This window comes from Lampetra fluviatilis, chromosome 43, assembly GCF_964198595.1.
Source record: "Lampetra fluviatilis chromosome 43, kcLamFluv1.1, whole genome shotgun sequence".
NCBI lineage: Eukaryota > Metazoa > Chordata > Hyperoartia > Petromyzontiformes > Petromyzontidae > Lampetra > Lampetra fluviatilis.
The window spans coordinates 9,316,773-9,456,800 of record NC_136317.1 but is presented as its reverse complement, the minus strand read 5'-3'; the positions used below and the strand labels follow the sequence as shown (position 1 = coordinate 9,456,800).

The window sequence follows — 140,028 nt, the reverse complement described above, 5'->3', positions numbered from 1 at the left end:
TTATCAGAGCATGTTTTTTTTTGGATGTTCACCACGAATGCAGACAGAATTCCTTGATGAAGGATTCCGATTGGTGTTTTAACATCTTAACACAACTGTTTTATTGCCAGAAAGGCCCCATATTGTCTCTACGGATATTCACATTCAGGGCGCAGAGCTCACAGCTTCAGTCCGAATTCAACTTTCCCGAACTCGTGCTCAAAAAGAAACCCGTCCGGCACATCGCCCCCCCCCACGTGTCATCACCGCGTTATAATCACGCGGTGGACGCGTCAGAAATATCTTCGGGAGATGTCGTTAGCGGGAATGGCGGCGTCACGGTGGCAAATGTTTTTGTGATTGTTTGCCAACTTTGAAAATGGTTAAAAGACAATGGCACCGCGAGTCGAGCGGGCTTCTAAGGCTCGCGAGCGGCAATCATCGTCCACGACCGGCAGGAGCAGGCCGATGCCTTGCAATCGAGACTCATCCTATAAGGCTCTTGAGTTCTCGCCACCTCGTTCAACAAAATCAACTTGGAACTCGCCACTGTCTCTATGTTGAACTTCCTTCGCACCGTACGTAAACCGCCGCGCTAAGCGGAGGTGTTATGTAGGAACATCTGGCGATTTCCGATTGCTCTGAGGAGTTGGAGGCTACTGTTGAACCTGGAGCATGTCACGAAGTGGTGGGGACTCACCACCAGCACCTCCACAACAAAGGACCTGCCTGGGTGCGGGAGAAGACAACAATCTAAACACGGAGAAGTCGTTCTGAAGAAACGAGATTGTCACTCTAGATGATGATGATGATTTAAAAGTGCAGAGGTCCAGTGGCTTCCTAATATCGGAAGGAAGAGCGTTCCAGACGGCGCATGAGCTGCTGCTGATGCTGCTATCGTGGTGGTGGTGATGGTTTTTGTGATTACAGCTTATTCCCTAACAGTCTGGTAAGGCTATGGGGGCGGTGTTTCTCTTTCGTAATGCTGTTAGCGAGCACCTATGAAGGCCGGCACGGCACACAAGGGGCTGGGTGGCCAGCACCACGCCCGACCGCCTTTGTCTCCTGAGTGGCGATGTTTACACAACGCACCAGGTACACATTTGGGGCTGATACAACTGAGGGTAGTCCCAGAACGGGTTTAAGATAATCGTCACTGGTATTGGCCGTGAACGGAAATCGACCTCCTGTCGCCAGAATCGTAGCGTAGCGCCCTAACCGCTACGCCACTGCTAACATTAGTGGTAAATAGTAGACTGTGTATATACATCATGTGTAGGTAAATAGTAGACTGTGTATAAATACATCATGTGTAGGTATATAACCCGGTCCTGTCGCTCTTCTCAAACCGCCACCCGCCCCGCTCCACCAACACGTCCTGACCAGCGTGGTGAAGTTCGTCAAACACCACCCCATGATTGACGCATCCAATAACGCATTGACGGAGGGCCGTAAGTGACACTTAATTGTAATTTATGATCAATTCATTGATGGTGATAGATGTAACGATGCTGTAATTCACGTCTCATTTTATTCTCTAATCCCCTACTCGATAGCATTCAAAGGCTTGCGCGCGTGTGTGTAACAACACGCGTGTGTGTGTGACAACACGTGTGTGTGTAACAACACGTGTGTGTGTAACAACACGTGTGTGTGTAACAACACGCGTGTGTGTAACAACACGCGTGTGTGTGTGTGTAACAACGCGCGTGTGTGTGTGTAACAACACGCGTGTGTGTGTGTGTAACAACGCGCGTGTGTGTGTGTAACAACACGGAACAAGCTAGATAGGACCCTGGGACCCCTAGCCCCGCCGCCCTTATCAGCGCCGGGACTCTGTGTGGCTCAGTGGTGAGACCCTGGGTACTCACGGCCCGACGTCCTTATCAGGGCCGGGTCCGATGGGCCAGTGGTTGGCACCCGTACCCTGGCTAGGTCGGGTCAGATAGCCTCCTCTAGGAATTACATAGCCGGAGGACCTGAGAGCGTAGCCGGTGTCAGGCATGCGTAGCCGTAGGCTGTATTCCTAGGCTGTATAGCTGACTGTTACTGTAGAGTGTTATAAATAAATACGTGTTGCCTCCGTCAACTCGTCTCCTGCACCATTTACACCGTTACATATGTAACGACACGTGTGTGTGTAACGACACGTGTGTGTGTGTAACAACACGTGTGTGTGTGTAACAACACGTGTGTGTGTATGCAGTGTGGAGGGGTGGCGCAGCAGTTAGCGCGCTGGGCTACGAACCCGGCCACACGAATTCAATTCCCGCTCACGGCCGACGCCAGTGACTATTATCTGAACCTGTCCCGTGACTCCCCTAAGTTGACTCAGCCTGAACAGAGTGCCTGGTGCGGTGTGTACACATCGCCACTCGAGGGCGGCATGGGCGTGGTGCTGGCCACCCACTATGTGTGTTGCTCCTCGCTCACAGCACTTGCCCCAACAGTCTGCGTGGGCTACACGGAGGACCTTTGGGCAGTTTCCCTGAGTGATGTTGCGAGACGCCTACGTCATAGCGCGACACACGTGTGCCATGTGTGCTCGTGTCGTGTCCAGTCGCGTGACGTGCGGTGTGTAAACATGCATGTTGGGCGCGTGTGCGGTGTGTACACACATGCGATGTGCATAGGTGTCATGTGTAGGTGTGCGATGTGTACACATGCGATGTGCACGCTGTGTGTGTGTCACGTGTACACATTATTGCGGGCCTACGTCGTTTCTCCGCCTTTGTCTCTCTCGGGAAGAGCTCGTGGCGTGGAGCTCTCGCGCCACCTCGTGGCTCGAGAGGGCGACTCGGAGACGGAGGAGGGGGGTGAGGGAGGAGGAGGAGGGGGGGTGAGGGAGGAGGAGGGGTGGGGTGAGGGAGGAGGAGGAGGGGGGAGGAGGAGGAGGGGGGGTGGGTGAGGGAGGGAGGGAGGAGGAGGGGGGTTGTGAGGGAGGAGGGGGGGGGAGATGGAGACACGGGGACCAGGGGAGCGAGTGAGTGGAGGCGGCTGAGAGACGCGGCTTGTTGACAATATCAAAACATCATTTTCGTACATAACCAATAACCGAATAGGGGAAACAAAAAACATCGGTATAGTTCAAGGGAACGCGTTTAAGATGTTTTGAACCGGTGCGACACCCCTCCCCCTATTGCCTGTGTCCAGCCAGGCAGCGCAGTGAAGTGGATTGGCAACTTGCGCCTGGCGGGGTGAAGTGTGGGGTGACCCTCCACGTGCGGGGTGACCCCCACGTGTGTGGTGACCCCCCACGTGTGGGGTGACCCCCCACGTCTCCCCACGCGTCTCTGGCGGCTGCGCTTCGACCGGTTGGGGCAGCGTCGTGCGAGCAGAGCGGCACGGTCGGCCCCGCATGAACATATATAAACACATCAAACGTCCTTAAAGAAATGTTATACAAAAATGCATTCTTCATTCAAAATAACCTGCGGTCTACCATGTGCCAAGCACGATGATTAACGCGTCTGGCTATCGGCATATCAATAGAGCAACATCACGAGACGCGATCCGCCCCCTTTGAGAAAATCCTCGACTCCGCATGAAAGCAAGACTCACGGTAACTTAATTGTGAATAGTGTTGGACTTCTCAATCTTGTTTTTATTCATCCTCTCACTGTGAGAATGCCTTCATCTAAACCCAGCACACGGTGCAACGAACACAATCTATGAGTAGTTATAGCCGAGCACATTATTGTGTGAAAAGGAGTGCAGGCCACGGTGGGTTGAACTGCGTGGCCCATCGTGTGGGCGCCCTGGCCACAGTCTCACCACTGTCGCTTCTCTCTAATCTCTCTCTTCTCTCTCTCTATTCGATATGCACACGAAGCTTTTGCCCGTTCAAGGACGGGTGTATTGCAGTAAATGTGAAACTTGCAAGCGATAAGCAGACCGCGACGTGATATATTAATTGCATCCATTCGTGTGCAATTTGTAAGGGCGCGGTGACACGGACTTATTTCATGTAAAGGTTATAATCCCTTGTTCATCACGACGTCCTTTGTACTTCAATGTCTCAACAGCAGCGTGACGGAGGTCGCGTGACGTGAGGGTTCAGCCTCTGTCGTTAGGGTTGTGAGTTGACGCCGAGGAGGGGGGAGGAGACGCCCCTCCCCTATCCCCATGTCGAGTGACGTCACCCGCTCAAGATTATTAATGAGGGGGGTACATGTGGAGGACCCCACCTGCTCATGATTATTAACGACGTGGAGTGACGTCACGCGCGTTACACACTGACATTCTTGGGTAAATATAGTAGTCAATCTGTGAGTCTATGTGTCTCTATGGGTCTCTATGAGTCTATGTATCTCGATGGGTCTCTCTGTATCTCTATGAGTCTATGTGTCTGTGTATCTCTGTGTCTGTGTATCTCTATGTGTCTCTGTTTACCATGTCTCTATGGGTCTCTATGTATTGCTGTCTCTCTGTGTATCTCTATGATTGTCTGTGTATCTCTATGAGTGTCTGTGTATCTCTGTGTCTGTGTATCTCTGGGTATCTGTGTATCTCTGTGTGTCTCTATGAGTCTCTGTGTCTCTATGAGTGTCTGTGTGTCTCTGTGTATCTCTGTGATTGTCTGTGTATCTCTATGAGTGTCTGTGTATCTCTGTGTCTGTGTATCTCTATGAGTGTTTGTGTATCTCTATGAGTGTTTGTGTATCTCTGTGTCTGTGTATATCTATGAGTGTCTGTGTATCTATGTGTCTGTGTATCTCTATGTGTCTCTGTGTCTCTATGAGTATGTGTCTGCGTATCTCTTTGTGTCTCTGTGTCCTGTGTCATCGGCCTGTTGTCGATGCTTCTGGTGATGCGCTGGATGGCTCCGCCAGCGGCGTCTTCGAGGAGCAGCAGCAGGAGGAGAGGGGGGCGTCAAAGCCAGGAGGTTGCGACCTGCGAGACATTCACTCCCTGGACTGAGACAATTCTTGAAGCACCACGCTGGGGGAGAGACTCGACAGAGCTCCTGTCGGCCAATCAGAGCCACGCACTCGCCGTGCCGTTGCTTTAACCTCCACGCCTGTGCCGAATTGGCGCGCTCATTGCTGAACATTGCACACGGGGAACTGTTTACCGGGTCGTGATTTTCAGAAACCGGTAACCGATACGACCAAACGGTTACTGGTTTAGCGGGTGCGGTTTAACGAGCCCCTTGGTGAGACAGAGTGGCGAGTGGGCTACATTGAGATACATCGACGGAGACAACCGTGAATCTCTGAGAGACGGAGGGGAGACAAAGCGGGCTCGAGACAGCGAGGCAGACAGCGAGAAACACACGGGCTGGTGGGGTTCCTCGTGACGCAGTCCGGACGATGTCGCTGTTGCCCTTTGAGTGAGATGCGGAACTCAAGATGCAGCAGCCGCTCTACCAGTCGAACGCCACCACCACGAGTCGTCATCTTTGTTGTGATGCCACCCTCCGCCGAGAAATAATTCCGGAAATGAATCGAGTAAACCGTCTCGACCCACGTCTCGGGCACGAGGAGTCACATCGCAACACGGAGCCAGGCAATCGTCATCAGGGCGAGGTTGCTGCTAGACGGCAACATACTGCGACGTCTTCGTGTTCAGCCCGCTCGGATAAGAAACGTTTCGTCTTCCGACTGCTTCGACATCACGAGAACTGATTTTGACTCGCACCGCCACCACCCCGCAAGATGTTCTCACCGGGGTTGTGTTTTTTTTATATCGATGCTGTATATAGAAACCGCGCGCCAGCGGTGTGTATCGCGCCAATACGTCCATGAAGAGACGGGTAGACGATGGTGCCACGCTCTCATGAGAGCAACAGAAGCTTGGAGGGAAAGGAGAGAGAGACATAGAGAGAGCGGTGGAGGCTACGCTGCTGCTGCCGCTACTGCTGCATGTGGCTGCCTGTAACCCAGCGCTGTGAAGGCAGCAGCAGCAGGGGTTGGTGGATCACCGCACAGATGGGCTGCGAAACTCCCTTCCCTGTGAGCGTCGTGGAGGAGCCGTGCCCCGCCTGGCTCACCAGGGGAAGGCGGCACAGCACACACGTGTGGACTCCGCCTGGTCCGTCGGTCTGTAAGGGATAGAGTGTTGCCCCCTCGCACGCGTGCGTTTTCTGTGGGTACTTCGGTTTCCTTCCACGTGTATAAACATGCAGTAATTGGCTGATAACATCTTCAATATGTAGAGAACTGCAGAGCTTGAGCTATTGGTAGCGCCAGCCCACCGCCTGGCTGGTTACTGCCTCCCGCTCGTCCGTGGTTCCTCCTCCTGGCGCCTCTCTCTCTTTGTCAACGTCGTTATGCGTACACGTGCATGTCCTTCCGTGTGTTGCGGATAACGGGAAGGACGTCTCTCAACATTGTGCTGTGTGATCCATCAACCTTCGTTGCTGATGCCTCCACAGTGCTGGGCTGCAGGCAACCACGTGAACTGCCACGACCCGTCGTGATGAAGATGATGGCGACGATGATCAAACGTAATAATTGACATTTGTAAGGTTGCATTTCATCCATAGATCCTCCCAATGCGCCACGTGTATGGGATGCAGGAAATAAACAGAACCTCCAGGGTAAACGGCCAGAACTCAACTGAACGATTTTTTTTTACCAGGTAAGGTCCACTGAGCTAAATAGCTCTTTTTCAGAAGCAACCTGGTCACAAATGATAGCTCAACGAAGTGACTTGTCGCGTGGGCATTTATAGCAGCCAAATACTTTGAACGCGTGTTTCTATATGTGGAGTGTAAACCCGGATGACCCGGAGAAGAATCCACGCGACCACTGGGAGAACACGCAAACCCCAAATACACAGCAGGCGTCAGGGTCGGGATCGAACCCACAACTTTCTGCACACCAGTCGAGGGAGTTAACGGCACCCCGCATCTAACCCGGGGGGGGGGGGGGTGAAGGCCAATTTAAAGAAGTGAGTTTTAAAGAAAAAGGCGAAGCGTTCCAACCCTTGGGAGCTGCACTGCCAAAAGCGCCATCAACCGTGCAGGGACAGAGCCTTGACCCCCGAGTCCGTAGCAGAAGGCGAGCCTTGATGTCAGGGACTTCGTTGGAGCATACACATGGAAGCAGTTCCTGATGACGATCACATTAATGCTGCTGATTATGATGATGAGATCGACGCGTTAATGGTGATGACCACGATGGCGATGCTGATGACGATGATGGCGCTGATGATCTCCATCATCATCGTGAAGATCCCACCAGGCCCCACGTGTGTGTCGTGTGTTGTGTGTGTCGTGTGTTGTGTGTCGTGTGTGTCGTGTGTCGTGTGTGTTGTGTCTCGTGTGTGTTGTGTCATGTATGTTGTGTGTTGTGTGTGTCGTGTGTGTTGTGTCATGTATGTTGTGTGTCGTGTGTTTGCCGCGTGTGCACAAGAGACAGGCGGCGGGGGGTAGTCAATGACCGTAGCGGTCGCTGTATTACCCCGTGGCCGTGGGCAGCACGGGGGGGGGGGGGCAGCACGTGGGGGGGGGGGACAGCACGTGGGGGGGGGGGGCAGCCCGGCCTCACGCACGGCCGCTGGCTCACAGGGACACAACGAGGCGCGGGACGAGAAGGATCGTAAATCATCATCACACGGCAAGGAAAAACAACAAACGCGCGAGTTCCCGCAGTAACGACGCTGCTGCTGCTGCCAGTAGCGGTGACATTGGGGTTGGTGAAGAGGCCTACGGTGGGAATGATTTTTTTGTTCACATTTTTTTTTCAAACTCTTGGTGCTATAACAGATGCGAGTGTCATCGGCCGTGGTGAGGTCGAGGCGCAGGTTGGACCCCTCGTGTCGAGCGGAGCTTCTCAACGCCCCCTCGATTCCACGGCGCAACAGATAACTGGGTGCGCCTTCATCCAGCAGCAGACTGACCATGGCAAATGGTGATGCTGATGATGAGAATGTTGCGTGTGTGGGTGCACGCGGCTTTCTCGAGTGGTACGCCGCCACGGATGGACTTGATGCCGTCATAGCCACGTGGAATGTGTCCGTCTATGAGAAGGTGTTATTTCTATGTCTGTCCGTCCGTGTTCATTTCAACGCCGAGTGCGCCCATGTGATTGTTCTACGCTGATGGCTGCGGGTGTGCGTGTGTTTGACTGATTGTTATTCTCTTCTTTCTCTGTCTCGGCGTTTCCCGTTGATTAATTCGAAAATACTGCGGCGCACTGCTGGGGCTATAGCACAGTGACACACCGGGGGTGACACACCGGTGTGACACACCGGGGGTGGCACACCGGGGTGACACACCGGGGTAACACACCGGGGTGACACTCTGGGGGTGACACACCGGGGTGACACACCGGGGTGACACACCGGGGGTGACACACCGGGGTGGCACTCTGAGGGTGACACTCTGGGGGTGACACACCGGACGTGACACTGGCAATTGTTCTTATTTAACACGTGGGCTTTCGTCGTAGTCGAGTTGTAAATGTTGTGGTGGGTTTACTCTCCATCACGCAACCGGTGTGTTGAATTAGTAAGTAACGAATTGGCACGTTTTGTTTACATGACCAACCCTTCTAATTGGCTGTGTCGGGTGGTGGCGGGTGAAACGACAGATTCATATTTACACGATGTAACCCCAAAAGAAACCCCCTCTACGGCAGCGATTGTTCTCCACTGGTCTCATTCCCACTGCGCGCCCTGGCGCGGGGCAGTCCGCAAGTGCCACTCACGAGAGAGACGCGAGCGCGTGTTGGGGTCGCGTCTGTTATCGCATCATCATACACCAGTTGGTCAGGTGTGTGTGCGTGTGTTCATGTGTGTGGGGATCGGTGGTGGAGCGGTTAGCGTGCTGCGCTACGAACCCGGCGACCCGAGTTCCCGGCCAATACCAGTGACGATTATCTGAATCGGTGCTGGTCCGCCCCTAGGTCGACTCAGCCTCAGATTAGTACCTGGTACGGTGCGTAAACATCGTCACTGGGGAGACAAAGGCGATCGGGCGTGGTGCTGGCCACCCGCCCCCACATGTACCGTTCCGGCCTTCATAGGTGCTCGCTAACAGCACTTGCCCAAACAGTCTGTTAAGGCTACACGGGGTATCTTCGCCTTTGTTTGATGTGTGTGTGTATGTACAGAGACTCGGGTTCGATCTCCGATCGTGCGCAGCGTCAGCGAATGGCGAGACATCCGAACCTGTCCAGGTCCTCCCTTAGGTCGACGCAGCCTTAAACGAGTATCTGAGCTCACGTGAGCTTGTTTTATTGTTGTTGTTGTGACAGCTGCGGGCAATCCGTGAGGTCCCCATGCCTGCCACGTGGTCACGAGACGGAAGGAATTTGTGTTTATATTCGGTAGCCTCTTACACGGAGAGAGGTGCACCGCCACCTCGCGTGACACCACGGGGCCCGCGTCCTTGAGTCGCCACAGTCGGCACGAGGAGGAGGCGCGCCGTATCGCGCGTCCCCTGCACGTGGGGTCCGCTGCTTCGCGAGATCGAATCGCAAATTTCTGACTCGGTCAGCGGAGCGAGCGGAGAGAAGCCGAATATGGTGCGGCCGCAGTCCTGGTGGCGACTGCCGCCGACCCGCCAGAAGCCGAGAAGCCGGGGACAGGGGCCGCGTGGGTGTCCGAAAGCCGACCGTCCTTGGGTCTATCATCAACACTTGCGCACGTTACGGTAATGAAGTTAAACACAGCGATATCGGGTACACAACTTGTAGGTTGGGAATTGGATGAGGAGGTTGTGATGAGGTTGTGATGGGAGGGACGCGGTGTGCGTCGTGGAGGAGGAGGTTGTGATGGGAGGGACGCGGTGTGCGTCGTGGAGGAGGTTGTGATGGGTGGGACGCGGTGTGCGCGGTGGAGGAGGAGGTTGTGATGGGTGGGACGCGGGGTGCGCGGTGGAGGAGGAGGGCAAGTGACCGAGATGTGAATTCTAATGGCATCCAGACGTCGGCGAGCAACGGGAAGAGAAAACCCCAAGCCACGTGGTGTCTTGTTTGTGGTGGTTGTGATTAGACTGTGAGGAGTGGTCCTTGCAGGTCCGCGTATCAGATGCGCAATGTGATCTGACAGAAGGAAGGAATCGACGGCGAGGTGCAGCATTGGCCACTACCACCTGGTATCGAGTTAGAATGCAGCAAAATCATTTATGGAGCACATCGTAAAGTATTGGCACTGTAATATACGCATATATATCATTCCGAAAGTATCAAAATTACATTTGGAAGTATAATAAATATCTTAAATACATACAGCATGCGAATAAACACTTTTGTATCATATGCTATTATTTTCACGTAGTGGTTTCTTTCCTTAAGGGTTAATTAGCAATGGAGGGGAAGAGGGGTGTGGGTGGGGGAGCAAGAGGAGGGGAGCAAGTAGGGGGGTGGGGGAGAAAGAGGGGGGGTGGGGAGCAAGTGGGGGGGGGGGTGGGCGAGCAAGAGGGGGGGTGGGGGGAGCAAGAGAGGGGGTGGGGGAGCAAGGGTGGGGGGAGCAAGAGGGGGTGGGGGGGTCAAGAGGGCACACGGGAACGGCGGCGAGTCGTCACGAGTGGGCAGGCGTCCCGCAGTCGCGACGCTCACGCGGCGCCCTTCGTTGCAAGGCCACCCCCCCCACCACCCCCACCATCATCGTGCTGCTGTCACAAACCAACCCCCAATGGTTTCAAATGACGTGGCGGGCCCCGCGCAGCACACACTGATGGTGACGTCTTATCGGAGTCTCCGACAACCACGGGGCTTCTCAGAGTTGTTTCGACATCTCCAGAATTGGTCGATTTCGGGGGTGGGGTCCCAAGCCTCGTTCTCAAGAGGGGGGAGGGGGACCGAGGGAGGGGGGGACGAGGGGAGGAGGGGGGGGGAGGAGGGAAGGAGGGAGAGGGGAGGAAGGGAGGAGGGAAGAAGGGAGGGAGCAGAGGGGAGATGGCGGATCACTAAATTATTGTTGTTGTTATCGCGCGAGATGCTCAAAATAGCTGGAGATGCTCGTGCCAGCCCAGGGGGAGACAGCGCCACGTGCTCTTTCTGGTGGCGACACGGCGCGTCGCTCGGTGGAGCACCCCGTTGGAGGGAATCACGTACGACCACAGCAAGTTGACTGCTCCCCCTCTCCGTCTCTCTCTGTTTTTCTCTCTGTCTTTCTCCGTCTCTCTCTCTGTGCCCACCGCTTCGTCGGCGCAGCCCCTCGTGTGAGCGGTGACGATTTGCGCGCATCCAGGACTGGCGCTTCGTGTGCCGCGGAATCTCAGCCAGAAAAAGCGCCACACGCCTCACCTCGACCGACCACTCCAATACACTGCGACAATGCAGCCGGGGGGGGGGTGAGGCTCCCACCCAGTGGCAAGTGTCCCTACGCGGCAGCACGAGGCATGACACACAGCTGGCGGCTTGCCAGTGGGGCGACGATGCCCTCGTGGCGCAATAAGCGACGCTTGCGTGGGGTAATGATTTACGTGGAATGCTTCACATTGTTTAAACCGAGACGTGGACCGTGACGGCCGGCCCACGGCGCCTATGAAGGCCGCCACGCCGCGTTGAAGCTGCCGCCCTGCGGAGTATTTCGCCTTGGCTGCACGCCCGTCCAAACCCCCCTGCGCTGCTGCCCTGGGCCACGCCTCGCCGGCGGCCCCCCGTGCCAGGTGTCGTGGCTTCTCTGCGGGGTCCTCACAGACCCTTGCCACAGAAACACAACCCTCAGGTACAGGACCCACACGGAGACGTCTTGAGGCTCACCGAAGGCTCTCCTGGCCACACAAAGGACACCGATTCGCACGACCATCTTTTACGCCGACTGCAACCGGCTCCTTCCCTCCCGCTGTGAGATTCCGACCCCCCCCCCCCCCCCCGCTTTTGCGCCACGCGCCCGAGGCGTGGAGCTACCGCTGTCGTTAGAGACGGGCGACTGTCCAGCAGTGGAGAGATGAGGACAACGCAAGGCGCGGGCCAGAGTGAGCGACATCGACTCGCATCGAGGCTCTCCCGCGCGGCCTTGGTGAAAGGGGCCGCTCAGCAACGGGAGGGGCTGCTGCTGCTCAAGGGGCCTTGGCCTCCCAAACCTCACCACGCTGGTCACCGCAGGCCGGTGAAGGAGGGAGACCGGCGACAGGGTGGTTCGTGCACTGCAGCAGTCCAGAACATTGCAAATCCCCATTACCCCCCCCCCCCCCATAGTGTGAGGGTGAATCCCACTCTCGCCTGAATCCCACTCTTCTCTCAACCCACTCTCGTCTCGATGCAACTCAATTTTAATCCCACGCGAGTGCGAGTGCGACTCCCACTCGGGGCGATGCCGCTGAGCGGGTCTGTCTGCTACGGTAAATGCCAGTGGACACAAAGACGATGCCTCACTCGTGAAGGCTCACATTTGTAAAGGTCACGTGGAATATATGCGATCAGGAGACGAGAAGACGTTGTGCACGCGTGCGTGTGTACGCGTGTGCGTGTGTGTGCACGTGTGTGCACATTTATCAGTAATCGTGTGTATACATGGAGAACGGTGGTGTAGCGGTTAGCGCGCTGCGCTAAGAACCTGGCGACCTGGGTTCGATTCCCGTTCGCGGCCAACACCGGTGACGATTATCTGAACCGGTCCTGTTCCTCCTCTAGGTCGACTCTGCCTCAAATGAGTACTTGGTGCGGTGTGTAAACATCGCCGCTAGGGAGACAAAGGCGGCCAGGCGTGGTGTTGGCCACCCATCTTTCTTCGTGTGCCGTGCCGGCCTTCATAGGTTCTGGCTAACAACACTTGCCCCAACAGTCTATTTAGGCTACAAGGGATCTTTTCGTTTGTGCAAATGTATCAGTAATCCTGTGTGTACATGTGTAGCGTTAAACATGCTTTGCCCCGTCTGCTACAGCAGAGGTGTAGGGAATTCCAACAGGGACTACATACGTGAGTTATGGGCGCCACGGTGGCGAGATGTTAACTTCCTTGCCTGGTATACAGGAGGTCGTAAGTTCGATCCCGACCCTGACGCCTGCTGTATATTTTGAGTTTGTATTCAGTATTCTCCCCGTGGTCGCGTGGATTTTTCTCCGGGTCCTCCGGTTTTTCCCTGAACATTTAGAAACACGCGTTTAGAGTATTTGGCTGTTATAAATTCCCACGTGATAAGCCACTTTGTTGAGCTGTCATTTCTGGCGAAGTCACTTCTGAAAAAGAGCTCAGTGGGCCTTAACTGGTAAAATAAAATAAAAAAGCTTATAGTTTATTGACCTGGTCAAGACCTATGATACCATCAAATAGGCCAGGGCTCTGGGTTGTTCTTCGTGCATTCGGAGTCCCTGCCTCTCTGCTCACACTTATTAAGGGCCTTCATGATGGTGGACAGACCCAGTTAAAGTGTGTGGCCGGGAGTCGGAGCCATTCCCTGTTCACCTATGCGACATCGATGTCCTCTGGCTCCGACAAATAACATGTTTGCGAGCACGCAGTTGGAGAAGCTTTTCATGGCTGTACCAGAGGCATTTACATCTGGTACAGATTCAATAGGAGGTTGATCGATACTCGGGTGCAGTAGAGGGATGGCTCCCTACTGGTGAAACATGTTATGTATGTATGTTTAACTTCTTTCGCACCGTACATAGCCAACCGTGCTAATCTGAGGTGTTATGTAAGCCCATCTGGCAATTTCCGATACTCTGAGAAGTTGGAGACTACTGCTGAACCTGGAGCATGCCACTCCAAAACGAAGTACCTCCATGGGTATTTTATGTCATCAAACACTCCTCCACCTCAACTCCACATGAGCGATGGGTCAGTTGTGGAGAAAGTGGCAGAGTTCCCATCCTTGGGAAGTGTACTCGTTCCAGTTTGACAGCACGGGTCTCCCTCCGAAGCAGTCGAACGTAATTATTTGTTCATCGACTGCGTGACGCCACGTGGAAGCTACCTAGCCCGTCGCCCCACATGAAGCTTCAGGTCTTCTCGGCTACAGTCATGCCCTCCCTTCTCTATGCCTGTGAAACGTGGAGCTCTTTAAAGGAGCATCTGCGCCGGTGTGAAACATTTAGGCTGGCCTGCCTACAGTCCATCCTGGGTTTGACCAGGCTGCATGGTGCGATCTCACAGATCCTTGAAAGATCTGGACACAGTCCCATCAGTGAGTTCCTCCCGCAGGCGAGGCTGAGTTGGCTGGGTCATGCAGTCCACAAGCCCAGCTAGCAACTTCTGTTTGACCGGGTAGAGGGGGCTAAACGGGCGCAGCACATGCTCGAGAAGATTTGGGCTAATACGGTACAGGAAGATGTGAAGCTGAGTGGACTTTCCGATGACCTGTACCAGAGATTTCAAGATCGGCCTCTGTGGAGGAGACTCGTGAGGGACGCTACTGGGCAGGTGGAGGCAGTTGCCCTCCGTAAACAACAGAGGGCAGAGGAGAGACGCTCACAACAACGAGCGGAGTCGGGCGACTAAAACGCAGCAAGTTGGCATAGTGGGGAGCACAGGTGGTGCATCTGCCGATCATCTCAGTCAATGATCTCAGAACACCCGGGTCTGTTCCTTGACCTTCTCTGCACTTCGCCTGGCACATCAGTCAACCCATGACACCCGGGTCTGTTCCGTGACCTGTCAGAGAGCCTTCAACATTTTACGTGGCCTCAACGTGCACCAAGCCTGGCACAAGCGTTGTGATGTCACCACCACGTAGTAGCGAACGGTGGCTGTTGTTGTGTGCGTATGTGCACATGTGTGTGTATCTGCAATCATGTGTGTGCGTGTGGTTGCGTGCCGAGCATGGTGTTGGCAACCCACCCCCATGCGTGCCGTTGCCGGCCTTTATAGGTGCTCGCTAACAGCACTCGCCCCAATAGTCTGTGCAGGCTATACGGGGGATCTTTGTCTTTATGTGGTTGTGTGTGTATAAACGTGTGTGCGTCTGTGTAGACGTGTATGTAGACGCATGTGTGTAGACGTGTGTGTGCGTAGACGTGTGTGTGTCGACGTGTGTGTGTAGACGTATGTGTGTGTAGACCTGTGTGTGTGTAGACGTGTGTGTGTAGACGTGTGTGTGTGTGTGTAGACGTGTGTGTGTAGACGTGTGTGTGTGTGTAGACGTGTGTGTGTGTGTGGACGTGTGTGTGTGTAGACGTGTGTGTGTAGACGTGTGTGTGTAGACGTGTGTGTGTGTAGACGTGTGTGTGTAGACGTGTGTGTGTGTAGACGTCTGTGTGTGTAGACGTGTGTGTAGACGTGTGTGTGTGTAGACGTGTGTGTGTAGACGTCTGTGTGTGTGTAGACGTGTGTGTGTAGACGTGTGTAGACGTGTCTATGTGTGTGTGTAGACGTGTGTGTGTGTGGTTGCGTGTAGACGCGTGCGTGTGTGTACTGGGCGTGCAATTCTTTGACCTCAGGAACTCGACCGTCAGAATTCTCCGAGATTCCACTCGCGTCGTCTCGTTCCCCCGTCTCGTCACTACTCGCTACTTCCATCTCGTCTCCACTTTGTTTACTCTGGTAGCTTCGCAAATCGTTTGCATATCATTTGCATATCATTTGCATACAAGCAACAAATGCCCCGCTAAATTCTTAGGCTCGCTCGACTCAACACGTGCATCGTGATCATGGGAATCGATGGATCGATTAGTAAACACTGGCAACTAATGTATCCATGGTGGTGCCGCCACCACCACGAAACGGGCGGTAGAAACTAGGATGTGATGCGTGGAAGGGGGGAGAAAGAATGAGGAATGGGAAAAGGAAGAGGGAACGAAATGGAGAAATACGAGGAAAAGGATGGGAAAATTAAGGCAGGGACGGGAGCAAAAGATTCAGGAGAGATGAGGAGGAGGCTACATCAGGGCCTAGACGCTGCTGCATGGGGACGTAGCGGCGTCTGTTCTCACAGGGGGCAGGGCAGAGGGGAAAGGGGTTCAGAGTGGGGGTGGCCACACACAGAAGTCACGTGGTTTACGGGAGGCTTGAGCTGGTTTAGAGAGAGAGACTCAGATGAGAGAGGAGGGATTCAAAGTCACGTGATTTACGGGAAGCTTGCACGCACGTCCGCGCGTTTGTGTGTGTGAAAGGAGACAGAGAAAAAGCCAGATGGATTCCTAGCTTCCTCACTGGACGAATGGACAGGTGGACAGTTTAGTTAGATACACAGAGAACGTACCGAGGCGTATTGCACGGCTTGTTCTGTACAGGGAGTTTGGTTCTGTGGCTGACAACGCTGTATATATAATATAGAACGCGCTGCTGTATAACACTCAACGCGTTGTTATATAATAAACCCACACGGGTGCTCTCGGCTCCCATGGCAATTGGAGACTCGTGGGGTTCAGAGGTCTCTCATCACCGAGCGGTGGCACGGTCTGCCACTTGAAGGCAGAGAGGTTCGCGGTTCAAGTCCAGCGGCCCGGCCCCGATAAATACTGCAGTTGTGTAATTAGCGTAATAATAATACGACTACTACGCGCCGTCTGCTTCACTCAAAGTCCCCCCCACCCCGGACGTCATTCACAAGAGCGGGCCACGGTGTACCAGTGGCAGAGTTTTAAATTGTTCCAATTTCGAATGTGACCCTGCAACATGACTCAATGGGGGGGGGGGGGGGATTACGCACACAGCGGACACAACCATCGCCCCCTACTGGCAAAATAATGTCCCGAGTCACTCTCTTGCGAACGAGACTAAATCCTGGCCACGTGAGTTCTCACCGTGGCTGAACGAAAGCAAACTTGAATCATGACGAAGGAAACCCCCAGATGGGAATAGAGTCAAGAGCCTGTAGGGACACTCCAACGGCCCAGCAAACAGTAGTGGTTTCAAAACACGGAGCGGATAAATGAGGTATGGCCACCGGAGTAGCGTTTGGCTGCTGCTGGGACGCACAGTGCGTACAGATTCTCATAAACGATTACACAACCCGGCACAGAGTTCACACACGGTGAAACCTGAGCCTGTGCCCTTCTGGTTTTGGGCTCCGTAATCCGCAAAATAAGAACTCCGTGCCAGGTTGTGTGTCACGCCAGTTTCCCCATGTATTTGGCCAGGGCTTGGGTTAGTGGGGCTGAGGGGAAATTGACCAATGGAGAGAGATTCCAGTTGAATTCTGACTTAATGGAATTTTTACTTATTCATAATATATTTTTTGGCTGAGGCTGCATCATGACTCGGAGAGATTTGTGTCGGTAAGAATCCTCCACCGCCCGGCACGGTCAAAACATTTTTCCTTTAATTGTCACGCGGTTTTACGAGCGTTCTAACAACGCGCCGATTGCTGTGTATGCTTCGGCTCAACTCGCCTGGTGAGTTACAGAGCAAAATCCTCGCAGCCGAAATTGAGCGGCAATTAAGAATCAATGTCCTTTTTTGCCGATCGATGTTTAGGGTCAGGGTTTCTGGCTAATGGCATTAGTGGCATGTGCGGGGTAAGCTTGGGCCTAATCACATTGGCGCTATTTGCATGGCTAAATTATTCTCAGCTCAAAACCCCCCCATCCCCCCAATGCCCCTAAGAAAACATCACCAATTGTAAATTGAAATCAGTTTCGGCATTTGTCAATAAATAATGAACATCCACTCTTTCAAGAGACCAAAAAAAAGCATGTATCGTATAAATGGATTGGACTCTTTGAACATCCTGACCGAGCATTGATCGCGAGGTATTCAATCAATTGTGAGCTCGCGCTATTGGTCGGGTTTCACAGTTGAACCTCTCTCATTGGTCGATTCCACTCCCCCCCCCCCCACATACTCCACACCCCACACACCCCCACCCTATGATGGAATTCAGGTTGACTCGATGGGTTGTTCCCACGCTAAGAGTTGCACCGCGAGAATCCCCTCGGGGTTGTCAGATCGACTCCGCCGTGGAAGTGGAAGGCCGCGGGGGGTGGACTCCCAGCTCGTGGCCGCCCCCCTCATGGTCTCTGTGTGTTTATGACCCTTGCAACTCTACCTCTGCGAGAGTCGGGGATCGTTAAACAACAACACCGTCGCCACCATCGTCGTGATTGTTGATCGCGCGCATGCTAAACGTTGGCCCAAGGTTGGTTCAACGTTGGCCGAACAGTTCCAATCACATTCCAAAGTTGGTTCAACGTTGACATGCCAACGTTGGTTCAACGTTGACATGTCTACTGAGCCTATGCTGCAGGTAGATGCCAAATTTGAGCCGCAAAAATCATGATAATAAAATTCACAGTTATAGCTGTAGGTGTGTGCGCGTTTCTCCGACGAGCACACGCGTACAACACGGGCGGTGGCATTCTGAGCACGCGACTCACAATCAGAACGTCGCGAGTTATCATTCCCCAGCTGGGAATCAACTCATTCCATCATCGTCCTCCTCATCCCCCCAGGGTGGATAAAATCGGTAATGCTCTGTGGGTTCATCCACCGCAGGGAACGTCACGACCCTCCCGCGTAGCGCTTCGCTGATCCGTCGCAGTTCGGATGGGGGGAGGGGTTGCGTATTCACTCAAACACGAGGAGCATAGCGGCCCCTCGTGGCTGCGGACGTCACACCAACTAATCCGCGGCGACGCCCGTGGTTCGAGCGAATCTATGTTTAGGGGGACTGCTCGTTTGAGAGGCAGCTCACTCTGATGGGTCTGTTGCTACCGCTGCCAATGATGACACTAATGACGTACATGCGTGTGTCGAACTTCTGCCGCACCGTACGTAGCCACCGGCGCCAATCAGAGGTGCGGGGGAAAGACAAATAATAGTCGTAGTATATCGACGATCACACTGATGGTGATGTCGCTGACGACGATTCTGATGATGATGTTAACAATGTTATTGATCTCCCCCCACCCCCCCCCCCCCCAGCCGTCCCCCTCATCGAGACGCCTCACAGGCCACGCGCGCACTCCTCTCGCTTGGAGCTGAAGTGGTCGAAGTGCGACTTCCAGTCCAGCATGTAGCCGCTCCAGCGGGAGAACTCCTCCTTCCACTGGCGCTCGGCCTCGTCCAGCGTGGCTGTGGGAAAAACACGCAAAGGCAAAGGTCCCCTCCCACACCCCGCGTAGCCTTTAACGGACTGTTGGACAAGTGCTGTTCGGCAAGTAGCACCTACAGGAGGCCCAAGACTGGTTCAGATAATCTTCACTGATATTGGCCGTGAGCGGGAATCGAACTCAGGTCGCCAGGTTCGTAGCGCAGCATGCTAACCAAAGCTGTCAGTGAGCACCTATGAGGGCCGGCACAGCACACGAGGAGGTGGGTGGCCAACAACACGCCCGGCCATAGCCTTTTTCTCCTGAGTGACGATGTTTACACACCGCACCGAGGAGAGGACCAGGACCAGTTCAGATAATCGTTACTACTATGGGCCGTGAGGAGAATCGAATTAGGGTCACCGGATACGTAGTACAGCACGCTAACCGCTACACTACCACTCCCCTCACACACACACAAAAAGAGAAAAACAAAGATCCCCTGCATAGGCTTAACATACTGTTAGGGCAAGTGCTGTTAGCGAGAACCTATGAAGGCTGGAATGGCACACGAGGGGGTGGGTGGCCAGCACCACGCTCGGCCACCTTTGTCTCCCCAGTGGCGATGATTTTACACACCGCACCAGGTACTCATTTGAGGCTGAGTCGACCTAGGGGAGGCCCAGGACCAGTTCAGACAATCGTCACTGGTGTTGGCCGTGAGCGGGAATCGAACTCGAGCGGCTGGATTCATAGCACATTAACTCTCACACACACATGCACACACGCACACACACATGCACACACGCACGTGTCCGCACCGGTGCTCTGCATGAGCTTGGGCATGAAGCGGTTCCAGAAGGCGCACTGCTGCGAGCGGAGCCCCGTCTGCACACGCGCAGAGAACCCCCCCAGGGCCATGATCTGGGGGTTCTCCGCAGAGAAGGTGGGCCACTCCGTGCCCCCCAGTCCAGCCGGATTCCTGGGGGGCGCGGTGGGGGGAAGGGGGAGGGCAGGCACACGCACCGAGAGACGCGGGGGATGTTTCAACGATCGCTGTGTGCCGGTGTTACGCTGAGGAGCTGTGCGTAACCCAACCGGTAGCATGTATTGCATATTTACAGGTTGGCGTAACAAATTGGACTAAATGTGAAGCATTAACCGCCCCCCCACCCCTCACTGGGATCTTTGCGCTTGTGGGTGCACAGCAATGGCATCACCTCACTCTGTTTAAGGCCGGAAACACGATTCTGGCAATCACCTGACGATCTTACACGAACATACTTTTTGTTATCGTGAATAATATTGGTCGCGAAAGCCTACGTGTTAAATTAGTCTGCGTCTGTTTGACGCATTGTGTTCTGAATCTGGTTGCCAATAGGATGCACCATTTCGAGCGTGCGGACGCGTGCATTTTCACTCGTACGTCATATCGAAACGAGATGGGAAGAATTGCGTTAACACAGTCGGGCAGCAGTGTTGCTGCACGTGTGGCTGCCTCGAATCCAGCTACTGTGGAGGCAGCAGCAGCAGTGAGGGGTTGGTGGACGTTAATAAACTCCCTTCCATGCCAGCGTCAATGAGGAGCCATACCCTGGCTCGCCAGGAGAATGTGGTTACAGAAAACTGTGGGATAATAGGAATATAATCTGTTCCTTCCGTAAGTGTTGCCCCTTCGCATGCGTATTTCCTCCCACGTGTATAAACACTCAGTAATTGGCTGCTAATGTCTTTAATATGTAGGGAACCACAGAGCTTGGGCAATTGGTAGCGCGAGCCCACCGCCTGGCTGGCTACTGCCTCCCGCTCGTCCGTGGTTCTTCCTCCTGGTGCATCTCTCTCTCTGTCGGGAGTGACCCAGTACCGTGCGGTAGCCGTCACATGCAGCCTTACAAGTTGCAATTATGATCATCGTCATCATTATTATTGTGGAGTTGGCATCACTTTGCGTACGCACTGCGCATTACGAGCCGCAAAGTCACCGGTAAAACCTCCCATGCGTCAAACCCCACGAGCATCGCCTGCCCCCCCACTATTTAAAAACAAAAAAAAATATTTTACCAAGTAAGGTCCACTGAGCTATATATAGCTCTGTTTCAGAACGCAACACAGCCAACAAATGCTTGCTCCACGAAAGTGGCTGATCATCACGTGGAAATAGCAGCCAAATACTCTAAACGCTTGATGTTGATTTTAAATGTGGAGGGAAAAACCGGAGGATCTAGAGAAAAATCCACGCGACTATGGGGAAAACATGCAAACTCCAAATATACAGCAGCAGGCGTCAAGGTCCGGATCGGACCCACAACCTCCTGCATACCAGGCGAGGTAGTTGCCATCTCCTAGCCACCGCGGCGCCCCACTACTCCGTTCCACCCGCACACCCCACGCGTTTCCTCTTCTCACCCGGTCTTGGCGAAGTTGGCCCAGTAGCGCATGATGTTTCGGCTGAGCGCAAGCTCTTCGGCCGTGTAGTTGAGGCCCTGGTCGACGGGCAGACCAAACACAAACTCGATCTCGTAGCCGTGCACGACGCCCATCCACTCGGGCCACGCCATGTTGGAGGCACGGTGCTCGAAGCGGTACACATAGACGGCGCCGCCACGGGCCGCGTGGACCCGGGCGGCCTCCTGCACGGGGCATACCACGTTCAGGTCGCCCACCATGGCGTCGAGCGCGTCGCGGTTCTTCACGCGGTTGTGCTCGTCGTTCCAGTCCGTGTACTGCAGCACGGCGGCGTCGCGGCCCAGGTCGCTGATGTACGGCAGGCACATGCCGATGGCCTGCAGGAACTGCTCGCGTGTGATCAGGCTGTCGGCGTCCTTGCTGAAGCCCGGCACCTCGTAGACGAGGAAGAAGGAGCCCTCGTTGAGGTTGACGCCCACCAGCAGGTCCGTGTGGTTGAACGCGCCGCGGTCGACCAGCGTGGACGGCGCCTCGGCGATGAAGTCGCCGTCCACCACCGGCACGAACGGGAAGCGGAAGACGCTCGTCACACCAATCACGCTCCATTCGTTGTCGATGATCTGCGCCACGGGGTTCGGCGTTGTTCATTAACGAGAATAACGACTTATTTTTACACGGCGCCCCTTTGTTGACAAAGCGCAACCAGCTGTGCGAGTTGATTTATTGTTGGTCAGATCGCCGTGTAGGTATCACGTCAATTGCTTTGCTAGAACGTTGCACCACCCAGCGGCAGAGCCGATCACATCTGTGGAGGCAGTGGCTAGGGTTGGTGGATCACGCACAGATGGTTGTGAAACTCCCTTCCCGTGGGCGTCGAGGAGCCATACCCTAGCTCGCCGCCAGGCCGTACAGCAAAGTGTGCACTGACATCATCTGTCGCTTCTGTGTGGGGTAGAGCGTTGCTCCCTCACACAAGGCGTGGGTTGTCTCTGGGTGCTCTGGTTTCACGCCCATTAATTGGTTGAAAACAACATCTTAAAAAAATCTAATTTAGAGGTACCCTCCTCAAATAGAGTAATTGGATTCTCCTGCAAGATTAATTATTCTGTTTTGTGAGTGGTGACGAACAGCCAAACACCCCTTGTGCGATCGCCGCTTTGCCAGAATAACAACACACTGCACGCGTGCTCTACGTGTCTGTACACGGAATTTGCTCTGGGTTGTCACACGCATTGCATCGTGATCGGAGGGGGGTGACCCCAGCGCCGACTGGGCACATGAGACCACCAGTGACTGCTTCAAATGTGGATTCTCTTATCTTATCTCAACTGCATTTATATAGTGCATTAACCAAGGCAATTTACAGATAATTAATAATGTTACATATGAATGTAATATTGGAGATGAGGTGAATAAAATAGATGTGAGGAGGCGATGGGGGCAAATCTGTGATGTGTGAATTCATTTAAAGCAAAATTGATAACAGTAAACGATGATGAATGGATTGAATGAATGGGGAAAGGGAATATGAAGAGGGAAAAGTAACGGTGATGGTTATAAGGGGGAGAATAAGGGGGTCGTGGGGTGATCTCGGGAACAAGAAGTGAGTTTCGAGTGAGGAGCGGAAACTAGTGAGCGAAGGCGACTGTTTAATGTGGAGGGGAAGTTTGTTCCAGTGAAGGGGGACGGGCGAGAAGAGAGAGAGAGCGACAGCGTGGATTGAGCACAAGACGAAGGCGGAACGTCCTTGAGAAAACTTTTGTACTCAAAAATAAATAACGAAGAAAATCCTAAAAATTCTACAAAGCTCTTACGAGAAGAGGCAAACGCACCCAGAAGCCACTGCTGTTTTTGGCATTCGCTCGGCCAATGAGAGCGACGCACGCTCGAGCCAACCAGCCAGCATGAGTAAAACAAAATTGTTTAATCTATTTGTTTAGTCGGCCTGAGAACTGACACGAGACGAGGAAAGAGTCTCAGGCTCCACCTGCAAGAGACCTAGCTAGGATGAAGCCTGGTCTCCCCGCCCTCCATATGAGGGGAGTACAATAAGGTCCACCCCTCGCCACCCCCCCTCCTCCCCCTATGGGGATAGACAGGACAGCAGTTCCTCACGAACCACCGGGGTTTTCAGTAAACCTCACCCCCGCGGTTGGCGAGGGATTGCTGTGTAGTCAATCACAGCCCCGCGGAACTTTTGTCGACAATAAGTTCACTCGGTGCGTGTCGGTCCCCCCCTACTTGTGTCCCTCTCCCCTTGATGTTTACACACCAAGTACTTATATAAGGCTGAGTCGACCTAGAGTAGGACCAGGACGGGTTCAGATAATCGTCACTGGTGTGAGCGGGTCGCCGGGTTTGTAGCGCAGCGGTACGCTAACCCCTACACTACGACTCCCCCTGAGCACTGTGCTCCAACAGTCTCCTGCTCGCAGCCCCCGCGTGTGTGTGTGGGGCGTCCCGAGTTCAATTCCCGCTCACGGCCAACACCGGTGACGATAATCTGAACTGGTCCTAGGCCTCCCCGAGGTCGAATAAGCCTCAAATGAGTACCTGGTGCGGTGTGTAATCATCACCGGTCAGGAGGAAATAGCGGCCAGGCATGGTGTTGACCACCCACCCCCTCGTGTGCCGGCCTTTATAGGAGTTCGCTAACAGCACTTGCTCCGACAGTCTGTTCAGTCTATACGGGGGATCTTTGACTTTGCCCAGTTCTCCTCCACCATCTTTGGGACCCGGGCCTTTAGTCTGCACAGTTTTTGCAACCACCACACCTCCCCACACCTCCCCACCCCTCCCACGGTCTGTGCCTCATGCCGGGTCTCTTGGTGCGTTGCTTCACCCACTCGGTGGGGCACTGCAACCACTCTACCCCCCCCCCTTCTCAAAACTCGGTTGCATGGGGGGGGGGGGTTCGGGACTTGTATCCGCGGAGTTTCTGTACAACCGCCTCCCCACGACACGGTTTGTGCTCTGTACTGGGCTCCTATTTAAATATTTAAAGAAAAAAAAGTTAAATAAATCGTGACGTTTATGGTTTTCATCATAATGTTTATGTTGGGTTGGGTTGGATCACGTAAATATTAAATGTCGTTCCACCACCACCACCCGACACAGCCAATGAGTAAGGCTTGTCACATGAACAATTAGTTACTACTCCAACACACCGATGTGTTGGAGAGTAAACCCACAATATCTCGAAATCATAACAATGATGTCAACGTGTAATGCTGCCACCACAACATTTACAATTTGAGTACTGTGACGTTTCGCTGGTATTTACACATCCAGCATCGTCGGTGGCCGGAACTAGGGCAGAGTTCACATATATCCAGCGACCATACAAACCAGCTCCCCACAAACGGTGAACCGTCCCCCCCCCCCCCCGTGACGTCCTCCCATCCCCCCTCCCCCCTCACCCCCTGCCCCTGCCCCCACCTGCTGCGGCGGGCACGAGTGCAGGCAGCGCACCAGCTCCGCATCGTCCCCCGTGGGGCAGGAGAGGGCGGCGGCGAGCGCCCGCGCCCTCCGGCGCGCCTCCTCGTCGCTGATCGTCACCCAGGGCGCGTTGGGCGCGCCGCTCTGCATGATGGCGCGCGTCACATAGCGCCGGCTCCGCGGTGACAGCACGTGCAACCCCACGGATGCGGCGCCGGCGCTCTCGCCGAACACCGTCACCGACGCCGGGTTGCCGCCGAACGCCTCCGCGTTCTCGTGCACCCAGCGCAGCGCCAGTTGCTGGTCGAAGAGGCCCGCGTTGCCCGGCGCCTCGGCGCTGCCGGGCAGAGCCAAGAAGCCGAGGGCGCCCACGCGGTAGTTCATGGAAACCACCACGACACCCTCGCTGTAGGCCAGGTACTTGCCATCGTAGACGTCCAGCGACGAGGTGCCGTAGACGAAGCCGCCGCCGTAGATCCACACCATGACGCTGGCGTTGCGCGGGCGCGGCGAGGGCACCCAGAGCGTGAGCATCAGGCAGTCCTCGCTCATGGGCGTGTTGGCGTTCCACATCTCCGTGCCCCAGAATCCCGGGAAGGCCATGTCCATGTACTGGAAGCACGAGTGGGGCGGCTGCGTGGCGCGCAGGGTGCCAGGCCAAGGCTTGCGCGGCTCCGGGGGCAGGAAGCGGCGCTCGCCCTCCGGGGGTTCGCCGTAGGGGACGCCCGAGAAGACGACGACGGAGCCGGTGAGGACGGGCGCGCGGCGGCCCATGACGCGGCCGGCGCGCGTCACCGCGAACAGCTCGCGCTCATCGTGCTGCTGCTGGGATGCCGGGCACGGCGATGCGCACAGCAGCAGGAGCAGCAGCAGCGGCGGCAAGGGCAGCAGCGGCAGCAGCGGCAGCAACGGCGGAGTCGTAAGAGACGGGGGAGGCATCGTGCAGGAGGAGGATGAGGAGCGACGCGGCGAGACTGCCGGGCCCACTCTTTGTTGGAGCGACACCGGGGCGGGAGACGGTGGGATCGGTCGAATGTTGGATTTTTGGGGAGGTTCGATGGGATTGAGCTGCGTGAGGTTTGGCGAGGCGAGGTTTGGTATTTTTTGTCGATATCAGGTTCGATGAGACGGTATTACAATTCACAGTGTTAAGGTTCAAATGACAATAACATAATATCTATATAAATGTGGTTCAAATAAATAGGACGAGAATTTGGTCAATAAAATTTAATTTGGTTCGAATGTGATTATACTTTGCTTTGAGGAGGATAAAGCTGCTGCAATTTGGTTAAATTGCCTTTGCGACGAAGCAAGAACCAGCGCGTTGCAAGCGTACGGTCAACAACAATGCACTCGTGTCTGCTCTGGCGCTCACGCGCACGCCCCGTTTGGCGGTCACAGGAGTATCGGACGACTTGTCGGGACGATCTTCTGGCCGTCACGAGCGGCGACACGAAGAGCCCTTCCCCGCTGCCCCACCCCGGCTCGCCGGCGTCGCCGCCGAGTGAAGCCTGTGGCGGCCCCGTGAGGCTGCAGACGCCAGCGGGCGACCACCCGAGCCTGCCCGGACGCGTGTCCCCACAGCGGCGCAAGAGATCCGGAACGCCTCTCCAATGTTTTCGGTTCAGTTCCAGGCACGACGATGAACGTCTCGACTCCCAGCGTCGCGGCTTGCGGTCACCCGGGTCCTGCGCAACCACAGAGATGGGTGGGGGGGGGGGGGTGAGGTGAGCGTGGGAGAGGGGGGAGAAGGGAAAGGAAAAGGGTGAGGGGAGGTGACGGGAGATGACCGCTCGACAGTAACACTGAGTGCACGTGCACTCAACCACCGCGACGCGCTCACTCACCCACTCACTCACTTAACCACACACTCACGAACCCACCCACTTCAAACCCACACAAAGACAAAGATCACCCGCATACTCTTTGGTTCTTTTGGTAAAGTCACGTAGGTATAAAAATAAAACAAAAAATAATATATCACGACGTGTTGATCGCAACACAAGGGGTCGTCCTCAGGCGGAAAAAAATATCCAGCAGTAGAACTGCTGAACCAGCGAGAGAGCTGTTACGACAAGAGGTTATTTATGTGGCGATGGGCAAGCAAGCGGGGTCTGAGCTGGAAAGGAATTCCATCCCCGGACGCAAGCACGTCAGTTGTGTTAATGGGGGAGATTAGGTAAAGAGAGATTAGGGAGAGAGATAAGCATGAAATGAGCTTTCGTCGCCGAATAAGAGTATCGTCCCCGCATATGCGCACAGCAGCAGTGTTAATGGGAGATTAGCACTATGTTGATGGGAAAGATTAGGTAGGGAGATTAGGGGGATTAGCACGTTAATGGCGCTGCCAACTGCGCTGTTAGAGGGAAGCGCGTCCACGCAAGAGAACCACTGCAAAGGTGGTCGCACCAGTGAGACACAAAGCCCATCACACAGCCAGAACCATCGGCACATCAAGGCTAAGGGAACAGAGGTGGCCATGTTAGTGAGACCCCAGCTCGTTAATGCAGAGGTACCTAAAAGGGCAATGCAACTCAGAGAGTCGGAGATAACAGCCAGATGGCAGGGAAGAATGGAAGCACCACAGCAAGTTATGACTTTGCTTGGTTAATGACGTCCTTCCAATGATTGCTCAGCTTATACCCATCTCCTCAGTTGAAATTGTCTCTGTGTTTATATATCTGGATGGCTTCTTGGACAAATCTTTGATAGTAACCCGAAGGTTTGCAGAGTACCTTGGTCTCGGAAAAAACAATATTGTGCGAGCCCACTGCATTATAACAATGATCAGCCACTGCAGAGGTATTGGTTCTGCCGTGTTTCAAATCTGCCTTAAAAATGGCAGTTAAACTAAAGATTGAACCGCCTCTATGGGGAGGGTTTCCACACATCTGTTAGAGCTTTTAACAGACTGCGAGACAAGAAGGCTCACATGATCGAGTCGCTCACCTTTCCCAAGAGATGCCACGAGAGCAAGGTAATACCGATCGCATTTACACTTACATCTGCTGCTGTCACTTCTCCTAACGCTAAACGGATCTTGTTCAAAGCTAGCCTATCGCTAATCTCAGAGAGGATAAGACTGTTCCGTTTCGAACTTGATAATTTAGACAAATGTCTCTTACAATCACACTTAGCATTAACAGATAAAATGTCCACATCTGATTGGGACCTTGTAGATATCATGACTGTTTCTTCTGCCATGACAATGTCAACTAAATGGCATGTTAACTTGATTGCTAAAATAAAAACATCCTGTCAAAAAATAAGCCAGATCCACACGTTAAAAAGTTAGATTTTAACAAGATTGTCATCAATCAGAGTAACAGCCCAATTTTGATAGCCTAAAATCGGTACTAGCTAGAGGGCTGGACTTTGCAGTCACCCACAAACACATCCCAGTGAATGATAGCATTGCCCAGATTGACGTAGCCCTCAAAAGTTTAGGTCATATCCCAGCAGACGTGGCAAGATCTGAAATCGCCGCCATTCTCAAAAAGGCTAAGAAACCTATTAGTAACATCAGCAGGGACGAGCGCTCTGAACTCGCTCAATTGAAAAAGAGAGGTGACATTGTCATCCTTTCAGCCAACAAAGGCAATGTCACGGTCGTCATGGATAAAACCACATACAACAACAACATCCATGACCTTCTTAATGATGGCAGTTATACTAAAATCAACAAAGATCCTACCAACCGCCTGGCTATAAAAACCACCAATATCATCACTAAATCGACTTCTATAATCGCATCGAAAGACCAGCTCTCTCTAAAACCTTCAGCTGCTAGACCACCCAGATGTTATGGTCTTCCAAAAATCCATAAAGAAGATACTCCACTCCGTCCTATCGTTTCTACCATCAACTCACCTACCTACAAACTGGTCTAATTTCTCTCTGAGACCCTGCTTCCATTCACGGGCAAGACCACCTCAGCAGTACTTAATTCAGCTCACTTGGTTTCTCTAATCAAGGACATTTCACTGTCTCCAGATGATTTGCTTGTCAGCTTCGATGTAGTCTCTCTGTTCACCAAGGTACCTGTACCTGACACCATAGCAATCATTGAAGACTTGGTCCAACAGGGACTGGATCCTGATGTACCAACTTTGGTGAGGCACTGCCTTACCAACACTTACTTCATCTGGAATGATACATTCTACAAAAAAAATGAAGGTACCCCTATGGGTTCTCCCTTATCACCAGTGGTAGCGAATGTTTTCATGGAGAAATTTGAAACAGATGCCATCTTGACATCCACCCTACGTCCTTCCCTGTGGAAGAGATACGTAGAAGACACCTTCGTCATCTGGCCACATGGCCAGCCAGCACTGAACCATTTTTTCAACCACATCAATTCCATACACCTATCCATCAAATTCACCATGGAAGTGGAAAATGATGGCAAGCTACCATTCCTGGTTGTTTTGATCGTCTACAGGAAAACTACCCACACAGATTCCTATCTAAAGCCTGACTCCCACCACCATCCGGCCCAGAAGAACTCCCTGATCAAAACACTACACCATAGGGCCCGCTGCATCTCCGACCAGCGCCACCTAGCCAGTGAACTTGAGCACGTACACCAAGCCCTCAAGATGAGGACCCAATCAAAACCATAACCTTGCCATACATAGCAGGTGTTACCAGCAAGATTTCCAAAATCTTAAACAAACACAAGATCCAGGTCCGATTCAATACAGTACACAAAATCCGTGATTTGATCCCATCTGTGAAGGATGTCATTCCTGACATGCAATACCCTGGTGTCTACAAATTAAGTTGCGTCTGCGGCAGCAGTTACATTGGGGAAACGAAACGACATGTCTCGGACCGTGTTTGCGAACACAAGGCAGATTTGAAACACGGCAGAACCAATACCTCTGCTGTGACTGATCATTGTTATAATGCAGTGGGTTTGCACGATATAGTTTTTTTCCGAGACCAATGTACTCTGCAAACTTTCAGGTTACCATCAAAGATTTGTCCATTAAGCTATCCAGATATATAAACACAGAGACAATTTCAACAGAGAAGTTGGATATAAGCTGAGCAATCATTGGAAGGACGTCATTAACCAAGCAAAGTCGTAACTTGCTGTGGTGCTTCCATTCTTTCCTGCCGTTTGACTGTTATCTCCGACTCTCTGAGTTGCATTGCCCTTTTAGGTACCTCTGCATTAACGAGCTGGGGTCTCACTAACATGGCCACTTCTGTTCCCTTAGACTTGATGTGCCGATGGTTCTGGCTGTGTGATGGGCTTTGTGTCTCACTGACGCCACCACCGTTGCGGTGTTTCCCTTGCATGGACGCGCTAGTCTCACATCGCAGTTGGCAGCGCCGCAGCTTGTGTTAGACATAGACATGACATTAACTTACTAATCCCCCTAATGTTCATGCCTAATCTCTCCCATCAACATAATGCTAATCTCCCATTAACACTGCTGTTGTGCACATATACGCGAATGATACTCTTATGCACGACGGAAGCTCATTTCATGCTAATCTCTCTCCCTAATCTCTCTTTCCCTAATCTCCCCCATTAACACAACTGACGTGCTTGCGTCCGGGGATGGAATTCCTTTCCAGCTCAGACCCCGCTTGCTTGCCCATCGCCACATAAATAACCTCTTGTTGTAACAGCTCTCTCGCTGGTTCAGAAGTCCCACTGCTGGATTATTTTTTCCGCTTGAGGACGACTGCTTGTGTTGCGATCGAAACGTCGTGATATATTATTATTTTATTTGTTTTTATACCGACGTGATTTTACCGAAAGAACCAAAGAGTATGGATTCCTGCAGTCACGACATCTTCAAATCAAGATCACCCGTATAGCCTTAACCTATGATGGCCAGCACGGCACACAAGTGGCCAGCACCACGTCTGGCCACCTTCGTCGCCTGAGTGACGATGATTAAACTCTTGAGGCTGAATCAACCGAGGGGAGGCCCAGGACTGGATCAGATAATCGTCACGTGGTGTTGGCCGTGAGCGGGAATCAAACTCCGGGTGGTTTGGATCAAAAGTGCAACGCGCTAACTGCTGCACTACCGCTCATCACACTCTCACCCACACGCTCACCCATCCACTCACCACACTGCAGGTCACCTCACTTCTCTTTCTGCTTCTTCCCTCGCACCGCTCCACTGTTGAATCCCCATCCTCCCATCATCACCACCATCATCTTCCCCCCCCAATCTCTTATAATAGCCTCGCTCAATTCCAGAAACGTATATGTTACAACCTTAATTAGTGCCGTTTGTTGCTGGCCATCGGACGTGTGGGGCCAATTGGGCCCATGCTCAGCAACGGTGCGAACACTCCCGAATCAGCTTCGTTCGTTGCTTACGCTGCCATTTGCGCTGGAGATCACTTTGGTGAAGTGCAAAAGCGCTTTGGATGTCTTCCTCGTCATTTTCCAATGACACTCGCTGGCTGACTTTGCAATCGACAACACATCAGCACCCACACTATGACATATCAGCAACACGAAAAACGATTTTACATTAACAACGTTACTATCATCAACACCACGTGCATAAATATTAACAACAGCTGTACAACCATTATAACCATAACTACAACCACGTAACCATACACATAACAGCAACATTATAACCACAACTAAACCGAACATAACTACAACATACACTCGTTATAACCACAACCATGATCACATAACCACAACCATTACCAAGTAACCACAACCGCTACATTCTAAGGATAAGCACCACATAACCACAACTATAATCACCGCACTATAACCACAATATAACCACAACCGAAGCAATATAATCACCACAGCCACCAAAACCACGACATTATATCCACAACCGTAATCACATTCTAACCATAACCATGAGCACACAATCATAACTGCATGCTAACCATATTTTAACCATTACCATATTGTAACTCCAACTACATTATAACCACAACTCTGACTACATTATAACCACAACCATGAGCGAGTAATCACAACTATGAGCACATTCTAAATCACAACGACTCCCATTCTAAAGCCACAGCCATAACCACATTACAACCACAAGCACATTCAAACCATAACCGCATTATATATCCACAACTGCAAAAGCAATCTACCCACAACCACGCCCACAACCGCTGCGGGTGCAATGGGAGCTGGCGTGATGCCGCTTCTCCCGCCGAATCTGGACCCAACCAAATTTCACTTTGCTTGGGCCGCTTCAGCAGCGCACGCTCGTCGGTTACAATGAAGCGACGCCGGGGCGCTCAAATTTGCTTTGTACATTCCCAAACGTTTGGACACAGTTTTGCCGGGAGTGTCGCCAGCAAGAGAGTGTGGTGCATTGGCTTCTCACGCCAACGTGCCGTCCGGGGGAATCCAGAGCATGACGGACGGACACGTGTGAATTACACACGTAGATTCCTAAACACATGTTAATGAGTTCACCCAGCAGTCGATAGACAAAGGCTAATGATGATAAGTCTGGCACAGCACACAATGGTGGGTGGGGGGTGATGTAGCCAGCACCACGTTCAGCTACCTTTGTGTTCCCAGCACGAGTGCTCACACACTGCACCGGACACTCTTGTTGAGGCCGCATTGACCTAGTTTTCGGAAAAGGACCTCTATAGATACCACTGGTCGCTGGTGTTAACTCTGGCAGAGATGTGGAAGCAGAATACACCACCTAGGGTTGCTCTCACCTATTCCACCACAGAGTGAAGTCTGACACTGTGAGCTCGTGGGCTATCGCCAGAACTGTGCAGTCCCCTTGCAATCCAGTTCAACAAAGCAGTCAATACCAGTGCCAGATCTCGGTACCACCCAAGTGGGTGGGTGACAGGCGGCAACTCTTGTGGGTGAGTGGGTGAATGGGTGAGTGAGTGGGTGAGTTGGTGAGTGAGTGAATGGGTTGGTCAGTATATATATGTTGAACTTTTTTCACACCGTACGTAGATCACCGTGCTAATCGGAGTGGGTGAGTAAGGGAGTGGGGAGCGATAGAGCATTGGTTAGCTACGAACCCGGTGACCCGATTTCGATTCCCACCCAATGCCAACACCAGTGACAATTATTTGAACCGGTCCTGGGACAGCTGCCACTGGGGGTGCCCTGGGCCAGACCACACAGCAGCAATCACCGCCCCTGGGCTATAGATCAAAGCAGGGCATTGGGATGTTTTCAGATGAGATGCGCTTTAAATCCGCTTAGCGTTTAAGCGAGCACCACCACACATGCACGTATAATTAAGATTATTATTACTACTTAATTTGGAGCTTTCGTGACTGCAGGAATTACTCTTTGGTTATTTCGGTAAAGTCACGTATAAAGAGAAAATAATAAATTAAATACTAGCATACGCCGTTTCGATTGCTTGTGTTGCAATCGAAACGTCGTATGCTAGTATTTAATTTATTATTTTATCTTTATACGTGGCTTTACCGAAAGAACCATATAATTATTATTACTACAATAATGATATTATTGATGAGCACACGGTTTTGGGGTGTTGCCTCGAGTGATGTCTGCACGGCGGGGGGGGTTCGAGAAATGCCCCAGGGGCACTCTTTGTGTGCGAGGGAGTCGTGGGGGAGGGGGGGTGGGCTGAACGGAGCAAGTCGCGGCAATGCATTCCAGTTAACTGAGTTCCGCCTGGAGAGAGCGCGATGATTTACGATAGTGGCGAAGATCCCCCATGTGTGGCCTTTAAAAGGCTGATGGGTTGCAAGTGCTGTTAGCGAGCAGCAGCACTTACGAAGGCCGGCACGGCACACGAAGGGGGTGGGTGGCCAGCACCACGCCCGGCCGCCTTTACCTCCCCCAGGGCCGATGTTTGCACACTGCAGCAGGTACTCATTTTAAGGCTAAGCCGGCCTAGTGAAGGTACAGGACCGGCTCAGATCATCTCTGTCGCCAATGTTAACCGTGAGTGGTGAATCGAACTTGGGTCATAGCGGAGTACATGAACCGCTACGCCACCGCTCCCCACACCAACACTCGTCACTCCGACACGCTCATCGCTCACCCTGACACGCGCACGCACACACACACGCATGGACACACACGCACGCACACACACACGAATGGACACACACGCACGCACACACACACGCATGGACACACACACGCATGGACACACACACACGCAGGCACAAACACACGCATGAACACACGCACGCACAAACACACACGCATGGACACACACGAACACACACACACATGGACACCGCCAATTTTGACGTCTGACGGAAAGGTTCCCATTTGAAATTCTAATGCCTCTCGTGTCGCGGCACAGACTGACATTTACACAGAATTAGCGTTCGCGTGGCCACCAGCCAGCCCGTGCAGGGCTCGACTGGCGCATTAAACACCCCACCGCACGGATTCCGCCACTGCCTTCGTCTGGCTCTGTGAGCCTCGGGCATTGACAACGGAACTGACAAAATTATCAAGAGGTCATAGGAGGCCAGACGTGGGTCAATTTCAATACCCACAGGTCTCTGGGGTGTGTTTTTGTCCAGTCAGGATGACGCCTCAGTGGACACTGCAGAGTCAAAGTTACTCGGAACGAGTGCTGCGAATGGCCAAGACGAACAGCCCTTTCTAATCCACTGCTGGATGAGCGAGGGCCTCCCTGGGCCGTAGGGGGCCGTGGGGTTGCTTTCGACCGTACTTCATCGCGCCGGTCAACGCGGGTCGGTGAAGGAGGGCGGTGTCGACTTTGGAAACGCGGTACAGCACAAGAATGTGTGGGGCAGAGCGGGATCCCTCCTTCGGAGAGTGATTCTGAGCGCTCCTTGAAAAAAATCTCGAGGAGACTCAGATCGCCATTGGCCTCAGAGGCTGTGGCGGACTCTCTTTACCCGCGACATTGCGCCCGCTGACCCGAGACGTTTTACATAAACGCGACATCTCGGTCCTGGGGCTTGACGGCTCGTGACCTGTTAGTGACCAGTCAGTGACCAGTCAGTGACCTGTCAGTCGTAACGGAGGGAAAGTCCAATTAAGACAAGAACAGGAAGAACCAAACGTCCCACATCCAAGCCCTTTAAAGCAGCTCCAGCCTCAGCTGAGCTTCCGCTGGTACCAGCATTGGTGCCATCCGGCACGAATGGTGGTGGGGGGAGGGGGGGGCTCTGCCGTGTCGCCCCCCCCCCCACCACTTACACCCCCCACTGGATGATGATGAATGCCACAGGACGCGATGTGGACACGCACACATTACACGAGTTGGGGGGGGGGAGCCGATGGGATTTGTGGGAAGGCGGCGGACGGCGGCAATGGTGGCGGTGGTGAGGGACGGTGGAGGGGGAAGGGGGGGCCGGGGACGAGAGTAACATTTAATCAGAGCGTACATTGGCCCGCGGCCCCTGGCGGCAGTGCGGAATCGCAATGGCCGTGTGGGGTTGTGTGAGTGCGCGCGGACGGACGGGGGTCGTTATTCGTCTGCATGCAGGAGGGGCGGCCACCGGCGTTTTCCACGCGGCCTCAATAGGCGTTCGCTAACTACGTGCGTCGGTCAGGAACGGGGGGGGGGAGGCGGCCTGCAGACGTCACGGGGGGTTTTGTGGGGCTCGTGAATGAGAGACCCATGCACACACACCACACGAATAAACAAATATCCCCCGTATAGCCTTTAATACGGTACACTAGGGGGTAGGTGGCCAACACCACGCCCGGCCGCATTTGTCTCCCCAGTGGTCGTGTTTACACACTGCACCAGCTACTCATTTGAGGCCGAGTAGGCCCAGGACCGGGTCAGCGGGTTCCATGTGCAGCGCGCTAACCGCGAGACCACCGCACATACAAGGTCAGACACACACGTACGCACTCATACGGGGTGAAACTCCTCCCAATACTCGCTCTTCCTATTATCCGCAAAATCCTCCAATTATCCGCACATCAATCCCTCCTGTTACGTGCGCAAGAGCACGGGGTAGAAGGGGAGTCACCAGGATGTACAGAAAATTATTCTAATAATTATCCACACTTAACCGCAGATGGGCCCCTAAATTCCTAGAGCTTGCTCTGCGATATCCACTCCCCAGTCAAACAAGGATCACAGCCCAGCTGCGAGTCGTTCAATTCCCCGGCTCCCATCGCCAACCCACACACGGGCCAGCTTGGTGAAGTTTGGTTAAACAAGCCCGACGACTGGTCAAAACGGCTGCAAGTTAAATCTCTGCATGTCAACGAGCCAAAGCTTCCTGTAAAGCACGTGGCGTCTGTGTGGCCATCCCCAACTCTGAACCCCTCTCCCCGCGCCCAATGTGAGAACAGACGTCGCTGCTCCACCGTGCAGCAGCATCGAGGCCTCGATGGAGCCTCTTCCTCCTCCCTCTCCTCATCTCTCCTGACCCTTTGCTCCCGTTTCATTTTCCGTCCTTGTCCTCTGAGTTTCCCGTTCTCTCTCTTTCCTCTTCTCTCTCCCACGAATCATAGCTCAACGAAGTGGCTTATAGCAGCCACAGTCTTTAAACGCGTGACGTTTATTCTAAATGTGGAGGGAAAAAATAGAGCACCCGGAGAAGAATCCACGCCACCACGGGGAGAAAGAGACATGCAAACTCCAAATACACAGCAGGCATCAGGGTCGGGATCGAACCCACGACCTCCTGCATACCAGGCGAAGGAGTTAACATGTCGAACAGCAAGGCGCCCCATCCGCTGCTGAATCCACTGCTGGATGAGGGGCCTCCGCAAGCCGTGCGGGCAGTGAGGGTTATTTGAGCATACTTCACCACGCTGGGCAGTGGTGATTGGGCGGAGTGCAGAATACCAATGTGTTTGGCTGCACCGCCCTGTGCTGCGAACGACACCGACTGCCCCCTGTGGTATGAACGTTGCTCACTCACCTCCTGTATACCAGGCGAGGTAGTTAACATCTCGCTACCGTGGCGCCCCATGTTGGCTGTTATCACGAACCGTGACACCTGGCAAAATCTACGCCGAGTGGAGGCACCACCGCGGTCACTGCCGAACGACACGGGTTTTTGACAGTGGCAGAGCCGCACAGCACCATCCAGGAACCCACAGCATGGGCCCCCCAGTGGCCGGGAGTTAAGCGCCCCCCACCCACGTGTCCAATATCCGGCGTCAGCCTGGACCCCCTGCGACCGGCAGGGGCTGGGTTGCTATAGCCTCACCGCCTGCGCACTGCTCAATGGCTTTGCCTGCGCTGCAGCTGCTGTGGCTTCTGGCCTGCGTGTGTATGCAACACGCGGAGTTACCCCCGGTCACCCCCCCCCACTCATACCCCCCCCCCGCCTTTCCTCCCCCCATGCCCCTGCGTTATTTATTTATTTAGGCTGAGCGAGTTCAGGCCACTGGGTTCCCTGGGGCTGGGTTTGGGTACGGGTCAAAGTCCAGGAGGTTCATTATAACAACTGTGTGAGTGAGCAGACGCACACAGGAAAGGCAAAGATCCCCCGTATAGCCTAAACAGGCTGTTAGCGAGTAGCAGCACCTATGAAGGCCGGCATGGCACAGGAGGGGGTGGCCAGCATCACGCCAGACCGCCGAGCCTGTCACCTGCGCTGCACCGCAGCGGTTCGTTGTATGATCCACGGAAGAAAGATAATGTCGACGTAGTATGCGGCGGATTAGTGGGGGAATCAGCCGCGCGATCCCGGTAATCCACAGCAAATCTGCACATGACGAAGTTTGCCTAAATCTGCCGCACGTGGCTATCGCGTGAAATGTTTTAGCATAGTTTTCCTATTTTTTATATAAGAAAAAATGTCAAAGGAGGAAGTCACATCAGCACGGTTAAGTCTGTACAACATAAACAAAAAAACGCACCTCCGCATTCCCCTGCAGCTAACTCCACGTGAGCCCCGGCTGCTACGAACCGCCGTCGTCTACCGCTGCCCGAAGTGTTTCCCCTCTGCCGCCATGCACGGCGGATTACGGGAGCTGCCGAAATATGCCGACGACGTCAAGGAAAGAAACGTCCTTCGCGGCACGATGACGCACCGCGACGACGTCACACTCACGCCATCGCCGTCATGTCGTAGATAAGATTCATGGGGCGCGTCCGCAGTCGCGGATGGGGTCTGGCGATGTGCGGCGTCACTGGTGACGTCCCGTGCGGTGCTCGCAGACTCCGATACAATCGGTTAATCTTGGTCGACCGTTTAAAAAAAAAACTTGCCCTGTCCCCCTGAATGCCAACATAACTTCCTATAAATATAATGCCATCACTTACACAGTAAGCAGCTTAGCATAGCGTTGCTCCCGCAGGACCTACTAATCGCCAGGTCCGCCCTGGGCCTCTCAAATTGTTTGAAAATCCTCGGAATCGCCGTGGACTCGACGTTCTCACTGGGACAATGACATCCTCAACACAGGCATAAGTGCGGCAAATGCCATCTCAGGGTCTCTTGGCACATCCGCCCAATGCTGACTACAACCACAACACTCTCTGGCTTGAAACATTGTCAGCACTCACCTTAAGCATTACAATACCAGCGACACTTGGGCATCAGTGGCACAGCTCAAAAAACTATGGCGTCCTCGCACTGTCTTCAGCGTCACGCGTGGGCCACGGAACTTCCAGCGCTGCACAAATATAATTGCACTGATCCCGTCAACAAAATCATGGACACAGCGCAACATCGCTATCCAGTGCCACGGAGCTCTCTCTCTCTCAAAGTCTCCCGCCCTTACCTCTCCTCCACCCTTCTCACTCCACTGACCACGGCAAAACCGCCTCATCCTACAAAGATCGTCCAACAATCTGTTCATCGTGCCCAGAGTCGGGACCGTCCTGGCTGAGCGGCGTTTCTCCGTAAGCTGCAGTAGCAGCAGCGGCCATCTGAAACTCCCTCCCACTGCTGCACTCATCCCGCAGCAGCAGCATCAGCAGTATCCAGGCACTATCATCCACCTTCAAGCAGCAGCTCATTTATGGTTTAACCGGTTCAGGCGATCACCTGTCTAGGATCTCACCTGGTTCAAGCTGCCACATGAGGGACTTTGAGCTCTGGCTCCACGCCTCAAAGTCCTCGAATGAACATCGCAATTATAGCTGCACATCATAAATTTGATTTATGATGATGATTTATCGCGAACTCCCCACCCTCAATCCCTCTCTCCACCTCAAACAGACAGACGGATGGAGAGACGGTTGGATGGACAGAGAAATGGACAGACGGAGAGATAGACAGACCGACGGAGAGACAAACAGAGAGATCGTTAGACAGGCAGAGAGATGGACAGATATAGAGATGCTCAGACAGACGGAGAGATGGACAGATGGATGGAGAGATTTTCAGGCGTACGGAGATACAGACATATGGACATACATATGAACATTGCTGATGCATTAGCACTTTCAACCTTGGTTGGAAAGTTGTAAAACATAATCTGACATTAGCACTTATATCACGTGACTCCATAAACACAAACTCAATAGCATCACTGAGAAAAACAAGAAAACTGAGGTAGACGACTAACTGCACTGGGTACCAGAAAGGGAGCGGTTTCACTGCGATAGAGGGACAAGGCCCTCACCGGATGGAGCAGGTGGAGATGTTGCTCTCTAGATGGGGGGGCGGCGAAAAGGAGGGAGCACAGAAAGAGGGAAGAATGATCTTCTAGTTAACGTGAAATTGTGAAAAAAATAATCAGGACGAACCGAGGGGAGATCACGAAGGCTAGCGTGCTCCCTGATGATCACCGTGAAGGTGGGAGCGGCCATTATGGCCTGTAGCTCACTCGCTCGCTCTCTCTCCCTGCAGACGTGATGGCAATCAAGAACTCCATCTTGAGAGTCAGCAACATGACCGAATAGGTAGTGAGGACTCAAACGGAGAAGCCACTAAGTTGTTAAGCACCAGGTGCAAGTCTGAAGGAACAAACACTGACCCAAATGGAGAGCACATCTGGGGTAAAAGCCCTAAACAATTATGACAAGATAGGAGAGGAACCTATCAGCATTTGCCCAGCATTCACGTGGAAGGCAAAAAATAGCAAACACCCAAACATTCAGAGCCGACATCGAGCAGTCCACAAGAGGTGGGAGCCTAACCCCAAAATATAACGAGATGAGGACGCTACAGAGTCCTCATTATCCTCTAACCCTGACGAGTCAGGTCTGTCAGACACACCATAATGGCGATATGACCCCGATGCGAGCCTTCTCCTTCTTGGGCCAACCCAACAATGGGAGAGACTGAATGAATGCATATTGCCACTCCTTTTGGGGCCCTGGTCCTCACCTCTCACAATAGATTCTGTGCTCACACCCCCTCTAACAGAAGAGCCTACAAGGTCGCTTGTCACATCGGGGGCCTGCACGGCCTGGTTTTTCGAAGGCCCTGCACTGTTGCGCTTGTCCTAGTAAGTTTTTTCTACCCAATCACAGAGACCCAGAGCTCAAATTGCCCAATGACGCGGAGCCCACACCAACGGAACCGTCACCCGCCCCCCTTGCACGGGGGACCTGGAGCGGCTACGCTCCCCTCTGTGGGAAGTACTTGTGGGAGCCCGGGTCGAACGTGAGTCGCAACCCAAAGGCCACATGGTAGCCCCCCCATGGCGACATGCGTGTGTAGAGACGTAAAAAGCGTCTCAACGGCGTATATGCCAACAACAACTACAAATGGTAAAGGAGTGTGCACGTACCTCTCGAGGGAGCCGACGGAGACGTGGCGGAGAAGCAGGCACTACAGAGCAGGGTCCATTCGCAGAGAGAAAGAGGGGACGTGCCAACTCAGGGGAGTGAAGGGGGCCCGGAAACGGGGGCCCCGGAGGACATGTGATGCTGGCTCCGGTTCCGTCTCAAGAGACCGAGGAGGGGGCGTGGCCGGAGGGGGCGTGGCCGGAGGCGGAGCGAGGCCACGCTCGGGAGGATAAGAGATACGGGGGCGGAGCGATCGGGGTTGTCTGGCGGGGGACCTGACTGTGTGGCGTTGCCTCGGGGTTGAGAGCGTCGGTCATCCTAGACGGGGGCTTGCTGATGAAATAGGACTAGAAATCCCATCGATACGCCATGGTCGTGGCATTTGTTATGCGGGGGAAGGTTATACGGGCGGAGCACGGGCGGAGCACGAGCGGTTAATGCACCTTGGTGTCCAAAAAACTTTGGCTACTTTAAAAATTACATTTTTCTGGCCGGTATGGCCGACAACGTTTATAATGTGCTGCAAGGTTGCAAGGAATGCGCTCGCTGCAAACCTCCGCCGAGAGCAGATCGCCCACCGCTGAAATCCATCTGCGTTTCCCGGGTGAACGAACTCGTCGCGCTCGATGTTCTCGGTCCGTTCCCCACCACTCCGCGGGGGAATAAATTCATATTGGTGGGGATGGAATATTTGTCGCGTTGGCCAATGGCCTGGCTGTTACCAAACCAATCAGCTGAGACCATCACAGATGCGTTCCTTCATGGCTACGTATTAGATAAAGGCGCCCCTGAACGTCTCTTGACAGACCAAGGCAAAACATTTTCGTCCAAGCGGTTGAAGGAGGTTTGCGAGCAATTGGGTACCAAAAAGGTGCGCACGTCGCCCTATCACCCCCAGACGGACGGAATGGTGGAAAGGTTACACAGAACCCTGACTTCGATGTTGTGCCAACGTGTCAATGAAGCCCAGTCTGACTGGGACTTACATGTTCCAGGCGTGCTCGCAGCATACGGTTCCGCCCCGCACGCTTCTACCGGGTTTTCCCCATTCTTGTTAATGTATGGAAGGGAGCGTGACCCACCAATTGATGTGCAGCTCAAACCACTGGAGAAGTGTACTAGGATATCGTACCCTTCCCCTACAGTGATTGGCTGAAGCTAGGGAGGCGTCTCGAGGGAACTCGGCCTTGTGGCAGGCGGTCAACGAACGGCTCGTCAAGCCTCGCCAGTCCACTACCGTATGGACGCCAGGGGACAAGGTGTGGCTCCACTGCGACCACGTCCCGATGGGTACCTTCCCAAAATTACATAAACCATGGCAGGGGCCGGTCGAAGTGGTGGAGGTGAGGAGTCCACAGTGCGTGCAGATTCAGTGTGGTCGCCGCCGCTGGTTTGTGTACCCGTCGCTGCTAAAAGTTTTTTTCCACCTGCCATTAGTCTTTCATCTCCACTTCGAGGGCCGGGTGTCTGGTCAGCCCGATGAGCTGGGGCGCGCGTTGACTGACGTCCTTCCTCAGGACAGTTCTATTATTCCGCCCGCAGGATCCAAGCGCCGAACGGGACCAACGTCACCGGTCAGACTGGCCCGGGGGGAATGGGGGAGTCCAGAGCCGCCATCACCCGACCCTCTACCACATGGGGGTTCTTCGACTCAGGAGGTGCCGTGCTCGTCGAGCCATCTTTCGGCTGCCCCCGAAGCCTCCAGAGGACCGCACCCTCCTCGCTTGACGGGCCAGCATCAAGGACTTGGGCAAAGACAGCTCAATTTAAATGACCATCCTCTGGCGTCGAAGTGCGCCTACCACCGTCGTCCACAGCCGCCACTCGAGCCAGATGGGTCAATAGCTGACCCGGGTTCATCTTGTGCTCGAGTGCGGTGTTGCATGTGCGAGGTGTAGTTGTGGCCTCTCCAGGGGGTGGCTCGTCCATTGTAAATAGTTGCAACTAAGTTTTTTTTCTTCTCTCTTCCTCCCACTCGTCTTCTCTCCCTAGCCCTGTATATAGTGTATATATTGGTTCTTCCTCATTCGGGATTTTTATTGTGTTATTGTTGTTCTCTTGTTGCGTTCTAAATTGGAGGCCCACACGTTACATGGGATATATGTCGGTCAGCCGAGACGGCTGAGTTTCATATAGGGCAAGGTGATGTAGAGACGTAAATAGCGTCTCTACGGCGTATATGCCGACAACAACTACAAATGGTAAAGGAGTGTGCACGTACCTCTCGAGGGAGCCGACGGAGATGTGGTGGAGAAGCGGACCTGACAGAGCAGGGTCCCGTCGCAGAGAGAGAGAGGGGACGTGCCAACTCAGGGAAGTGAAGGGGGCCCTGAAACAGGGGCCCCAAAGGACATGTGACGCTGGCTCCGTTCCATCTCGAAAGACCGAGGAGGGGGTGTGGCCGGAGGCGGAGTGAGGATAAGAGGGACGGGGGCGGAGCGATCAGGGTTGTCTGGTGGGGGAGCTGGGGTTGAGAGCGTTGGTCGTCGGGGACTCAATTTTACATAGAGACCCCTTTGTCGGTCTAGAGTAACCCCGAGTATTGTTAACCCATAGCCCTGTTGAGTTGTGAATATGTAATGTGAGAGTATACCTGGGTGATTGAATGGTCACACCTCGTTTGTAATGATTGGCTCTACCGGTCCAGGCCTATAACCAATGGGAAGAGGTGTAGGGGCGTGGACCTGATGTAATGGGAAGGTGACACCTAGAAGGAGATGATTGGCCCTGCTGGCTTTAGACACCGCCGATGAGTTAGGGGCGTGGTCCTGGGACCGTAGGATGGAATCTAAAAGATTCCAGGGAGGTTACCCAGGACTGGCTGAAAGGCACTACGTGACCCAGGGATTAAAAGGGGTGGAGACGGGCAACACGTGATCAGAACTGGAACGAACGAACGAAGGGAGAAGCCACGCAGGAGCGGGGGTCCAGAGCCTGCCACGTGGCAGCGACAGTCTCTCTCTCTCTCTATCCCTCCCTCTCACGCTGTCAACAGCGTGAAGGAGTTAGATAGCAGAAGAGTCCATATGATGAGAGCTGTGAAAGAAAGATAATAAACAAACCTGATTCCAGAAGTTGCTTCCGCGACCTTTATTACAAATAAATCGTGGTGCCTCCAGACTTCTGTGTGTGCCTCGTGAGATGCATACTACACGTACATATGACCTGAGTAATGGGAACCGTGATGAGGGATGCTCGGTTGGCATCTACGCACAAGATGGGGTTTGTCCACCTCCAAGATGTCACTTGCGGGCACTGTGCTCGTAGTCGCCGACTCGCCCTCCGGTGCGGTCCACTGGTCTCTGGCGAGCCTCGCAGCTGACCCACCTCACACTGGCCACTGCAGACGGTACAAGGCCCAAAAATGGGACCCTTGCTCCAGGTTCGATATGAGGTGAATGGCACTGGCCTTTTCTTCGCTGTGCGCGGCATAATGGTCTCCTGCTCGCATGGTTAAACCACGGCTGTGACACCTGGTTCGAACGGCCATACTTTACTTTTTGGCGCCAGCTATCACCATCGCCACTATTACCACACAGGTGCTGTGACTGCATGCGAATAAAGCTTAAGACTTGGCGACTGTGCACCAAAATAAAACTACACAGATATCGCCGTGAAGATTGATTAAAATTAAAAGGTTATCACTAAGACGACAATAACGATTTGAAGAATCGAAGATACTGCTCCTGTGGTAAAACTCACACTTTTTATCGAACTATGCAGGAGCTCAAACAGGGCCCTATACTGCTGCGAGAACTCGGAACTGAGGAGTCTGGAAAGAAAGTCAGTGGTGTGGGTATTCCCCCTTCCCCTGCCTGTCACATGGACTGAATACCTCTTTAAGTTTTAAAAGTTAACTAAGATTCGTGAGAATTTCTGGGTTCTCTGCTGCCGCAATGGAGTGAGATCACCAAGTGCAACTCGAAAGCAGGACTGCTGAGGTAATAAATGAGCACAGTTTGCTACATACGATGTGAAGGAAGTTCGACATACATACATACATGCATACATTACAGTGAGAACAAATTATTTCAGTATATCCAGCACTGCAAACTGCACAGTACCGTGATCACAATGATCACTGGAACAGCCAGGCTCGAACACCAAAAGCTACCTAATAATAGGTGACCTAAACTATTTTCCTGATGTGGGCTAGTGAAAATAAATGGCGCTCAGGTAGAAGTCGAAAACCACCGAGATGATGTTTCCGGCATCACGTACGGAAGGGGCGGGGCTTGGGCCTACAGTTTTTCATTTCAGATTGCTGGCTCTGGCAGGGAGACTGAACATTCAACTCCTCGTAACAGTGAAGTTTGGCAGTAGCCACCAGGTGAACAAACTGTGGCCCCGAGACCTGATGCTTGACTGATTAGGAGTGAGGCTTCCCCTGAAAAACCAAAACACAAATCCCAACACACACGAACACAAATATACCAACATACACAAACACACACGTGTATACCAACACACCCATAGCAGTACAATAACAAAAACCATTCACCACTCAGTTATAGTGACGTCAGTCGGGCGCTTGTGCACTCCAAGACCACGTGAAGTGTAAAATACTTGCTGGAAGGTCACAGGACAGAACCAGGTGCCATGGGTTCACTGACTGAGATGATTTGCAGATCCACTACCTATGCCCCCGACCATGCCAATTTGCTTGAGTTTTAGCTGCCCATCTCTCCTCCGCCCACCACTATTGCTTGAGAGCAACTACCTCCAATTGTCCAGTAGCGTCCTTCATGAGCCTCCTCCACAGAGGCCGATCCTGACATAGCTGGTAGCAGTCTTGGGCAAGTCCACTCAGCTCAATATGATCCTGTACCACAACAACCCATCTCTTCTTTAGCCCGTACCGCTCCCGTTTAGCACCTTGGATCCGACCTAACAAAAGCTACTTGGGCATGCAATGGCTGTGCATGCAGGCTAACAAGACCCAGCCAATGTAGCTTTGCCTGCCAAGGAGATCACTAATGTGTCTAGATATGTCAAGGATTTGTGAGGTCCTCACACAATCCAGCATGGATAAACCCAGGATGGATCATAGGCAGGCCAGAATTAATGTTTAAAACTAGCACAGATGTTACATTTATGTGGTCCATGTTTTGCAAATCACAAAAAAAGGAGGGCATACTTGAGGCCAAGAAGATCCAAAGCTTGATGTGGAACAACAGGCCAGGTAGCTTCCACACAGCAATAGGCAGCTGCCAAACCAAAACTTTTCCTAAGCATACTCACCAGGCATGGAAATTTCTCCACTATTTCCACAACTGCCCCATCGCTCATAGGGAGTTGAGGTATAGTGTTATATGACACAAAATACCCAGTAAGGTGCTTAGTTTTGTTAGGGCTCATGGTAAGGTCCTACCTACCTATTTGTCGCATGCTCATGGTTCAGCAGCAGAGCCTTCTACTCCCTATCAGAGTAAGCAGAAATTACCAGATCATCAGCATATGCAACATTGTTGACCAATAGGGAGCAAATTCCTCGCCCGCACCTGGGTATCAATCAGCCTCCCAATGTATCTGTATTAGAAGGAAATTCCTGTGGTACAGCCATGGAAAGCTTTTTGAACTGCGTGGTCGCAAAAATATGTTATATAAGGTCAGAGCCAGAGGACACCCCTGTCACATTCCAAGATGAATAGGGAATGGCTCCAACTCCCAGTAACGTCGCTTTTCTCGGGGCTCTTCACCATTATGAAGATCCTTGATGATTGTGAGCAGAGAGTCCAGGACTAGAAAGCACAAAGAGCAATCACAACCCTGGCCAATTGATGGTACCATCGTTGTTGACCAGGTCAATTAAGCAGAGGAGTAGGTTCCCTTGAAATCCCCTATACATTTGCTGCAGCAGACGTATAGATAATATGACATCCATGCAGGATTGCTGTGGCCTAAAACCACATGGAAGCTCCACAAGCCTCTCCTCAGTGTGCCTGGCAAGGCGACATTGTATAAGTCTTGCCAGGACTTTTCCCCGTACACTAGGAGGGAGATCCCCTGTAGTTGTTACAATCACTATGGTCCTGCAAAAACCCTCCCTGTGGTCCACACAGTTATAAGTATGTCATACAGTGCATTCGGCACACAGATGTCAGTCTCCCTCAGCAGTTTGCATGGGAGCTTATCTCTGCCTGGAACTTTCATGGTCTCAGGCTCTGGATCTCCCCTCGCACTTCCTCAACAGATGGTACCTCAGCCAGCGACTCACAGCGGGTGGCTACTTCTTCCAATATTAAAGGCACGGCAGCCCCAGCAGGGTAATCCCCACCTTGCCTCATGATCTTATCTAGGCTAAGGGAATCCCCCTCCTCCAAGACCTCAAGGAAATGCTCTGCAAACGGATCACCATTATTTCCCTTAAGAATGGTGATAGATGTGATGCTGCAAGTAAATTTTTGATGGAATTAAAGAGTGATTTGTGAATGTGGGCTACTGAGGCAGATTCTGTCTCTCCAGTGACCCGCAAATACCACTCATCCTTGCAGTGTTGCACAGCTCTCCAACCCTCCGAGAAAAGGCTGCATTAAGCTTCCTCATTCTCCGATGTGGGAAATTGTAGATGGTGGGAGTGGGCCTGTTGCTTTCTCTTAGGGGTCTCTTGGGAGGTCTGGACTGCGTACCCAATGCGGCCATTGCAGCTGGAGAAGCCACAGTTCTGAACCTCACCAATTTCCGATCAGCTTCAGGAGGAGGGGGGACAATGCCACCCTTAGCTGCACGCAATGATGAAATTCTCGCTTGAAATTTTTGTTAGATAGATAAAACCAGGCTATTGTCGGTTTGAATAAGGTCCTAGGTGAACGTCCACCAGTACAGTGCAAAAATGGCAGGTGCATCTTACATATGGCAAGACGATGGGCAGTGGGCAGATCAGCTGAACAATAGGTCCTGGTGTCAAGGACATGGACCCACATCCGCTGTTCCGTCACTATATTGTCCAGCAGATGTTCTTGCTTGGACTCATGATATTGTGTGGATGCCCTGATCTGGGAATAGCGTGTTGGTGATTATAAGACCATGGGCTGCAGCGAAGTCTAGCAGCCTCTTACCGATATTATTAAACTAATCTGACCCATGCCTTCCAATCACTCCTGCCCAGGTGCCTGCGTCATGGCCCACTCAGGCATTAATGTTACCTAACAGGATGACTCTATTCCAAAGGGCCACATTAGCTAGCACCTATGACAGGTGGTCATAGAAGGCATCTGACTCACCAGCCTTGCCTACATCCCTCCACTGATGTTCATCTTCGGTGGGGGCGTAAGCTACAACCACTATTCCTCACCTCCCACTGATGTGGAGGCGAGCCCATAGTCGCCTTGGGCTTGCAGCTTCCCGCACCTCACCACCATGCTCCCATGCTCCCTTTATTATTTTGTTCAGAAGATGAGACACTCCCTGCTGTTGGCAGTTTCCTGCCCCAAGTAAAGGACTGCCCACCCCTCATAATGACAGGAGCCAGAAACAGTCCACCAGACTTGCTGAATACAACAGAGATCCAGTCAGTACCGGTCCAGGCCCCAACAGAGGAGTGGCAGCCTCTCCTCCTAAGAGTTTGAACATTCCACGTGGGCAAGTGCAATGGCTTTTTTCCGTTTATGGAGGAAACACGCACACCGACATGCACCCACACACCGACACGCACACACACACAGAGACGCAAAAACACACCAACACGCGCACACACACCAACACCCACAAAGATACACACATACCCACACATACATACATACAGAAACACGCACCGACATGCACACACACAATAATATAGGATTATTATTAAGGATGAACGTACCTTACACCCGAGTGGTGGTGCCTTGCGCCAATAATTCCTGCTCCAACTGCAAGCCAAGCAGCCTTCTGTAAAACACCGAGCAAGTGTTTCATGAGCTCCGTTCACGACTACAACGATGCCCAATAGAGCCTTTAAAAGACCGTTCTCGTAAGTCCTGGCAGCGAACACCTATTCTGGTGTGACACGACACACGAGGGGTGATGTGGCCAGCACCACGCCATGGAGATGAGGTTCAGTGCGCTAAACGCTGATCCCCCACTCGCTATAAACACAAGCACACCAACAAATCTACTGGAACTGTTACACCACCCTGAACTAAATACTGCGGTCTCAAAATCCGCAGCAAACATTCCAAATTAATCTCACTGAATGTCATCCTAATCTTTGGCGACTTTAACTGGAAACGTTGGTATAAAAGAACAACGTTGGAATATTATCTGCATGTTGTCTTGTATAGGACACGTTGGTATGTTGTTTGTGGTTTATATAGAACGACACGTTGATACAACGCCTCCAGCTCCAGTGAGTGGTAGACTCTTCCCGCCGTGAACAGCTCTCAGACCAAACGCAACCAACAGTCTGACAATACGCGGCTCCCTCGCATATCTCTCCCTCCAGATACAATGAAATCAAAGCGAATGTTTTTTTCCCGCACATCCTATCAGCCGCCGCGGCCTGCCTCTCTGGGGAGAGCATCATTTCAAGCGGCATCGATCATTTCAAGTGAAAAACTCCGAAACCGGTTTCAACGTTCAGAGGTCTCATCGAGCAGAGCCAAGTATGATTTATAACCAGTTACTTATTGGGGTCTGATCTTTAAAGGTGCATTTTTTTATACTCCTACTAATACTCCTGCTGTTATGGAGTGACTCACGCTGCCAGCTATGGCTGCAAAGTTTGATCGTACATGTTATGTATATCGTTTATTGTTAAATTTGAATCACAGTTCCTATGATCACTGTTACGTTGTTTTTATAGCTTTATTTTGGTAATTTCGAAAACGTTTTGGATTAGCCATATTTGTTTGTAGGTTGTACAGAGTTAGACTGATAACTTTAATCGAAATTGTCTTATGGTTGTTATTGTTTTACTTGCATCCCACTGAAATTTTTGCCCACAGCGTTGATATACGGTGCTTTTTCTGGAAGACTTTGCTGTTTTTCCCTGGATTTTTCTGTTGCGCGTAGTCACTTTAAGATGTTTCTTGTTCATGTTTTTGTTTGTTGCGGTTGCACCCGATTCAAGAGCCGAATGGCTCACAGGGCTATGCCTAATAAATGAACTGAACTGAACTGATTGTGGAGAAGGTAAAATGCCAATGTTCAGCTATTCCCACACGACAGAGCGAATCAAAAATCAACTTGTTACATGGGTGGACAAATATAGCCGAATCCATATGTTTTTTTTTTTTGCAAAACCAGAGGAAGAGGAATGTTGGAAAGCGAGCTCAACGTTGACAATTGTTTACACGAAAGAATTACGTATTCTACCATTGGTCGTAAAATAAAAAGCCTCATAAAATAAAACGGCGAGACTTTGCTTGACACCACGGCCGAGGGGACCTCCTCCCAGCTCGAAAGCTCGTCGACGTTCTCACGCGCGCGGAAGGCGACAGATATGTCCACGGATCCCGATGCCGAAAGAATAAAAAAATGAGTCGATGAATGAATAGCCAGCTAGTAAATACGCGGTTGTGCAGCAGGCAGTCTGCTTGTGGCTGATTCATTGCGCGGTTTGCGGTCTGCCCCGCACAGTAATTATTAATTATCCCGTGCTGTGCATTACAGAGCCGGGTTGCTATTAAACAGCCATGAATCCAGAACAGCGTCACTGCATTGTATTCCTCCGTCTCTCACTATGCTACCAATGCTGTTGTTGCGCATGATGGCAGCAGTGCGTTCAGGAGCTCGGCGCCCAGTGTTGGGGTCTGCTGGCCACGACGAGAGGGCTTCGGGTGAGAGAGAGTTTGGGTGAGAGAGAGTTTGGGTGGTGGTTTGGCTGCTGCTGCTCCTCCGTTGAAGGAGCGCGCACTGCAGTGGTTTTCTATTGGGTTGCATAACCACTCCTGTGGCTTAAATGTATCTCGACGAGTCTCTATGTATCTCCACGTCTCTATGAATCCCTATGTATCTCTAGGTTTAGTATATGGTCCATAGTGTGGCTTTGCATGGCCACAATCGCACGAATGTGGCTTGTCTTGAATGTATCTCTATGTGTCTCTAAGTATATCTACGAGTCTCTGTGTATCCCTATGTATATCTGGTGTTAGTGTTTGATCTGCAGTTTTAGTTGCATGGCCAAAATCGCACGACTGCGGCGTGGAGGAGATGTTCGCATCGGCCCGGGGACGTTCTGATGCGGGTGTCTTAGAGGAATGCCAAAGCCAGGTGGTGTGATGTTTGGGTCTCGAATAATATCATTTATACGCCCTTTGTCAATCCACTGCTAGATGAAGGCCTCCTTCCCAATGTCATGTGGATTATGGGGTTTACCATACTTCACTGCTGATTAAGTGGACGGACAAAACAGGGCAGATATCTCTCCCCATTGATGTCACCCACAGCCAGGAATCGAACACACACCACATACACACATACATTCCAACACACACCCACATCAATAAACCTCCGATTAGCACGGTTGGCTAGGTACAGTGCGAAAGAAGTTCAACATACATACAGAAGACTGTTGGGGAAAGTGCTGTTAGCAAGCACCTATGAAGGCCGGCATGGGATACAACGGATTGGGTGGCCACAACCACACCAGGCTGTTTGCTTTCCCTAGTAGCCACGGTTTCACATCACACTAGGTACTCATTTTAGGCTGAGTCGACCTAGGGGAGGCCCAGGACCGGTTCAGATAATCGCCACTGATGTTGGCCGTGAGCGGAAATTGAACTCGGGTTGCCGGGTTCGTAGCGCAGCGCGCTAACCGCGACACCACTGCTCCCCACACATATCAATACACACACACCACGAAGACAAGCATCCTCCATACAGCCTTCAACAGACTGTTGGGACAAGTGCTGTTTGCGAGCACCTATAAAGGCCGACACGGCGCACGATAATGGTGGTGTCCAGAACAACGCCCGACCGCCTTTGTCTCTCCACAATGCTGATGTTTACACATCGCACCAGGGGAGAGCCAAGGGTCCGTTTAAGGTTTTCGCCATGGAAGTTGGCCAAGAGTGGAAATCGAACTGGTGGGTAGCCGCTGGGCACTGCCCAGTGTCGTGAAGTATGGTCAAACAACCCCCACGACCGACAGAGCATAGTGGGGGGGAGGGGATGCCTTCATCCATCAGTGGATTCACCAAAGCGCCGCGATACCCTCCTGGTTGTTGTGTTTAATCAGCGTGGCTTCCCCATGGTCACACGAGTCAACGTGAACCCCTAAATAAACACGAGCTGTCGCCCGAACAGGAGACACTCAACACGGCCGTCAAACAACAACAGTGTGTGGCCTTAAATGAAAGGGATGGATGTTTTGTGAAATGGCCCTTCTTCATCGTTCATAAAATACATTTTTTAACACCTACTATCGATGTAATGTTACGATGAAGGCCCCAGTGATATTTTAAAATGTACCTATTTTCAGTGTGCATTTGTGTAATTCCTTCACGTAAAGTCGTGGTCACAAAAGCAACGTTTGTGGGGAATAACAGACATTTTCTATACTTTTGAGGCATAAGCAATTAGAAAATAACATTTATGACCCAGGAACAAAAATCGTGTTACATAGTGAAATTATTTTAGAAGGTAAATAAATCATCGAACACACAAATTAATCACGGGCACGGACGTGCCAACTACTTTGTTTTCATCAAACACACACCCCCCTACGTGTGTATTAACATTGTACATGTTTACGACTGAGAACCAAAGGGTTTCAAGGCGACAGCAAAGGTGAAACACCACCACCACCACCACCGCTGCTGCTGGGACCCAACGCGAGCCACTTTCTGTGCCGAAGCCACCACAGAGCCGTGGTCCATTCGACTCGGGGTTTTTTTTTTGTGTGGAGCCACGGCGGATGTGGGCAGCAGAGGGCAGTAAAGAATCATCCACTGTGCTGAACCTCACTCGGAGATGCCTCACCCCCCACCACCACCATCCCATTCGCCAGCGTGGCGAAGGCGTGGTGAAATAACGTGTGTATGTGCGTGTGTTGACGTGCTATACGATTCCCGTTCACGGCCAACACCAGTGATGATTCATTATCTGGACCGGTCCTGGGCCTCCCCTAGGTCGACTCAGCTTCAAATTAGTACCTGGTGTGGTGTGTAAAAACATCGCCACTGGAGAGACAAAGGCGGCCGGACGTGGTGCTGGCTACCCACCCCCTGTACCGACATCGTGTGCTGTGCCGGCCTTGATAGGTGCTCGCAAACAGCACTTGCCCCAAAAGTCAGTGAGGCTATACGGGGGGGGGGGGGTGTTATCTTTGTGTATCGCGTGCTGTGTCGTGTTGTGTATTTACATAGCAATTATTCAACACATGGCAAACACATGCAGTTCTAAACGCTATTGATTAGCAGTAATTATCTCAGCTAATTATCGCACTGTACTAAAATAACATTTGCTCCGATTCCTGCTGATCGCAATTGTGCTGTAAAACTGGGGTTTCCTGTCCCGATTGCACACGCACGCGCGTAACAAAGACAAAGATCCCCCGTGTAGCCACTGTACACGAGAAGGTGAGTGGCCAACATCACGCACGGCCGCCTTTGTCTCCCCAGTGGCGATTGTTTACACAACCGAACCAGGCTCTCGTTTGAGGCTGAGTGGACCTAGGGGACTCCCAGGACCGATTCATAGAATCGTCACTGGTGTTGGCCTTGAGCAGGAATCTAACTCGCGTCGCCGGGCGCGTAGTGGACGTGCGAGTCGCAACACCACAGCTCCCCACGCCACCACTACACACACACCACCACTACACACACAGACACACCACCAACTACACATACACACCACTACACACACCACCACTGCACACACACCACCATTACACACACACACCACTACACACACACGACACACACACACCACTACACACACACCCACTACACACACCACTACACACACACCACTACACACACACACCACCATTACACACACACACCACTACACACACACGACACACACACACACCACTACACACACACCCACTACACACACCACTACACACACACACCACTACACACACACAACACCACTACACACACCACGACACACACACACCACTACACACACCACTACATACACCACTACACACACCACTGCACACACACACACCACCACTACACACACACCACTACACACACACCACCACTACACACACACACCACCATTACACACACACCACTACACACACTCAACTACACACACGCACACCAACACCACTACACACACACACCACTACACACACACACCACTACACACACACACCACTACACACACACCACCACCACACACCCCACTACACACACCACTACACACACACCACCATTACACACACACACCACTACACACACCACTGCACACACCACGACACACACACACACCACTACACACACCACTGCACACACACACCACCACTACACACACACACCACCACTACACACACACACACCACCACAACACACACACCACTACACACACACACACCACACAGACACACCACTACACACACACCACTACACACACACCACTACACACACACACACACCACCACTACACACACACACCACTACACACACACACACCACCATTACACACACACCACTACACACACACACACACCACCACTACACACACACCACTACACACACCACGACACACACACACCACTACACACACCACTACACACACACCACTACACACACCACGACACACACACACCACTACACACACCACTACATACACCACTACACACACAACTGCACACACACACACCACCACTACACACACACAACACCACTACACACACACACCACTACACACACACACCACTACACACACACACCACCACACACCCCACTACACACACCACTACACACAAACACCACTACACACACAGCACCATTACACACACACCACTACACACACCACGACACACACACCACTACACACACACCACTACACACACCACTACACACACCACTGCACACACACACCACCACTACACACACACACCACCACTACACACACACACCACCACTACACACACACCACTACACACACACCACACAGACACACCACAACACACACCCCACCACTACACACACACACCACTACACACACACACACCACTACACACACACACCACTACACACACACCACCACTACACACACACACCACCATTACACACACACCACCATTACACACACACACCACTACACACACACACACCACTACACACACACACCACCACTACACACACCACTGCACACACCACGACACACAAACAACACTACACACACCACTACATACACCACTACACACACCACTGCACACACACACCACCACTACACACACACCACCACTACACACACACCACCACTACACACACACCACCATTACACACACACACCACTACACACACTCCACTACACACACGCACACCAACACCACTACACACACCACTACACACACACCACCACACACCCACTACACACACCACTACACACCACCACTAAACACCACCACTACACACACACACCACCACTACACACACACACCACCACATACACACACACACACCACTACACACATACCACTACACATACCACTATACACATACACCACTACACACACATCACTACACACACACCACCACTACACAAACACACCACTACACACACACACCACCACTACACACACACCACCACTACATACACACCACCACTACACACACCATTACTACACACACACACCACTACACACACCACTACAAACACACACCACCACTACACACACACACCAGCACACACCACCACTACACACACCACTACACACACACCACTACACACACCACCACTACCCACACACACCACCACTACACACACACACACTACTACACACACATCAATACACACACACACCACCACTACACACACACCACCACTACACACACCACTACACACACCACTACAAACACACACCACCACAAACACACACCACCACTACACACACACACCACTACACATACCACTACACACACACACCACTACACACAGAAACCACTACACACACACCACTACACACACACACCACTACACACACACCACTACACACACACACCACCACTACACACACATACCACTACACACACCATCACTATACACACACACCACCACTACACACACACCACCACTACACACACCCACCACTACTACACACACACACACACACCACCACTACACACACACCACCATTACACACACACCACTACACACACCCCACTACACACACCACTACACACCACCACTACACACACACACCACCACTACACACACACACACACCACCACATACACACACACATACACCACTACACACATACCACTACACACATACACCACTACACACACCACCACTACACACACACCACCACTACACACACACACCATTACTACACACACACACAACTACACACACCACTACAAACACACCACCACTACACACACACACCACTACACACACACCACCACTACACCCACCACTACACACAAACCACTACACACACACACACCACTGCACACACCACCACTACACATACACACCACCACTACACACGCACACACTACTACACACACACACCACTACACACACACACCACCACTACACACACACACCACCAGTACACACACACCACCATTACACACACACACCACTACACACACACAACCACAACACACACCACTACACACACCACGACACACACACCACTACACACACCACTACATACACCACTACACACACCACTGCACACACACACACCACCACTACACACACACCACCACCACTACACACACACCACCACTACACACACACCACCATTACACACACACACACCACTACACACACTCCACTACACACACGCACACCAACACCACTACACACACACACCACTACACACACACCACCACACACCCCACAACACACACCACTACACACCACCACTACACACCACCACTACACACACACACCACCACTACACACACACACACACCACCACATACACACACACACACCACTACACACATACCACTACACATACCACTATACACATACACCACTACACACACATCACTACACACACACCACCACTACACAAACACACCACTACACACACACACCACCACTACACACACACCACCACTACACACACCACCACTACACACACCATTACTACACACACACACCAATACACACACCACTACAAACACACACCACCACTACACACACCACTACACACACCCCACCACTACACACACCACTACACACACACCACTACACACACATACCACTACACACACCACCACTACACACACACACCACCACTACACACACACACTACTACACACACACACCAATACACACACACACCACCACTACACACACACCACCACTACACACACACCACTACACACACCACTACACACACCACTACAAACACACACCACCACAAACACACACCACCACTACACACATACACCACTACACGCACACACCACTACACATACCACTACACACACACACCACTACACACACAAACCACTACACACACACACCACTACACACACACACCACTACACACACACACCACTACACACACACACACCACCACTACACACACATACCACTACACACACCATCACTATACACACACACCACCACTACACACACACCACCACTACACACACACCACCACTACACACACCCACCACTACTACACACACACACACACACCACCACTACACACACACCACCATTACACACACACCACTACACACACTCCACTACACACACGCACACCAACACCACTACACACACACACCACTACACACACCACCACACACCCCACTGCACACACCACTACACACCACCACTACACACACACCACCACTACACACACACCACCACATACACACACACATACACCACTACACACATACACCACTACACACACCACCATTACACACACACCACCACTACACATACACCACCACTACACACACACCATTACTACACACACACACCATTACTACACACACCACAACAAACACACCACCACTACACACACACACCACTACACACACACACCACTACACACACACACCACTACACACACACCACCACTACACCCACCACTACACACAAACCACTACACACACACACACACCACTACACACACCACCACTACACATACACACCACCACTACACACGCACACACTACTACACACACACACCACTACACACACACACCACCACTACACACACACACCACCATTACACACACACCACCATTACACACACACACCACTACACACACACACACACCACCACAACACACACCACTACACACACCACGACACACACACACCACTACACACACCACTACATACACCACTACACACACCACTGCACACACACACACCACCACTACATACACACCACCACCACTACACACACACCACCACTACACACACACCACCATTATACACACACACCACTACACACACTCCACTACACACACGCACACCAACCCCACTACACACACACACACCACTACACACACACCACCACACACCCCACAACACACACCACTACACACCACCACTACACACCACCACTACACACACACACCACCACTACACACACACACACCACCACATACACACACACACACCACTACACACACACCACTACACACATACCACTACACATACCACTATACACATACACCACTACACACACATCACTACACACACACCACCACTACACAAACACACCACTACACACACACACCACCACTACACACACACCACCACTACACACACACCACCACTACACACACCATTACTACACACACACACCAATACACACACCACTACAAACACACACCACCACTACACACACCACTACACACACACCACCACTACACACACCACTACACACACACCACTACACACACACACCACTACACACACACACCACCACTACACACACACACTACTACACACACACACCAATACACACACACACCACCACTACAAACACACCACCACTACACACACACCACTACACACACCACTACACACACCACTACAAACACACACCACCACAAACACACACCACCACTACACACACACCCCACTACACACACAAACCACTACACACACACCACTACACACACACACCACTACACACACATACCACTACACACACCATCACTATACACACACACCACCACTACACACACACCACAAATACACACACCCACCACTACTACACACACACACACCACCACTACACACACACCACCATTACACACACACCACTACACACACTCCACTACACACACGCACACCAACACCACTACACACACACACCACTACACACACATACCACTACACACACCATCACTATACACACACACCACCACTACACACACACCACCACTACACACACACCACCACTACACACACACCACAAATACACACACCCACCACTACTACACACACACCACCACTACACACACACCACCATTACACACACACCACTACACACACTCCACTACACACACGCAAACCAACACCACTACACACACACCACCACACATCCCACTACACACACCACTACACACCACCACTACACACACACACACCACCACATACACACACACATACACCACTACACACATACCACTACACATACCACTACACACATACACCACTACACACCACCACTACACACACACCACCACTACACACACACCACCACTACACACACACACCATTACTACACACACACACACCACTACACACACCACTACAAACACACCACCACTACACACACACACACCACTACACACACACACCACTACACACACACCACCACTACACCCACACACACTACTACACACACACACCACTACACACACACACCACCACTACACACATACCACCACTACACACATACCACTACTACACACACACCACTACACACACCACTACACACACCACTACAAACACACACCACCACAAACACACACACACCACTACACACACACACACACCACTACACACACCACCACTACACATACACACCACCACTACACACACACACACACTACTACACACACACCACTACACACACACACCACCACTACACACAAACCACCACTACACACACCACTACACACACCACCACACACACCACTACACACACACACCACCACTACACACACACACATACCACTATACACACCATCACTATACACACACACCACCACTACACACACACCACCACTACACACACCCACCACTACTACACACACACACGACTACACACACCACTACAAACATACACCACCACTACACAAACACACCACTACACACACTCCACTACACACACACACCACCACTACACACACACCACCACACACACACCACTACACACACACCACTACACACACACCACTACACACACAAACCACTACACACACACCACTACACACACACACACCACCACTACACACACACCACCACTACACACACACCCCACTACACACCCACACACACACCACCACCACTACACACACACATACCACTACACACACCACCACTACACACACACACCACCACTACACACCACCACTACACACACACCACCACCACTACACACACCACCACTACACACACACCACCACTACACACACAGACCACTACACACACACCACCATTAAACACACACACCACCACACACACACACACCACTACACACATACCACCACTACACACACACCACCACTACACACACACCACTACACACCCACACCACTACTACACACACCACTACAAACACACACCACCACTACACACACACACACAACTACACACACACCACACGAACACCACCACCACACACACACACACACCACTACACACACACACCACCACTACACACAAACATACCACTACAGACACCACCACTACACACACAGAACCACGACTACACACACACCACAACTACACACACCAGTATACAAACACACGAACACCAACACCACTACACACGCACACCACCACCACTACACACACACGCACACCACCACCACTACACACACACGCACACCACCACCACTACGCACATACACGCACACCACCACTACACACACGCACACCACTACACACGCACACCACCACTACACACACACACCACCACTACACACACACGCACACCACCACTACACAAACAAACCACCACTAATACACACGCACACACCACTACACACACACACACCACCACAACACACACCACTACACACACACACCACTACACACACACACCACCACTACACACACACATACCACTACACACACCATCACTATACACACACACCACCACTACACACACACACCACCACTACACACACACCACCACTACACACACCCACCACTACTACACACACACACCACTACAAACACACACCACCACCACACACACACCACTACACACACACACACACACCACCACTACACACACACCACACCACACACACACCACTACACACACACACACCACCACTACACACACACCACACACACACCACTACACACACACCACTACACACACACACACCACCACTACACACACACACACACACATACCACTACACACACCAACACTATACACACACACCACCACTACACACACACACCACCACCACTACACACACCACCACTACACACACACCACCACTACACACACACCACTACACACACACCACCACTAAACACACACACCACCACACACATACACAGCTACACACACATACCACCACTACACACACACCACCACTACACACACACCACCACTAAACACACACACCACCACACACATACACAGCTACACACACATACCACCACTACACACACACCACCACTACACACACACCACTACACACACACACCACTACTACACACACCACTACAAACACACACCACCACTACATACACACACCACCACTACATACACACACCACACACACACCACACACACACCACCACTACACAAACACCACTACACACACACACCGCCACTACACACACACATACCACTACAGACACCACCACTACACACGCAAACCACCACTACACACACACACCACCACTACACACACGCACACCACCACTACACACACAAACCACCACTACTACACACGCACACACCACTACACACACACACCACCACTACACACACACACCACTACACACACACACCACTACACACACACACCACCACTACACACACCATCACTATACACACACACCACCACTACACACACACACCACCACTACACACACCACCACTACACACACCCACCACTACTACACACACACACCACTACACACACCACTACAAACACACACCACCATACACACACACCACTACACACACACACACCACCACTACACACACACCACACCACACACACACCACTACACACACACCACCACTACACACACACCACACACACACACACCACTACACACACACACCACTACACACACATACCACCACTACACACATACACACATACCACTACACACACCAACACTATACACACACACCACCACTACACACACACACCACCACCACTACACACACCACCAATACACACACACCACCACTACACACACACCACTACACACACACCACCACTAAACACACACACCACCACACACATACACAGCTACACACACATACCACCACTACACACACACCACTACAAACACACACCACCACTACATACACACACCACCACTACATACACACACCACTATACACACACCACACACACCACCACTACACACACACCACTACACACACACGCACACCACCACTACACACACACGCACACCACCACCACTACACACACACGCACACCACCACCATTGCGCACACACACGTACACCACCACTACACACACGCACACCACTACACACGCACACCACCACTACACACACACACCATCACTACACACACACGCACACCACGAATACACACACAAACCACCACTACTACACACGCACACACCACCACTACACACACACCACCATCACACACACACACCACTACAAACACTCCACTACACACACGCACACCAACACCACTACACACACACCACCACACACCCCACTACACACACCACTACACACCACCACTACACACACACACACCACCACATACACACACACAAACCACCACTACACACATACCACTACACATACCACTACACACATACACCACTACACACCACCACTACACACACACCACCACTACACACACACCACCACTACACACACAAACCATTACTACACACACACCACTACACACACCACTACAAACACACCACCACTACACACACACACCACTACACACACACCACTATACACACACACCACCACTACACCCACACACACTACTACACACACACCACTACACACACACACCACCACTACACACATACCACCACTACACACACACCACTACACACACCACTACACACACCACTACACACACCACTACAAACACACACCACCACAAACACACACCACCACTACACACACACACCACTACACACACACACACCACTACACACACCACCACTACACATACACACCACCACTACACACACACACACACTACTACACACACACACCACTACATACACACACCACCACTACACACATACCACCACTACACACATACCACCACTACACACACCACTACACACACCACTACAAACACACACCACCACTACACACACACCACCACTACACACACACACCACTACACACACACACCACCACTACACACACACACATACCACTATACACACCATCACTATACACACACACCACCACTACACACACACCACCACTACACACACCCCCCACTACTACACACACACACGACTACACACACCACTACAAACACACACCACCACTACACAAACACACCACTACACACACTCCACTACACACACACACCACCACTACACACACACCACCAGACACACACCACTACACACACAAACCACTACACACACACACCACTACACACACACACCACTACACACACACCACTACACACACACACCACTACACACACAAACCACTACACACACACACACCACCACTACACACACACCCACTACACACACACACACCACCACCACTACACACACACATACCACTACACACACCACCACTACACACACACACCACCACTACACACCACCACTACACACACACCACCACCACTACACACACCACCACTACACACACACCACAACTACACACACACACCACTACACACACACCACCATTAAACACACACACCACCACACACACACCACTACACACATACCACCACTACACACACAACACCACTACACACACACCACTACACACACACCACTACTACACACACCACTACAAACACACACCACCACGAAACACACACACAACTACACACACACCACACAAACACCACCAGTACACACACACACCACTACACACACACACCACCACTACACACAAACATACCACTACAGACACCACCACTACACACACAGAACCACGACTACACACACACCACAACTACACACACCAGTTTACACACACACGAACACCAACACCACTACACACGCACACCACCACCACTACACGCACACCACCACCACTACACACACACGCACACCACCACCACTGCGCACATACACGCACACCACCACTACACACGCACACCACCACTACACACACACCACCACTACACACACGCACACCACCACTACACACACAAACCACCACTACTACACACGCACACACCACTACACACACACCACCACTACACACACACACCACTACACACACACCACTACACACACACACCACTACACACACACGCACACCACCACTACACACACACGCACACCACCACTACACACACACACCACCACCACTACACACACACGCACACCACCACTACACACACACGCACACCACCACCACTGCGCACACACACGCACACCACCACTACACACATGCACACCACTACACACGCACACCACCACTACACACACACACCACCACTACACACACACGCACACCACCACTACACACACAAACCACCACTACTACACATGCACACACCACTACACACACACACACACCACCACTACACACACACACCACTACACACACACACCACTACACACACACCACCACTACACACAGACATACCACTACACACACCATCACTATACACACACACCACCACTACACACACACACCACCACTACACACACACCACCACTACACACACCCACCACTACTACACACACACACCACTACACACACCACTACAAACACACACCACCACCACGCACACACCACTACACACACACACACCACCACTACACACACCACACCACATACACACCACTACACACACACCACCACTACACACACACCACACACACACATCACTACACACACACACCACTGCACACACACACCACCACTACACACACACATACCACTACACACACCATCACTATACACACACACCACCACTACACACACACACCACCACTACACACACACCACCACTACACACACCCACCACTACTACACATACACACCACTACACACACCACTACAAACACACACCACCACTACACACACCACTACACACACCACTACACACACACCACCACTACACACACACCACTACACACCCACCACCACTACACACACACACACCACGACAAACACACACCACTCCAAACACACACCACCACAAACACACACACACACCACTACACACACACAAACCACTACACACACACCCCACTACACACCCACACCACCACCACGACTACACACACACATACCACTACACACACCACCACTACACACACACCACCACCACTACACACACATACCACTACACACACCACCACTACACACACACACCACCACTACACACCACCACTACACACACACCACCACCACTACACACACCACCACTACACACACACCACAACTACACACACACACCACTACACACACACCACCATTAAACACACACACACCACCACACACACACACACCACTACACACATACCACCACTACACACACACCACCACTACACACACACCACTACACACACACCACTACTACACACACCACTACAAACACACACCACCACTACACACACACACAACTACACACACACCACACAAACACCACCAGTACACACACACACCACTACACACACACACCACCACTACACACACACCACTACACACACCACTGCACACACACACACCACCACTACATACACACCACCACCACTACACACACACCACCACTACACACACACCACCATTATACACACACACCACTACACACACTCCACTACACACACGCACACCAACCCCACTACACACACACACACCACTACACACACACCACCACACACCCCACAACACACACCACTACACACCACCACTACACACCACCACTACACACACACACCACCACTACACACACACACACCACCACATACACACACACACACACCACTACACACACACCACTACACACACACCACTACACACATACCACTACACATACCACTATACACATACACCACTACACACACATCACTACACACACACCACCACTACACAAACACACCACTACACACACACACCACCACTACACACACACCACCACTACACACACACCACCACTACACACACCATTACTACACACACACACCAATACACACACCACTACAAACACACACCACCACTACACACACCACTACACACACACCACCACTACACACACCACTACACACACACCACTACACACACACACCACTACACACACACACCACCACTACACACACACCACAAATACACACACACCACTACACACACCACTACACACACCACTACAAACACACACCACCGCAAACACACACCACCACTACACACACACCCCACTACACACACAAACCACTACACACACACCACTACACACACACACCACTACACACACATACCACTACACACACCATCACTATACACACACACCACCACTACACACACACCACAAATACACACACCCACCACTACTACACACACACACACCACCACTACACACACACCACCATTACACACACACCACTACACACACTCCACTACACACACGCACACCAACACCACTACACACACACACCACTACACACACATACCACTACACACACCATCACTATACACACACACCACCACTACACACACACCACCACTACACACACACCACCACTACACACACACCACAAATACACACACCCACCACTACTACACACACACCACCACTACACACACACCACCATTACACACACACCACTACACACACTCCACTACACACACGCAAACCAACACCACTACACACACACCACCACACATCCCACTACACACACCACTACACACCACCACTACACACACACACACCACCACATACACACACACATACACCACTACACACATACCACTACACATACCACTACACACATACACCACTACACACCACCACTACACACACACCACCACTACACACACACCACCACTACACACACACACCACTACACACACCACTACAAACACACCACCACTACACACACACACACCACTACACACACACACCACTACACACACACCACCACTACACCCACACACACTACTACACACACACACCACTACACACACACACCACCACTACACACATACCACCACTACACACATACCACTACTACACACACACCACTACACACACCACTACACACACCACTACAAACACACACCACCACAAACACACACACACCACTACACACACACACACACCACTACACACACCACCACTACACATACACACCACCACTACACACACACACACACTACTACACACACACACCACTACACACACACACCACCACTACACACAAACCACCACTACACACAAAGACAAAGACAAAGATCCCCCGTATAGCCTTAACAGACTGTAGGGGCAAGTGCTGTTAGCGAGCACCTATGAAGGCCGGAACGGTACACGAGGGGGTGGGTGGCCAGCACCACGCCCGACCGCCTTTGTCTCCCCAGTGGCGATGTTTACACACCGCACCAGGTACTCATTTAAGGCTGAGTCGACCTAGGGGAGGCCCTGGACCGGTTCAGATAATCGTCACTGGTGTTAGCCGTGAGCGGGAATCGAACCCAGGTCGCCAGGTTCATAGCGCAGCGCGCTAACCGCTACACTACCGCTCCCCACTACACACACCACTACACACACCACCACACACACCACTACACACACACACCACCACTACACACACACACATACCACTATACACACCATCACTATACACACACACCACCACTACACACACACCACCACTACACACACCCACCACTACTACACACACACACGACTACACACACCACTACAAACATACACCACCACTACACAAACACACCACTACACACACTCCACTACACACACACACCACCACTACACACACACCACCACACACACACCACTACACACACACCACTACACACACACCACTACACACACAAACCACTACACACACACCACTACACACACACACACCACCACTACACACACACCACCACTACACACACACCCCACTACACACCCACACACACACCACCACCACTACACACACACATACCACTACACACACCACCACTACACACACACACCACCACTACACACCACCACTACACACACACCACCACCACTACACACACCACCACTACACACACACCACCACTACACACACAGACCACTACACACACACCACCATTAAACACACACACCACCACACACACACACACCACTACACACATACCACCACTACACACACACCACCACTACACACACACCACTACACACCCACACCACTACTACACACACCACTACAAACACACACCACCACTACACACACACACACAACTACACACACACCACACGAACACCACCACCACACACACACACACACCACTACACACACACACCACCACTACACACAAACATACCACTACAGACACCACCACTACACACACAGAACCACGACTACACACACACCACAACTACACACACCAGTATACAAACACACGAACACCAACACCACTACACACGCACACCACCACCACTACACACACACGCACACCACCACCACTACACACACACGCACACCACCACCACTACGCACATACACGCACACCACCACTACACACACGCACACCACTACACACGCACACCACCACTACACACACACACCACCACTACACACACACGCACACCACCACTACACAAACAAACCACCACTAATACACACGCACACACCACTACACACACACACACCACCACAACACACACCACTACACACACACACCACTACACACACACACCACTACTACACACACACATACCACTACACACACCATCACTATACACACACACCACCACTACACACACACACCACCACTACACACACACCACCACTACACACACCCACCACTACTACACACACACACCACTACAAACACACACCACCACCACACACACACCACTACACACACACACACACACCACCACTACACACACACCACACCACACACACACCACTACACACACACACACCACCACTACACACACACCACACACACACCACTACACACACACCACTACACACACACCACCACTACACACACACACACATACCACTACACACACCAACACTATACACACACACCACCACTACACACACACACCACCACCACTACACACACCACCACTACACACACACCACCACTACACACACACCACTACACACACACCACCACTAAACACACACACCACCACACACATACACAGCTACACACACATACCACCACTACACACACACCACCACTACACACACACCACTACACACACACACCACTACTACACACACCACTACAAACACACACCACCACTACATACACACACCACCACTACATACACACACCACACACACACCACACACACACCACCACTACACAAACACCACTACACACACACACCGCCACTACACACACACATACCACTACAGACACCACCACTACACACGCAAACCACCACTACACACACACACCACCACTACACACACGCACACCACCACTACACACACAAACCACCACTACTACACACGCACACACCACTACACACACACACCACCACTACACACACACACCACTACACACACACACCACTACACACACACACCACCACTACACACACCATCACTATACACACACACCACCACTACACACACACACCACCACTACACACACCACCACTACACACACCCACCACTACTACACACACACACCACTACACACACCACTACAAACACACACCACCATACACACACACCACTACACACACACACACCACCACTACACACACACCACACCACACACACACCACTACACACACACCACCACTACACACACACCACACACACACACACCACTACACACACACACCACTACACACACATACCACCACTACACACATACACACATACCACTACACACACCAACACTATACACACACACCACCACTACACACACACACCACCACCACTACACACACCACCAATACACACACACCACCACTACACACACACCACTACACACACACCACCACTAAACACACACACCACCACACACATACACAGCTACACACACATACCACCACTACACACACACCACTACAAACACACACCACCACTACATACACACACCACCACTACATACACACACCACTATACACACACCACACACACCACCACTACACACACACCACTACACACACACGCACACCACCACTACACACACACACCACCACCACTACACACACACGCACACCACCACCACTACACACACACGCACACCACCACCATTGCGCACACACACGTACACCACCACTACACACACGCACACCACTACACACGCACACCACCACTACACACACACACCATCACTACACACACACGCACACCACGACTACACACACAAACCACCACTACTACACACGCACACACCACCACTACACACACACCACCATCACACACACACACCACTACAAACACTCCACTACACACACGCACACCAACACCACTACACACACACCACCACACACCCCACTACACACACCACTACACACCACCACTACACACACACACACCACCACATACACACACACAAACCACCACTACACACATACCACTACACATACCACTACACACATACACCACTACACACCACCACTACACACACACCACCACTACACACACACCACCACTACACACACAAACCATTACTACACACACACACACCACTACAAACACACCACCACTACACACACACACCACTACACACACACCACTATACACACACACCACCACTACACCCACACACACTACTACACACACACCACTACACACACACACCACCACTACACACATACCACCACTACACACACACCACTACACACACCACTACACACACCACTACACACACCACTACAAACACACACCACCACAAACACACACCACCACTACACACACACACCACTACACACACACACACCACTACACACACCACCACTACACATACACACCACCACTACACACACACACACACTACTACACACACACACCACTACATACACACACCACCACTACACACATACCACCACTACACACATACCACCACTACACACACCACTACACACACAACTACAAACACACACCACCACTACACACACACCACCACTACACACACACACCACTACACACACACACCACCACTACACACACACACATACCACTATACACACCATCACTATACACACACACCACCACTACACACACACCACCACTACACACACCCCCCACTACTACACACACACACGACTACACACACCACTACAAACACACACCACCACTACACAAACACACCACTACACACACTCCACTACACACACACACCACCACTACACACACACCACCAGACACACACCACTACACACACAAACCACTACACACACACACCACTACACACACACACCACTACACACACACCACTACACACACACACCACTACACACACAAACCACTACACACACACACACCACCACTACACACACACCCACTACACACACACACACCACCACCACTACACACACACATACCACTACACACACCACCACTACACACACACACCACCACTACACACCACCACTACACACACACCACCACCACTACACACACCACCACTACACACACACCACAACTACACACACACACCACTACACACACACCACCATTAAACACACACACCACCACACACACACCACTACACACATACCACCACTACACACACAACACCACTACACACACACCACTACACACACACCACTACTACACACACCACTACAAACACACACCACCACGAAACACACACACAACTACACACACACCACACAAACACCACCAGTACACACACACACCACTACACACACACACCACCACTACACACAAACATACCACTACAGACACCACCACTACACACACAGAACCACGACTACACACACACCACAACTACACACACCAGTTTACACACACACGAACACCAACACCACTACACACGCACACCACCACCACTACACGCACACCACCACCACTACACACACACGCACACCACCACCACTGCGCACATACACGCACACCACCACTACACACGCACACCACCACTACACACACACCACCACTACACACACGCACACCACCACTACACACACAAACCACCACTACTACACACGCACACACCACTACACACACACCACCACTACACACACACACCACTACACACACACCACTACACACACACACACCACTACACACACACGCACACCACCACTACACACACACGCACACCACCACTACACACACAAACCACCACCACTACACACACACGCACACCACCACTACACACACACGCACACCACCACCACTGCGCACACACACGCACACCACCACTACACACATGCACACCACTACACACGCACACCACCACTACACACACACACCACCACTACACACACACGCACACCACCACTACACACACAAACCACCACTACTACACATGCACACACCACTACACACACACACACACCACCACTACACACACACACCACTACACACACACACCACTACACACACACCACCACTACACACAGACAACAACAACAACAACAACCGCCATTCGCCACTAAGTGGCGGTGACGTCACCACGACGCTTGTGCCAGGCCATGTGCACCTTGAGGCCACGTGAAGTGTCGAACGCCCGCTGGCAGGAGGTCACGGGACAGACCCAGGTGCCACGGGTCGACTGACCGAGATGACCGAGATGACTGGCTGATGCACCACCTGTGCCCCCTACTGTGCCAACTTGCTGTGCTTTAGCCACCCGGCGCTCCGCTCGTTGTTGTGAGCGTCGCTCCTCCGCCCTCCGTTGTTGTTGGAGGGCGACTGCCTCCAACTGCCCAGTAGCGTCCTTCACGAGCCTCCTCCACTGAGGCCGATCTTGACACCGCTGGTACCAGTCATCGGCAAGTCCACTCAGCTCCACGTCCTCCTGTACCACATCACTCCATCTCTTCTCTAGCCCGTGCCGCGCCCGTTTAGCCCCCTCGATCCGGCCGAACAAAAGCTGTTTAGGCATGCGGTGGCTGGGCATGCGGGCTACATGACCCAGCCAACGCAGCCTTGCCTGCCGGAGGAGCTCACTGATGGGACTTTGCCCAGATCTTTCAAGGACTTGTGAGCTCCTCACACAATCCAGCCTGGTCAAACCCAGGATGGATCGTAGGCAGGCCAGCCTAAATGTTTCCAACCGGCGAAGATGCTCCACTAGGGGGGTCCACGTTTCGCAAGCGTAGAGAAGGGAGGGAATGACCGTGGCCGAGAAGACCTGAAGCTTCGTGCGGAGCGACAGACCAGGTAGCTTCCACACAGCGTTACGCAACCGATGAAAAGATATTGCCGCTCGACTGATTCGGAGTGAGACCTCTGCTGATAAACTGGAGCTGGTCATGAGCACACTGCCCAGGTATGGGAAACTCTCTACTCTCTCCACAACTGCCCCATCACCGATTGGGAGTTGTGGGGGCGGAGTGCCCGATGGTACAAAATACCCAGGCAGGTGCTTAGTTTTGGTGGGGCTGATGGTAAGGCCCCACCTCTTAGTGGCACACTCCAGCCTCAGCAGCAGCGTCTCCAACTCCTCTTCTGAATGAGCAGCTATTACCAAATCATCGGCATACATAACGTGGTTGACCAATAGGGAGCCATCCCTTGATCGCACCCGGGCGTCGGTCAGCCTCCCATTATATCTGTACCAAATTGTAATTTCCCCGGTACAGCTATTGAAGGCTTCACGAACTACGCAGTCGAAATAGATGTTAAATAATGTGGGAGCCAGAGGACATCCCTGTCGCACCCCAAGGTGTACAGGGAAAGGCTCCGACTCCCGGCCACGTAGTTTTACCCGGGCCCGCTCACCATCATGAAGGTCCTTAATGATCGTGAGCAGAGGGTCAGGGACTCCGAAAGCACGAAGAACAACCCAGAGCCCAGTCCTACTGATGGTATCATAGGCCTTGACCAGGTCAATAAAGCAGAGATGTAGGTCTTTTTGGAATTCCCTACACCTCTGCTGTAGCAGACGGACAGAAAATATGGCATCTGTGCAGGACCGCCCTTTCCTGAAACCACATTGGGGCTCCGCAAGCCTCTCCTCAGCATGCCTAGCAAGGCGATGTTGAATAATCCTTGCCAGGACCTTACCCGGCACACTGAGGAGTGAGATGCCCCTGTAGTTGTTACAGTCTGTGCGGTCCCCCTTCTTAAAGAGGGGGACCACCAGGGCATCCTTCCAGTCCTGCGGAACCCGTCCAGTGGTCCAGACTGTTGTTATGATGTCATATAGGGCAGTCTGTGCACAAACGCCACCCTCCCTCAGCATTTCGCCTGGGAGATCATCTCTGCCCGGTGCCTTCCCTGGTCTCAGACTCCGGATCGCCCTCAGTACTTCCTCAACAGCCGGTACCTCAGCCAGCCACTCACAGGGGGTGACCTCTTCCAATATTTGAGGCACCGCAGCCTCAGCAGGGTTATCCCCACTTTGTGCCATGATGTTTTCCTGGCTGAGAGATTTTCCCTCCCCCAGGACCTCACAGAAATGCTCAGCAAATCTGCAAACCTGTTCCTGGGGGTCGGAGATTGGATCACCGTTTTTTCCTCTAATGATGGTAATAGGTGTGGCGCTGCAGGTTACTTTTTTGATGGAGTTAAATAGTGATTTGTGATCGCGGGCCACTGAGGCAGACTCCATCTCCTCAGCAACCCGCGACCACCACCCATCCTTACAGCGCCTTACGGCTCTCCGAACCTCCGAGCGAAGGCTGCGGTAAACCTCCTCATTCTCTGACGTGGGATGCTGTAGGCGATGAGAGTGGGCCTGTCGCTTTTTCTCAATTAACCTGAACACCTCCTCCGTCAGCCAGGGTTCCCGGGGAGGTCTGGACCGCGTACCCAAAGCAGCCATTGCAGCTGCATGAGTCACAGTCTTAAACCTCGCCCATTTACCCTCGACATCAGGTGGAGTGGGGGACGATGCCAACCCCAGCTGCAAGCGATGATGAAATTCTCGCTTGCAACTTTCATCAGCTAACTTAGACCAGGCCACTTTTGGTTGGAATGGGATCCTGGGTGTACACCCACCACCGGAGTGGAAGAATGGCAGGCGCATCTTACAGATGACTAGTCGATGGTCAGAGGGCAGATCAGCTCCACGGTAGGTCCTGGTGTCAAGGACATGGGCTCGCATCCGCTGGTCCGTCACTACGTAGTCCAGCAGATGTTCTTGCTTGGACCCGGCATGCATCCATGATGTTGTGTGGATGCGCCGATGCCGGAAGAGCGTGTTGGTAATTACAAGCCCATGGGCTGCACAGAAATCTAGCAGCCTCCTACCGTTGTTATTGAGCTGATCTGGCCCATGCCTTCCAATCACTCCAGACCAGGTGCCAGCATCATGACCAACTCGGGCATTGAAGTCACCCAACAAGATGACTCTGTCCCGAGTGGCCACTTTAGCCAGCACCTGTGACAGTAGGTCATAGAAAGCGTCTGACTCATCGGCTTTGCCTGCATCCCTCCACGGATGTTCGTCTTCGGTGGGGGCGTAAGTAACCACGACCACCACTCCTCGCCTCTGGTTGATGGGAAGGCGAGCCCAAAGTATCCTGGGGCTTACAGCTTCCCACACCTCACCGCCACGCTCCCACGCCCCCTTCATTCTTTTGTTCAGAAGAAGAGCCACACCCTGTTGTTTGGCAGTCTCCTGCCCCGAGTAGAGGACTGTCCACCCCTCATGGTGGCAGGAGCCAGAACCGGTCCACCGGACCTCCTGAATGCCACAGAGATCCAGGCGGTACCGGTCCAGCTCCCGACAGAGGAGTGGCAGCCTCTCCTCCGCAGTGAGCGTTCGAACATTCCACGTGGCCATCCGCAATGGTTTTTCGTTGTTACTGGAGGAGCCCCGAGGGTTAAAATTCAATCTCCTGGCTCCGCCAAATGGGGTTTGGCCAGGAGACGTCATAAAAGCCTGACCCCCCGGGGCCTCCGGCACAAGCTTATTAATTACAGGTTTATGTTTAAATCGTAGTTTAGTGGTGGTTAATTGAAGGTGGAGGGGTTACCAGCCCCTCGCACCCGTCCAGAGCCCCCGTTTAGCCACTGTGGTGGTCACAGACGCCATGAGGGGAGAGGCCAATGGGCATTGGCCCTCCCCCCACAGCACTGCCCACGACAGTGTTGCCCGTCCGGCACCGCGAGGAGGTAGGAGGTTGTTTTGCCGCACCACTACACACACAGACATACCACTAAACACACCATCACTATACACACACACCACCACTACACACACACACCACCACTACACACACACCACCACTACACACACCCACCACTACTACACACACACACCACTACACACACCACTACAAACACACACCACCACCACGCACACACCACTACACACACACACACCACCACTACACACACCACACCACATACACACCACTACACACACACCACCACTACACACACACCACACACACACATCACTACACACACACACCACTGCACACACACACCACCACTACACACACACATACCACTACACACACCATCACTATACACACACACCACCACTACACACACACACCACCACTACACACACACCACCACTACACACACCCACCACTACTACACATACACACCACTACACACACCACTACAAACACACACCACCACTACACACACCACTACACACACCACTACACACACACCACCACTACACACACACCACTACACACCCACCACCACTACACACACACACACCACGACAAACACACACCACTCCAAACACACACCACCACAAACACACACACACACCACTACACACACACAAACCACTACACACACACCCCACTACACACCCACACCACCACCACGACTACACACACACATACCACTACACACACCACCACTACACACACACCACCACCACTACACACACATACCACTACACACACCACCACTACACACACACACCACCACTACACACCACCACTACACACACACCACCACCACTACACACACCACCACTACACACACACCACAACTACACACACACACCACTACACACACACCACCATTAAACACACACACACCACCACACACACACACACCACTACACACATACCACCACTACACACACACCACCACTACACACACACCACTACACACACACCACTACTACACACACCACTACAAACACACACCACCACTACACACACACACAACTACACACACACACAACTACACACACACCACACAAACACCACCAGTACACACACACACCACTACACACACACACCACCACTACACACAAACATACCATTACAGACACCACCACTACACACACAGAACCACGACTACACACACACCACAACTACACACACCAGTATACACACACACGAACACCAACACCACTACACACGCACACCACCACCACTACACGCACACCACCACCACTACACACACACGCACACCACCACCACTGCGCACATACACGCACACCACCACTACACACACACACACCACTACACACGCACACCACCACTACACACACACCACCACTACACACACGCACACCACCACTACACACACAAACCACCACTACTACACACGCACACACCACTACACACACACACACACCACCACTACACACACACCACTACACACACACACCACTACACACACACGCACACCACCACTACACACACACGCACACCACCACTACACACACACACCACCACCACTACACACACACGCACACCACCACTACACACACACGCACACCACCACCACTGCGCACACACACGCACACCACCACTACACACATGCACACCACTACACACGCACACCACCACTACACACACACACCACCACTACACACACACGCACACCACCACTACACACACAAACCACCACTACTACACATGCACACACCACTACACACACACACACACCACCACTACACACACACACCACTACACACACACACCACTACACACACACACCACCACTACACACAGACATACCACTACACACACCATCACTATACACACACACCACCACTACACACACACACCACCACTAAACACACACCACCACTACACACACCCACCACTACTACACACACACACCACTACACACACCACTACAAACACACACCACCACCACGCACACACCACTACACACACACACACCACCACTACACACACCACACCACATACACACCACTACACACACACCACCACTATACACACACCACACACACACACCACTACACACACACACCACTGCACACACACACCACCACTACACACACACATACCACTACACACACCATCACTATACACACACACCACCACTACACACACACACCACCACTACACACACCCACCACTACTACACATACACACCACTACACACACCACTACAAACACACACCACCACTACACACACCACCACTACACACACACCACTACACACCCACCACCACTACACACACACACACCACGACAAACACACACCACTCCAAACACACACCACCACAAACACACACACCACTACACACACACAAACCACTACACACACACCCCACTACACACCCACACCACCACCACGACTACACACACACATACCACTACACACACCACCACTACACACACACCACCACCACTACACAGACATACCACTACACACACCACCACTACACACACACACCACCACTACACACCACCACTACACACACACCACCACCACTACACACACCACCACTACACACACACCACAACTACACACACACACCACTACACACACACCACCATTAAACACACACACACCACCACACACACACACACCACTACACACATACCACCACTACACACACACACCACCACTACACACACACCACTACACACACACCACTACTACACACACCACTACAAACACACACCACCACTACACACACACACAACTACACACACACCACACAAACACCACCAGTACACACACACACCACTACACACACACACCACCACTACACACAAACATACCACTACAGACACCACCACTACACACACAGAACCACGACTACACACACACCACAACTACACACACCAGTATACACACACACGAACACCAACACCACTACACACGCACACCACCACCACTACACACACACGCACACCACCACCACTACACACACACGCACACCACCACCACTGCGCACATACACGCACACCACCACTACACACACACACCACTACACACGCACACCACCACTACACACACACCACCACTACACACACGCACACCACCACTACACACACAAACCACCACTACTACACACGCACACACCACTACACACACACACACCACCACTACACACACACACCACTACACACACACCACTACACACACACACCACTACACACACACGCACACCACCACTACACACACACGCACACCACCACTACACACACACACCACCACCACTACACACACACGCACACCACCACTACACACACACGCACACCACCACCACTGCGCACACACACGCACACCACCACTACACACATGCACACCACTACACACGCACACCACCACTACACACACACACCACCACTACACACACACGCACACCACCACTACACACACAAACCACCACTACTACACACGCACACACCACTACACACACACACCACCACTACACACACACACCACTACACACACACACCACTACACACACACACCACCACTACACACAGACATACCACTACACACACCATCACTATACACACACACCACCACTACACACACACACCACCACTACACACACACCACCACTACACACACCCACCACTACTACACACACACACCACTACACACACCACTACAAACACACACCACCACCACACACACACCACTACACACACACACACCACCACTACACACACCACACCACATACACACCACTACACACACACCACCACTACACACACACCACACACACACACCACTACACACACACACCACTGCACACACACACCACCACTACACACACACATACCACTACACACACCATCACTATACACACACACCACCACTACACACACACACCACCACTACACACACACCACCACTACACACACCCACCACCACTACACATACACACCACTACACACACCACTACAAACACACACCACCACTACGCACACCACTACACACACCACTACACACACCACTACACACACCACTACACACACACCACTACACACCCACCACCACTACACACACACACACCACGACAAACACACACCACTCCAAACACACACCACCACAAACACACACACACCACTACACACACACAAACCACTACACACACACCCCACTACACACCCACACCACCACCACGACTACACACACACATACCATTACACACACCACCACTACACACACACCACCACCACTACACACACATACCACTACACACACCACCACTACACACACACACCACCACTACACACACACCACCACTACACACACACACACCACCACTACACACACACCACCACTACACACACGCACACCACTACTACACACACACCACTACACACACCACTACACATACACCACCACTACACACACACCACCACTACACACACACCACCACCACACACACACTACACACACACACTACACACACACCACCACTACACACACACACACACCACTACACACACACCACCACTACACAGACACACCACTACAAACACACACCACCACAAACACACACACCACTACACACACACACACCACTACACACACACCCCACTACACACACACACCACCACCACGACTACACACACACACATACCACTACACACACCACCAATACACACACACACCACCACCACTACACACACATACCACTACACACACCACCACTACACACACACACCACCACTACACACACACCACCACTACACACACACCAAGACTACACACACACCACTACTACACACACACCACTACACACACCACTACACACACACCACCACTACACGTACCACTACACACACACACCACTACTACACACACATACCACTACACACACCACTACACACACACCACCACTACACACACAACTACTACACACACACACCACTACACACACACACGACTACACACACCACTACACACACACACCACTACACACACACCACTACACACACACCACCACTACACACATACCACTACACACACACACACCACTACACACACACCACTACACACACCACCACTACACACACACACACCACTACACACACACACCACTACACACACCACTACACACACACACCACCATCACCACTACACACACACATACCACTACACACACCACCACTACACACACAGAACCACCACTACACACACACACAACTACACACACCACTACACACGCACACCACCACCACTACACACACACACACCACCACCACTACACACACGCACACCACCACCACTGCGCACACACACGCACACCACCACTACACACACACACCACCACTACACACGCACACCACCACTACACACACACACACCACCACTACACACACACGCACACCACCACTACACACAGACATACCACTACACACACCATCACTATACACACACACCACCACTACACACACCACCACTACACGCACACCACCACTACACACACCCACCACTACTACACACACACACCACTACACACACCACTACAAACACACACCACCACCACACACACACCACTACACACACACACACCACCACTACACACACCACACCACATACACACCACTACACACACACCACCACTACACACACACCACACACCACTACACACACACACCACTGCACACACACACCACCACTACACACACACATACCACTACACACACCATCACTATACACACACACCATCACTATACACACACACCACCACTACACACACACACCACCACTACACACACACCACCACTACACACACCCACCACTACTACACATACACACCACTACACACACCACTACAAACACACACCACCACTACACACACCACTACACACACCACTACACACACACCACTACACACCCACCACCACTACACACACACACACCACGACAAACACACACCACTCCAAACACACACCACCACAAACACACACACACCACTACACACACACAAACCACTACACACACACCCCACTACACACCCACACCACCACCACGACTACACACACACATACCACTACACACACCACCACTACACACACACCACCACCACTACACACACATACCACTACACACACCACCACTACACACACACACCACCACTACACACACACCACCACTACACACACACACACCACCACTACACACACACCACCACTACACACACACACACCACTACTACACACACACCACTACACACACCACTACACACACACCACCACTACACACACACCACCACCACACACACACTACACACACACACTACACACACACCACCACTACACACACACACACCACTACACACACACCACCACTACACAGACACACCACTACAAACACACACCACCACAAACACACACACCACTACACACACACACACCACTACACACACACCCCACTACACACACACACCACCACCACGACTACACACACACATACCACTACACACACCACCAATACACACACCACCACCACTACACACACCACCACTACACACACACACCACCACTACACACACACCACCACTACACACACACCACCACTACACACACACCACTACTACACACACACCACTACACACACCACTACACACACACCACCACTACACGTACCACTACACACACACACCACTACTACACACACATACCACTACACACACCACTACACACACACCACCACTACACACACAACTACTACACACACACACCACTACACACACACACGACTACACACACCACTACACACACACACCACTACACACACACCACTACACACACACCACCACTACACACATACCACTACACACACACACCACCACTACACACACACCACTACACACACCACCACTACACACACACACACACCACTACACACACACACCACTACACACACCACTACACACACACACCACCATCACCACTACACACACACACATACCACTACACACACCACCACTACACACACAGAACCACCACTACACACACACAACTACACACACCACTACACACGCACACCACCACCACTACACACACACACACACCACCACCACTACACACACGCACACCACCACCACTGCGCACACACACGCACACCACCACTACACACACACACCACCACTACACACGCACACCACCACTACACACACACACACCACCACTACACACACACGCACACCACCACTACACACGCACACCACCACTACTACACACACACACGCACACACCACCACTACACACACACACCACCACCACTACACACGCACACCACCACCACCACTATCACACACACACGCACACCACCACTCTTACACACACGCACACCACCACTACACACACACCACTACTACACACACGCACACCACCACTACTACACACACACACCACCACTGCACACACACGGCACAAAGACAAAGGTCCCTCATATAACCTGAAGAGACTGTCGGGGCAAGCAGTGCTGTTAGCGAGCACCATGCCCGGCCACATACACACGCACACTCATATCAAGTACAAACAGGCACAAAGACACACACGCACATACATGACACGCACATACCAACAGCCTTCACAGACACACTCACACACACCTGATACACAATCACACCAACACACAACCCAATGCACAGACAACGCCCTGACACACACACAGACACACATACACAAAGACACAATTACATAAACAAAAACAACTCAACACATTCGTCAATAACAGTGGCCTTTAATGTAAAAATAAAATAAGCAATAAGCCGGAGAGGTAAACACATACAAAGATCCCCCGTATAGCCTTCAACAGACTTTTGGGGCAAGTGCTGTTCGCGAGCACCGATGAAGGACGGCACATCACACGTGGGGGATGAGTGGCCAGCAACACGCCCGACCGCCTTTGTCTCCCCAATGCTGATGTTTTCACACCACATTAGGTACTCATGTAAGGCTGAGTCGACCTCACGGTGGCCCAAGACCGGTTCATACACACACACGCATACGCACACACACACACATACACAAAGATCCCCCGTATAGCCTTAACAGACTGTAGGGGCAAGTGCTGTTAGCGAGCACCTATGAAGGCCGGAACGGTACACGAGGGGGTGGGTGGCCAGCACCACGCCCGACCGCCTTTGTCTCCCCAGTGGCGATGTTTACACACCGCACCAGGTACTCATTTAAGGCTGAGTCGACCTTGGGGAGGCCCAGGACCGGTTCAGATAATCGTCACTGGTGTTAGCCGTGAGCGGGAATCGAACCCGGGTCGCCAGGTTCATAGCGCAGCGCGCTAACCGCTACACTACCGCTCCCACACATACACACACACATACACACACACATACATACACACTCACACATACATACACACACACATGCATACACACACACATACACACACACACATACACACACATACACATACACACACACAAATATAACCCGTGTCGCCTTTGACTGTCGGGGCAAGCGGCGCTGTTAGCGAGCACCCATCAAGGTCGTCACGGGACACGACAGAGTGGCGTGGACAGCACCATTGGCGATGCGTCGGGGAGGACCGAAACCGGTTCAGATATCACTCGCCACCGCTGTCAGCCGTGGTCAGGAACCGGACTCAGGTCCGTCCCACATACAGTACCGTACAACCATATGCCTCTCACACACAATATACAGTGGTACCTCGGAATACGTCATTAATTCGTTCCAGAAGAAAATGACGTATACCAAACGAATTTTTCCCATAAGAAATAAAGGGAAAGAAAATAATCCGTTTCAGAGTATAAGAAGCTATATTTTATATGGCATAATGAGGTTGTATAAAAAAAATTTAGACACTACTTATTACTAAAATGCATACATATATTTAAATAAATGCATAAATACAAATAAATTAAAATAAAATTTTACATCACTTTACCTTGCTGAGAGGACTTGATAGCCTACGAGGATGGTGGTGAGGAAGGGGAGGAGTCGTGAACGGGGTCTACTCGGGTACGCGGTGACTCATCCCGACCCATACAAGTTCTAGCAAGCGCGTCGTATCCCAAGCAAGACGTCGTATCCCAAGCAATACGTCGTATCCCAAGACATGTTTTCCCGTCAAAACACGACGTATACCAAATTCGACGTATTCCAAACCGGTCGTATACCGAGGTATGACTGTACACCGTCTCACACGCATTGCTATAGACATTGACAAATCCAGCTAAAGATAAAGACAACGATCCCCCGTAGAGCCTGGATAGGGTGTCGCGGTAAGTCCCGTTAGGAAGCATTTTTGAAGGCTGGCACGGTACACGAGGGGGTGGGTGGCCAGAACCACTTGAGGCTGAGTCGACCTAGAGGAGGCCCACACCGGTTCAGATAATCGTCACTGGTGTTGGCTGCGAGCGGGAATCGAACTCGGGTCGTCCGGTTCGTAGTGCAGCGTAGCGCTAACCGCTACACCACCGCTCCCCACATATCCACATACACACAGCCTCATCCACACTCACTCACACACAGCCACATATACACACACAGCCACACACACAGCCACATCCACACACACACACACAGCCACACACACAGCCACACACACACACAGCCACACACACACACAGTCACATCCACACACAGTCACATCCACACACACAGCCACACACAGCCATACACACACAGCCACATCCACACACACACAGCCACACACACAGCCACACACACACACAGCCACACACACACACAGTCACATACACACACAGCCACACACACAGTCACATCCACACACACACACATCCACACACACACACACAGCCACACACACACAGCCACACACACACAGCCACACACACACAGCCACACACACACAGCCACACACACACAGCCACACACACACAGCCACACACACACAGCCACACACACACAGCCACATCCACACACAGCCACATCCACACACAGCCACACACACACAGGCACAAAAAACACGCACACAGCCACGGGCAGTCGTTTTTTTTCTTCCGACGGAATTCGCGTCGTCGCCGTGTGAGTTCGCGTGGTAGCCCACGCATTGTTGATGACAACCCACATTGCGTGTGTGTGTGCGCACACGAAAGGTGTACAGCCTTTGTCTCCCAAATGCTGATGGTTTACACACAGCACCAGATACTCATGTAAGGCTGAGTCCACCTAGAGGAAAGGCCCTGGGCTACTTCAGATAATCGTTCGTGGTGTTGGTCGTGAGCAAGTGCTGCTAGCGAGCGCCTGTGAAGGCCGACACGGCATACGAAGTGGTGGGTGGCCAGAACCACGCCCGGCCGCCTTTGTCTCCCCAGTGGCAATGTTGACAAACCGCTCCAGGTACGCCCACATAGACAGCTACATACACACCACCCTGTACACATAGGCGCGTACCCACATTTGCCCACCGAGAAAGTCTCAAAGAATTATTTGTGGATGCGAGACAAAGGCGGCCGCGCGTGCTGTTGACCACCCACCCACCCCATGATCGGTTCGCCGTGCCGGCCTTCAAAGGTGTGTGTGTGTACGCTTATATGAAGCTACACGTGTAACATGCTATAGTAGTGTGTGTGTACGCTTATATGAAGCTACACGTGTAACATGTTATAGTAGTGTGTGTGTACGCTTATATGAAGCTACACGTGTAACATGTTATAGTAGTGTGTGTGTTTATATGAAGCTACACGTGTAACATGTTATAGTAGTGTGTGTGTGTACGCTTATATGAAGCTACACGTGTAACATGTTATAGTAGTGTGTGTGTTTATATGAAGCTACACGTGTAACATGTTATAGTAGTGTGTGTGTTTATATGAAGCTACACGTGTAACATGCTATAGTAGTGTGTGTGTTTATATGAAGCTACACGTGTAACATGTTATAGTAGTGTGTGTGTGTGTTTATATGAAGCTACACGTGTAACACGTTATAGTAGTGTGTGTGTTTATATGAAGCTACACGTGTAACATGTTATAGTAGTGTGTGTGTGTGTTTATATGAAGCTGCACGTGTAACATGCTATAGTAGTGTGTGTGTTTATATGAAGCTACACGTGTAACATGTTATAGTAGTGTGTGTGTGTGTTTATATGAAGCTACACGTGTAACATGTTATAGTAGTGTGTGTGTACGCTTATATGAAGCTACACGTGTAACATGTTATAGTAGTGTGTGTGTTTATATGAAGCTACACGTGTAACATGCTATAGTAGTGTGTGTGTTTATATGAAGCTACACGTGTAACATGTTATAGTAGTGTGTGTGTGTGTTTATATGAAGATACACGTGTAACATGTTATAGTAGTGTGTGTGTTTATATGAAGCTACACGTGTAACATGTTATAGTAGTGTGTGTGTGTGTGTTTATATGAAGCTACACGTGTAACATGTTATAGTAGTGTGAGTGTGTGTGTTTATATGAAGCTACACGTGTAACATGTTATAGTAGTGTGTGTGTGTGTTTATATGAAGATACACGTGTAACATGTTATAGTAGTGTGTGTGTTTATATGAAGCTACACGTGTAACATGTTATAGTAGTGTGAGTGTGTGTGTTTATATGAAGGTACACGTGTAACATGTTATAGTAGTGTGTGTATGAAGCTACACGTGTAACATGTTATAGTAGTGAGTGTGTGTGTTTATATGAAGCTACACGTGTACCATGTTATAGTAGTGTGTGTGTACGCACAGAGCGGTGGGCGTAGTGGTTAGCGCACTGCGCTCTGCGAACCCCCCCCCCCCCCCCGGTGATTCCTGCTCACGGCCACCGTCAGTGGCGGACTCCTCTCATCTCGACTCAGCCCGACGTGATTTCTTGGTACGGTGTGCAAACATTGGCGCTTGGGGAGAGACGGGCGTGATCCTCACTCGCTAACACGATTTGTCCCCCCTGTGGCCGGCTTTGTCTCCCCAGTGTTGATGTTTACACACCGCACCATGTACGGAGTCATTGACGGCTGAGCCGACCTAGGGGAGACTCTGGACACGTTCACGTGCACTATATATTTATATATCTTCCCCACTCGTATTGGTCGTGAGCGGGAAATGAGCCCGGTCCTGGGGTGTGTAGCGCAGTGCGCTAACCACTGCGCCACCGCTCCACACACACGTGGAGTACTGCACACCTCAGTCGTGAGTCAACATCTCGTATTTACACAATACAACCCAAAAACCCTGCTATGGGTAATATTGGTCGCGAAAGCCGGCTCCGTGTTCAAATGGCACACAGACAAACACGCCAACGCACATCGCCTGGTACAGAAACAGAGACACGGGTCTATACACACGGAGACACGCGCAGGGAGACAGAGACACACAACAACACGAAGCCACATACACAGAGGCACGGGGACACACACAGACAGGTAGAGGCACTGGGACACACACAGACAGGTAGAGGCACGGGGACACATACAGACAGGTAGAGGCACGGGGACACACACAGACAGGTAGAGGCACGGGGACACACACAGACAGGTAGAGGCACGGAGACACACACAGACACACAGAGGCACGGGGACACACACAGACAGGTAGAGGCACGGAGACACACACAGACACAGAGGCACGGGGACACACACAGACAGGTAGAGGCACGGAGACACACACAGACACACAGAGGCACGGGGACACACACAGGCAGGTAGAGACACGGAGACACGCGCAGAGAGACAGAGACACACAACAACACGAAGCCACATAAAGAACAAGCAAACACAAACTCATACGCACCAACACGCACCGTGGCATACACAAACCAGATACACAAACATCCCCGTCTCGCCTTGACAAGTGATGTTGGCGAGCGACCTGGGGGAGTCCCATTACCAATTCAGATATTCGCCGTGAGCGGGAATCCAACTCGGGTGGCCGGGTTCGTAGCGCTAACCACTGCACCACCGCTCTCCACATACAAAGACAGAGATCTCCCCCATAGCCTCAACAGAGTGTTGGGGCAAGTGCTGTCAGCGAGTGGCACCTGTGAAAAAGCCATCCACGGCACACGAACGGGGTGGGAGGCGAAAACCACGCCCGGTCGCCTTTGTCTCCCAAGTGGCGATGTTTACACATCGCACCTGATACTCGTTTGAGGCTGAGTCGACCTAGAGTAGGCTCGGGACCCGCTCAAGTATTCGCCACTATTATTCGTAGCGCTAACCACTGCGCCACCGCTCCGCAAGGCGGCACACTGACACCAGCACTGGCACAGCACACACGATCACACACACACACTGACACACAATCCCGTAGCCGTACACATGTACGCAATGATTGAGCCATACACAGACACGCACGCACCTCATGCACACGCAGACACGTGTACATCAGCAGTCGTACATGACGTGTACATATACACTCACACACGCATTGGCACACACTGATCAAAATACATCAACACACAGACATGAACACAAACACACACACACATGAACACAAACACTCACACACAGGCACATTGGAACACCCCAGGCACTGACAGCACAGACCACAATGACAAACATGCACACACTCACACGCACTGACAATACAGCACTCATATACGCACTGACGCACACGTACACACAGTGACACACAGTGACACAGTTAAATCCGCACGCACTGGCACACTCACTTGCACAGACCCGCACTCGCAAACGGGCACAGACACAGCGACTGCACACACACACGCATAGACACACAGACACTGACACACACACACACATGCATAGACACACAGACACTGACACACACGCATAGACACACAGACACTGACACACACACACGCATAGACATACAGACACTGGCACACACACACGCACAGACACACAGACACTGGCACACACACACGCATCTACACACAGACACTGGCACACACATACGCATAGACACACAGACACTGGCAAAACACACACGCATATACACACAGACACTGACACACACGCATAGACACACAGACACTGACACACACACACGCATCTACACACAGACACTGACACACACACACGCATAGACACACAAACACTGGCACACACGCATAGACACACAGACACTGGCACACACACGCATAGACACACAGACACTGACACACACGCATAGACACACAGACACTGACACACACACGCATAGACACACAGACACTGACACACACACACGCATAGACACACAGACACTGGCACACACACACGCATAGACACACAGACACTGACACACTCGCATAGACACACATACACTGGCACACACGCATAGACACACAGACACTGGCACACACGCATAAACACACAGACACTGACACACACGCATAGACACACAGACACTGGCCCACACACACGCATAGACACACAGACACTGACACACACACACGCATCTACACACAGACACTGACACACACACACGCATCTACACACAGACACTGACACACACACACGCATAGACACACAGACACACACACACACATAGACACACAGATATTGGCACACACACGCATAGACAGATACACTGACACACACACGCATAGACGCACAGACACTGACACACACACACGCATAGACACACAGACACTGACACACACACACGCACAGACACACACACACTGGCACACACACACGCATAGACTCACAGACACTGACACACACACACGCATAGACACACAGACACTGGCCCACACACACGCATAGACACACAGACACTGACACACACACGCATAGACACACAGACACTGACACACACGCATAGACACACAGACACTGGCACAGACGCACGCATAGACACACAGACACTAACACACACGCACGCATAGACACACAGACACTGACACACACACACGCATAGACACACAGAGACTAACACACGCACGCATAGACACACAGACACTGGCACACACGCACGCATAGACACACATACACTAACACACACGCACGCATAAGACACACATACACTGACACACACGCATAGACACACAGACACTGACACACACACACGCATAGACACACAGACACTGGCACACACACACACATAGACACACAGATATTGGCACACACACGCATAGACAGAGACACTGACACACACGCATAGACACACAGACACTGACACACACACACGCATAGACACACAGACACTGACACACACACACGCACAGACACACAGACACTGGCACACACGCATAGACACACAGACACTGACACACACACGCATAGACACACAGACACTGACACACACGCATAGACACACAGACACTGACACACACGCACGCATAGACACACAGACACTGACACACACACACGCATAGACACACAGAGACTGACACACACGCACGCATAGACACACAGACACTGGCACACACGCACGCATAGACACACAGACACTAACACACACGCACGCATAAGACACACAGACACTGACACACGCATTGACACACACGCATTGGCACACAAACTAAGACACTGGTATAAAGATTCCACGAATACCTTCTGGTCCACACACTGGTACACATGCTGGCATACGCGCGCACACACACAGTAACATCCACACTACCATCTACACGCAGACGCACTGACAACACCACACACACTGTCACCCACTCACACTGTCACTCACACACACTGTCACCCACTCACACACACTGACACCCACTCACACTGACACCCACTCACACTGACACCCACTCACACTGACACCCACTCACACACACTGACAACACCACACACACTGTCACACACACTGTCACCCACACACACTGACACCCACTCACACTGACACCCACTCACACACACACTGTCACTCACACACTCACACAGTCACCCACTCACTCACACACTGTCACCCACTCACACACCCACACACACACTGACACCCACACACACTGACAACACAATACCCACTGTCACCCACTCACACACTGTCACCCACTCACGCTGTCACCCACTCACACACTGTCACCCACTCACACACTGTCACCCACTCACACACTGTCACCCACTCACACTTACACTGTCACCAACACACACACTGTCACCCATTCACACACTGTCACCCACTCACACACTGTCACCCACTCACACACTGTCACCCACTCACACTATCACCTACTCACACACTGTCACCCACACACACACACGCTGTCACTCACACACACTGTCACCCACTCACGCTGTCACCCACACGCACTGACACCCACTCACACTGACACCCACTCACCCACTCACTCACACACACTGTCACTCACACACGCGCACTGACACCCACTCACACTGACACCCACTCACACACTCTCACTCACACACTGTCTGTCACCCACTCACGCTGTCATCCAAACACTGTCACCCACACACACTGACAACACAACACACACTGTCACTCACACACACTGACAACACCACACACACACTGACACCCACTCACGCTGTCACCCACACGCACACTATCACTCACACACTGTCACCCACTCACGCTGTCACCCACTCACACACACACTGTCACCCACTCACGCTGTCACCCACACGCACAGGCACCCGCACGCACCTCGCCGCTGCTCGCCCCGTGTCGCCCCGCGCTCTGAGCCGAGCGCGATTTTGTTCCCGTGCACGAGCAGAGTCGAGATCTCGCGAGACTCACGGCGAGATCGGGGGAGGGCAGCACATACTCACACACACGCAGGAACACACACACAGACATGTTCATAAACACGCCCAAAGACAAAGATCCCCCTTATAGCCTTCATATACTGTTGGGACAAGTGCTGTTAGCACGGACCTATGAAGGCCGGCAAGGAACACGAGGGGGGGTGGCCAGCACCATGCCCGGCCGCCTTTGTCTCCCAAGTTGCGATGTTCACACATCGCAGCAGGTACTATTTTTTTTCAGATATTCGTCATTGGTCTTGACCGTGGACGGGAATCGAACTCGGGTCGCCGGGTTCGAATTGCAGCGTGCTAAACCACAACACTGCCGCTCCCATAAATGATACACATGCTCACACACAGACACATACACACGATTCTTATTCTTCTTCTTTCGTATGGCATTGAAAAAAGCAACAGTTTAATTTTTTTCTTAATGATCGTCATCAATTAATGCAAAGGTTCCTCATCCAGTCCAATGATGTGGTTGACGCAGTGTGGATTTCAGCGATACCGCCAGGATGTGCATGGATGGAGCATTCATCGGTGATGTCCTTGATGATTTGGACATCTCGACAGTCCAGGTTGGGCGATTCTTTGATCTTCCATTTATGGAATGCGTACGCACATCTGCCGTGTTGTGTTTGAGCGCGGTTCAGTGTGGTCCATAGTCGTCTTGGAAGAGAGAATCCCGGTACTTCCACCGTCGGATCGTGAATTATGTTTTTGTTTGCCACGTCCATAGCCGCCCATGATTCAGATCACCGAGTGGAGGTGTCTTTATTTTCGGCTGTAGAGGCACGTATCCAGAACGGTTTCCTGGATTTTAGCCTTGGGCATGGGGGTTCCTTTAGATCTTGATGGAGCGGCAGAGTGAAGTTTTTCATTATATTGTTGTTGTCCTCCCGTGTCGTTGCATCATTGTGTCGCATGTTGGCCGGAGCGATATTCGCCAGCACTGGAAGCCACGGGAGCGGAGTAAACTTTAGAGAACCGCTGATGATATTAATTAACAACAGCGCGTTGTTAATATCGGCGTCGACAAGGTTCGTGTGAGGGCTTGCACCCCACAACGGTGCACAGTACTCCACAGTGGAGTGAACTAGGGCCTGCGTCGATATCTTGAACGTGCAGGCATCGCTTCCCCAGGTTGTTCCTGCAAGTTTCTGAATAATATTCACTCATGCTTTCTTTTACCTTTAGCTTGTTTGAGGTGGTGATGGTAGATAAGCGTCCGATCCAGAGTAACTCCTAGATACCGAGGGTGTTCATCATGCCTTAGTTTCGCCGCCTGCAGAAGTTAACGTTCAACATTTTAGAAGCTTGTCTGTTGTTCAGGTGGAAGGCGGAGATGATGCTCTTCGATGGGTTTGGCTTAAGGCGCCAATTCTTGAAGTATTCTTCCAGAGTCTTCAGATCTGTTTTGAGGACTGCCTCAGTGTCCTCCATATTCCGTGCTTGGGTTTCAAGTGCAATATCATCCGCATATGTGAACATACGACAATATGTCGTTGGAATGTCACTAGTATATAGATTGAACAGCGCTGGTGCCAGAACTGGTCCCTGTAGGAGTCCATTGTTCAATCTTCGTGGGCTGCTGGCAGCTTCACAAAGGTGGACGGTGAGCCATCGGTTGCTCAGCATTTCGGTGATTAGTCTAATTGTCGGGCGGCAAGGCATGGCTTTCGCAAGCTTCAGCAGTAGTCCCTTCCGCCATACGGTATCGTAAGCTGAAGAGAGGTCGATGAAAGCTGTCGCAACAATTTGGACCAGTTCTAAATCCTGCTTGTTCCCGGGGAACTATTTCATCAAGCGTGGGCATCAGCCTAGACATTTTCTTGCTCTTGGTCCCAAGTTCTTAATGAATTCTGGATAAATAGCGTCAAGACCTGAGGCTTTCCCGCATTTCAACTGGGCAATACCAACATCTGCTTCCTCCACTGAGAATGGATGGGAGAATTCTGAGGTTTCTTGGCAGTTATCTAGTGTGCAATAAAGTTATTTGTAGACTTGCCATCTTATGCTTTTGTCGATTGAAGTTCGTGAATTGTTGATAAGTATGCCTAGAAATCTCGTCAGGACTGACTTGCAGAGGTTTATAGGCTGGCATCGCGGCAGCTCCAATCAACCTCAGGAGGCGTCAGGCTTTACGGCTCGATTTTACAAAGTCAAGTGCCTCAACTATTTCGCACCACATTTATCTTCTTTGCCAATTCAGTGAATCGAGTAAGGCTTTTGCAGTCTCCTGCTTCTTATCAGCATTGAATTTCCGGAATAGCTGTTCGCTTTCTGGAGTCCAACACGCAGTGAAGACCTTTCTGAAGCCTCTTGCGATGTTGGCCTTGGCAACTGCCTTGATGAGATCAATGAAGCGACGGTAGTTGACTGCGTGTGAAGGTATCATTCCAACTGATTCTTCCAAGTCCGCAGTGAAATTTATCTATTCAGCTTATCTCAGATTCCAACGTGGTTTTGGTGCGCAGCGGAATAGCGGAATCTGAAGACCGATATGGATCACTACAGGTCTATGTTGGCTATTTGGAAAGTCGTCTAGGATTGTTCTCGTCGACAGCATCGGATTTCTGTTCAGGTCCCGAGACACAAAACATAAATCGGGCGGATAGCACTTTTTCCACCTCGCTGACTTGAAAGTACCGTGGTCTTTTGTGTCATAGAGCAAGTGCTGGTCTTCTGCCGCTGCCCATGATGTCAGTTGTTCACCAGCTCTATCGTTGGCGCTCTAGCCCCACAAGGTGTGATGACTGTTGAAGTCGCCTATGTGGATGATAGGGTGGCTTGGCTGCGGTAATGCCGGACACGGCCATTCCATATCTGGAGGCTTGTAGACATTGACCACTGTCACGTCGTTGATCTTGATGGCGATGTCGTGTGGCGAGGTGTGTGGCACGACTTGGACCGTGTCCTTCAGGTCGTTCTTTACGTATGTTGCAAGGCCATGTTTTGTATGGTGGCCTGCAGTAAAGGAGAGTGTATCCGATTATCTTTGATCGAGGGCATTGTCGATCCAGATGCGTTTCTTCCAATGCAAGGACGTCGACGTCTTTAAACTGGAGAATCTTCGCAATAGAATCGCATTTCACACTGGAGGGGCCCTCGATATTAAGCTACTTGATTCGCAGCGATGGACCGACATTCACATTGCTCTGACCTTGTGAAATGCTCTCTGTGCTGTTGCTTTTCAGGCCGGGATACCTTTGTCGGGTATTCGGCCGCCGGTGTGATGACATTTGTTGTGCTTTCGCACGTAGCAGGGAAGACCGCGAGCAGGTTGTCATCTTCTCCCACACACATGATCAAACACACGCTCACACATAGACACACACACGCTCACACATAGACACACACATGCTCACGCACGCTCACACATAAAAAAAACGGTAACCGAATTACCGGTTTTTCCCCGCACGTTTCAAAATGTCTCGAACAATAAACATGACCACATCGAAAAGTTCTGCCCTGCTTTGAGGCTTAGAACACAATTCCATGTCCCGGCGCGGCACCCAGCGGTAATGGTTTCACTGCAGTGAGTCGATCGACAGGCTAAGTCGCGTGTGGCGGGGAAACGTGTCGGTACGCCCACACTTGGACGAGTAGACCAACTACCACCCCAGATCTCCCTCTTAGTGGAGGCTTCTTCCGCCAGCAGTAGCGCGAGCGAGCAGTTTACAGGGGCCCGCGCCCTTACCTCTACAACTGGGACACGAGGGCAAGGTTGCGGCCACTCGGTAACTTGGGCCTGCCGCTGTGCCGTTGGTGCCGCCGTGCCGTTGGTGCCATCGCGAAATTCGCGCGCGTCACAATGGCAACATTCCACCGGAGACGGTTACCGGTTACCGACTGTCGTAAAGGGTAACCGGTTTTGACCAGTGTTTTTTTCCATGTAATAAAAAAAAATAAACCGGTTTTAAGCACCTCGCTGAATAGTTGGAAACTCGCCAGAGGAGGAGGTGGCAGCGCTATGCGACGCATAGGGGCCCAATCGGCCACAATACAGGGGGGGCCCGAATCAACAGATATAAACATGTAAAACATTTAAATATATGAAAGAAATAATAATTCATTTTAAAAAAATAACCTGCGGTCTACCATGCACCAAGCACGATGATTAACGCGTCTGGCTATCAGGATATCAATAGAGCAGCATCACGTGGCGCGATCCACCTCCTTTGAGAAAATCCTAAACCCACGGGGGCTCCGCATGAAAGCAAGACTCACGATAACTTAATTGTGAATAGTATTGTACTTCTAAATATGTTTTTATTAATCCTGTCACTGTGAGAATGTCTTCATCTAAACCCAGCACACGGTGCAACTAAGACAATCTACGTATATTATTATGTACTGGGTTAAAAACATCCTCAGGAGCTATTTCAGTAAAAAGTGAGTCGGGAGAAGGGAGGGGGGCGAACCGTCGGATCTAGCCCCCCCTCCCCCAGTGAAATCGGTCGTGACGCCCCTGGGAGGGATGATGCGGGCTGAGGAGGGGGGGGGATGCCTCACTGCCGCTTGCCCAACAACAACAACCGCCATTCGCGCTGACGTCACCAAGGCGCTTGTGCCAGGCTAGGTGTCCACGCATAGCAGATGCACTCACTCGCGAGAGGAACGCAGTCAGCCAACCAAAATTGTGTTTGCAATTTGTCCCATTCCTCGTGTGATTGATGCAGTCGTTTTTTTTGGGAGGGGGGGGGTGATTTCTATTTGTTTCATTTTTTGTCACGTGTGGTGACCCAGGCCAGGTCACTCGTTTTGTAAATTAGACTCATCCTGGTCTAAGTTCCTCAACTGGTTAAACAAACCTCGACTTGACACTTGAACTCATACACTCACTCACTGATCATCTCAATCGTTTACTCCACTCACCCACCATCTTATCGATTTTCTCACCCAATCAATCCATAATTAATACACTTATTCACCCACTCATTCACCCACTCGCGCGTGCAAATTCTTCACCTGGTTATACAAAATACATTTGCAACTTCAACTTGAACACGGGTTATGGTCACATTGCGTCTTGTACAAATTCTCGTGTTCCACGGACAGCTGAGTTTCGGGACATTGAAACGATCCACCAACCCTCGCTACAACCTCCACAGTTCTGGCAGAATGGCCACAACGACTAACACAATACAATCATTTAAAGTCGCAGTCACGTGCTGCTGCTGCTGCTCAAAAAAGCGCCGAGGGCATTGCCAGCACATCGCCTGTTGACAGCCCTGCAGAGCCAATTGGTGGAAATTCCACATTCCTATCTAGATGGCAGGGACCAAAACAAAACATAGCAAGCCTCCTCGTTAGAATATATTCCGTTTATATGATAACTAGCTTTACTACCCGACTTCGCCCGGGACTTGGATTCACGACGCCCGGCCGCCTTTGTCTCCCCAGTGGCGATGTTCACACACCGCACCAGTTACTCGTTTGAGGCTGAGTCGACCTAGGGGAGGCCCAGGACCAGGTTAAAATAATCGTCACCGGTAGTGGCCGTGAGCGGGAATCGAACTCGGGTCGCCGGGTTCATAGCGCAGTGCACTAACCAGTACACTACTGCTCCCCACACACAAACGCGCGCGCGTCCATAGGTACACATACACGCGCGCGTCCATAGGTACACATACACGCGCCTGCAGCAGGCACACAACTTTCAGGGTTGCAGGAAACGACTGAAATAAAAAAGCAATGTTCTTGGTTCTTTCGGTAAAGTCACGTAGAAGGGAAGTAATAAAATAATAAAAATAAAACATAATAAAACAAATATTATGTTTTATTTTTATTATGTTAGTACTTCCCTTCTACGTGACATTACCGAAAGAACCAAGAAGATGAATCCCTGCAGCCACGAAAGATTTAAATCGAAATTTAATAAAGCTATGCTGCACGAAGAACGCCTTAGACCTGCAACACATTTGTATTTCACTTTACCCGCAATCAGCAGGCACACTCCGTTACGCTTCCGCACACGGGTCACATGACAGATGTGACGTCACAGCTCACTTGCCGTGCAAAATATATGCATTATTGCGCCCCTCCCCAAAAAAAATACAAAAGTCTATTTTTATAATGTTTGCATGGTGTACAGTCTAGAAAGTACCCACATGGCAAATTTCAAGTTTGTTGCATGTCGGGAAGTACGCAAAACATTTTAAAAAGACACACATAATCACAAATTTCCCTTTCATATATATAGATGGCAACTTGCAACCAATGGCAGAGCCAGGATTTTCAGGTAGGGGGGGCAACCCCTCCAGCAATGAAAAATGATAGAGGAGTTGTTAGTAAGTAAGGACTTTTTATTCGACGCGTGTGCGGCGATGGCGCAGCCATCGATCGAGGGTCGAATTCGAACCGCGTTGTGTGATCGGCATCGCGCTCGCTGAAGGTGTTTGCCTTCAGGGAAGTCGTGTGCTGTATACGCAACTGCGCACAATTCTGAGTCACTTCCAACTGCTTTGTCGTTACTTATTGCCAATTATGGACTCAGACTGTTGACCTATCATCTCATAGAGTCCCTGGCACGTAATAATATGCTACACAGTGGCAGTGTGGGTCGCAAAATGCCGATTTATTACTAATAAACAAATAATCCGATCGATATTAGGGATTTCGATCGAATAATTGGGGGAGCACGTGCCACCCCCCCCCCCCCCCCACTGGATCCGCCACTGCTTGCCGCACAGCTTTCGTTCACTTTCGCAGAGAGAGAGAACGACTCGGAGGCGCGAGGCATTCCCCAACGAGCGGGGAAGGCAGCAGCCGCGCAGGATGAGCCGGCGCTACCAACAGTTGTTCAAGCTCCGCGGTCCTCTAGGTATCAAGGTGTTATTAGCCACTTCGTGACTTGTGGGGGAAATCGGAAAACCCTGAGAAACCCCACGCGCGCGCGGGAGGGCATAAATCTCCATACAGATGGAAACAGATGGAGATTAGTCCACCAATTTGCTGCACCAGCCGTCTCCTGGCGAGCGAGGACACGAGCCAGGATACGGCTCCCTCTCGACGCCCACGGGAAGGGAAGGAGTTTCACAACCATCTGTGCCCGATCCACCAATCCTCGCTGCTCCCTTTCGTAGTGCTGGATGATTACAGATAGCCGAGTGCAGCGTATCCACGACTGCCGCTGCCGGCTACATGCCCCAGCAACTCAAACAGCCTTCATCGCATCACGGCTCAACCCGACTGGCAGTTGCCTCTGACGCGTAGACTTCTTCCTTTCCATATTAAAAATTAAAAAAACTCAAAACGTTCGTCAATAACAGGACTGTGTGCGTGGGCTTAAAGCAAATATGATCGGCGACGTTTTGGGGAATGGACCTTCTTCATGTGTGACAAAGAAGGGCCATTTTCCCGAAACTTCGCCTATTTGTTTTCCTCTTTTAAGTTGTTGCTGTTGTTGTTGTCTCTGCTTGTTCACCACAGCGAATGCAGCAGTAGCGTAACCAAACGTTCTGTTCAGACTTGAGAACAATCGTCGCCATAATCAATAGCCACCCTAACAATAGTGACCCGCAAAATAATCATCCTAATTAATAGTCACCATAAACAATAGTTCACCTTAATCAATAGTAACCGTAATCAATAGTCAACCTAATCCGTGAAATGTTTCTGCAAATTATAATCCTACTGCGGTGAGTGAAACACATATTTCATTATTTAACATTCATTTGTTTTTGGAATATTTTCGATTTCTCACTTGACAGTTTGTTGTTGTGCTTTTGTCATTGTTCGTGACCCAGGTCACTCTTACAAATGACAAAAAAACACTCAACAAAATCGTCAATAACACTGCAGCCTTAACGAGAAAAGGTCTATAATGGGCGACGTTTCGGACAAGGACACTTCTTCACAGCACATCTTGCAAATGAGACGATGCTGGTCTCACGAGTGCTCACTTGGTTAAACAAAGTTTGCTCGAGAAATCATATTCAAACTATTGCCTGCAGAGAGTGTGCGGGAGCTGAGCCGTTGAGTGAGTGAAAGGCTGAGCCGGTGAGTGAGTAAGAGACTGAGCCGGTGAGTGAATGAGATACTGAGCCGGTGAATGAATGAATGAGAGGCTGAGCTGGTGAGTGAGTGACTGACAGGCTGAGCCGGTGAGTGAATGAGATGCTGAGCCGGTGAGTGAGAGATTGAGCCAGTGAGTGAGTGCGTCAGAGGCTGAGCCGGTGAGTTAGTGATAGACTAAGCCAGTGAATGAGTGAGAGGCTGAGCCGGTGAGTGAGAGATTGAGCCAGTGAGTGAGTGCGTGAGAGGCTGAGCCGGTGAGTCAGTGAGAGACTGAGCCAGTGAATGAGTGAGAGGCTGAGCCGGTGAGTGAGAGATTGAGCCAGTGAGTGAGTGAGAGGCTGAGTCGGTGAGTGAGAGGCTGAGCCGGTGAGTTAGTGGGAGACTGAGGTGGTGAGTGAGTGGCAGGCTGAGCCAGTGAGTGAGTGCGTGAGAGGCTGAGTTGCTGAATGAGTGAGACGGTGAGGCGGTGAGTTACTGAGTGAGTGGCCGAGTGCGGGGAGGCTGTGCCGTGTGGCTGCTGGGAGGAGCTGTGTGGGAGACGGCGGGAGCTGCAGTTCACCGCACACCCTCTGAACCTGCACCGAGCCCAAGGGATTCGTAAATTCTCGAGATTTCTCTCTGCTCATTTGAACGAGCGGGCGGTGCTCAGCCAGATTGGAAATTCCACATTACTATGGAGGCGACCAGTTCATCCAGAGAGCACGGAGCTTTTTCTTCCTATAAAGTGGTTGAATTCCGAATGCAGAGATAATGGACGAGCGCCGAGAATGTGTAAACATGGGCAGCATTGCACGAACACATGGGCAGCTCGTGTCGGCGCGCCGAGCGGGAAGGGAGACACAGAGGCAGGGAGATGGGGAGGGTGGGAGACAGGCAAGAGCGAGGGAGACAGGGAGGGAGACATGGAGGCAGGAAGGGAGGGAGACAGGGCGGAGGAATATAGAGGGGGAGGGAGGCAGGGAGGAGGGGAGATATGGAGGGTGGGAGACAGGGAGGAGGGATACAGAGACAGGGAGGGAGGGGGGAAAGGCAGAGAGACAGGGACGGAGGGAGACAAGAAGGCAGACATGGAGGGAGGGAGACAGTGTGGTAGTGAGGAGGGGACAGAGAGACAGGGAGGCAGGGAGAGAGACAATGGGACAGGGAGGGAGACAGGGGGAGGAAGGAGGGAGGCAGTGGAGTCCGCACTTGGAATCGATTGACAGGCAGAGAAATTTAGGGCAGGCGCTGCCTCAACGTCAAAATGTAATCACATTACGATCCGCACCGCAGCCTCATCTCCATCTGGAGTTCTACAGAGAAAGAGAGAGCGTGTGTGTGTGTGACATCCAGAGTCACAGTGCGAGTGTGTGTGTGTGAGATCGTGTGGGGAGCGGTGGCGCAGCGGCTAGTGGACTGTGCAACGAAGCCGCTTTCCCAAGTTCGATTCCCGCTCAGGGCCACAAATTGGTTAACGATCCTGGGCACTCTCCCCAAGGTCGACTCAGCCTTAAATAATTACCTGGTGCGGTGTGTAAAATAATAGGTTTGGGGAGACAAAGGTAGCCGGGCGCGGCTCTGTGGCCCTTCACTGCTGGACGTCTGTGAATGAGAGCTTCATAGCTTATCGGATTTCTCCACGATAAATAAAGATTATGATTCTAAAGATTATGATACTAGCTAACCAACCTCTTCGTGCAGCACTGGGCCAGTATTCATAGGAGATCATTAAACAGCTCTTGCTCCCCACGGTATGTTAAGGTTAAACAGAGACCATTTGTCTTTGTGCAAGTGTGTGAGTTTATGCGTGTGTTTAATCTTATAGGCTATTTATAATCGGCGACCTCAAAATCTGATTGTAAAGCCTCCATTCATCCACAAAAAATATTTGCCCAGATATGTTAGAGGCCCTCAAATCGACATATGTTGGGTTTCAGATATTCACTGGCATAGGCACAAATAGAGATGAGCATGAGAAATCGCGGCTTAGTGGGAGCCTGATTAAACTTTACATCAATTCACTCAGTCACGCTCATCCACAGCAGCGCATCATCACAGGAGCATCACAGCATCATACCAACATCATCATCATCATCCCAACAGTATTATCCCAGTTTCATCCCAGCATAATCACAGGATCATCACAGAAGCACAGCATCATCCCTACATCATAATAGCATCATCACAGGAACATCACAGCATCATCATCCCAGCATCATCACAGCACCACAGCATCATCCTAGCAGCATCATTAGCGCCGTCGTGGAGAATAATAAAACTCGATGACGATTATTCACGTCCAGTCACTCCATGTAAATAAATATACAATAACTCCACGCATTCGTCAATAAGGCGACACTTCGGGCAATGCCCCTCCTTGATGGTCCTTCTTTATTGATAAGTTGTGCGTGCTATGAAAAAGCACCATTTTAATATTGCACATTGTTTAGGCCAACGAATTATTCAGACGGGTACTATTAACGCAGTGGTTTGTAAACATTTATACTGCAGCCTTGCACCCCTTTGGTTCTCAATTGTTACAAAAATGTGCAATGTTAATAAATACAGAGGTGTATGTTGATGAAACTAAGTCGTTGTACAATGTTAATAAATACATCGTTGTGTGTTGATGAAACTAAGTCGTTGTACAATGTTAATAAATACAAAGGTGTGTGTTGATGAAACTAAGTCGTTGTACAATGTTAATAAATACATCGTTGTGTGTTGATGAAACTAAGTCGTTGTACAATGTTAATAAATACATCGTTGTGTGTTGATGAAATTAAGTCGTTGTACAATGTTAATAAATACAGAGGTGTGTGTTGATGAAACTAAGTCGTTGTACAATGTTAATAAATACAGAGGTGTGTGTTGATGAAATTAAGTCGTTGTACAATGTTAATAAATACAGAGGTGTGTGTTGATGAAACTAAGTCGTTGTACAATGTTAATAAATACAGAGGTGTGTGTTGATGAAACTAAGTCGTTGTACAATGTTAATAAATACAGAGGTGTGTGTTGATGAAACTAAGTCGTTGTACAATGTTAATAAATGCAGAGGTATGTGTTGATGAAACGAAGTCGTTGGAACTTACGTGCCCGTCCTTAATTTGTGTTTCGATGATTTACCTTCTAAAAAACAAATCTGGCCATGTCTCGGCATCCCCAGAAAGGACATCTCGCATCCGCAGGGGGTGCGTGCACCTCAAGGTTGACCGTGTGAACGGAGACTTCATTCTGGTTGTTAAACAGGAACCAGTCAGGAACCGGGGACCGTTTCTAGTGGAGCGTTCGTCACAAACGCACTCACCTAGCATACAAACGGCCTGGTACATTTTCATCTCAAGGTCACGGTGTTATTGAGGTTGTTTGTGCGTGCACCACTGCTCAACGTCGCTACAGCAGCATCGCCAGATAATTCACGTAAACAACAAAAAATATAACATCAGTTTTGACACATCCCCCATCAGCTGCCACGCGTATTATATAGCGCCGTCTCAAACTCGGACCCATAACTTATCGAGAGTGAGGGTGGGGGGGTTCCTCCTTTGCCTGACTCCGTACGTCGAAACCTGTGCAGAGTTTTGCTTGTCTTGAACCAATGCAGCTGGAACAACCAACAATACATAAATACAAATAACTCCCAGAAAGCCGTTTGTGGCTGATGGGATGTCTAAACACAACATATACGGCCACTCAAACTCACCGATAGAAACAGCTGCCACGGCTGTCACGTTTAACCCACATCCATTAAAAAAATATCATTGCAACCATCAAGGCCGTAATTATAATATATATTGGGAGGGACACATCCCCCCCAATATTCAAATATGCTCAAAATGTCCCCCCCAATATAATTGCTATAAAATAGATTTCTGTTTATATGATTGTGGTTATGGTTGTACTTTATTAATCCCTAATCTCTGGCCATTACATACAATGAAACAAGAAAAGGTGAAAAAAAAAACAGAGCAATGTAATACAATACACTATTAGACATTATTGTAAAAAAAAAGTGCATCCTATATGTTAGTGAATTTTTTTTATATTTTAGCCTGGAAATTCGTTTCCAAATTTAGATTTTTTTTCTCGGGGGGGGGGGTCCCCCAGACCCCCTGGAAGATTTGGTCCCCCCAATGTTTACTCCATGACTACGGCCAACCACTCTCGACCGATTCGTGAAGGGGCTCCCAAGGCCAACTTGTCGGTCGCGGCGGGACGGGGGGTTGGCCATACTTCACCATTCTGGTAACAGTTCGAATGGAGCGATAGCCAACCGACAGGCACGGGTTGGCTACGTACGGCGCGAGAGAAGTTCAACATAAATGCGTTCACACAAAGGAGGCGGAAATGTCAGCCCCTGATGTCAGCCGGCAATGCGAACCGAGTAGATCGCGCGGCGCGCTAACCACAGCGCCACCGCTCCCGTCCCCTGACGTTAACTTGACACAAACTTAATAACGTCGCACGTGACTGAGTTCATTACCCCCCACGTGACGGCGCGACATCATTAAGGGATTGTGTGAAGTAATTAAGTGAGCCGTCTTGGTCTCCATGGTGACGCGATGGGAGGGGTGGGGGGGATAGGGGGTGGGGGTGCTCATGGGGCTGTAGTCACGTGGTCTATCCGTACATCTATTCACGTAGCTCAAACTCATTACGTGGCCTCTTCTAAATAGATGTATGATTTGTTCTAAACACATCTCATGCCTCTCACTTCTCTCAACTCGCGGATGCATCTCCCTGCCTTCATCTCTATTCCGAAATACATCTGTCTCGCCCGTGCAGCGTGAATATAGAAATTCCAATGTGAAACCTATTTGTCCTTCACACTGACTCTTACATACTCTTACACACTACCAAACCCTTACACTCACACAGCACCTGCAAAGGCCGGCATGGAATAGGTGGATAGGTGGCCATCACCACACCAGCCCGTACGCCTTTGTCGCCCCAGTGGCGATGATTATACACCGCACCAAGTACTCGTTTGAGGCTGAGTCGACCTAGGGGAGGCTAAGGACCGGTTCAGATAATCGTCACTGGTGTTGGTCGTGAGTGGGAATCGAACTCGGGACCCCGGGTTCGTAGCGCAGCGCGCTAACCGCTACATTACCGCTCCCCACCACACTCACACGCACCTTCACACTCACACACTACCAATCCCCCATACCCTTACACTCACAGATCTTTCAAGTATCTGCGATCTATCCAGCCTGGCTAATCCCAGGATGGATCGTCGGCAGGCCAGCCTAAATGTTTCAAAGTGGCGCAGATGTCCCTATGAAGGAGAGCTCTCAACGTTTCGCAAGCATGGAGAAAGGAGGGGGCATTAGCTGTGGCCGAGAAGACACGGTGCTTCGAATTGAGCGATAGGCCAAGAGGTTTCCACGCGTACACCTCACTCACACACAGAGGCGAATGACCCCCCACCCCCCATATCCTTAACATAAATGCAGTGGAATGTTGATCAGATGGAGGTGTTGCTTGTTGGCTCACCGCACCGATTCTCTCAGGTCGATTCTGTCTGTCTGACAATCGATGGCCACAATATCGGTGCTGCTCAGGCAGTTCACAGTATTGTTGTTGCCCCTGATGCTTCATTAGCCTCTGAATCGCACATTAACAATATCATTAAGGCTTCTTTTTTTTCATCTTATAAATATGGCCAGGCTGCGCCCCATCCTTTCACTATCGGCCACTTAGCAGCTGGTCCAAGCGTTTGTTGTCTCTTATATTGACTTTTGTAATTCGCTGTTTGCCGGCATCTCCCTTCAACTGTGAAGTTGCCTACAACGCGTGCAGCATGCGGTGACGGAATCCCCACGTGCAGCTCGCCTGTTGCTGGACTTATTGACCCCTGTGCTGGCATCTCTCCGTTGGCTGCCGCTCCGGTTTCGAGCAGAGTTCAAGATTCCTCTCCTCGCCTACTCGACCCTCACTGATGCTGCTCCCTCGTGTACACAGCACCTCCTCCTTCGCCCACGTGTTCCCACAAGGGTACATCGGTCGTCCGAGTCTGGCATGTTGCGAGTGCCGAGGTCACGTCTCTTCTGTACGATGATGATGGTTGGTGACCGGGTTTCTGTTCCTCGTGGCTCCCATGCTGTGCTATTCGCTTCCACTGGACGCTCGCTCCGCTGACTCCCACCCCTCCCCCCCGTTCTTTTTTAATCGCGCCTTAAGACTACTTATTTTGAAGGGATGTTTAAATATTTATTTAATCATTTGGTTCTTTCGGTTAAGTCACGTCTAAATTACATTTCGATATTTTACTAGGTTATTTAATTTTAGTGTGTCTTTCTCCTGATTTTCAGGCTTGCTTGCCGTGTAATCGTTCTTGCAGCACCAATTGATATGCTAATTTTTTCTCTACCCCCCTCCCTCTCTCTGCCTCCGCCCCCCCCTCTGTCTATTTAAGGCCACCACACAGAGACGATCACCCCTCTCTGTTACCTGTGTTACTCTCGCTATGTATCTTGGTAATATCTGTCTGCTAATATGTCTGTCTATAGTTTTCTGGTTAGATTTTATGTCGCTATATCATTATACCTGATGATGATTGCTTGTGTTGCAATCGAAACGTCGTATTCTATTATTTAATTTAATTTATTATTTTATCTTTAGACGTGACTTAACCGAAAGAACCAAATAATAATTCCTGCAGTCACGAAAGTTCTAAAATTAAGATTTATTTAATCCTTTGTTTCGGGTGGGATTTAAATTGGTGTGAGCCTGCATTGTGTGCAGTATGTGCGGTCTCCAGGTGAAACGTGCTGTAGAAGTGTCAATTATTGTTATAGTATGAAGGCCGGAACGGCGCACGAGGGGGTGGGTGACCGGCACCACGCACGGCTTCCTTTGTCTCCTGAGTGATATTGTGTTCCACATCGCACCAGGTACTAAATTGAGGCTGAGTCCACCTAGGGGACGCCCATGACCGGTTAAGATAATTGTCGGCCGTGAGCAGGAATCGAACTCGGGCCACCAGGTTCGTGCACGACCGCTCTCATCCTCACTCACATTCTAACAAATACAAAGATCCCCCGTAGAGCCTCAACAGACTGTTGGGGCAAGTGCTGTTAGCGAGCACCTATGAAGGCCGGAACGGCACACGAGGGGGTGGGTGGCCAGCACCACGCCCGAACACTCGCACGCTCACACACCCGCCTCACTGCCTTCTCCCCTCTGTGAAGCCATCGCGGTATAGGAATAGGACGCGTTGTGGAGCAGTGCCTGTGATTTGCTGCCCGTGCCGAGATTCGGTTCATATCCAGCGGGCGCCCTGATTATGACTGCCGTGATAATAATGATATTACAGTATTACCACAACACTACTACGCGCCGTCTGCGTTGAGAAAGACGTTAAGAAAAAAAAAGTCCCTTGACGTCAGAGTAAAGCCATCGTGTGCCGGCGTCACGGTCCCAGATTTGTGGAGTTTGAGAGATTATGTTCGTTGAAGTCCAACATTTATATACATTACACTGCACATTACTGAATTGGGATCACACACACAGCACCAACCATCGCATCCCAACTGGCAGTCTAAAGCCCCAGGCGACTCGTGCATCTTGGTCTCTTCTTGAGTTCTGAACCTGTAACAAAAAGAACACGACTGGAAATTTTATTCACTCATCATCCCAACAATTCACCCGTCTCACCCACCATCTTCCCCATCATCTCTCACTACACACTCAAATAATTTCATTTATTCACTCATTCACCCATTCACTCGCTCGTGCAAATGAGACTATCCTTCTGGTATCTTCTTGAGTTCTTGAAAAGTGAACTCATTCACGCACTCATCACCCATCATCTCACTCACCCATCATCTCACTCACCCACTCACTCAATGCTTTAATTAATTCACTCATTCATTCATTCTTGTCTCGAGTTGTCACCTGCTTAAACAAGGCAGATGTGACACTCAGGCAACGCGTTGTGAATAGTCGGGGTGGAATCTGCGTGCTGTTCTGTTCTGAGCAGTGCCAGTCTTGGAAACCGACGCTCCTCCACCACTCGCCGTTTGTGCTACGATGTTTGCTGTAGCAAAATATTATTGATGTTAACTATTTTGAGATTAATATCACCCTTGTTTTGCTGTTTTTGCTATAATTCTATGTTTAACGTGTGCACGTTTAGTTGCAGCGTTCGCGATACCGACACGAGTAATGTTATCAATCACCGGGCGAGGTGGCTCTGCGGTTGAGCAAGTGGCTCGGAGCCATAAGATCCTAAGTTCAAACCCTGTTTGGGGGATTAACTCAGCTCATCATCTCTCCGGGGGAAGGGGGGGTCGATACATTGAGAATCACGATGGTTGTGCTTATGGATATACCACTGACAATATGATGGAATGAAGAGGGGAATGAGCTTAATGATGAAAAGCAACTCGCTATGAGCCTGACCCGGGGAGTTTTTCAATCGGTGCACATTTCCAGCTTTTTGCTAGACTGATGAGAGCCGTGAGCACAGACAAAGAAGGTGAAACAAATGCTGACAAGTGCGCAAAAAAATCACGGATTTAAGACGCACTCTTGGGGATTGAGAGACAGAACGAGGAACACATGGATTTGTGAACTCACACGGGCGAGTTACACAATCCACTCATGAAGGAAAGAAAAGTAGGACGAGGGCAGCGCACGTCATTACCAATGGGCCAAACTCATCAACGAGTGGCAGCCGAAGGAGATAACTCACATCCGTGAGATCGTCCGCCACGGAGGCGGAGCGATGACATGAGCTCATGTGTAGGTACTAACTAGACGTAGTTGTGATATTGCAGGTCAGAGAGAGAGATGCTGACCACTTATGGAGGCCTTCATCCAGCAGTGGACAGCTCCCGACTATCCACTGGCGAGTGGACAGTCGTAAGCTATCCCCCGCAACTTCCGGTTCCTTTCCCCGCACCTCCAATTAGCACGGTTGGATACGTACGGTGCGAAAGAAGTTCAACATACATACACAGGGATACGTAGAGAGATTGAGATACGTGGAGACAGTGAGAGATGTCTCGAGAGAGGAACCACTGCTGTGAATTGTAAAGTGATAGTATTGGTTGGATCCTGCGATGGTTGTCTCCCCATGGCTGGGGAAACAGCTTTGCGGATTGTACGGTCAGAATATCCGTTCATCCTGAGGGCTTGGTGTACGTGCTCCAGCTCACTGGCTAGGTCGTGCTGGTCGGAGATGCATGGTGTAGTGTTTTGATGAGGGAATTTTTCTGGGCTGAATGATGGTGGGAGCCAGGCTTTAGATAGGCATCCGTGTGTGTGGCTTTCCTGTAGACAGAGTGTCCCAACGAGCCATCAGGTCTCTTCTCGATCAAAACATCCAGGAATGGTAGCTAGCCATCCTTTTCCACTTCTATCGTGAATTTGATAGATGGAGATATGGAATTTATGTGGTTGAGAAATTGGTTCAGTGCTGGCAGGCCACGTGGCCAGATGACGAATGTGTCATCTACGTATCTCTTCCACAAGGAAGGACGTAGGGTGGATGTCTGGATGGCATCTGTCTCAAAATTTTCCATGAAAACATTCGCTACCACTGGCGATAAGGGAGTACCCATTGGGGTACCCTCATTTTGTTTGTAGAAGGTACCATTCCAGGTGAAGTAAGTGTTGCTAAGGCAGTGCCTTACCAAAGTTGGTACATCTGGATTCAGTTCCTGTTGGACCAAGTCTTCAATTATTGCAATGGTGTCAGGTACAGGTACCTTGGTGAACAGGGAGACTACATAGAGACAAGTAAATCATCTGGAGTCAGTGAGATGTCCTTGATTAGAGAAACCAAGTGAGCTGAGTTAAGTACAGCTGAGGTGGTCTTGCCCATGAAAGGAAGCAGGGTCTCAGACAGAAATTGGGCCAGTTTGTAGGTGGGTGTGTTAATGGTGGAGACGATAGGACAGAGCAGGGTACCTTCTTTGTGGATCTTTGAAAGGCCATAAAATCTGGGTGGTCTAGCAGCCGAAGGTTTTAGAGAGTGCTGCTTGGTCGAATCGATTAGAGAAGTTGAATTAGTGAAGATATTGTTGGTTTTTGTAGCTAGGCGGTTGGTGGGATCTCTGTTGATTTTGATATAGCTGCCTTCATTAAACAGGTCCTGAATTAAATAAAGAGACGTGGAGAGAGAGGAGGATGAGACTTGGAGAGAGAGGGAGATGTGCAGAGAGAGAGAGAGACGGGGAGCAATCTCCCGTCTCAAAGGCCAGTGGAGACTCTCTGTCTCCATGGCAGTGACGTTACAGCGATTCAGAAGCGTGGGCAGACATTCACAAGCACCACGGGCCCCACACAAGAGAGAGAGAGTGGGAGGATGGGAGAGGGAGTGAGAGAGGAAGGGAGAGGCACGGGAGATGTTTCACACCGTGACTAGGGGATGGACACGGAGCCTGAGCGAAATAGTTTTTTTTTTCTTGCGTTGAAACTCATTTACGTGAGGATCGCATATCGGACGTCCGGATCACATCCCGATTTAAACTATCTCACTCTCATTCAATCACTCTCCGTGCCTCTGTGTCTGTCCATGTGTCTGTGTGTTTGTCTGTGTGTGTCTGATCGTCCGTGTGTCTCTGGATGTTTGTATATTGGTTTGTCTGTCTATCTTTGTCCTCGTGTTTGCATGTTAGTCTGTTCATGTGTCTGTCTGTACATGTCTGTTTTTCTGTCCGTGTTTGTCTCACTCATTCCTTATTCGACAGCCTCCAAACGTTGAGCCTTGACATTTGAACTGCAATAGGTAATCGGATAGACCCGAGTGTTATGCCTATTGTGATGCATGTGGCTGGTAGAGGTAGAGGAAACTACCAAACAACAGGGAGTGGCTCTTCTTCTGAACAAAATAATGAAAGGCGCGTGGGAGCGTGAAAGCGAGATGTGGGAAGCTGTAAATCCCATGCTATTGTGGGCTCGTCTCCCCATCAAAAGCAGGCAAATTATGGTGGGGATGGTTTACGCCTTCACCAAAGATGAACATCAGTGGAGGGATGCAGGCAAGGCTGATGAGTCAGATGCCTTCTATGATTTCCTGGTTCAAGTACTGGCTAAAAGTGGTCCCTCTGGATAGAGTCATCCTTTTGGCTTTAATGCCCGAGTGGGGCAGTTGTGAAGAGAGTTGAGAAGTTTCCATACCTGGGCAGTGTGCTTATGGCCAACTCTGGTTTGGCAGCAGATGTCTCACTCCGAATCACTCGAGCGGCATTATCTTTTTCATCAGCTGTGTTGTGTTATATGGAAGCTACCTGGCATATTGCTCCATACGAAGCCTCGGGTTTTCTTGGCCACAGTCATGCCCTTCCTTCTCTACAATTGCGAAACGTGGAGTCCTTTAAAGGAACATCTACGACGGTTTAAAACATTCAGACTGGCCTGCCTAACAAATCCATCCTGGGTTTCACCAGGCTGGATTGTATGAGGAGCTCACATATCCTTGAGAGATTTAGACACATTCAGTAAGCTCATCCGGCAGGCAAGGCTGCGCTGGCTGGGTCATGGAGCCCACATCCCCATTCAGCTTCAATTTGGCCAGATAGAGGGGACTAAATTGGTACGGCACGAGCTGGAGAAGAGATGGGCAGAACAGGAGAATCTGGCGCTGAGCCGACTTGCCGATGACTGGTACCAGCGGTGTCAACATTGGTTTTCTGCGGAGGTGGCTTGTGAAGAACGCTACTGAGCAGTTGGAGCCGGCTGTCCTTCAACAACGGCGGAGGGCAGAGGAGTGCTGGCGGTTAAAATGCGGCGAGGTAGCACAGTGTGGTGGCACAGCATGGGAGCACAGGTGAAGCATCTGCCAGTCATCTCAGTCAGTCGATTCATAACCTGGGCAGCGAGCCTTCTTCACCTCACGTGGCCCTGGCGAACGGCGGTGGTTGTTGTTGTTGTGGTTGCATGGTAGGGTGGCCACCTGCCCAGGTTTAACCAGGACAGTCCGGGATTTGGCATCCGCGTTCGGACGGCAGGAATTGATTTGTGCTTTACCGAGATCTGGTACTGGGCACCGCTCTGTTGAACGTTATCACGGTAACCTGCAAAGATCTCGTGCTGACTGACACAATATGTCTAGGTTCGGTTCTGTGGTGAAGGTGGCGAATCCTGTCTGTGGGTTGTACGCGTAATTATTCATGGAGTTGTTTTGGAGGAAACTTATCATGAAAAAAAGTAATCAACAGGCAAGTGCTAAGTAACTGTAATTTAACTACACGCTGAAAGTGGAATGGAGATGAGGGATTACATGGAGCTTCCTTCGGTAACTTGACAATGATCCCCAGTGCAGTTAATCAAACATACACTTCACTGGCAAAGATCCCCCGTGTAGCCTAAACAGACATTTGGAGCAAGTGCTGTTAGCAAGCACCTGTTAAGTCCGGAACGGTACACGAGGGGGTGAGTGGTCAGCACCACACCAGACCGCCTTCGTCTCCCTAGTGGCGATGTTTACACACCGCACCAGGTACTCATTTGAGGCTGAGTCGACCTAGGGGAAGCGCAGGAGCGGTGCAGATTATCGTCAATGATGTTGGCCGTGAGCGGCAATCGAACTTGGGTCGCCGGGTTCATTGCACAGCACGCTAACCGCTACACTACCGCTCCCTATTTGTGTGCACACACATGTACACACACACACACAGATGTTTGTATAAAAAAACAACTTGGTATACGTATGTCATACTGATGACAATACTATATTCTATCATTTAAAATAAAACATATTTTTAAGCAATCTTTTTTACATGTTGTGTTTCGGCTTGGGTCTAATTGTCCACGCTCAACTGACGTTGGCTGTAAATCACCACGGCCCCTTACGTTATGGCCACTTGCTGGAGTCGTGGGGTTCTGCCATTACTCGTACGGTACATCTCATTAAAGCGTGTTTAAAAAAAAAAGTATTTCTAAATATTACTTATTTTATTACACTTGTCATCAGAGCTTGGGGAGCTCTCGGGCCAGGCGGCTACTCAGTGGAAGAGCGGCACGTCATCGAAAGGGCTCGAGTTCAAACCCTGGTTGGAGTGGAATTCAGTTAGCCTACCATTGGGGGGTCTATAAAAATGGGTACCACTTCGTGAGGCCGTCAACAGTCATTGCCCTGATTCACAATTAGTTAAATTTAGTGAAATTCGTGGAGGTTTAATATATTACAAAATATATACAAAAAATGTATTATAACTCTCCACCACCCGACAGAGCCAATGCAATCACGTTGTCACGTCATGAGCAAACATGTTCATCGATGTGGTATATCATCAAACGGAGGAATGCTGAAAAGCGAGCAGATTTCGAAAATGTTGTACAAGTGGATTCCCTGTGACTCGCCCCACGGGCCATAACAACGTGGCAATAGACATCACTGGTGTCTCCAGGGGCTGCTCGTAGGTAATGGCGCCTAGGAATCAAGCGCTTCTATCCCGTGACTGGCCATGACACGATCTCCCTGCGAGGCACGCGGAGCCACAGGGAGAGAGAAGAGCGGCGGTTTGATCGCGGAGGTGTAAGAGCAGGCGAGCAGGCGAGTGGGCAATCTGACACGGCAGTCTCAAGTAGCTTAATCAATCTATCTCATGCGATCTGATCCGCTCAGTGCGTTTGTTCTAATTATACGGGACAAATCGCCGTATTTGCACAGGGAAGCTGATGGGAGTCTAACGGCTCTATTTTCAGAAGGGTCTTCTGCTTCAAGAATGTTTGGCCAGTTCGGATTTTTTTTTACTTATTTTCACTATTTTGGACTCGCGTGGACGGAAGTGCAATAAGTGCGCGTGGAAATCCAAAAGGAGAATTCGTAAACTAGGACATTAACTTCCGTGCATCATCACTTCAGGGTCGATAAAATATGCACCACTTTGGGAACCACTGCACAGCACAGCAGCAATCAGGCCGGCTCCACACCAGAGCGCATCAGTCGTGCCCCCCCCCCCATCCTTCTCCCAATTGCCCTTTGTAAAGCACTCGCAGCAACTGCTTTGTCCGCATCTGAGCAAGCAGCTGCGCAACAATGACTATACATTGCAGTGTTGCGCAACATCCAGGATCACTGACGCGCGAATGTCGCCACGCGGCGAAGACAAAATCCGTCGATGTAAATCGCCACGACATGGATCAATCGTTGCTGGAGAACAAATGCTCGAAGCAACCGGTTTCAGATGCGTCCACGAGCGATGGATGTAGTCAGTGCTGTGGATGCTGCTGTGTGTGCGTTGTATATGTAGATGGTGCTGCTGTGTGTGTGTGCATGGTTCATGATGTTGATGCCGCTGTGTGTGCCTTGTTTGATGGTGACGCTGTGTGTCTGCGTGGTTTATGATCATGATGATGGTGCCGCTGTATGTGTGGCTTATGATGATAATGATGATGATAGTGACGTTATGTTTGTGCGTTCTTTATGATGGTGGTGCCAATGTGTTCGTGGTTTGTGATGATGGTGCCGTTGTGTACATGGTTTATGATGATAATGATGATAGTGACGTTATGTGTGTGCGTTCTTTATGATGGTGTTGCCAATGTGTGCGTGGTTCGTAATGTTGATGTCACTGTGCGCGCGGTTTACGACCATACGATATACGAAATGTACTTATAATGCACTTCTCACAATATTGACCATTCGCACATCACCTTATGAATTCTGAGTTGATGAATGTAAAAGCCAGGTTGCAAAGATAAGGTTTTAGAGGTTTCAAATATACATTTGACGTTTCATGGACACGCGGCCTGCGGTGAAGTGAGTTTCAAGCCTGAGGATCAGCTGACGAGAAGTCATACTCGCCAAACTTGTTATTTATTTTTTTCACGTGGAACGTCTTGCTGATAAGCTGTCTGCAGAGCGAAGACCAGCCCGTGATATGAGGTTTTGCTATGGGTTTGTGGGGAGCGGTAGTGTAGCGGTTAGCACGCTGTTCTATTAACCTGACGACCCGAGTTCGATTCCCACTCATGGCCAAGACCGGTAACGATTATCTGAACCGGTCCTGAGCCTCCCCCTAGGTTGACTCAGCCTCAAATGAGTACCTAGTGCGGTGTGTTCTGGCCACCCACCCCCTCGTGTGCCATGCCGGCCTTCACATGTGCTCGCTAACAGCACTTGCCCCAACAGTCTGTTAAAGGCTACACGGAGGATCTTTGTCTTTGCTATGGGTGTGTAATTGGCTATGGACAAGTGTATACTGAACACTTTTTCTGTTTTGTAACGGCCACGTGCATTCATAGGCAGCAGAGCTGATTCACTATCCGGACGTGCACCGGGAGCGAGTGCACCTCTGGAAGAGCGAGCTGGTGTGTGTGTGAGACGTGGTAACCAGCATAGGCTGCTGAATTTCTTCTGCACGTGCCTGTGAAGGGGAGGCGATTGTGAATTGTGGGTGAACGAGCGAACACAGTATCGCGGCAAAGTCTTAAACGAATACAGGCAGACCTCGCTTTGTACAAGAACGCTGATTCGTTATAGCGCTCCTTGTTCTGCAGACATCTTTTTACGAAAGCAAAAATTCAGAAAATTAAAGCAAATTACAAAGCGCTTTCGAGTGAGAGAACACGCAGCAGCGCTGGCCGAGGGAACGTATCCGCTTCCTCGTCGCGTGAGTGCTGTTGCATAGCCGCTCATCTGTGGTTTCTCCTCGCGCTCCCGAGTCGTTCTCTCTGCCTCTCTCTCAGCACATCACCCACCAGCAATTACAATAATGTGCATCATTTCACGTGAGTGTGTTTCCAGCCAGCCTTATACATGCAACTGTCCTGCCAATCCTTAAAAAAGTTCATTTGGATCCTGATGATTTCGGTTATTTTAACACGTAGGAGGCTACCCCCCCATTCTTCACGCAGCCAATGAGAGCTACTTCCGTTCTCAGCCAACCAGAACCCCCACCCCGCGATACGATCATCACGATTCGTGGTGACGATTGCATTAAAAACATTTTGGCGAAGTGAGAACTACTCACGAGACCAGGATAAAGTCTCTCGGGCTCCACGTAAAAGAACGCTCACCACGGAAATGTAGACGGAGAGCAATCACTACGGTCACGGAGTTCCTGGAGCTCTTCTCTGAGAATGACTCGAATTGGGAGCGCACCAGCTCCTGCAGCCTCATCTACCACTCGCTGTCTTGTAGGAGTGCAGTAGAATGCACTTCTTGATTTCAAGCTTTCGTGACTGCAGGAATCCATACTCTTTGGTTATTTCGGTAAAGTCACGTAGAAAGAAAAATAATAGATCACGACGTTTCGATCGCAACACAAGCAATCGTCATCAGGTGGGACAACCACACCAAGAAAAAAACTGCTGATGTAGGCGAGCACATTTTCAAAATACCTACTAATGCTCTTGGAATAAATTATTATTTTTCATTCAGGAATAATGTTTACCATCTGTATCATTATTAGCGCTCTTACCGATACCACAACGAAGCCCTCCTATATTGTGCATAGGAAAGAAAATCACACTGTCGGGAACGCATCCCCATCTATGCCATGTTACAATGACCTGTCTGAACGCTGATTCAATGAGTGCTCACTTCTCCAGGAAACGCATCTTTAGAGCGCTTCGCGAGGCCCGCCTGTACCAGCACAGCCGTGGTTTACCTGACCAGGGGAAACACCCTGACTTGTCGCATGTCGCCAAATGTCGAACGACATGTACCGGGCTCAACTTCAGCAGCATGGTTTGAAATACTGCAGCCATAGCTGCTCGTCTTCCGTACGCTAGTCTGGCTGCCAAGCCAGATTATTTCTTGTTTTTGTTGACTTCAGTAGAAGTCGCCCTGATGCACACCAGCTGTTGATATCCGTGGCACACTCTTGAAGTTTTGACAAGAGCCGTAGAGATATCGGTTAATTTAAGATGGAGATACACTTGTGTGTCGTCAGCATCCACGTGGTGATTTATATCTAACTCGCCGACGAGGTTAGCAAGATCTTCCGTACTGGGCTATAAAGTCTTGCGGACCACGAACAGAGAACCCTGTGGGACACCACAGTGTACAGAATGTTTGTGAGCACTCAAATTCATATGAAGTGGACCAGTCCAGCGCCCTGTCCCATACACTGAAAGACCGATCCAGGGACCGTGAGAAGAGTCTTCTTGGATTCACCGTATCAATAGCCGAACTTATGTCCAGGCACGCAGAATATCATTGAGAATGGTCACCACGGCCATCTTAGGAGAGCGATCTAGCCGGCAGGTGGACCAGTTCAGAGGTAAAACGATTGTACTTGTCACACTGTCCACTGAATCTGTCAACGACAATTCTTTCAACAGGTCTTTGATATTCGACGCCCATTTGAGATTGGCCAATAATACCCGAGATCCATAATACAGGGTTTTTTGGGTTAGATCGCGTAAATATGTGTGTCGTTAAACCTGCCACCACCCGACACAGCCAATTAGTGAGGTTTGTCACGTAAACAGAACATGCCAATTCGTTACTAGTACAGCAACACCGGTGTGTTGGAGAGCAAAGCCACAACGTTTACAATATGTGCTGTACAAGTAATGAATTGGCATGTTCTCTTTACATGACAAACCTTACTAATTGGCTGTGACGGGTGGCGGCGGATTTAACGACACATTTATATATTTACACGATCTAACCCAAAAAAACCTGTATTATGGATGATATTGGTCGCGAAAGCCTCCTACGTGTTAAAATAACCTAACAAGATCCAAATGAACTGTTTTAAGGGTTGGCAGGACAGTTGCATGTATAAGGCTTGAGAACTTGATGGCATGCTGGAGTTGAGTATAAGTGGTTGGTTGAGTAAAATGTAGCCTAGATACACACATCGGAGGAGGGCCAAGCTTTGGGTGAATCCCGATGAGCAACGGAAAACCACCAAAACAAGCCACTGGGTCATAGCCAGCAGGAACCCCTGGCCGGTGATACTGGGAGTGGAGCAGCGAGACGATCGAGTGGAACAACAGGCTACAGCTCGACCCGAGAGAGCGAGGGCATGTCTCGGCGGGGCGCGAGCGCAACAGGGCAGGGCAACGGTGCGGCTCAGCAGGTTGACAGCATGACATGATTGGCGTGGCTTAGTGGGGTGAAAGCGTGACCCAGCAGGGTAACGGCGCAACTCGGCAGGGCAAGAGCGCGGCTCAGTGGGGTGACAGCGCGACCCGGCAGGGCGAGAGTGCGGCTCAGTGGGGCAATGGCGCGACTCGGCCAGGTGATGGCGCCGCTGGGTGTTTGTGCTTTCGATGATGGTGCCACGGTGTGTTTGCATGGTTCATGATGGTCATGGAACTGCTGTTGTGTGTGTGTGTAATCTCACACGCACGTAGACGCAATCAGATGCAAACTGATTCACGTATAAACTCGGTCGTCCTCAAACTCAATCGCACGCAAAGTACCGATTGGGCGTATCCCCCCCCCCCCCCTTTTAAAGAAAGTTATATAAGAAGCATTTCCCAAGTGACAATCACGCTATACATTCAGAATCCCACATCAATCACCCGTGCCGCCATTACGTCCCGCCTATAAAAGGTGCCACCTTGTGGCACACCACAGGTGGTTTGAGCCAGAGACCAGGTGGCGTCTGCAGGCTGGTGGGTGGTGTGCTGAGAGAGAGGCAGAGAGAACGACTCGGGAGCGCGAGGAGAAACCACAGATGAGCGGCTATGCAACAGCACTCACGCGACGAGGAGCCGGTGCTGCCAATAATTTCCCAAGCTCTGCGGTCCTCTATAAATGAAAGGTCTATTTGACCAATTATTAGTGAGCTTTCACGTGGAATGAAACTAGAAATAGAACCCACACATGCAAGAGGGAGACACTCTATCCGATACCGATGGATTTTTGCTGTTCCGCCTTCTGGCAAGCAAGGGTATGTCTCCTCCTCGATGCCCACGCGAAGGGAGGGAGTTTTGCAACACCTGTGCGCGGTAATCCACCAACCCTCGCTGTTGTCTCCACAGTGCTGGGGTACAGGCCACGTGCATAGCCACCAAAGCCGCGCGGCCGCCGACTTCAGTTCCGTTTGACCTGGTACCGACTGAGGAATGTGTGTGGATTTGGTCTCGAGTGGAATAGGTGGCGACCCATCGATGTATGGTGGTGGCCGCTGTGACCGGCGCTGTGTACGTGTGAGGGGTGGTGGGGAGGGAGATTTTTGTGGGAGGGGGGTGGGGGTTCTCCGGGTTCTCTGGGGGGTTTCTCGCATGAATGCGCATTCATGGAATTGGAAAAACTATCCCGATGAAGCATGACCCCCCCCCCTCGAACAAGAGCCTTGAGACTCAGTGAGGCTTTGCTTGGTAAATACATTGCATTCATAATGCTTTTAAATAGCATCGCTTTGCGGGAAAGTCAATGAAGTCAATAAATAGGCTGGACCTGTCATAGGAATGTCGGATTTCCACCACTGGCTCAGGGTCGCAGAGGGAGGCGAGCACTGCCTCGCGTGTGTGGGTGCTGTTCGCTCGTGTCTACTTGTGGACGTACACAGTTATGTGTGTATGTACATATGTCCGTGTGTGAGGACGAATGTGTGTGTGTACGTACGTATGTAGTAGGGAGCTGGGGAACGGTGGCGCAGCGGTTAGCGCACTGCGCTACAACTCCAGCGACTCGAGTTGTATTCCCACTTACGACCAATAACAGTGGCGAACCGGTTTTGAGCCTACCATAGGTTGACTCAGCCTTAAATGAGTACATGCTTGGTGCGGTGTGTAAACATAGCCGCTGGGAAGACAAAGTCGGTCGGGCGTGGTGCTGGTCCCCCTCCCCCTTGTGTGCCGTTCCGGCTTTCATAGGTGCTCGCTAACAGCACTTGCCCCAACAGTATGTTAATACTATACGGGGGATCTTTGTCTTTATGTCAGAATATACACGCATGAGTGAGAGTCTGTGGATCTTGGGAGCAGCAATGCACGATCTCGATTACCTGGGTTCAATCCCCGTTCAAAAAAAAATATTACCTGCATGTTGTGTGAACAACAGCGCTAGGGGAGACAAAGGTGGCCGGGGGGTTGGGCTGATGACACACACCACTTTGATAAGCATCTCAAGTTTGTGAATTGCAAAGGGGTCTTTTTTACCTTTCCACAACCCCATCTTGCATCTCCCGCCACTCTCTCTCTCTCCCAACTTATCCAGCTCTCTCTTTCCATCTCGCCATCTCTCTCCCTCTCTCCGGCAGCCAAAAGTAGCGCTTTGTAATAGAAGTCGGCAGAGGCTCTGACAGGGGATGCATTTGGCTGCGGCTATTTGCGTCGGAAAGAGCGGCAGGGTTAATTTAGCGTCGGGGCGACGCCGCGTGATGTCCAACGGAAGCTATGCGTGCACACGTGCGCAATAGCGCCGTGCTGCTGCTGGTGGTCAATAGTAACCGTGGTGTTAATCATGGTGGTTGTTATATATGTATGTTGTGGTTATATATGTGTGTTGTGGTTAGAGATGTATGTACGTAGCCAACCGTGCTAATCAGAGGTTCGGCGGGTGGACAACAAACGAACACACAAAAAGCAGGTCCAAGATCCAGGTCCGATTCAACACAGTACATAAAATCCGTGATCTGTGTGGTATACAGTAGGGTAATATTACAATGTATAGTCTAAGGTATAGGGTGGTGTATAGTAATGCAGTATATAATTTAATGTTGGGTTTGTCTATGGCAGTATATAGTACGGGGTAGACCCATGTGATGTATGAGAAAAAAGTTTAGCTGGAGGCATATTATACTTTTTTGCGACGTTAGTAGCTCAGCTTATTGGAGAGTATATTTAGTATATTGATGATACTGATGTAGTTTATATTTTAGTTTTTTACGTGGTGGTTTAGCTGCTGCAGCTCCTAGCTATTAAAATGTCTTCCCTTTATTACTGCTAACCAGGGGCGGTTTCTTCATTAGGGCGATTGGGCGACACACCACCAATGTCATTCAACCACAGAGTCACGCTAGCCGTCACTGTGCCTCTGGATATAGTCCAATCAGCGTCATGCTACGTTCTGTGGAGTACCGCCTCTTTTTGGGCGATTTCCCTCCGGCTGAGAATCGCCCCGAGTGGTCCCATAGACTTACATTCAAAGATGTTTTTTTTCGAACGGGGGGCGCTGCAGTGCATTCTCTATGGCTTCCGGGAGGGCTCGCACTAACGTGCTTACGTCATCATACGTAAGCACGTTTCATCCAACAAAATTATTTGTCGCCACCTAGTGGAATCTTTAATAAAAGAAACATGAGTGGATTGTATTAATAGTGAGTATAGAAACAAACAAGATGTATTGTAAGAGTCACTTTATTTTGCATTAATATTAAAGAAGTGAAGTTGCCTTTACATGCTTAAGCAGTTAATTTATCCTTTGCATGGGTGGACCTTATCCTTATCAATCATCCAGACATTTGCCCCCCCTGAGAGATTTTGCAGGAGCCGCCACTGCTGCTAACCCTACTCCCTCCCTTTGATGCTGCTAATCCTGCATAATGCACGGGCATAATATGACTTTGAACCCCCCCCCACCTCCTACGCATTCCACAATGTGTGACTAATTCCATATCTGCATTTCCCATAAATATGCTAAATTCCTCTTGATGTGCAAATTCCTTTGTCAAGGCGCCCTTCCTCCTCTAACCCAGCTTAAATATACGCTACCAAGCATGGTGGTGCTCATTCAGACGCTGTGTTTCCGACAGACCTGTTCTTCACCTGAGGACGGCTGCTTGCGTTGTGGCCGAAACGTCGTCAGAATTGTATTTTATGTTTTATTTTTATTATTTTATTATTTCCCTTCTACGTGACTTTACCGAAAGAACCAATAAGACACAAACAGCAGTTGAATAGAAATTAGTTTTTCAATGTAAATTTATAAAGGGCATAGCTCCTATGGCTTCCTAAGGTGAGGGTGGTGTTTATTGTAAATAATGGTGGTTATAATGGTGGTGGGGGTGGTGGAAGGTAGGCTGTGGTGATGGTATGACAGCTTATAGAAAAGTCGCTGTCCTCAAACAGAACGCAAGGGTTGTGATGAAGCATTTTTTCTCTCTTTGCGATTCCCATGACGTGCAAGACCCTTGGCCCACCATCATCGATCATCATTATCGATCATCTTCATCGATCATCATCATCGATGTCCTAAGGTTGTAAATCCCCGACAGCGTCTCGATGATCGCTCCACTCAGAGCTCACAAACACTCATTAGGGGCCGTTTATAAATGACGTCACGCGATTTTGGACCCCCTCGTCACACGGCGTCACACAAAGTCAGACCCCCCCTCAAATATGACGTCACAAAGCTCTGCCCCCCCCAACCATATTTCCATTTTGAAAATAAAACATGGTTAAAATCGCTTTAAACTATTGCCATTGTAGTGCGTATTTAATGTGGCGCTGCACTCTGATGTTGTAGGAGAAAACATAAATTAAAAAGTCGATTTAATTAAGTAGAACGTGTTGTCTATATTTATTTAAAGTTGCGCATTTTGATGTGACGTCACATTTCTCCCCCCCCCCTTGTCACACATCGTCACAAATGTCTGACCCCCCCCCCCCCCAGGTGCATGACGTCATTTATGGACGGCCCCTTAACACAGCGTGACGCTCTCCGATTCAGTAAAAATTTGCGCGTTCGCACAGTCGACGGTGATAGAATAGGATCGGTTTGCCTCTTTCAGGTGCAGCAATAGAACACTCAAGGTCCTTAGACCCGCACGGGCGGCAACCCCCCCCCCCCCCCCCTTTGTTTTCCTCCCTCCCGAGCCCGTGGGCCGCGAGGGAGGTGGTGCTGTGGGGGCGTGGTGGGTCAGGGGGAAGAACGACCACGCAAGCCACACCCAGGGGGGGGGCGGAGAGAGCATGGGCAAGGAAGAAGGTGGGAGGAGTCGGGGGAGCGAGAAAAGTTAGTGGCGGCCATTTTTTATCGCTGTGCTATCACGTGCATAGATTAAAGTTTGTATAACACGTAGGCTTTAGCGACCAATGTTATCCATAATTACAGCTAGCATCATCAGGTGACACGTCGTACTCAAATTGTAAATGTTGTGGATTTACTGTCCAACACACCGGTGTGCTGTACTAGTAACAAATTGGTACGTTATGTTTATGTTACAAACCTTACTAATTGTTTATTAGGTGGTGGCAGGTTTAACGACACATTTGTATTTACGCGATCTAACCCCCAAAAAAACCTCTATTACAGATTTAAGTTTATAAAAGTAACGTAATGTTTCAAGTTACAGTAAGGTGCTACTTGTGCCAACATAGCCGCTCGTCGTAGCGTGGCTGGCCAAAACACTAGTCGAGGCCACAGCTGGGCATCGCTCGACGAGGGACTACGGTTAATTTGTGTTTGACTAGCCTTTTTGGGGTTTTCTCTCGATGCAGGTGGTGGTGGAAGTCTGCAGATGAAGACTCGACCGACCTTCGCTGAACCTGGCCAGGAGCGAGGGGACTGAAGTAGTGTGACTACAGTGACAGGTGGAGTGACACTGTGTTTATAGTAAGTGAAACAAAAAAAATGTTGCTACATTTAGGTATTTGAATAATTGGGTGCGTTTTTATTACACAGTGAAATTTAGGTGGAAATCTACCCTCGGCCAAGAGACAGGGATACACAAAGACAGATACAGAGACAGTGATACAGAGAAACGGAGGGACACAAGAGACATACAGTGACAGACACCGACAGATACAGAGACATGATTTTTCATTGTGATAATTAAGCAGCGCTCATTTTAATGTATCATCTTCGGACAGACCCATTTTCAATTGCATTTTTCCCAGTTAAAGGCAAGATTCCAATGAAAGTGTTTACACAAAAATCTACCTGTGTCCACATTACCTGAACAATCCTGGTCGGGTTTGCATATTTGTAAAATTTCCCATACAGTTTTGGATAAAACCACCTTTATCACGGTGTTTATCTGCTCACACATGTAACGTTAAGATGAAAGTGCAAGGCCAAATTTCTAAATGTGATTAACTGTTACCAAGTTTAAGCGATTTTCATGAGGGAGTAATATTTGTATTGAACTAAATTTAGGAAACCTCCAGACTCTTATTTCGTGACTTGATAGAGGATGTGAATTGAGAACTACACTCCAGGTAGAAATTGTGCATACCCATCCGTGCTAACTTTCTTCAGTGACACAGCAAGATATTAGTTTGATGTCTATGTTTACACCTTATTCTAAACACTAGATTGTGAAACGACATGACAGAGTTAAGCCTCTCGTTGACAGTGGTGGTGCGAGTTTGCTCCTGGCGGAACAGCTGATGTCGGGACTACAAAGCTTTGGGTTCCCACTGCCCCCCACTATCACTAGACAGTGGGAAGCAATATTTTCCTGTGCTGGAGAGTGGAACAGCAAAAGTTACCAAGCAAAAATCAAAGTTTTCACTTACTTTGAGGGCTCCGACAGACCCTCATTCACAATATGAGTCTGTGCATCTCTGTGTCGGTCAACGGTGACCAGGCTGAAACTATCAACTCGCAGAACTAGAGAATCTGGTTTAATAATAACCCGGTCTATGCAAGTCTATATAACTCTGTGTAGGTGTATTAATATCTTTTGAGTCATTGGGGACTGGTTTGAGAACAATTCAGGACACTTGAGTACTCGGTTTAATCATGGGCAGCTGAAACTCGGATTAAGCCCAAGGTCTTAGCTGTGCTGGCTCAGTGTCCCAGGCATGGCCGTTACGAACCTCCTACGCAAAACAAATAGCAGAACCAAGAATCTTGACCTCGAATCTTGACTTCAGCAGTGCTGGCACGTGGTGTCTTTGACCTTGCCATTATGAGCCTTGTTATGTCATGGTGGGTGCCATGGTGACAGCTTGTATCCAGGAGGGAGGCGGCATGAAAAGGAAGCACTGGGGTCAAGTGTCAATGCCTCGTCCCAGCGCTGGGACCGTGGGGGGAGGTGAGAGGGGGGGACGGAATGGGCTCCAGTGAATGACAGTGATGGGCTAATGCAGGTGTGTGTGGGCACGCGCGTGTCAGAGCCCCTGTGTGTATACGTGTGTGTATGTTTGTGTAGGGATCGGTGGCACAAGGGTTAGCACGCTGCTCATGGCTAACACCAGTGATGAATATTGGAACCGGTCCTGGGCCTCCTCTATGTCGACCCAGCCTCCAATGAGTACTTGGTGCGATGTGTAAACATCGCCACTCAGGAGACAAAGGAAGCCTGGCATGGTGTGCCGAGCCAGCCTTCATAAGTGCCCACTAACAACATTGCTCCAATCGGGTGTTGAGGATACTTGGGGGGATCTTTGTTGCTGAGAGAGTGGAGACTTCTCTGTACCTGTGCAGTGTGCTTCTGACCAAATCCGGTTTGGCAGTGGAGAACTCCGACTCAGTCAAGCAACATCATCTTTTCATCAACTGTGTAATGCTATGTGAAAGCTACCTGGCGTACCGCTCTATACAAAGCTTTGGGTCTTCTTTATGCCCTCCCTTATCTATGCTTGTGAAACGTGCAACTTTTAAAAGGAACACCTGCTCTGGTTTAAAATATTCAGGATGGCCTGCCTACAATCTATCCTGGATTTAACCAGACTGGATTGTTTGTAAATATCTAGACAAAGTCCCAGCCACCACATGCCTAAGCAGCTTATGTTTGGAAGGAGAGAGGGGGCTCAACGGATGTAGCACGGGCTAGACAAAAGATGGACTGATTCAATCCAGGAGGGATAATGTGTAGCTTGCCAATAACTGGTACCAGTGGTGTCATGATCAGCCTCTGTGGAGGAGGTCTGTGAAGGATGTTACTGGGTAGTTGGAGGCAGTCACCCTCCAATATCAACTGAGGGAGAGGATCGACACTCGCAATAACAAGGGGGCGACAGGTGGCTAAAACGCAGCCAGTTGGCACAGTGGGAAACAGGTGGTTCATCTGGCAATCATCTAAGTCAGACAACGAATAACACCTGAGTCCTGTGACTTGGCAGTGAGCCTTCAATTGGCGCCTACCCCCCCCCCCCGGTTTATTCACATTTTCCAATTACATCGAAAAAGGAATACCAATTTAAATTGTAATGAAACATTGTATTTAAAGACACAAATTTATAGAAATGATATTACATGGCTCACTCAGTCACTGTCGTAGACTGGTTGACATAGTCTACAAAAGATTAATTTTTCTTGATTTCACTGTCGCAAACTGGTCAATCACGTAATCAAAATCTGTTTTTTTCAATGTTTCTCTTTCAACGCTAAGAAGAGCAAGATCGCTGAGACGATCTTGTCCTATTGAAGCACGCAAATACGACAAAATAAGTTTCAATTTGCTGAACGACCGCTCACAGCTTGGAATTGAAACTGCTATTGTTAATACAATTTGCAGTGAAATTCGCAAATTCGGAAATATGTCGTCTCCATAAAACACAATAAAACCAAGAAGATCCAAAGGAGTTTCTGGTAGAACTTCATTCCGGTTACTGAGCAGCATTTTGGAATCTCCAATTTCTGTGAAAAGTTCGTGGCCATTGATGTCGGTGTCATAGAAATTTCCAAAATCTGTGCAATTTCGACGAATTGCATCGACATCTGTGTCGGATAGAAGAGTTTTGACGTCCAGCAGAAATCCAAATTTTGTGTTCAGGTCTTTTAGTCGTAAAAACCGTGTTGACATCTCCTGTTGAAGTCGATAAAATATACTCTTCATAACGCGCACAATTTCTTCTTTTGCTGAAAGTCCTGCAACTCTTGCCAGTTCTCCTGGCATCTTCCGACGTCGCCTAATTCTTCTGTCCACATCGATCCCCCAGGCTGTGCATCTTGTTTTGGCGTTTTCTACAGCAACTTGGCTCAAATCATCACGAAGCTTGACAAATTCATGCTCCAAAGATTCAAGATCAGTTGCTGCTTCCTTGAAATTCATAGTAGGATCCTGTAAGCGCTTCTGAACACGATCAATTTTTCCAAGAATGACATTCCAGAAATGTAATAAAACTATGAAGTTAAAATTTAATACGCATAGCTGTGTAGTGAGTTACACCTGTAACTGTTCTGCATCACTTCTGGTTTCAGGCGTCATAGTTACGTCCTCCGATAATTTGTCTAGCAGCCCTACTAGTTCATCCAGTCCTTCATAGATAGCTTTAACAGCTTCTGATCGTGCACTCCAGCGTGCTTCAGCCTCCCGCTTTACTGTGATGGGCACAGCTTTTTTTAACTCTTCCCAACGAATTGTTGAACGAGAGAGAAACAAATATATACTTTCAACTGTTCCAAAAAATGTGACAAGTGGATCCTGTTTAGCTGAGTGTACTCCTGCTAAGTTTAAGCTGTGGTTGTCACAGTTGACAAACAATGCTCTGTGATTTTTGTCACATATTCGTTGTTGAAGGCCGGATATATGCCCAGTCATCACAGCAGCATTGCCATAACATTGTGCCCGACAGTCGGCTAGAGGTATGTTGTCAGATTTCAGTCTCTCGACGATGACTCTTTCTAGGCTTGCTGCATCTTTTGCATGTATCTCGATATAACCTAAAAATGATTCTTTGATAGTTACTTTTTTAGTTTGAAAATCCACATCCACAAATCATATGACCTGAGAAAGCTGTTCCCGATGTCCTAGATTAGGAGTTGAGTCAAGTAAGATACCGTAGTACTTGTTTTTCCTGATATCGCTCAACAATTGGTTCTTTACAGTCGACGCAATTATGTGGATAAATTCATTCTGTATTTCCGGTGACAAATAAGAACCTGATCCCGGATTTTCTCCTGCGTGCTGTACGTGTTTTGCTAACAATGGGTCATACTGAGCAACGAGTTTGATCAGCGCGAGAAAGTTTCCAACATTTTTATCCTCATCCGCATTCAAATTTTCCGCATACCAAAATGTAATTACATGACATGTAGGCTGTGTGTGGCGGGATATATAAACTTTTAGGTTGAGGTGTAGATTTGTGCAGTAGTTTCAGGCTGCCGCGCCCGCCGCAATAAGTTATAATGTAACGTTGTAAGCCTAATTTTGGCGCCCCTTTATCTTGGCGCCCGGGGACATATGTACCCCCCTGCCCCCCCCTAGCTACGCCTCTGCAAGCGCCATAGTGACATCACAGCTACTTCGTGGTGAACAGCGATTGTGTTTGTGTAGAGTGGTAGTGTAATGGTTAGTTCACTACAAGCCTAGTGACCTGAGTTAGATTATTATCTGTTCATGGCCAACATCGGTGACAAATATCTAAACCGGTCCTGCCTTGGCTTCCTTTAGGTCGACTCGTCCTATTATGTACCCGGTGCGGTAAAAACAAATAAACACTACTGGGAAAGAATAAGGCGGCTAGACACTGTGCTAAACTATGCCAAATCAACACATTCACAACACGTCATGGAAAACTCTAGCATTAACTTGGACATGCAGAGATACATTGTACGTCTCGTTTACAATTGCTCCCATGCCTACTATTACAGATTGCAGAGATGTGAACCATTGGTTTACATTTCTACACAGCTTCCATTCCATTTTCTCTTCTATTCTACATCTTACTCTCGATCACATTGACGATGTGAGTCACTTTAAAAATTCATTATGAAAATGACTGCCTTTACTTTAGCCAGGCGGTGGTGGCTATGCACACCATACCGTTGAGAAGGCATTACCGAAAATGTGGACCTCACCTGTTCTGTCTGTATGGGATATAATGTTGGCACCTCACAAGTGTGGGTTTTCTCCGAGTGCTCCGGTTTCTCCCAACGTGTATAAATAGTAATTACTTGGCCAGTAACATATTAACATATGGAGGACTGTAGAGATTGGGGAATTGCTCTTTTTAATTCCTCCCCTCTTCTAGAATGAGCCAATGCTATATGGTGAAGTTATAATTTTAAATAATTATTTGTGGTATTTAATATAGCATTATGGTGGCCAAAATGTGGATTGGTCACCGCTGTTATATACATTTGTGAGTCAGGCATAGACAATCAAGTGGGTGGTTGAGCGTTTGCCTTGGTCCTAGCTGGCTGTGCACATGGTCGGGCCTTCACCCGGACCTAGTTAATTGTGCACATTGTCAGACCTACGCTCGGCCTAGTAAATCCCACCCATGGTTGAGTCCAGCCCAGTGGGTCGCACTTTTGGCAGAGCCTGAGTTTGGCTTTTGATGCACTGAATGTAAAAAAACACGATGTGTCCCTATGGTTATTTAACTTTTTTATTTTTGCTTTTATTTTATAATAAAAAAACACAATTTAGGATACTTGTTTACATTATTGAGATTATTTTTAATAATACTGTTTAAGATGTTTTAAATGCGTAAAAAAATTATGCAAGTTTATATTTGATATGCTCTAGTTGCATGTTTTTTGCGTTTACAGTACATTATGGCAGGACAGGAGATTTTTTTTAAAGAAACGGAATCTATTTACATAAAATAGCTTCCGTAGAAAAATGTTTGAACATTGCAGGGTTTAATCCAGGTAGTTGTTGGTCATTGCTTGTGGTGGATCGAGGAGCACATTGACATCCACCAAAATGGATCCACAATGCATGGTGTCATGGCCACCACTGATCCAGAACTTCCTGTGGATGGAGTGATGGCGCAGTGCATTGTGCACTGCGCTATAAAACTGGCTATATGAGTTCAACCACGGTGAGCATCAGTAGTAATCTGAACCAGTCCTGCACCTCCCCTAGGTCAACTCAGTCTCATAAATGTGATCATAAATGCTTACCGATTGTGGTGTGTGTGTATAAACATCAGCGCTGGAGAGATAACTGCGGTCAAACATGGAGCTGGGCCACACATGCTATTGTGTGTCTTGCTGGCTTGAATAGGTGCTCGCTGACAAACACTCCCTAACAGCCTGTAGAAAGGCTATTCGGGGGGATCATTTATTAATAATGTGTACGTGTGTGTGTCGGACAGGTATATTTCTGGCCGCGACCCTGAAGGCATCTGGACTTCGCAACCCCAAAAATACTGATGGTTCCACCGCACAGCTGCCTGGGCACACTCGTGGAAAGAAAAACAAAGAAATTTGATTCTTTAGGACCCAGCGAGCTCCAGGGCTCAGAAGACAGAGTGGCGCTCGCCGTGTTTAAAATTAACTCCTGAGAGATCTAATTTAACGTGGGCTCACACGTGCTGATAATTACACAACCACGCGAAACTGTTACAGCAGGCTTGAGCCGAGGAGCCAGAGCACTCTGTTGTTGATTTTGTGGTTACAAGAGATCAGTTTACACTGTAGTCGGGTGTGTGTCTCTCTCTGGAGATGTATAATGGCCATGTTACACACACAGAGGACGCCGTCACAGAGATCCCTGTGTTCAAGACTCGAGCGCTGGGTGCATTCGCTATTTCCTAAAAGGGTGAGTGTCAGAAACAACACCCTCCGAGTTGCTAAGGTCAAGGTTCAAGCCATGTGTCTGTGTGACTCAATGCCGTGCAAGGGAATCATAATCGGCCATTTTAATTTGCTCGATTTCAATTTGCTCGTTGATTCCTAAAACAGTATTGAAGACTTGGTCTACGACACTGACTTCCGTTTCATCTACACTATGTTCAACCACCACCAACATTGCAAGTTACAACAATGCACTCACTTTCTCACTCACACACTCAGCCACCCACTCACCCACTCTCTAATTCACTCCCACACTCAGCCACTGGACTACAACAACAGCCGCGATTTGCCACTAAGTGGTGGTAAACGTCACCACAGCGCTTATGCTAGGCGATGTTCACTTTGAGACTACGTGAATTGTTGAAGGCTCGCTAACAGGTCACAAGACAGTGCCATGGGTTGACTCACCCATCCATTCGCCACACTGCAGGTCACAACGCTTCTCTTTTTGCAGATTTCCCTGCACTGCTCCACTTCGGAATTCCCTCCCATTGTCTCTTTTCCCCAAACTTTTATCAATTACAGCACAGCAATAGTCAGCTGCGACTGATTCCATCAGTAACCTGAGGCTGTGATTCCACCAATCACCTGCGACTGCCCAACAGTCACCTGAAATTTCGATTTAAAGCTTTCGTGACTGCAGGGATTCATCTTCTTGGTTATTTCGGTAAAGTCAGGATTAGTAGCATCAAAGGGAGGGGATAGGGGTAGCATTAATAAAGGGAAGGAGTGTTAATACTATGTAGCTGCAGTAACTAAAACCACCACGTAAACAACTAAAGTATAAACTACATAGTATCATCAGTATACTAAATATACTCTACAATGAGCTGAGTTACTAACAGTAAGTAATACATTACAATTCTACGTCGTAAAAAATATAATATGCTTCCATCTAAACTTTATTTTCTTACATCACACGAGTCTACACCGCACCATATACTGCCATAGACAAACCCAACATTAAATTATATACTGTATTGCTATAATGCATAATGCACGGGCATAAGTAGTACTAATCACATACCTGCATTTCCCATATCCCCTCCCTTTGATGCTGCTAATCCTGCATAATGCACGGGCATAAGTAGTACTAATCACATACCTGCATTTCCCATATCCCCTCCCTTTGATGCTGCTAATCCTGCATAATGCACGGGCATAAGTAGTACTAATCACATACCTGCATTTCCCATAAATATGCTAAATTCCTCTTGATATACAAATTCCTTTGTCAAGGCGCTCTTCCCCCTCCAACCCAGCTTAAATATACGCTGCCAAGCCTGGTGGTGTTCATTCAGACGCTGTCTTTCTGACAGACCTGTTCTTCACCTGAGAACGGCTGCTTGCGTTGTGGCCGAAACGTCGTGAGAATTATTTTATCATGTTTTATTTTTATTATTTTATTATTTCCAGTCACCTGAAACTCTGATTCCATCGGTCACCTGGAAATATGATTCCATTGGTCACTCGCAAATGTGATTCCATCAGTCCCTGTAATTCTGGTTACATCAGTCACCTGCGAATCTGATTACATTTCTCTGCGAATCTGATGAAATTGATGATAATAACCCATATTTTATAAAGCACCTTTTTTATTGAAGTATCTCAAAGCGCTGTACATTAAAATGAAACTACACTCAAAATATACATAAAATTTTAGCGAAATAGAAAGCTGATGAATACAGTATCAATGACTACACTCGAAATTCAAATAAAATGAAGAACTATGATAAAAGGGAATGATAGCAATTATAGATTAATCAAATTGGACACCAACATTGGTTTTCAAATCTTAAGTTTCAAGGAGAGCCTGTAAAAATAGGTGAGTTTTAAGATAAGATTTAAAAAGTGAATCCACAATCGTGTAGCTGCAGAAGGATCTATCTCCCATAGAACATTACAGTCTTGTCTTTTGAATGATGAGTATACCAGAATCAGCAGAACTAAGTTTTCACAGTGGTATACTGTATTAAAAAAAACTCGAGCAGATTGGCGAGACTTTTATAAGCCAGCCCATTCAAGTCCATAAACGTGAGAAGCAGAATCTTGAAGTCGATTCTTTACAGGGAGCTGCTGTGATTTTCTCAGGAGGATGCCCATAAAGATCCTTGTTGATCAAGGTATTGAATTGCTGTTGGGACAACGGTTGGCCTTTCTGAAGTCTCCAACCCGATTAGCAAGGGCCAACACCACGGTTCAGGCCCTGGCAAAGGAAACTGTTACGGTTCCACCAGGTGCTCAGATGTTGGTGCCCTTGCGGTTGTGAAAGCAACTGTATTTGCCAGATCATGTTGGAGGGGTCCTTTGAACCCCTTCTAACACGGCGATTTGGAGTCTCGCGTTGGTGGGTGCTCAAACCATAGTAAGAGGGTACCAGGAGCCCTTATTGAAAAGTGCTAAATGTCGGGCTAGGGGCTGCGGTGGTCCAAGCTGGTACAGTTTTAGCCCACGCAACGGCCGCACGCTGTGAGGAGGCCTGTGCAGACGCTGCAGAGGTCGTTGCTGCGGTGGAGCGGGGAGGCAAGTCGGACGGGGCTTGGATGGAAGCGTTGTTTGGGGAACATTCAAAATTGTCCGGGGAACAGTAGGGCGAGCTGCGTGCCTTACTCCGAGAATTCGAAGATATTTTTAGCCAAGGGAAATTTGATATTGGCTGCACTTCACTTTTGCAACATCACATCGACACGGGCAACGCTGCTCCAATACGGCAGAATTTGTACAGGCTCAATCCCAAGGAGAAGGACCACATTCGCCAGGCAGTTGACGAAATGTTAGCTGCGGACATCATCTTCCCTTCCACCAGTCCTTGGGAGGCTCCCATTGTTTTGGTCAAAAAACTGAATGGGAGTCTGCGCTTTTGCGTTGACTTCCAAACATTGAATAAAATCTCTGTGATGGACACGTATCTGCTCCACCGGATGGATGACTCCTTGGACGCCTTGTCGGGTGCACGGTTTTTCTCGACCCTCGACTTGTCAGGGTTTTTGAAGCTGCCCTTGGATGAAGGATCCAGGCCTAAAACCGCGTTCTGGACACCACAAGGGTTCCAATTTAATTGCCTCCCAATGGGTCTTCACTCTGCTCCAGCCACGTTTCATTGGTCTTGGCAGGTCTTCAATGGGACTCGTGCCTCATTTACTTGGATGACGTAATTGTATTCGGGTGCACGTTTCAGGAGCATCTGCAGCAGTTGCGGTCAGTGTTTATCAGGGTGCAGGCAGCCAATCTCAAATTCAAACTGCAAAAGTGCCATCTTTTGCAAACATCGGTGGGGTATTTGGGCCACATTATTAGCGAGTCTGGGATATCCACGAATCCTGACAAAACTGCGTGCGTGCGCACGTGGCCAAACCCCATGTCAGTGGGTGAAGTCCGCAGTTTTGTCGGGTTCATGTCGTATAATCGCTGGTTCGTCCCCAAGTTCGCAATGATTGCTAAACCGCTCCAAGCGCTCACTGCCAAGGGGCAGAGATTTTGGTGGGGGGAGGAGGAGGAGGCCGCGTTTGTGCTGCGCGATGGCCTCCTCAACGCGTCTCCCCTTGGATACCCTGCCATAGTGCACTTTGTGCAGCAATACAGCCCGTACCTTTATGGACGGAACATTGTAGTGTGCATAGACCACACGGCTCTTCAATATGCCTTACAGGTTGACCAGCCTTCCGGCCAACTATCCCGCTGGTTAGAAATTTTTCAAGGACGCCTTCTCGTTAAAGTGGCGGCGTCGCATTGGGGCAAGAAGTAGTAAAAATGTGCCAGCGGGAATGTCCCTTATAGTCCTCCATCAAGGACTTTTGATGAGGTGGGATGAGGAGCTGCAACGTCATTGCATGGTGGTGCCGATTGCTCTGCGGGGTAAACTCACACGGTCTCTCCACGAGAAATTAATGCACCTCAAACTTCATTAAACCTTTCTGACACTGAAACGTGACTTCTTTTGGCCCGGGATGACGGACGTGTACCACATGGTGAGAGGGTGTACTGACTGCGCACACCGCAAGCCGCCGCCGAGGCAGGTCCAGCCGCCGTTACAATTCATCGCGGTGTCTCGTATTAATGAGCTAGTTGCTATGGACATCCTCGGGCCGTTTCCCGCCACTCAGAGGGCTATCAAATTCCTCCTTGTCGGGGTGGAATACCTGTCCCGGTGGCAAGTGGCATGACCTCTGCCACACCAGTCGGCCGCATCCATTGCAGACGCATTTCTGCACGGGTATGTTCTGGACAAAAGGGCTCTGGAACAACTTCTTACGGACCAGGGACATAATTTTTCTTTAAAATTGTTAATTGAGGTGTGCGATTCCCTGGGAACAAAAAACATCCAGACATCGCCCTACCATCCCCAGATGGACGGAATGGTGGATCGCTTGCACAGGACCCTTATGTCCTTGTGCCAATAGGTCAATGAGGCACAGTCGGACTTGGACTTACACATTCTCGGTGTCCTGGCCGCATATAGGATGGCCCCTCACGCCTCAACAGGATTCTCCCCATTTTACCTCATGTATGGGAGGGAAAGTTTCCCCCCATGGAGGCTCAGTTGGGCATGGACATGGGGAAAAAGAAGGCCGTTATGCCCATGTCCATGCAGGTCAGGATTAGGCGACTGACGGAGGCGCGGGAGGTGTCTCGGGAGAATTTGGCTAAATGACAGGGCACGAATGAAAAACTCGTAGGACAATGAGAGTCCGGGACCCCATGGACCGCTGGGGACAAGGCGTGGTTGCATTGTCCCCAGGTGCCCCTGGGTATATCCCCTGAATTGCACCGGCTATGGCAGGGCCCTGTTGAAGTGATTGAGGTCAAGAGGCCGCAGTGAGTGCATATACAGGTCGGTCGCCTTCGCTGGTTTGTATACCTGTCACGGTTGAAACCCTACATTCCACCCTATGTTGACGGTTCATCTCCACCTCCTGAGTGCCGGGTGTCTGACGTGTCTGACGAGCCAGGGCGGGCGAGCCTGGAAATTGCTCCTCAGAAGGATTCCGTTGTATCACCCGTAAGATTCCAGCGCCTGATGCCCACAGACCCATCAGCAGCACCTCTGAAGGATGGACCGGGTGTGAGGGACCGGTGGCTTTCTTCTCCCCGGGAGGGGCCGCGCCCATTAGGCCATTTGTGTAATGTCCCGGGGGTCCCCAGCATGCCAGTTCCCATCCCAGATGGGGGCCCGGCGGCGAGGACCCATTGAAAGAGTGCTTCGTTTTGATGAACCGCTCCCTTTTGGTCCTTCAATGGAGTTCCGATGCCGTCTGGTGGGTGGCCCCAGACGCGAGCCGGGCTGTGACTACTGGTTGATTTGGGGTCCTTCCCGATGCTCGGGTTCATAGTTATAAGTTTTCTCTTCTAAAGTTCGTTATCCCTCCGTGTTAGCTTAATTGCGTTATCGCATTCTTGTGAGTACCCCCTCTCCATATGTGATTGGTGTCAGCCGAGACGGCTGGTTTACTCTTTTTTCACGGGGGGGGGGGGGGGTGTAAGGGTGATGTAGTGGCATAGCACTGGCTGCTGGCAGAAAGGGGATCTGCGGTGTACGGCAGTCCTGATGTTAGCAGGCCAGGATATACACGAGAGGGGGATCTAAGAGAAAGGTCACAGAAGGGGCACACCAGGAACCCGCTAGTAGGTTCCAGAAAGGGGGTGTGGCTGGGGCAGAGCGAGGCCACACTGACAGTATAAGAGGGGCCCCTGTGAGGGACCTCGGAGCTGTTGTTGGAGTGGGATCCCCGTCGTGCCGCTGAAGTCCATCGTCACCATTCTTCTCGTCGTCTTCACCATTCTGCTCGTCGTCTCCACCATTCTTCTCATCGTCGTCTCCGTCTCTACCATCTCGGGGCGCCGCTAGTCAGGCAGCCTACCAACTGTCCTGGCTGAGTAGCGTCGCTGACAATAGACGGACCAATTATTAAGTGTGTTAACCCCGATGGTGCTTGTTAATAAAAAAAGTGCCTCCAAATCTTATCATCTCAGAGTTAGTCACTAAACATGTGACGATGGAACAAGGTAAGATTGATTTAGAATTTGATTTTATCATTTGTAGGAAAAAGTGTTATTGGGTTTATACCGCCATCCTTAATAAGCGTAGAGCAGAATGCAGACCTTGCTGAATTTAATGCATCCCCATATACTGATGTTGCTTCCAGATCTGAAAATGAATCTCCAAACCTGTATCCCTCCATCTATTCTCAAGGTTTTCCCAAATATTTTAAGGAATACAGATGGTCAGTATACAAGGAAGATCGCCGATTGTAGGAGACGACGTTATTTAAATGGCACCAAAGAGTCAAGAGTTTTGTAAAGTCCTGGGACCTCACTTGCCAGTGTCAAAATGTTTATGTTTGGTGTTTTAACATCTTAACACCTGTTTTATTGACAGAAAGGGTAAAACATATCATTACATACTATTGGAAAGTTGAATTATAAAGATTTTAAATTCTTATATTTGATGATGCGTTTGATTGCGGTTAAGGAAAGTGACAAAGTAAAAAAAACAATGTAAAAGTGGTAAGATACATTAACATTGCACGAATTAAAATATGATATGGGCAAGCCAGACGTAATAACTAGATCAAGGATATGACCAAGATTATGAAAAGTTTACGTGTTGGGAGAAACCCACGCAATCCAGAAGGGATCAAATTTCATTCGCAGAGGAACAGTTCAGGGAATCGACGTGAATATTCAAATCACCTGAGTAACATCTTGATTGTAAGTGGTATATAGACATTAAGATCAGAGTATTCAGTAAAAAATATGGCATTAGTTTGGTGGGTGATAAAATGATGAATGGCACTGTGTACCTTACCTGAAGGGCCATATACTCAAAAAATATATGTAAGTGTGTCAAATTAAAATCATGTTGGATGACAACACGGCCGCCACCTCGACCAGAAGAACGTGCCTTTTAAATTGTATAATTGGAGCCGCCTACTTGGTTCAGCAGGTGAAACCCATCCTGCCTGTGTCATGTCTTAGAAGAGATCACACTTGTGGTCGAGACAAAAAGAAGTAGAGCCAAGCTAAAATGTTAAGTTTTGTTCCGAGCTGCCCACGGAGGCATTGCAACTATTTTTTTTTATAAAATCCGCAGATTACAATCATTAATAGTGGGTGGAACGGCGATGACGCTGCTAACCACTGATGGTACAAATGTAATGTGCATTGTGGATAGCTGGGATATTTTAAAATGAACTCTGGAGAATAGTCTTCCTTCCAGAGCCATGATGGCGAGACTTAAAAATACCTAGGGCACTTGCAAATGTCTTTTAACAGAATATGCCACCGGACCGACAAGGGACCCTCTGCGAAGATATAATAATAGGTTCGCCTGCTGAACATGACATTACAGTTCATATAACTGCGTCATGTGGTCTGTTGATATGCATGTAGTGTATACAGTGTGCAGATCATGTAGTTTATGTGAGTAGTTCATGTAGTGTATATGTGGAGTTCGTGTAGTGTACGTAGTAGAAACGGTGCAGAGTAGAAGTGCAGCACAGCGATGGTGGAGACTCGGCATCACACTGATGGCATAGCGATAGGGCAGCAATGTCTGTAACGATGGCAATTATTTTCTATTGAAACCAATACAATTGTAGATTGGAAGAACAGAATGAACAATGCGGGAGGTACCATTGTTTGAGAAAGTACAGGGGTTGTGGGTGATGGAAGAGGTGACAGTGTCAGTGAGTTTGATGGTTTGATTGACAATCGGGTAAAAAGACAGATCAGAATGACTGGGTGGGAGCCCAGCAGCAGTCTGCTCGTGTGGTGCTACACAGCCTAGTAGCAGCACGAACACCAGCTCGGGGAGGACCTCTGGAGTGGGAGCTCATCCCATGGTCTTGACTGCGATGTGGCGGGTGAGCACAGACGGGATAATGGTGACGATGTACACGAGGTCTCCGGGCTGGTGGAGCAGCACATCGTCCATGCTGCTGCTGGGGAAGGGGACGCGCATCTCGGCCGCCAGCTGCTCGGCCTCGTCACTGCGCTTCCACGCTGAAGCTCCCAGCGAGCAGAAGCGGCACGGGCAGTGAGCCCCGTGTCGAACGGGTCTCGCGTTCTACACGGGGAAACACATTTAGAGTTCAACACGTAGGCTTTCGCGACAAATATTCATAATAAACGTTTTTGGGTTAGATCGCGTTATTTATAAATGTGTTGCAACCCTCCTCCACCCGACACGGTCAAACAGTAAAAAATGTGTCACGTTTACAAAAAACAAATAGTTCACTACTTTAGCCCACCGGTGTGTAGACGAGTGATTTAACATCATTTACAATTTTTGAGTACGACATTTCGCTGCAAATTACATCCAGCATCATCGGGCAATTTGCCAGAATGGCCTGTTAGTAAGTCGATTCGTTCGTACGTCCAACTTTACTCCTGTCGATTCCAAACATGTATAGCATGTACACTAAACACGGGGAATGGCATTAAAGTTGTATAATCTCCTGCAGATGTAGATGCCACCACCGCCATCTATTGCGCGACGGTTGAACTTACGACTCTCGGTCCGAACAGGCAACTGGACATACGGACATGTTCGTATCTCACGTGGTGCTGCTAGCTGTCACAGCAGTTGGCTGTGACACATCATCATCTTCCGCAAGCGGCTGTAACTCTGTGAGGCTGGTCATTGCCTGGCACTGCCCTTTGCCACAGCACAGTGTCGCCGTCGTTTCAGCTACCTACCC

The 140,028-nt window shown here is 50.4% G+C and overlaps 1 protein-coding gene across 4 annotated transcripts; it reads right to left on the bottom strand.

Annotated features, from left to right (window-relative positions):
* Positions 1-18,690: 18,690 nt before the first annotated feature.
* On the bottom strand, positions 18,691-92,997 carry ACHE (acetylcholinesterase (Yt blood group)). 4 transcript variants are annotated; one of them, XM_078876329.1, is made up of 6 exons: positions 92,939-92,997; positions 48,051-48,115; positions 24,633-26,320; positions 21,195-21,814; positions 19,610-19,770; positions 18,691-18,831 (listed from the first exon to the last, which is right to left on the bottom strand). In XM_078876329.1, exons 3-6 carry the CDS (start codon positions 25,569-25,571, stop codon positions 18,704-18,706), a joined length of 1,848 nt encoding a protein of 615 aa, XP_078732455.1. In that variant the 5' UTR covers positions 25,572-26,320; positions 48,051-48,115; positions 92,939-92,997; the 3' UTR covers positions 18,691-18,703. The 4 variants fall into 4 exon arrangements, with proteins under 4 accessions (XP_078732455.1, XP_078732457.1, XP_078732456.1 ...); XM_078876331.1 differs by lacking the exon at positions 48,051-48,115 and having other exon boundaries at positions 92,939-92,965; XM_078876330.1 differs by lacking the exons at positions 48,051-48,115; positions 92,939-92,997 and adding an exon at positions 38,072-38,136.
* Positions 92,998-140,028: the final 47,031 nt, after the last annotated feature.

Bases quoted from the DNA above. Each gene is read 5' to 3' on its own strand.
- ACHE (XM_078876329.1), bottom strand. From the start codon at position 25,571: ATGCCTCCCCCGTCTCTTACGACTCCGCCGTTGCTGCCGCTGCTGCCG. The intron at 21,815-24,632 runs GTGGGGGCAGGG...CCCGTGGCGCAG, and splicing joins ACTCGTGCCCGCCGCAGCAG to ATCATCGACAACGAATGGAG. The intron at 18,832-19,609 runs GTGCGGACACGT...TTTTTCCCACAG, and splicing joins CAAGCTCATGCAGAGCACCG to CCACGCTGGACGAGGCCGAG.